Source organism: Phodopus roborovskii, unplaced genomic scaffold (genome assembly GCF_943737965.1).
Source record: "Phodopus roborovskii unplaced genomic scaffold, PHOROB, whole genome shotgun sequence".
Classification (NCBI taxonomy): domain Eukaryota; kingdom Metazoa; phylum Chordata; class Mammalia; order Rodentia; family Cricetidae; genus Phodopus; species Phodopus roborovskii.
Genome location: NW_026126469.1, coordinates 6,594,282 through 6,738,460, shown reverse-complemented (window position 1 = coordinate 6,738,460; position 144,179 = coordinate 6,594,282). Strand labels below are relative to the sequence as shown.

General features: G+C 43.1%; 1 protein-coding gene and 1 pseudogene across 3 annotated transcripts; both read left to right on the top strand.

The window, feature by feature from the left end:
- The first annotated feature begins 40,796 nt into the window (after window positions 1–40,796).
- Window positions 40,797–126,788, top strand: Abcc5 (ATP binding cassette subfamily C member 5). Of its 3 annotated transcripts, XM_051191143.1 has the most exons (31): window positions 40,816–40,913; window positions 44,505–44,623; window positions 44,791–44,970; window positions 56,411–56,568; window positions 56,735–56,890; window positions 57,466–57,613; window positions 62,056–62,289; window positions 62,426–62,599; window positions 63,197–63,344; window positions 64,038–64,186; window positions 64,975–65,082; window positions 71,556–71,912; window positions 75,330–75,401; window positions 89,818–89,942; window positions 90,055–90,127; window positions 91,586–91,789; window positions 92,697–92,840; window positions 95,922–96,024; window positions 98,252–98,436; window positions 98,878–99,024; window positions 99,276–99,405; window positions 101,166–101,319; window positions 101,401–101,529; window positions 103,832–104,018; window positions 104,774–104,863; window positions 107,579–107,768; window positions 114,347–114,506; window positions 119,852–119,930; window positions 121,362–121,475; window positions 122,115–122,279; window positions 125,438–126,788. In XM_051191143.1, exons 3-31 carry the CDS (start codon window positions 44,842–44,844, stop codon window positions 125,537–125,539), a joined length of 4,314 nt encoding a protein of 1,437 aa, XP_051047100.1. In that variant the 5' UTR covers window positions 40,816–40,913; window positions 44,505–44,623; window positions 44,791–44,841; the 3' UTR covers window positions 125,540–126,788. The 3 variants fall into 3 exon arrangements, with proteins under 3 accessions (XP_051047098.1, XP_051047100.1, XP_051047099.1); XM_051191141.1 differs by lacking the exon at window positions 44,505–44,623 and having other exon boundaries at window positions 40,797–40,913; XM_051191142.1 differs by lacking the exons at window positions 40,816–40,913; window positions 44,505–44,623 and adding an exon at window positions 41,189–41,289.
- On the top strand, window positions 95,164–95,610 carry LOC127226964 (40S ribosomal protein S23-like; annotated as a pseudogene).
- Window positions 126,789–144,179: the final 17,391 nt, after the last annotated feature.

Here is a 144,179-nt window from a genome sequence, read left to right as displayed (position 1 = left end):
TTCTGTATCATTGAACTATCCCTCAGTAGCCTCAGGATGTAATATTTTACAGAAATCTACCTAGAAGGTGGGTTGGGTCTCAGGGATAGATTGGCTATGAGCTCCTCAGTTCTGGTCTTTCTTAGTTCCCATACCCAAGGAACTGGCTTATGAGGGTTTGGGGGCTTTCCCATGGGGAGACAAAACAGGACACCATAATTTTAGAGCTGTGTCAGCCTTATCTTCAGGGGGCCAGGGGACCCGGTGACAACCCATCTGTGTTGTCTTCTGTAGCCTCCTTCAGCTGGGTGTGATGGGTCCACAGAGTGACACTGGTAACCTTCGCTGCTCTAGGGATGGTGAGGACCACTGGGTGTGGCTGGGCCTTTCCATGTTGGCTCCAGTGTCTGGGTCAGGATCATCTTTGCCCATACAAGCCTCTCAGACCATCTGATGAATAGCCCCTAAGGTCTATTGCAGAGCCTGTAAGGATTTGAGTGGGGAATAGTTAGTGATTTCTGCCTTATGAGTTTCTTGATGTGGGGTTCATCTAGTCTTTAGGGAGGACAAATGGTAGGAGGTTGGCCTGATTTTTGTGAGTCTAGGTGATATTTTTGTGGCCTTTAGGACCTTTACCAGATTTAGAGACTCTTTGTCAACAGAGGTTAATGGGTCATTCTGGTGGGAGTTCAGAAGATAAGAATGCTGAGAGAAACATGGACAAGAAGGCCTAGGTCATGAGGTTCCAGAGGACAATTAGGAATACACTGGGAATGGGGCTAGAGATAATTCCTGCTATATCCTGGCAAAGAATCTGGCTGCATTCTTGTCCTTACCCTGAGAATGTGAGTGACACTGAATTAGAAAGTAAAGGAGTTGGCTTGGTGAAGGAATTTCAAGGCAGGATAGCATTCTGGTTGTGGCAAGGCCATTGGTAGCTGTCTCACTCACTGTTCTGTTGCCTTGAAGAGACACCATGACAAAGGCAAATTTTTATAAAAGAAGGCATTTAATTGGGATCACGGTGGCACACAAACAGACATGGTGCTGGAGAAGTAGCTGAAGGTTTTACATCCTGGAGAAGTAGCTGAAGGTTTTACATCCTGATCCACAGGCAATAGAGAGTGAGAACGAGTGAGTGAGCAAGAGAGAGACAGAGAGGGAGAGACTTTTAAGACCTCCTTCCTCCTAAGGACATACTTCCCAATCCTTCTAATCCTATCAAAGATGACTAAGCATCCAATATATGAGTCTATGGGGCCATTCTCCAACCACCACAGCTGCCATTCTTATCCACATCTGCAGTGAAAAAGGGCAACAATGATGGCATAAACATACAAACAATGTGCAGCTTGGTGAGGAAAAGAGTATGAGCAAGTCTAATGTTGTAGACAAGGCAGTGTCTAAGAAAATAGCTATAACTGCTTTTTGTTTTGTTTTTGAGACAGGGTTTCACGATATAACCTTATGTGGCCTGGAGCTTGCCATGTAGACCAAGGTGGCCTTAAACTCATACATCTATCTGCCTCAGCCTCCTAAGTGCTGGGATTAAAGTCATTTACCACCATGCTTAGCAAAAGCAGCTCTAATTGTTAAATAATTATTTTACTACAGCAAAACTTTGGGTCAGCTAAGGAAAGGTATTTGCAAGATGAGACTCCACTCATCCAAGGCTCCAACTTGTGAAAATCCAAATTTATTTGAAAGGAGAAAGTCTCAACTGAGAACACCTTAGAAAACACTCCCTACTTGAAAACAGCAGACCAGGTTTTCATTTTCAAGTATATAGAAGTCATTGCAGCGATGGTACAAGGAGGGAAGTCCATCCAAAACTGAGCAGAACTTGATACCATTGTGGGTGCCCATAAAGATGACTGCAGTCTATCTTGGTCCAAGAACAGAGTTCAAACTGTTCTCAGCAAGTCATAAGACCTAAAGGTCAAAGGTGTGGCTACAGCAGGATGTTTGGCTGTCTTATTCTAAATAACAACAGACCTGAATCTGAAGTGTGGCTACTCCTGACCTCAAGGCTAGGGAACAAGAAGTTGGAGCTAAGGTGTGGTTATTGAACCCTTAGAATAAGTGGGGAAGAAAAGTCTGTTTGTTCCATATACATAATACTGTGTTCCCCTTTTTGAACAAGATATATAAGAATGGTGAAAAATAAACTCGTGGCATTTCAGTATTGACTGATCTGTCCTCCTGACTTTTATTCTGTGTCTCTGTCTTTCTTTATCCTCTATAGCTACCCTTTCCCTCAACCACACTCCCCCACTCAGGTATGGACCCGGGGCCACTCGGCTGGTTCTGATTGCAGCCCCATAAAGACTGCTCCTGACAATCCATCATCCATAAGGTACTGGTTTTTCAAGCAGAAAAATACAGAAATTTGCCATGGAGTTTTGTTCCATGGTTCTAGAGAGTAACTAAGGCCAGGCAGGGTGCGGTGTGGTTCAATTTCCTACAAGAAGACTATGAGAGAGTGTTGTGAATAGCTGTGAAGGTGGCTCCTAAGTTACAATAGAGAGCCCAGGATGTTAGTGATTCTAGAAACATGTGACATCCACCAAGGAAAGCTGTAGGCAAGGAATAGAGCCAGTCCAAGAAATTCAATGTGTGCTGCAGGCCACATTAGGAATCTGAAAGAACTGTTAAAACTGAAGGTTCCACAGCATTCTCATCCTCAATAAACAGATGTAGAAAAATACACACGTTGTCCATCCACGCCAGTTTCCTGGCTCTCACTCCATCAACAGGAAAATGAGCCAGATTTCAGGTTAAAGGCTCCACTCATGGCCTCTAATGTCTTGTCTGCTTATTTTGCCTCAAGGCTAGGGAAGGAGAAAGGGTTCTGAGAAGCGGCAGCCATTGCTTTAAGGTTTCTGACTGCATACAGTGTGACGATCAGCCTCATGCTCCTGCTGCTAAGCCTTCTGCACCATGGTAGGATGTACCCTCAAAGTTCAAGAGAAAAGAGAGAGAAAAAAAGTTCAAGAGAAAATAAGCCCCCTCTTCCTCAAGCTGCTTTTGTTAGGTATTTAGTTACAGCAGCGAGAAAAGTAGTAATACAGTGAGCATGTGTCTTCTGTTATACTTCTCAGTCTGGCCCTTCCACTTATGTCCCTAGACACCTTAGCCTAGCCTATCTTACATTATTGTCATTTCATCACCAAAGTCAGGACCAGACAGTGTCAGAATGAGAAGGAGACAATGGGAATGAGGATAGAATACTACTCATATTTAAGAACACCCACCCCAGGCAGATCTTACGGATGCCCTTATACTACATGGACCCAGGAAAGCACCACACTCACCTTGCCCAGTGGTAGGGGCTGCCATTTATACCTTGCTAAGCTTCCCAGGTAGTTCAGGGTCAGATCTCAGTGTTGCAGTTTAGTGATGGAGCTTTTACCTTACATGCTCATGGTTGCAGACTCAGTCCCCTGCTACTTGAGAAAAGAATCCCATCCAGTGTTATTCGTGTGGAACGATTTGGCACACCCTTCCAGTTGCTGGACTGTCTTTCTCGTTAGCTTTTGTATCTTGGAATTTTACTTGGCATGCAGACTGTACTTTCCTGGGGCATTATAGAATAGATAGGTTTGAAGGCAAATATTTCCTGAAAAAGAAACCATTGCAGCAATTCCTCTCTTCCCCTGGACCTTCCCTCCCTGCAGGAAAGCTAAGATCTACAAAAACCACTCTGAACCAACGTGATGTATTTATAGGACACACAATCTATGTTCACTTTTAGGAGCTATGCAAAGAACCGAGACACCTGTTCTTATCACACCCAGGGCAGCAGACAAGGAGGAAGGTGTGCAGTGGGCATGTTGTAATAAAAGCAAAGATGAGAAGTCCTTTGATTCTAGCCTGGAAGACTTAGCCCCCTATCCCTGTGCTGCTTAAGTCTGAGAGTATCACAGCATGTAATAGGAACCCTAAAAATGGATTAATGTCAGGCATGGTGGCACATACTTTAAATCCAATACTCAGAGGCAGAGACAGGTAGATCTCTGAAGTTTGAGGCAAGCCTGGTCTATATATCTAGTTCCAAACAAGCCAGAACTGTACAGTAAAACCTTGTCTCCAAGAAAGAAAGAAAAAGGGAAAGGAAGGAAGGAAGGTTGAGAGACTTTAAACATTAAAATTGCTCCAGAAATTCCATCCCTTGAGGGGGTAGAGGATAAGATGAATTCCTGGTACCACTTGACTCCAGGAAGAGATTTCACACAGTTCTAATAGCTTCTCTTCCAGCTAAGTCAACATACGCAGACTCCAGGCTTTTCTTTAATCTTTTCTAAAAGGTTGTAACACTGCTAAAGAAAAATGGAGATAACTAGAATATTCTCTCACAATTATACCAAGCTACAAATAAACCGGTTTTCCTTTATCTATTTCTGTTTCTTTATTTCTTTTGAAGCACAGTGAAACTAAAGTAGTAAGTTTATGGACTGTAGTGACTGGTAACAAGTGGAAATGCATGTGAAAAGTTCTGTTTCCAGAGCTGGAGAGAGAGAATATGAAGCATGCTAGCAGGAGCAGGCAAGCCATCATCTTTCTAGGCCAGTATTCCCTAAAGTCAAAGCTCTTCCTGGCAGAGTAGGGGAGGATGAGTAGGGTTGGTAGGCGAATGGTGGCAGTTGGTGTGGTGAGCTGAGAGTTGTGCTGTATTCTTCTGATCCGTAGTCAGACTCGTTATCCATTGTGCCACTGGCTCGCCATGTGCTGTATTCTTATCTCCATTGTTTCCTTCCAGTGCAAACTTGGCCTTAATGCAATAGCCACCAAATGTACTTCAACAAGTTCTATAATGTATCGGCCACAGCCTGCTGTGATCGTTTGAATGTAATTGCCCCCCTTAATCTCATAGCTTGGAGCAAAAAAAAAAAAGTAAACTACACATCTCCCTTTATTTCTACCTTTCCATCTATATCACTCACAAACTATCCAAAAACCTGGGTAAAAATCTAGCTAAGGAGTCTCTTTGAAACTTGATTGTAGATGTTTTGGCTTCCACAACTGGTGGTTCTGTCCCTGGATTTTTACGGTAAATGGAGCATGGTGAAAAAGTATCCAGAGTTCAGATGGCTTCCTGTTGCAAGAATTCTTAGACAAGCCCCAAGGGAAGAATAATTAGAGTGCCTCATGCTGTTAGAAATTCTTGTGTTTCCCTCATTGGAAAAAAGAATTTCTGTAACTGAATTTGACTGACAGTTTGTTCATGAGAATCCAATTTCCATGAGGGTAGGAGATTTGTTTGTTTTTGATATTTTGAGACAAGATTTCACTCTGTAGCCCAGACTAGCCTCCAATTCATGAGACTCCTACCTCAGCCTTCCAAGTCCTGGGTTACAGCCATGAGCACATTCATCTGGGATCTCTGTTGCTTGCAGCATGGTCAGCAGTCACCAAATACTGAATAGACAAGTGAAGGGAATGTTCAGGGCACTGACTGCAAGTGTCAGGGCTTGGGGTCATTTTGTGAAGACAAGGACAATGGCATCATTATCTCTGATGATAATTACCTCTCAGAACTGGGGACTTCATTGCTACTACTTTTAGGGATGTCTCACATTCTTCCAAAAATATATTTCTGTATTTATTTGTTTTGGTGTTTTGAGACAGGGTTTCTCTGTATTGCTTTGGAGCCTGTCCTGGAACTAGCTCTATAGACCAGGCTGGCCTCGAACTCAGAGATCTGCCTGCCTCCCGAGTGCTGGGACTAAAAATGTGGGCCACCAATGCCTGGCTAATATATTTATTTTTTAAAAACAAAAATCAGGTAAGCCTTCCACAGTCCACCTTTCCAGAAACAAGCCAGAATTTGGCTTCTATCTTATCAGAAAAGTTGAACAGCAGTAACTTCATGCAGACATTATTTCTCCCTGTAGGAGACAGAAAACATTCTGCTTCATTGTACACATTTGATTCTCTAAATGTGTTCTGTATTTCTGCCATCATTTTCTTCCATTCCAGAGGTCTGGCATGTGAGAGAATCCATCTCTAAAACTCAAAGTTTCCAAACTGAGACGTGCAGTTGTTGGGCTTAGGTTGGGGGTTTATAACCAATGTGATCATTAATCATTTGTTCACGCTGTTGGGGTCACTGCTGAGTCCAGCAGCCCCTTCTCCATCACTGGTTCCTACACCTTTCCCGTCTTCCTGCTGTGTCTTGTGGTCTCCCAAGACCTTTCGAATGCTCTCAAGCTCTTCAGTGCCATCCAGCTTGAGCTCCAGGCATGTTGGTTTTCATTGCAGCATATTGAAATCCACAGTAGGAGTCAGACCCAGCGAGATATGGTCAGTTCACAGGATTATCCACAGTATCTAATAAGGTCCTAAATGGGTTAATCATTCACCAATCAGATGCTTCCTGTGCTGTGCTAGAGACGTTTAAAGTCACTGTCAAAACCTCTTTTCAGGTCTTTGCAGCTTCCCAGAACCTCTACTCCACCTAGAAGCCATTGCTGAGCTGACAGAACTTAATATATATTTTTTACATTGAGAAATAGATTTTTTTCAGACAATACATTCTGATTATGGTTTCCCCTCTCTAATTCCTCACCAACCCAAACCCAGACACACTTCCTTTTTATCTCTTATTAGAATACAAACAGGTATCTAAAAAACATAAGATTAAAAAAAAAACAAAACAGAATAGGACAAAACAAACAAACAAACAAAAGAAAAAGAAACATAAGTAGCAAAAAGGCTCACATGTTAACACAGGCAAAAATCCCATAAAATACAACACTGGAAACCATAATATACACACAAAAGACCTGTAAGGGAAAGAAAAAAAATGCCCAGACAAAATGTTGTGAGACAAGAATCACTGAGTTTGTGTTCGCCATCTACTGTTGGGCATGGGCCTTCCCTTCAGTGTGTACCCAGTGAGACTCCATTAGAGAAAATTAATTTTCCTTTGTGAGCAGTTATCAGTTGGAAATAGCTTTTGGGTTAGGGATGGGGGCTGTGTCCACCTCCCCTCCCCCAGGGGGATCCTATCTGGCTTAGACCTGTGTAGGCCCTGTGCTTACTTCTAAGAGGGCATTCTTACCTTTTCTCATGGGCCTCATCTCATATTCTTCCTCCTTATCTCTTCCTTTTCTTCGAATCCTTACCCCCTCCTCATTTTACTTCTTAATTATAGTATCCCACAGCTTTAACAGCCTCTGACTTCTGTGGACCTGACAGTATCCCAGCTATTTGAACCACTCCAATCTTTTTCCTTTAAAAGTTGCGTAAACCTTTCACTTCTTACCATCAACTCCTTCTGGGTGAGTTTGCTTCTTTTTGTTCTAGCATTTTCAGTTGTTCTGTTAATTCATGAGTGTGGTGATATAGTTCTTAATCCTTATCCATCCCATTGCCCTCCCTCTCCTAATCTTCTTAACTAAAATCTGAGCACACTCTATCCTATTTGTAGTTGTTTATCCTCCACAAGGCTTTGGAGCTAAATCCTATAAAGAAGTAGACACCTAGTGCCACAATGGCAATGTCCCCGAAAAACCTGTTATCAGGCATCAAGTGTGTGCATCAAAGACCAACAGGCAAAGAACACTCAACTGTCTCAGGAGGTTTCAGCTCAGGATGATTCTTGCTGTTGACTCAGTCTTCTTGAACTGCTGTCTACCTGTCCTCCTGTCTGCCTGTCTAGGCCTGAGTCCATCTATATGCCTGTTCATTGATCTGGACCCAGTCCTGCCTTTGGTTCACCTTGATGCTGCAGCCCTGCTCTTGCCATGCCTCTGACTCTGCAGTACAGCATCACCAGCTCAGTCTGGTCTGTTCCAGTGCAGGGACTAGTTAGTGTGACCCTCTGTTTCCCAGCTGTGGCTTTCAGGCCTCTCTGACTCTTGCCTCCTTAATGAATGCATTATATTTGTGTTCATTCTGTGTTTATGTGTATCCATCTCTGTGTGTGTGTGCACACCATGTACAATACACAATATTAGTAATTAAGACTGGAATAAAAAAAATCTCTGTTTAGCTGGACTCAAGGGTGTAAGAGCAGGAGAACTGGCTCCACTCCTTGTTGTCTGTTATGTTGGGTAAGCTAGCCGAGTGACAGTGGTGACTGGGTGGTGATGATGACCAACCCAGCTACCACCTGTTCTTCTTCTGTTTTAGTTACCACCTATGAAACACGCACAAGACTCAGCGCCCATGTGGAGTTTATTGGTAGAGGGGAGAGAAGGGGGGGTAGCTGGTGGCCAACCGAAAGCAGGAGGGGGGAGAGCAAGGCAAGAGAGGGGCCCACTCGGCACACTTGCTTTAAAAGGGAAACTAGCTAGTGCAAGCGTAACTGAGTCCCCTGTGCAGCCACCTACCTGGCCCTTAGCCACATTCTTGGGCTGATGAGTTCCAAGAATGATTGGCCAGTTTTTACTTCACCCGTGGGAAATAAACCAGTCTAGATATTCCCTAGAAAATAAGTCAGTTTGGCCACAATGACTGCCAGTGAACAGGTAGATGGAAGAAGTTACCATATATCCCAGCCTTTTCTACCTCTCTGCTAAACAATCTCTTTCCTTAAACTTGTCTGTTTCTGTTCTCTTTCTGCCATGCTAAAACTTTCCTGCCTGCCGCAGCTGCAACCCATCTCAGCGGTGGGAACCAGTGGCTAAAAGTGGGCTGGGCTGAGGCAGCATCTGCTCAAGATACTCTGATAGTTTTTCATTTTTCCCCACAAATGAGGTTTCCGGGTTTTGTGCCCTAGGACCACTCATGCTGACTGGTGCATTTGTTTCTCAGACCCACGAGGGGTCTCTCGGGTTTTATACCCTAGCACTGCCCTGGTAAATGCATTTCTCAGACCTACGGTGGTCTTTTTGGATGTTATAAGGATGGAAAAATACAGCCTAACTCTCCAATGACCCCAGGAAGCTAGAAGTTTAAAAATACTAAATACCTTAAATTCTAGACCCTGTCCTCTGCCTGTAAATAGGTGAAAGGTCATACTCCTTGCCGCTTATCTGACTTTGTAAACTGCTTGTGAAACCCCCCTCCCAGTGACCTAACCTAACTGCCATTTGTCACCCTACCTAGGTAGGAGCCCACGCAAATGCAGACCTCCGGGGCTATAGAAAATTGATTGGTCTATAAAGTATGGGCTTGGATGATTTAAAATGATTGGTCTAAAAACTATAAAATGGTTTAAATTGATTGGTCCGCACCGTGCGGGCACTTGATGCTATGAGATGATTGGTTTGTGATGCAGGGGCTTTGTTGTAAACACTATACAAGCTGTCTCAATTCTGTACTCAGTGTCCTCAATCCTCTACCCCTGTGTGGCAAATGACCAGTGCATTTTGCATCAAGACCGCATATTGTGAGTGATTTGGGTGTCACATTTCCTGAGTCAGAGCGTGAAGGTCCACGCTCTGGTCTTTCAATACACTTTGGACTCCAGTGTCCGTTAGTTTCACAATCCTTCTGCCTCACTCATGGAGAGAAAAAAAGCCAACAAAATTATATCTCAAAATTTTATGACTTCTGCCAGCAGTTGGGAATGTGTTTATGGCAGCTGCCATCTGGACCATGTGGCCTAGCCTCACCCCACGTGGTTCTTCCCTCTGCTACACCAGCCACCTAGGCAGAGGGACAGTCTAGCCAGCTTCTGCCGCTGATAGAACTTTAATTCGTTTACTTTTTGCCTTTTATTCTTTGTCTCTAATTTCTTTTTTTACTGACTCTGTTGCACATGCAAAAATCTTGCAGCAGATCTCCTTTCTTGTTATTGACAGTTTTAAGTTTGCTCTATATCTTTAAATGTCCTGTCTGTTTCCTACAACGTACAAATCAGAAATAATACTCTGGTTCTTCTCATTTTTACCCAGTCCTGTTTGATATATCTGTACATGTGATTTAAATTTAACTTTATATGTAAATGTAAGCTAACTCCATACAACTTAAAGTCGACTGTACTAAGTCTTAAATATTTTTAAATTGTTATGTGTCTTTAAATGATGGTAAACATTTAAGGTTATAAAAGTCTGTTTCAAATTAACAAAATTTGCCACCCAGTCCTTCCTGTAAGCTGTTTATAAAGGTTAAGTTTCTATTATAAAAGGAAAAATTTCTCTAAGATATACTAAATAATCAAACAGCCCTCAAATGTTTAGAGATCTAGAAAATATGGCATTTAAAATGTTTCATTAAAAAGTTTTATAACAGAGAGACAGGCCAGCTGCTGGCACCACCCATTTCCTCCAAGATGACTGGTGGACACTGAAGAAACTCCACCCACAAAAGTGGCAACGCTAGCCACTGAACAATCCTGCTTTTCATCTCAACTGCTGCAAAGGGCTCTAAGGACCGTGGACAAGAGGGCAGTGGAATGGAATTTCTCCATGTTGCTTGGGCCAATGGTAGGTAAGTCTTCCAACAGCTCCTAATCCACAGGTCTCCTGCCATCAGCAGAAGGCAGACATCCTTAAAGCCTCTGACTACAACTGTGGAGGACCTGGGGGTGGTTTTCCATGCTGCCAGCTAGTAAGTCTCTGTTACTCTCTAATCATTCAGGTAAAATTTTATCCTTCTCAAGAACTCTGATGCTTTTGATGACTGGTAGCTTTGTCAGCTTAAAGCAGCAGCCAAGGCTCCAACTGTTACCAAACAGATTTCAGAAACAGGCATTTTAAGGTTGCTACTATTTATAGTCTTAACATTAATCAATAAAGTTTTAATGAGCTACTAATCCAACTCTGACAGTGTACTATACGCCATACTATGCCACTATACGATCATAACTATAACAATAAGCTCAAAATTAAGGTGCTCTTCATTGTGTTAATCTGTCAGTTGTATAAATGTTAATTCTTTCAGCCAAATCGTTTCTGACATGAGTATGCTGCTAATGTGACTAATATTTATGTTCTCACAAACTCAAAGGATTCTTGTAAGTTCCAGGGAGCTGAATTAGACCCATCCAAACAGGTCAGATTCACTCCAAATAAATACTACTCAACCTTTCCCTGGTCCCAGGACTCCCTTCCCTCACCTCGGGGGCCCCTCCCTCATCTTACAATTCTCCCCTCAAGTACCAGGACCTAAGAAAAAAAACTTTTTTTCTAAACTTAACCTTGTCCTCTGTTCTGCCAACACCTTGCCAGGTCTCAAAGAGATGCCAGAGTTCCATATTGTCAGGACTGCGATGAAACAACCAGCTACCAGGACATGGCAGCACCCCAGCTTTCTCAGATTCCCCCAAAGATGATCAATGCCCCTAAGTCAGCAGGAAGTAGTCTTGATAACTCAAAGTCCTTATTCCTTAACCTGCCATGCCCAACCCCCACCTTTTTAATAATAATAAGAGGTGGGAATGTTGGAAACCAGCAGTCTGCTGACCCTGCCCCCTGACGATGGGCGGGATGGACGCTCATGGCCATGTCATTGCTATGTCACGCATTACCTGGCTACACAGGGTTAGTTAAGCATGCAGAAGCTGTTTCCCTTTTAAAGCAAGCACGCCAAGCACGCCTCTCTCTTGCTCTCTTCCCCCTACTTGCTCTCTCCCTCCTCTCTCCCCACCCTCTCCTGCTTTCGGTTGGCCACCAGCTATCCCCCCACCTTTCTCTCCCTTCCACCAATAAACCCCACGTGGGCGCTGAATCTCGTATTTGTGTTTCATAGGTGGTAATTTTATCAAAAGAGCAACACCACCCAGGCTCAGAACCACCCTAACACATACCTCATCTATGAATTGCTGGAACATATGAAGGGGATGAACCTACAGATCTAAAGCTACAGGATCTCCATGATACAGTGTAGTGTTATATATATGATTTATTAAAGCTTGCCTGAGGATTCAGAAAGCAAAGTCAGCCATGAGCCTTAGAAGCCAGGCACACATATTTAATCCCAGCAGCCAGAAGCTAGGAGGTGGTAGTACACACCTTTGATCCTAGAACTCAGTATTAAGAGTTAGACAGATCTCTGTGAGTTCAAGGCCACCCAGGGATACAAGAGATTGAGTCAGTCTAAAAGAGAAACAGATCACATGCTTTCAATCTTAGCACTAGAGGGCTATAACATATAGAAGCAGAGTCTTCAGTATTCAGTAGGAGGCATTCATTCTTCAGCCACTCTGAAGATAGACATTCATCCTCTAGCCACGCTGAAGAGAGGCAGCAGTTTGAGGCTTGGTGGAGAGCTCCTGAGTCAGCCCTTTCACCCTGAGGTAGAGGTGAGAATTAGTGGCTGCTGCTTTACTTTTCTGAATCCTCAGGCAAGCTTTAATAAATCATAAATAACATATTACTACAATCCAAGGCAACAACAAGATATCCAAGAGGAGTCCTGATAAGGGCCCAGGGCAGAACAGAAGCCACAGGTCTTGAACCAGACCAATGGTTCATTGCAATGAACATTTACAAGTAAAGATATATGTACTAAAGGGTATGCTGTGTGATTCACTGGGCCGCACTATAGCTTCCATGCTGAGATTTTTTTGTGTGTGTTTGTTTGTTTTGTTTTTTATTTTATTTTTTAAATTTTGTTTTGGGGAAGGTTGTAAGGGTGGAGGGCAGAATCAAGGGAGTGGGGGGATAAGTGGGATTGGGATGCTTGATGTGAAATCCACATCAATAAAAAGTTTAAAACAAATCTGTGTTTGAGTTTGTTAGGGCTATCAAGGAAAGTGGAAATCTCTGGTAAATTGCTGCTATTGAAACCTTGTGAATATCTTCTTTAATAAATTCTGACATGTGGAAAACACAAACATATTTATCCATCTTTCTGACATAGCACATTCATGACCTGCTTTAAGGTATAGCTTAAGTCCTGTTGCTCTGTCTCCCCAGTATTGGGTTTTATAGTGACACTAAGGTGTTTGTGTGCTTTAGACAGGGTCTCACTATGGAGCTCACTACAAACACCAGACTGGCCTTGAACTCCAAGAGATCCACCTGCTTTTGCCTCCTGAGTGCTGTGATTAAAGATGTGACATTCTTGCCTGTACCTACCAGGTGTTGGAATTAGAAGCATGCTCAACCACCACTAATGGATTCCCATTCTACTCTTTTTAACCAAGAGTAAATTCTGCTTCACTTCACTGTTCAGCTGGTGCTCAGTCTTATTATTATTACCACAGTTTGAAGATGGGATGTAGGACACAGTTTGAGAATCCAAAGCTAGTTATCATTATGTCCTTTCTGGTGGCCCGGCTTGTAGAAATCTGTCAGTTGAGGAATTGCCAAAATAATAATAGATGTGGTAATGAATCTATTGGATGCTCCTCATTTGAGCCCATGTTGTGTGTGTGTACAGTCAATTTTCAACATGTTCTGGACATGCATTGAGTGTTGGGGTTGAGTGCTTAACAGAGTTTTGAGACTGAAGAATGAAAGATAAAAAGGAGGGGGACCAGCACTCCACATCCCTACGGACTACTGACCTCCAGCAGGACAATGCAAGGAAAGAGTGGGTTCCAGCATGTCCTGGTGACTCAGCAGCCAGAGGGATCTGCAGCCTCAGCATCCTGTCCTACAGTGGTTTTTACTTTTTGGGCAAATCTCTTGCAGCAAACATGGTGGACTTCTGGCAACCTCATTCCCTTCCGGGCATTTACAATCACCTGACAAGACTAGAGTTTGAGGACAGGCAGTGAAGAGGAAAAAATCAGAATATATTGCTTAGGGAACAATTCTGTGAGTCTGATTTTTCTTCCAGATATTATTGTTGTGCCCAAATTCTGAACCTCAAAATCACCCAGATCGGATCCAATGCAAAAGCAAAGAGCCTTTAATTAACTAAGGAGTTAACTGTATTTACTCGGGTCCTCTGCATCATCTGACACAGCAGGTGGAGCAAGAAAGACCTGGAGGGACTATAGGACAGAGAATATATTGGGGTAGAAAGAGGGGAGTGTCTGGGGTCTGCAACAGTCAGGATTGGTGCATTTCTGGGCTTGGGCAACCTGTCCTCTGTTGATTGGCTAGCTGCAGATGCAAGTAGGTTGCTATGGCCTATAGGGTCTCCCAGGGCAGTTGGCATTATGCTCTCCACTGTTACTGGAAGCATATCCAGAGTCTGCTGGATAACTTCTGATTGGTTCCTTGCTGCATGGAGGATATCTGGCTTCCTAGTGACTGGAAGGTCAGGAACTTAGTGCATGTTGCTGAGTCAGGGGCCTATGTCTTACTGTGTTTTTTTCTGCAACCTGTCATGGCTGCCAAAGCAGGGGACTGGGTGAGGATCCAGTCCCTTCAATTATAACCTGGATTCTTTTCCTTCCTTCCTTCTTCCTTCCTTCTTTCCTTCCTTCATTTCTCCCTCCTTCCTTGCCTCCCTCCCTCCTTTCTTTCCTTCTTTTTTCCCCTTGTCTCATTTTCTGTCTCTTTCTTTCATATATATATGTATATATACATATATATGTATATATATATATGTGTGTGTGTGTATACACATATATATGTATATATATATACACATATATATGCATATGTATATATATTTTTTTTCTTATTTTACATAAGATCCCAGTTCCCTCTCCCTCCCATCCCATTCCCCACCCCAACTCCACAGGGAGGGTGATGCCTTCCAGAAGGGATTATCAAAATCTGTCAAGTCATTTGAAGTAGGGTCTAGGCCCTCCTTCCTGCCTCTAGGTTAAGGGAGTATCCCTCTATGGGGAATGTGCTCACAAAGTCCTTTTGTGCACCAGGGATACATCCTTGTTCCACTGTCAGAGATTGGATTGCCCAGGCCTTCTAACTGAGACCAGTGTTCAGGGGGTCTGAGTTGGTTCAATGATGGTTTCCCAGCTATCAGTCTGGGGGTCAATGAGCTCCCCCTTGTTCAGGTCAGCTGTCTCTGTGGGTTTCTATAGCCTGGTCTTGACCCCTTTGCTCATCACTCCTCCCTCTCTGCCAGTGGATTCCAGGAGTTCAATTCAGTGTTTAGCTGTGGTTGTCTGCTTCTGTTTCCATCAGCTACTAGACGAGGGCTCTATGATGGTATATAAGTTAGTTATCAATCTCATTATCAGGGTAAGGCATTTAAGGTAGCTTCTCCACTGTTGCTCAGATTGTTAGTTGAGGTCATTCTTGTAGGTTTTTGGACATTTCTCTAGAGTCAGTTTTCTCTTCAAACCTATAATGGCTCTCTCTATTGTGGTATCTCTTTTCTTGCTCTCATCTATTCGTCCCCCAACTCAATCTTCCTAGTTCTGCATGCTTTCCTCTCCTCCCCTTCTCTTTCTTATAACTCCCTCTCCACTCGTTGCCCCCCCCCACTTCCAATATGCTCAGGAGATCTTGTTCCTTTCCCCTTCTGTGAGTGACCTTGTATGAATCTCTTAGGTTCCTCCTTGTATCCTAGTTTCTCTGGTGGTGTGAATTATAGGCTGATGATCCTTTGCTGTATGTCTAAAATCCATATATGAGTGAGTACATACCATGTCCCTCTTTTTCTCTTTTTGTGACTGGGTTACCTCACTCAGGATGGTTTCTTCAAGTTCCATCAATTTGCCTGAGAATTTCAAGATTCTATTGTTTTTTTTTTTTTTCTTCCCCACTGAGTAGTCTTCCATTGTGTAAATGTACCACATATTCTTTATCCATTCTTCAGTTGAGGGACATCTGGGTTGCTTCCAGGTTCTTGCTATTACAAATAATACTGCTATGTACATAGTTGAACAGATGTCTTTCTTGCATGGATGTGGATCATTTGGATATATGCCTAAGAGTGGAATTTCCAGGTCCTGTGGTAGACTGATTCCTGAGGAACTGCCATACAGATCTCCAAAATGGCTGTACAAGTTTGCACTCCCACTAAGAGTGGAGGAGTGTTCCCCTTTCTCCACATCCTCTCCTGCATAAACTGTCACTGATGTTTCTAATTTTTCCCATTCTGAAAGGAGTAAGATGGTATCTCAGAGTTGTTTTGATTTGTATTTCCCTGATGGATAAGGATGTTGAGCACTTTCTTATGTGTCTTTAAGCCATTTTGGATTCCTCTATTGAGAATTCTCTATTCATTTCTGTAACCCTTTTTAATAGGGTTATATGGTGTTTTGGTGACTAGTTTCTTGAGTTCTTTGTACATTTTAGAGATCAGACCTCTGTTAGATGTGGGGTTGGTGAAGATCTTTTCCCAGTCTGTGGGCTGCCGTTTGGTCTTGTTGACTGTGTCCTTTGCCTTACAGAACCTTCTCAGTTTCAGGCGGTCCCATTTATTAATTGTTGATTTCAGTGTCTGTGCTACTGGTGTTATGTTAAGGAAGTGGTCTACTGTACCAATTTGTTCAAGGGTACCTCCCACTTTCTCTTCTAAGAGGTTCAGTGTGGCTGGATTGATGTTGAGGTCTTTGATCCATTTGGACTTGATAGACATGGGTCTATCTGCAGTCTTCGGCACATCACCATCCAGTTGTGCCAGCACCATTTGTTGAAGATGCTTTCCCTCTTCCATTGTATACTTTTAGCTGTTTTGTCAAAAATCACGTGTTCATAGGTGTGTGGGTTAATATCAGGATTTTCTATTCAATTCCATTCACCTACCTGTTTATTTTTGTGCCAATACCAAGCTGTTTTCAGGACTATAGCTTTATAGTAGAGCTTGAAGTCGGGGATGGTGATACCTCTAGAAGTTCCTTTATTGTACAGAGTTATTTTGGCCATCATGAGTCTTTTGTTTTTCCATATAAAGTTGAGTATTATTCTTTCAAGGTCAGTGAAGAATTGTGCTGAGATTTTGATGGGGATTGCATTGTATCTGTAAATTGCTTTTGGCAAGATTGCCATTTTTACTGTTTATCCTACCTATCCAAGAGCATGGGAAATCTTTACATTTTCTGGTATCTTCTTTAAATTCTTTCTTTAAAGACACAAACTTCTTGCTATATAGGTCTTTTAATTGTTTGGTTACTGTTACCCCAAGATGTTTTATTATGTTGTTTGTGGCTATTGTAAATTGTGATGTTTCTCTGATTTCTTTTTCAGCCCCTTTATCATCTGTATATAGTAAGGCCACTGATTTTTTTTAGTTAATCTTGTATTCTGCTAATTTGTTGAAGGTGTTTAGCAGCTGTAGGAGTTCCCTGATAGAGTTTTTTGGGTCACTTATGTGAACTATCATATCATCTGCAAATAGTGACAGTTTGACTTCTTCCTTTCCAATTTGTATACCCTTGATCTCCTTTTGCTGTTTTATTCCTCTAGCTAGAACTTAAATTACAATATTGAAGAGATATGGGGAGAGTGGCATTCTTGTCTTGTTCCTAATTTTAGAGGAATCGCTTTAAGCTTCTCTCAGTTCAGTTTGATGTTGGCTGTTGGTTTGCTGTATTATAATTTGCTCTTATTATGTTTAGGTATGTTCCTGTTATCATTGGTCTCTCCAAGACCTTTATCATGAAAGGGTGTTGGATTTTGTCAAAGGCTTTTTCAGCATCTAGTGAGATGATCATATGATTTTTCTTTTTCAGTTTGTTATATAGTGGATCACATTGGTAGATTTTCCTATGTTGAACCATCCCTGCATCCCTGGGATGAAACTTACTTGGTCATGGTGGATATGTTCTTAGATTTGATTTGCCAGTATTTTATTGAGCATTTTTGCATTAATGTTCATGAGGGATATTGGTCTGTAGTTCTTTTTCTTAGTTGTGTCTTGGGTACCAAGATAATTGTAGTTTCATAAAAAGAGTTTGGTAATGAACCTTCTGCTTCTATTGTGTTGAACACTTTCAGGAGTATTGGTATTAGCTCTTCTTTGAATTTCTGGTAGAATTCTGCACTGAAGCCATCTGGCCTGGAGCTTTTTTTTTTTGTTGGGAGGCTTTTGATGACTGCTTCTATTTCATTAGGTGTTATAGGTCTATTTAAATTACTTGATCTAATTTTTGTAGGTGATAGCTATCCAGAAATTTGTCCATTTCCTTTGAATTTTCCAATTTTGTGAAGTACAAGTTTTCAAAGTATGACCTGAAAATTCTCTGGATTTCCTCAGTGTCTGTTGTTATGTCCCCCTTTTCATTTCTGATTTTATTGAATTGCATGTCCTCTCTCTGCTTTTTGGTTAGTTTGGATAAATTTTTGTCTATCTTGTTGATTTTCTCGAAGAACCAACTCTTTGTTTCATTGATTCTTTGTATTGTTTTCCTAGTTTTTACTTTATTGATTTCAGCCCTCAATTTGATTATTTCCTGGTGTCTGCTCCTCTGGGGGGAGTTTGCTTTTTTTTTTGTTGTTGTTCTTGGGCTTTCAGTTGTGCTGTTAATTCTCCAACATGACTATCCTCGATTTTCTTCATACGGACACTTAGTGCAATGAACTTCCCTCATAACAGTGCTTTCACAGTGTCCCATAAGTTCAGGTATGTTGTATTTTCATTCTCATTGAATTCTAGGAAATCTCTAATTTCTTTCTTTATTTCTTCCTTGACCCAGTAATAGTGCAACTGCACATTGTTCAGTTTCCATGTTTGTAGGGTTTCTGTAATTTGTGTTGTTGTTGAATTCCAATTTTAAAGAATGGTGGTCTGATAAGATACAGGGAACTATTCCAATTTTTTTTGTATCTCTTGAGGTTTGTTATGTTGACCAGTATGTGGTCAATTTTAGAGAAGTTTCCATGTGGAGCTGAGAAGAAGGTATATTCTTTTGTGTTTGGATGGAATAGTCTATTGATGTCTGTTAAACCCAATTGGGACATAATTTCTGTTAGTTCTTTTGTTTCGTGTGTGTGTGTGTGTATGTGTGTGTGCGCGCACATGCACGTATGTATAATGTTTTCTTATTTTACATATCGATCCCAGTTCCCTCTCCCTCTCTCCCTCCCTCCTTCCCTCCCTCCCTCCCTTCCTTCCACCCTCCTTTCCTCCCACCCTCCTATGCTCCCAGTTCTTTTGTTTCTTTGTTGAATTTATGACTGGTGGTCCTGTCTAGTGGTGAGAATGGTGTGTTGAAGTCTCCCACTATAAGTGTGTGAGGTTTTATGTGAGTTTGAGTTTTAGTAGCATTTCTTTTATGAGTGTGGGTGCCTTTGTATTTGGGGAATAGTTGTGCAGAAGTGAGATTATGTACTGATGGATTTCTCCTGTGATGAATATGAAATGACTGTCTTTATCTCTTTTGATTGATTTTTGTTTGAAGTCTAACTTGTTAGATATTAGGGTAGATAGACATACTTGCTTCTTGGGTCCATTTGATTGGAAAATCTTTTCCCAACCCTTTACCCTGAGGTAATGTCTATCTTTGAAGCTTAGAAGTGTTTCTTGTATGCAGCAGAAGGATGGATTCTGTCTTCGTATCCATTCTGTTAGCCTGTGTCTTTGTATAGGTGAGTTAAGACCATTAATACTGAGGGTGAAAGACCCGCTGAGCGTGGACCTTCACGCTCCCATGCAGGAAAGGCAACGCCCCAAATCACTGAAGTGAAGCGGTCTCAATGCAAATAGCATGAGGAATTTTTATTCCAAGTGCACTGGGGTCCACAGTCATCAGAATTGAGACAGTTTTTATAGGGTTTACAACAAAGCCCACACATACATCACTGGGGCGGGGGTTTGTTTCACAAGCAGTTTATAAAGTCAGACAAGCTGTTAGCTCATTTTCTGTTATCTTACTAGGCCAAGATTATGTACTCAAGGGCATGTCTGCTATAAACAGCAAGGAGTGTGACCTTGCCTATTTACTGGCAGGGGACAGGGTCTGGAATTTGAGGTTTTGGGGGCTTTTTTTGATAGTATTTATAAACTTTTAGCTTCCTGTGGTCATTGGAAAGTTAGGCTGTATTTTTCCATCCTTACAAGGGAAAGTAAGGAGCATTGATTGTTAATGCTTGTTTGTTTTAGATTTGTTGTTGACAGTGGTATTGTGAGTATAGTTGCCCCACTTCTTCTTTTTGGGTTCTGGTAAAGTGGGGTTATCTATTGCCTATGTCTTTGAGAGCATAGTTAACTTCCCTGGGTTGGAGTTTTCCTTCCAGAACTTTCTGTAGGGCTGGATTTGTGGATATGTATTGTGAAAATCTGACTTTGTCATTGAATATCTTGTTTTCTGTGTCTACCCAGCTTTGCTGGGTAGAGTAGCCTGTGCTGGCCTCTTTGGACTCTTAGGATTTGTAGAACATCTATCCAGGACCTTCTGGCCTTCAGAGTTTTCGTGGAGAAGTCAGGTTTAATTATGATATGTCTGTCTTTATATGTTACCTGGTCTTTTTCCTTAGCTGCTCTTAATATTCTTTTTTTATTCTGTATGTTAAGTGTTTTGATTATTATGTGGCAAGGGGACATTTTTGAGGGTCCAGCCTATTTGGTGTTCGGTATGCTTCTTGTACTTTCATGGGCACGTCCTTCTTCAGATTGGGAAAGTTTTCTTCAATGATTTTGTTGAATATGTTTTCTACACCATTGAGCCAGGATTCTTTGCCTTCCTCTATTCCTATTATTCTTAGGTTTGGCCTTTTAACGGTGTCCCACATTTTCTGAATGTTTTGTGTTAAGGATTAGTTGGATTTAAGATTTCCTTTGGTCGGTGAATCTATTTCCTCTAGTTTATCTTCAGGGCCTGAGATTTTTCTTTTCCATTCTGTTGTATTCTGTTGGTTATGCTTGCATCTGTTGTTCCTGATCATTTACCCAGTTTTTCTATTTCCAGCATTACCTCAGTTTGTGTTTTCTTTATTGTCTCTATTTCAGTTTTCAGGTCTTGAACTGTTTGAATTGTTTCCTTCATCTGTTTGATTGTTTTTTCTTGGCTTTCCTTATTTTCTTTAAGAGATTTGTTCATTTCTTGCATTTTTGCTAGGTCTTTTCCTTCATTTCTTCTAATTTTTGTTTTTTCTTCCATTTCTTTAAGGAATTTTCTCTTATCTTTAAGGGCCTCTACCATTTTTATGAAGTTATTTTTTAAGTCATTCTCTTCTGCTACATCTGCTTTGGTGTGTTCAGGTCTTGTTGGTGTAGAGTCCCTAGATTTTGGTGGTGTCATACTGGTATTTCTATTGTTGGGTATTTTCTTGTATTGCTGTCTTCCCATTGCTCCTTCCAGTGGGTGCAGGAGGAGTCTCTCTCTCTCTCTCTCTCTCTCTCTCTCTCTCTCTCTCTCTCCTGCTCTCCTGGTAAGTGTATGTGGTCAGGAGTTTGATGTCTGTAACTCTGCATGATCTGAGCTCTCTTGGAGGTCTCTCTGGCAGAAGGCAGGCAATGGGGCCCAAAAATCATGTGAGTGCAGCCTCAAGGTGTCCCTCATGGATAGGCGTGTCCAGTGTGCTCAGAGCAGGCCCAGGATGTTCCACAGAGGTGGAGGGGGTGTTGGACCTGCATTCTGGCCCAGTGCTCCCCTGGAGCAGTGGGCTGAGCAGGACCAAGGGTGAGGGGAAGGCAGGTTCTGGGTGGTTTATGGACTAGAGTACCAGGACTATACCATTCAGGGAAAGGTTATGGGGGAAGCGAGATGTGGAGCTAGCCCCGGGAGTTCCCAGGGAAGGATGTGTGTGTGTGTGTGTGGGGGGGTTAGGCCTGAGCTCCTTCCAGACTCACCTCCAGCAGAGGGCAGGCCAATGGGGTCCCAAAGATCAGGTGAGGGCATGCTCAAGGTTGTCCCTCATTGATAGGCAGGTTCAGTGTGCTCATAGCAGACCCATGAAGTTCCAAGGAGGTGGAGGGATTGTTGGACCCACAATCTGGCCCAATGCTCATCCCAAGCAGTGGGCCCAGCAGGACCAAGGATCTGTTTTTTTTTTTTTAAAGACAGATTTCTCTGTGTAGCCCTGGCTGTTCTGGAACTCAAGCTGTAGACCAAACTGGCCTTGAACTCAGAGATCCACCTGCATCTGCCACCTGAGTGTTAGAATGAAAGGCATGTGCCACCACTACCACCAGCTGAGCCATTAGAATGAAACCATTAGAAACATTCTAAGGAGACCATTAGTAACAAAACAAAGCTGAAAAAATAGTAGGATAAATGAAAGGATACAAGATCATGTTTGATTTGTAGGTGGGTTACTTTTCTTTTTGCAAGGCAGGGATTGCTTTTCTAAACGTGGAGTGTCAACAATTCAGTGGTCAGTAGAGCCTCTGCTTGCCTAAGGCAGCTCATGAGAGAGATGGGCCAGTAGACAAAGATTTTCAAAGCAATACAGCCAGTCCAGGAGTTTCCCCTTCATATGGAACATTTGCATCTCTCCCATGTCAAGCAGATGCCATTTCAAATGTGCTTCCTTCAGCTTTGTGCCCTATTCTTAGCATGAATAGGAAGGGTAGATCAACCCAAATGGCAATACAGACACTATTAGCAATAACATAGGATTATGCTAACACTGTAAGTGCTTGATGACGGATGAGTCATATGCCAGGCTGTGACAAAAGGCACAAAGATGCCTTGTTCTGGCACATTATTAATTTCTGAATCTTAAATTATAGAAGCTGGGTTTTAGATGCTAATCTGTATTATAATTCTTTCTAGTAGGTTTTGGCTCCTTCTCTCCAATCCCTTTCCATCCTTCCCAGACCTTCACTTGCCTGATAAATTAGATAATGAGGAGACGTTATGCAAGAAGACTCAAGCTCAAGACTTATTTTTCAGGTGCATCAATGTTATTGATGGTATTCAAGACAGCGGGGCTCCTTAAGCCCTTTTCCTTCTTCTGGGGCTCTGGGATGGAAAATGGCCCCCAAAGAGAGTGGCAGTATTAGGAGGTGTGTGGCCTTGTTGGAGTAGGTACTTAAGACTTTGCTTTTTTTAAAAATAACTTTTACATCTTTATAAAAATTCTTTCTCTTTAAAGTCCCAGTAGCACTTGAGTAATGACAGGCTTTGGAGCATGGGTATTTACTGAGTACTATGTATTGTTCTAGAATTGGAGGTCTATTTGTTTTCCTTTTCAGCATCTAGGGAGATAATCATATGGTTTTTCTTTTTCAGTTTGTTTATATGGTGGATCACGTTGATAGATTTTCATATGTTAAAACACCAAACAACCCTATTAAAAATGGGGTACAGAGCTGAAGAAAGGATTCTCAATAGAGGAAATCAAAAAGGCTGAAAGACACTTAAGAAAGTGTTCAACATCCTTAGCTATCAGGGAAATGCAAATCAAAACAACTTTGAGATACCATCTTACTCCTGCTAGAATGGCTAAAATTAGAAACACCAATGATGACTCATGTTGGAGAGGATGTGGAGAAAGGGGAACACTCCTCCACTGCTGGTGGGAGTGCAAACTCATACGGCCATTTTGGAGATCAGTATGGCGGTTCCTCAGGAAATTGGGAATTAGTTTACCACAGGACCTGGCAATCCCCCTCTTAGGCATATACTCAAAGGATTCACATCCATGCAACAAAGACATCTGTTCATCTATGTTCATAGCAGCACTATTTATAATAGCAAGAACCTGGAAGCAACCTAGATGCCCCTCAATTGAAGAATGGGTAATGAAGATGTGGTACATCTACACAATGGAATACTACTCTGCAGAAAAAAATAATGGTATCTTGAAATTTGCAGGCAAGTGTATGGCACTTGAAGAAACCATCCTGAATGAGTGTAACCCAGTCACAAAATGATGAACATAGTATGTACTCACTCATATATGGATTTTAGACATAGAGCAAAGGATCACCAGCCTATAGTTCACACCACCAGAGGAACTAGGATATAAGGTGTATCCTAAGAGATTCATATAAAGTCCCTCACAGAAGCGGGAAGGGACAAGTCCCCCAGAGCACAGGGGAAGTGGGGGGGCAGCAAATGGAGAGAGAAGTAGGAGAAAATGAGGGGGAGGAAAGGAAAACATGTGCAACCAGGAAGATTGAGCCCAGTTAGGAATAGAAGATAGGAGAGAGAGAGAGAGAGAGAGAGAGAGAGAGAGAGAGAGAGAGAGAGAGAGAGAACACAAAAGAGGGAGCCAATATTGGCTTGAAGATAAAATTGAACACAAAGAAAGGTCTAGAGAACTACAAGACTGCCGCCAACTAACAATTTGAACTTCCGTGGAAAGGCTACCATAAATGCCCTTCCCAGATAGTGAGATCAACAACTAACTTATCCACGGAGCCCTCATCTAATGCCTGTTGGAAACAGGAGCAAACACCCATACATAAACACTAAGTTGAACTAGAACCCAGATGCAGATGGAGAGGACAAGATCCCAGTTCTCCCTCCTCTCTAAGTCCACTTGCTCCCTGTTTAACTCTTGTGAATAATTCTACTATGAAATTAATGTTCACTATGTCTTTGATGCTCTTTTTGAGACAGGATCTCTATGTACTCTTGGTGTCCTGGTATTTGCTATATAGATTAGGCCTGCTTCAAACTCAGAGAGGTTGTCCTGACACTACCACCCAAGTGCTGAGATTAAAGGTGTGCACTGCCATGCCCAGCCTGTTATTAATTAATTTATTTTATGTGGAGGGGCATTTTGACCGTGTGTAGGTATAGCCTGCTTGTAGGTCTCTGCACCACATGTATGCAGTGTCCCAGAGGTTAGTGAAGGGACCAGACCCTCACCCAGGCCTCTACTTTGGCAGTCATTACAGGCTGCAGAAAAGACCCAGAAAGATGTAGGCCTCTGACTTAGCAAAATGTGCTGCGTTTTTCTGACATCTCCCCAGCTTGCCCTAGTCACCAGGAAGCCAGGTATCCTCCATGTGACAAAGAACCAATCAGAAGTTGGCTGGTGGGCTCTGGATATGCTTTCTGGTAACATTGGTGTACAGAGCATAGCAACCACCCTGGGAGGGCCTATAGGCCATAGCAACCTATCAACACAGGACAGGTTGCCAAGCCTGGAAGTGTACCAGTCCTGAGACTATAGCTGACCCCAGACACTCCCCTTGCTCTATCCGAATAAATACCCTGTCCTGAGGTCCTTCTGGCTTTTCCTGCTGTGTTGAAGGGACAGAGGACCCAAGTTAATACAGTTAACTCTTTAATAAAAGACTCTTTGCTTTTGCATTGGATTGGGTCTCTTGGTGATTTTGGGGTTCAGAATTTGGGCATGATAGTTAGAAGAGGATGTCTGAGTCCCTGAGACTGGCGTTATAGATGATTATGTGGGTGCTGGAAGGTCCTGCAGCATTTGCAGCCTCACCATAACCCTCTCCAGCTCCACAGAATGTCCCTCAATTGTCGTGGTGATGTCAGTGACAAATTTTGGAACGAATCCGTGTTTCTTCTCTTTAGGGTATTAATAAGATACAGGAAGTCATGAATTATTGATAAGGGAAGTAACTGGATAGGGATATATGGGACCATAGGGAAGCAGCTTGACTTTTCAAAGTTCAGGTGTACTTGGTATATGCACATCTGTGTTGCCCTTCTCTCTTCACACACTGGTGCTCACACACAGGTAATTATGGGGTACTTGTCCTGGCAGAGTCTAGTTTTATGTAGCTTGCAGTATCCATTGTTGCCTTTTCTCTGTTGTAAAAGAAAAATACTCTGGACTGTCTGGGAAGGTTCCCTCTTCTGCGACAGGAACCCCACCCCCCACCCTCAATCCTGGCTCTAGAATTCTACCTTAGCATCTTGGGTGGTACCGTTATGCCTAGGAAGTGGGACCCCCTGCCCCCAGCACGATCACCACGGAGCCAAGTACCAGTGCAAACACACAGGGGTTTATTTTTTAAAAATGAACTTGAGTTTGGGTGCCCAGCAGGTGTGAGGAGCCAGCAGGGGAGTGAGCTTATAAAGGGAAAAACGACAAACCTTGGCATTCAAGGTGGGGATGCTTCCTGGGTCGATTGGCACTGGGGTTAAGTAAGCATTTGGAAATTTCTGTTAGAGCTTCTGGTAACCTATTGCAATATCTGGTGATCATGATAAGATATTTGTTCCCTCAGTGTCAGGCTTACTCAGCAGGATTTAGGGTCCAGTCAGCAGCTTCTCAAGATGACATCCAGCCTAAAATGGTAGTGCCTGGCCTCTCAGTACATCCTGAGAGCACACAATGAAGAATTTCATTTCACTTAACATCAGTTTATCCTCAGGGTGGATTATATTCTGGGGAGGAAAAAACATGGGGAAGGAGAGGAAGTCAGAGATACGGGGATTGTAGAAGTTGCTAAAAGCAGCCCTAAGTAATGTTAGAGTCCTAGGAAGAGGGTCCCCACCTTGAAGTAGTGGCTACAGGAGGAAGTGGAGGAGGAACCTCCATGGAACTATCCTCTTCCACGTCCTCCTTTTAGCTCTCCTCCTCTGGGGACTCTTGAGGATGCTAGTATTCTTTCATTTTTGTTGCTGTGATAAAACACCCTTCCAGGAAGCAATTTAGGAAACAAAAGAATTTATGTGGCTCTCAGTTCCAGAGCACAGTTCATTATTCCTAGCAAGTTGAGGCCGGAGGCCAGAACCTAAAGCATCAGGTCCACAGTCACTGCCTGCCTTCTCAACGACCTTTCTTTACTCATATTCAGCTCAGGGCCCAGCCTCTGGGTAGGTTCTGTCCACATTCATGCTAGGTCTTTCTATATCAATCAACAATGAAGACAATCCTCCACAGGTCTGTCCTCAGGCCAATATAGTCCTATATAAACAGTTCCTCAAGTGACACTTCCTTCCCAGGTGAGCCTATGTTGTGCCAAGTTGACAGAACTAACCCACACATTAACCTTGAGCTGCAAGCAACACCTTGAGCCCCAGTTTTGAGGGATACCGGTGACAGGTGGCATTAGTTAGCTTCCTGGGAAGCATGCTTGGCAGCTGGAGACTATCTCAGTGTAATGACCTGTACTCTGATCTTACTGGGTGGCAATGCCACCTCCAAACATAACAACCAAATTAATCTGGAGATCAGACAGAACTGGAAGCTGTCTGAAAGACATGGAGTAGCCACCATGCTCTTGAGTGGCAGCTGCTTTAATCTCCTTTTCACTTTTGAAACTAAAGTGGGGGGACATAATTCTGTGGTTCATTTATTTATTTACTTATTTATTTATTATGTGTGTATATGATGGGTGGGGTGTGTGCATCACAGTGTAGGTGTGAAGGACAGAGGACAGTTGGAGGAGTCGGTCTTCTCCTTCTACCATGTGGGTGCTGGGAATCAAACTCAAGTTGTCAGGTTTGGTAGTAAGTGTCTTTATCCCTTGAGCCATCTTGTAGGCCTGTGGGGGACCTTTTAATAATCAGCTTTAGGTTTTGATGTTGTAAACATGCTGTGAGCATTAGTAAATTCTAAGTTTTGATTTTCATTGTAGTATATTAGAAGCAATTTAGATTGAAAGAAGGGAGTGAGTGGGGACGGAGGTGGCAAAGGTCACACACTGTTTCTATAAGAGGTTAAAAGCAGTTTCGAAAATATGTTTTTGTTATTTCATGTTAAATGAAGTGCAAAACTGCTGAATAAGGCTAACCAAGTCTCATTATTGTGGTATATCTCAGGATATTTAACTTTTTTTGAGACAGGGTTTCTCTGAGTAGCCCTGGCTGCCCTGGAACTCACTCTGTAGACCAGGCTGGCCTTGAACTCATAGAGATCTGCCTGCCTCTGCCTCCCGAGTGCTGGGACTAAAGGAATCACCACCACTGCCTAGTTTATTTAGATAAATTTTAATGTAACTCTTCAATATCATATACAAAAATTCTACACCTAGTTGGTTTTGTAACATTTTTTTTCAGAACACCTTGCAGGGTTAGTACCCCATGAGCTGCTTTCGGTAAGTGGAAACCTCTAAAAATAATTGTAAATATCTGTCTCAAAATACAGAATATAGATGAGAAGTGATATAGTATAAATAAATCAAGAAATAAAAAAGGAAGCTAGAAATGTACTTTAAAATTGAGGGGTCCAAGAAAAGGAATGTAGAAATAAAAGTATAAATCTATAAGGAATAGGAATGTAGAAATAAAAGTATAAATCTATAAGCCTAAAGGAATGTCATCAACTCTGTCAGCAATGAGGGGTGAACTTTTTTTTTTTTTTAGTTTGAGTGCTTTTTATTTTACATAAGTGATGTCACAGTGACTTGCTATTTTTGTTTTTGTTTTAATCAAGTATTAGGTTTCAAAGCACATGTTTAACAATGGTTTTCTTGGCTTACAAGGGCAGCTCTGACTACAACCAAAGGTTAGCTTTTTCACAATAAGCCTCCTGCCACTTACAACTGATAACTGCCAAAGTTAACTTTTGACAACAGTTAACAACAGTACATTTCATCCCATAAACTTTAACCAAATGTTCCTACATAACTTTTGGCTTCACATTGTTTCCTATCTGTATCTCAAATTCTAATTGGTCTTAATAAAAAAACCAAATCTGGAGTCAGATATCAAGATAAAAGCTGAAAGATCAGAGAAGCAGAACAGCCAGCCACTAGAGTTCTTCTAGGAAATCCTTAGACCAAAAAGGGGTGGGGGAGTCAAATCATCAGATATGAACAGTTTCCTACCAGCCTGATCCCTGAGCCGCATAAGCCCCAAACACCACAAAGACAATGTGTTAATTATGAAACTGTTGGCACATTACTAGTGTTTCTTATTGGCTAGCTCTGTCTTAAATATTAACTCATTTCTATCAATCTAAATGTTTCCATGTGGTCTTATCTTACTAGAGAGAGGATCTGACTCTCTTCTCTCATGTCCTACATCTTGACTTCTCTCTACTACATCTCCCAGAATCCTCCTTGTCTCCAACTCCCACCTGCCTTGCTTTCCTATTGGCTAACAGGGCTTTATTCATTAACCAGTAAGAGAAACATATTTACAGAATGACATCTCCCATCATCTCCTCTTTTCTGTCTAAAATAAAAAGAAGGGTCTTAACTTTAACATAGTAAAATATATAACAAAATAGTTATCAAATAAGAACTATAGTTAACAATATTTAACCCATTAACTTTTAGCAAGATTTAAAGAAACTATTCCATCATCTACCTTATTTTTGATGAGAATCTAAAGTCTTCCATGTAACTTATCTTTAATTCTAACTAAGGAAAACTATAACCATGACTGTCTTCAACTCCATCAAAGACCACAGAAGAATAGTATATAAACTCTAGAAATGGCAGAGACATTTAGTTACCTGCACAGTCATCCAAAGTTCTTGTGTAAATTGGCTCAAACATCTTTGGCCCATAGACCACAATGTATCTGGCAGACTTCTCAGCAAAGCAGGAAACTTTAAACTGTCCACCTGTATTGGCAGTTTGTCAGTCACTTTTCTCTGTGTCCTGCACACTGTCTGGCAGACTCTTCCACGAAGCAGCAACCCTGTAGCAATGTCCATCTTGTTTCAGCAGTTACGTTTTTTTTGTGGGTCCTGAATATCCAGTTTATACAGCATAAATCAAACAGTCCAGACGAGAGTAATTTCTCGTCCACATGGCTAGTCTTGCCATATTGGAAGTAAACTCCATAATGAGTTTCTTCGATGTCCATCTTCCTTTGTGACACAGGTGGTATTTCCAGGAGCAGTTATGTCTCACTGTCAAGAAAAACCCTAAACCATTTTAAATGTCATATTCTGTAGATCTTTGAAAGGTTTGAAGAATACCTATCTAATTGAAATATGTCTCTATATCTATAAATACCTAACAAACCTATCTATAAGTTTTGAATATTATAAGTAACAATCTATAATTTGTACTTAATTATACATTACATTTTTGATGAGCTATATAAATACAATACTTAAACAAGAGGAGAAATATACATGTCACAAAATTGAACTTAAATTTATATCAATAAATGAAAATCCATTCCAAAACAAGTATTCATTCCTATAACATAATCTTCTATTTACCTTTAAAAAGAGATTGGTTGTGATTATTAACTATTTATAACCAATCCCATTTAAATGAAAACAAACATTTATAAACAATATTTGGGAATTTGGGTGTCGTTCTTTCCAAACTGTTTCCTGCTGTTTGGGGATGCTGTAATACTATGGGAATCATAAGAAGACACAGAAATCCTGGATGTAGTCTGTAAGGCTGTCTTGTCCCAGCAGTTTTGAATGTTGGATGACCTGGGACACTATTTCGGGGGTGTCTTGCTTGATCAAACCATGTTAGTCTGGAAGGAATCCACATCTTTTCATTTTCTGTGGAAACAAAAATAGAAATTCTTTTCCCCAGTAACCTTTCCTTAGACATAAATTTTGAAGTCAAAGCATTTTAAAAATATATAAGTTGGATTAACTCAGCAGCATTGATAATCAATTGTATTGTAACAATTGTTGTTCCTTCCTCAGCATTTGAGCAATTCAAAGACAACACAATAGCTTACAGCATCCAGACTCTTTGTGTATTTCCCATCTTTAGGTGACTTTTTTATTGCTCTATTTATTTTTCCTTTATTTCTTTCATTTTCTGAGACAGGTTTCTTTGTTAACTTTTGTCTGTCTTAAAATTCATTCTTTCACCAGGTTTGCTTTGAAATCACAGAGATTTGCTCGACTCTGCCTCCTGAGTGCTGGAATTAAAGGCGTGTGCCACCACATCCAACTCCTCTTTTGTTTTTTTTCTATTTTTTAAAAACTACTTTATTCTGTTTACTTTTCTCTCCCAAGCCTATGTATATTTTAAAACACACTGTAAACCTTTAGAGGTTTTTCTTTATCTTTGTCTTTACTGAAATATTTATCTTTTTCTGGCCACAAGTCTTTTATCTGCTAAAAACAACATTGCTAAAATTAAAGCCTCAGCTGTTTTAGCCTCTGGCTTTCCAATATGGCAGGGGTATGTTTACCACCTTCACTGAGAGCTGTGCTCACCACCTTGGTGTGTGCTACCATTAAGCAGCGTGCTGCCAGCTTGGAGATGTGGTCACTGCTATTGCCAGCTCTTATATTCACCATTCAGTTGTTAGCAGGGCCTCTTAAAAGAGCCCTGCTTTTTTGTTTTGTTTTGTTTTTTTGTTTTTGCTTATGCTGAGTCAGGAAACCTCCCTTAAAGGAGCCTTGTGAGTCTTTGCTTGTCTCTAGCAAAACAGAACCCACCTGAGAAAATGCTGCTACCAAGAAGCCTTGCTTGTCTCTGTTTATTTTTGTTTCTAAAATCCCATTTTAAGCTTTTGTCAAGTTTTAAGTGGAAGTTGTTAGTACCCACAAGCGCCACAAGCAGTTTCCCCATCAGCCCCAAATAACACAGCTTTCCCATTGGCCAACAGGGCTTTATTCATTAACGAATACAGAATGACATCTCCCATCAAGAAATCCTGTCTTTACTCACCTGGTATTCCTGTCTCCACCTCCCTAGTGCTGGGATTAAAGGTGTGTGCCATCACTGCCTGGTCCCTACATCTGTAATATTTGTAACAAAAAGTTTAACTCAAAACTTCAAGACAAGGTTAATAACCAGAAGGCTACATCAGTAACTTTAAAACAAACACCTAATCCATCAATGTCTATAGTTCTGAGCAAGTATTCAAATGTGTTAACTTTGCTTTTTAACCCTGTTAGTTCTGCTTCTGACTAACTACTTTTGTCAACTGAAATATGTCAACCATAAAACATGGTTTTTATGTTTAAAGGCTCATCCTGAGAAGGACTCAGTGCTACACTGGCGACCAGAAGAGGGCATCAGATCCCCAGGACTAGGGTAACAGACAACTATGAGGGGCCATGTTGTTCTGGGAATCAAACTTAGTTCCTCTTGAAGAGAGGGCAGAGCATCTCCCCAACCCATACTTTATTATCATTTTATGTCTATCTGTGTATGGGTGTGCATGTGCATACCAGGCCAGCTGAAGTCAGCTTTATGGAGTTGCCATATAAGCCACCTTTTAAATGGGTATCTTTTGTTCACTGTAGAGAGTTGTAGTGTGGTCTAATACACTACTTAGGCTTTGTGATTTCTTCTCTTCTGCCTGTCTTCCAAGTCTCTGCTTTGCTAGTTCTCACTCTGTCTTAGAGGGAGCAGATACTGACTTTTTTCAAGTTATTTATTTTTATGTGATGGTATGTATGTCTGTGCATGACACATGAAGGCAGTGGTCATGAATGCCAGAAGCATCAGAAAATGGAGCTGCCATGTAGATACTTCTTCCTGTGGAAGAGTAGCCAGTGCTCTAACAGCTGAGCCATCTTTCCAGCTCAAACAGGCCCAGAATTTTATGGTACTGGGGATCTCCAGTACCATAGGACTGGACAATCTCCATAGTCCCCAAGGTTTTTTAATTTTTATTTAATTTTAGTTTAAAGGCAGGTTTTTGCTATGTACCCTGGATGGCCTGGAACTTGCTACTTACTATGTAGATGAGGGTGGACTTGAACACACAGAGATTCACCTACCTCTGCCTCCCATGTGCTCAGATTAAAGGTGCTCACCGACATGCTTGTATTCTTTATCCATGTTTTTTTTTTTTAATTTTTAAATTTAAATTTGAAAAGGCTTGTTTTACATGTCGGTCCCAGTTCCATCTCTCTCCTGTCGTCGCCTGTTCCCCCCACCAACCCCCATCCAATCCCCTTTCTGCTCCTCAAGGGGCAGACTTCCATGGGCAGTCTTCAAAGTCTGTCATATCATTTGGAGCAGGGACTAGGCCCTCCCCTATGTCCAGGCTGAGGGAGTATGATGGGAGATGTCATTGTGTAAATATGTTTCTCTTATTGGTTAATGAATAAAGCACTGTTGGCCAATATGAAAGCAAGATAGGCAGGACTAGGAGACAAGAAGTAGTAGGGAGGAGATTCAAAATGTAGGAACAAGAGAACAGCGGTCTCGGCCCTTTCTCCGGTAAGATAAGACCATGTGGAAATACTTAGATTGATATAAATGGGTTAATATCTAAGACAGAGCTAGCCAATAAGAAATGCTAGTAACAGGCCAACAGCTTTATATCTTATATAGCGGCTGTGTGTTATTTGGGGCTGTCGCAGGAAAACATACTCTTAACAAAATGGCGCTGGCTACTTGGCTACTAAGAACTTTCACTTAAAACTTAACAAAAGTTTAACAAAGGGCTTTAGAAACAAAAAGCAGAGACAAGCAAGGCTTCTTTTTTTTTAATTTTATACAGATTTATTTTATTTTATTTTACATATTGATCTCAGTTCGCTCTCCCTCCCTCCCTCTTTCCCTCTCTCTCCCCCTCACATGCACCCTGTCCACTCTCCCCTCCCACCCACCCCCCCCACTCCACATGTAGGGTGATGCCATCCATGAGGGGTCATCTAAATCTGTCAAGTTATTTGAAGTAGGGACTAGGACTTCTTAATAACAGCATTTTTCTTGTTTGGGCTCTGTTTTGCTAGAGAGAAACAAATTTGTGCGGCTCCTTTAAGGGAGGTTTCCTGACTCAGCATGAGCAGCAAAAAACCCCAAGGCTTTTTAGAAGTGCTGCTAACAATTCAATGGTGTGTTTGAGCAGTTGAAGAGAGTTGAAGAGAGTAGCTGGGTGTGGTGGCACATTCCTTTAATTCCAGCACTCGGGAGGTAGAGGCAAACAGATCTCTGTGATTTCAAAGCAAACCTGGTATACAGAGTGAATTCCAGAACAGGCAAGAGTTACACAGAAAAACTGTGTCTCAACAAATAAAAAATGGAAATAAAACAAACAGAGTAATAAAAAAGCCACAGAGTCTGGATACTGTGTGGTATTGTATTGTCTTTAAATTATTTGACCGCTAAGGAAATAGCAACAACTGTTAAAACAAATGCTGCTGGATTAATCATATGTATATATGTATTAAAAACACTTTGGCTTCAAAATTTAAGTCTAAGGACAGGTTACTGGGGAAAAGAATTTCTATTTTTGTTTCCACAGAAAATGAAGAGCTATGGATTCCTTCCAGACTAACATGGTTTGATCTAGCAAGACCCCCTGAAGCATTGTCCCTGGGGCAGCCTTGCAGACCACTACAGCTAGCATTTCTGCTTCTTCTTAGGATCCCCATGACAGCGCCCCCTACCAGGAGGAAGCAGTTTGGAAAGACTGAAGCCCAAATTCCCAAATATCATTTATAAATGTATGTTTTCATTTCGGGGTTGGTTATAAATAGTTAATGACCACAACCAATCTCTTTAAAGGTAAAAGGGGGATTATGATATAGATATGACTACTTTGTTTTGGAATGGATTTTCATTTATTGATACAAATTTAAGGTCAATTTTGTGATATGTATATTTCTCCTCTTGTTTAGGTATTGTGTTTATATAGCTCATTTAGAAATGTAATGTATAATTTTGTACAGATTATAGATAGTTATCTATAATACTCAAAACATAGTGTTAGTTAAGTTTTCTAGATATATACAGATATATTTCATTAGATAGGTATTCTTCAAACCTTTCAAAGATCTACAGAATATGGCATTTAAAATGGTTTAGGGTTTTTCTTGACAGTGAGACATAACTGCTCCTGGTAACACCACCTGCGTCAGAAAAAGGAAGGTGGACATCAAAGAAACTCATTATGGAGTTTACTTCCAATATGGCAAGACTAGCCATTTGGATAAGATACTGCTCTTGTCTGGACTGTGTGACTTTATGCAGTATAAACTGAACATGCAGGACCCACAGGAAAGTGACTGCTGATACAAGATGGACATTGCTACAGGGTTGCTGCTTCGTGGAAGAGTCTGCCAGACAGTCTGCAGGACACAGAGAAAGGTGACTGACAAACTACAAATACAGGTTGACAGTTTAAAGTTTTCTGCTTTGCTGAGGAGTCTTCCAGACACACTATGGCCTATAGGCTGAAGATAGAACATTACAAAAGAATTTCAGGTGCCTGACCAGGTAGCAAGATGTCTCTGTCAATTCTAGAGTTTTTATATTATCCTTCTGTGGTCTTTGATGGAGTTGAAGACAGATAGTTATAGTTATAGTTTTTTCTAGTTAGGATTAAAGATAAGTTACATATAAGACTTTAGACTCAACAAAGATAGGATAGATGATGGAATATTTTCTTTAAATCTTGCTAAATGTTAATGAACTAAATATTGTTAACTGTGGTTCTTATTTGATAACTTTTGTTACATATTTTGCTATGTAAGGGTAAAACTTTTTATTTTAGACAGAGAAGAGGAGATGATGGGAGATGTCATTCTGTAAATATGTTTCTCTTACTGGTTAATAAATAAAGCACTGTTGGCCAATAGGAAAGCAAGATAGGCAGGACTAGGAGACAAACAGAAGACTGCTGAGGTAAGACAGCCTTTCTACCTCCCTGCTTTTGTTGTAGTCTGTCAGGTACTCTTGGCCTTAGCCAATACTGGCTGTACCAACGTTGCTGTGAGATCTTAGGTGACTGTCCAGGTAGCCTGCTGTTTCTGTCCTTGCTGCACCTTTTGGAAGCGGCCCATCTGTACTTCCTGGCTACCCTAGTATTGTTATTTTCCTTGACAGGTCTTTGATGAGGTTGAACATTAAACTACCACAACTATTATTCTCTCTTCCTAGTTAGATATATTAGGTACTAGACTTAAGCTTTCCAGCTTAGGACAACTCTATTGTAAACGCCATTATGCCTTCACCCTAGGACTAGATATGTAGGCCTTAAGTTTGTGTTCTTGATTTTCCTTTTCTTAGAGCACACTTGTTATTCACTGTTTGTATATAGTTTTATATCAAGCCTAAATCTTTTCTTTAGACTAAAAGGGAAATTGTAGTGAGATATTCACTTTCTTGAATCTGTGGCACTGATCATATCCATTGGAAGTGGAGACAGGGGGGAAATTACTTGGAGGAACTAGGTCTGAGGAGGGTCCTAGAGCACTCTCGCTTGCAGCACGGAGACAGTAGAGCATCTGGAGGCATCCTTGGGACCAGGAACCTGCTGGTGTTCATCTGTCTCTGTTGTAAGTTATTTCTCCCTAAATAAATATCTATTTGGCCTATTTGTTTCTCCTGATCCTTATTAAACCACAATAGAAGTATCCCTCTGTGTGGAATGAGCTCCCAAAGTCCATCCATATGCTAGGAATAAATACTGTTTCATTACCAGAGGCCCCATAGACTGCCCAGTCCTCCTAATTGACACCCACATTCAGGGGGCTTGGTTTGGTCCTATGCTGGTTTCCCAGCTGTCAGAATGGAGTCCATGAGCTCCCCTTGTTCATGTCAGCAGTTTTTGTGGGTTTCTCCAGCCTGGTCTTGACCCCTTGCTCATTACTTACTCCTCCCCTTTCTGCAACTGGATTCCAGGAATTCAGCTCAGTGTTTAGCTGTGGGTGTCTGCTTCTGTTTCCATCAGTTACTAGAGTAAGGCTCTAAGATGGCATATAAGGTAGACATCAATATCATTATCAGGGAAGTGCATTTAAGGTAGCCTCTCCACTATTGCTTAGATTGTTAGTTGGGGTCATCCTTATAGATCTCTGGACATTTCCCAAGTGCCAGATTTCTCTTAAAACCTATAATTACTCCCTCTGTTACGGTATCTCTTTTCTTGCTCTATTCTTCCCCTGACTCAGTCTTCACACTCCCTCATGCCCACCTCTCTGGTCCTCTTCCTCCTAACTCCCTCTCCCCTCCCTCCATGCTCCCAATTTGCTAGGGAGATCTTGTCCCTTTCTCCTTCTCCAGGGGACCACATATGTCTCTCTTAGGGTCCTCCTTGTTTCCTAGCTTTTCTGGCAGTGTGGATTGTAGGCTGGTGATCCTTTGCTCTATGTCTAAAATCCATATATGAGTGAATACATACCATGCTTGTTTTTTCGTGATTGGGTTACTAAAGAGGAGGAGCCAAGATGGAGAGTCTGGAGTAGGAAGAACCACCAGCCGCCTCTCCCTGGTAAGACCAGGTGGAAATACATAGAAATGGGCTAATAATTAAGACAGAGCTAGCGGATAAGAAACAAGTAACCGGGCCAACAGCATAGTATCAAATACAGAGTCTCTGTGTGTTATTTGGGGCTGGCGCGGTGGCGGGACCAGACCAGCAGAAAAACCGTACTCTTTACAGGTTACCTCTCTCAGGATGGTTTCTTCTAGTTCCATCCATTTGCCTGAGAATTTCAAGATTCTGTTGTTTTTTTTCCCAATGAGTAATACCACATTTTCTCCATCCATTCTTCAGTTGAGGGGCATTGAGGTTGCTTGCAGGTTCTGGCTATTACAAATAATGCTGTTATGAACATAGTTGAACAGATGTCCTTGTATGAATTTGCATCTTTTGGATATATGCCTGTAGTTCCTGATCATTTACCCAGCTTTTCTTTCTTTTTTTAATTTAATTTATTATTTTACATGTCGATCCCAGTTCCCTGTCTCTCCCTCCTTCCCTCCCTCCCTTTTACCCTCTCTGCCCTCTCACATGCACCCTAACCACCCTCCCCTCCCATCCCCCCACCCCAATTCCATATGTAGGGGAATGCCATCCAGTTGGGGTCATGTAGATCTGACAGGTCATGTGAAGTAGGGACTAGGGCTTCTCTCCTGTCTCTAGGTTAAGGCAGTTATCCCTCCATGGGGATGTGTTCACAAGGCCCTTTTGTGCACCAGGGATACATCCTGGCTCCACTGTCTGAGGTCCCTTAGACTGCTCAGTCCTTCTGGCTGAGACCCATATTCAGGGGGGGCCTGAGTCAGTCCCATGCTGGCTTCCCAGCTATCAGTCTGGTGGCCTGTTAGCTCCTCCTTGTTCAGGTAAGCTGTCTGTATGTGTTTGTGCAGCCTGGTCTTGTCCTCTCCATCAGCATCTGGGTTCTAGTTCAACTCAGTGTGTATGTATGGGTGTTTGCTCCTGTTTCCAACAGGCATTAGATGAGGGCTCCATAAATAAGTTAGTTGTTGATCTCACTATCCAGGAAGGGCATTTATGGTAGCCTTTCCACGGAAGCTCATATTGTTAGTTGGCAGAAGTCTTGTAGTTCTCTAGACCTTTCTTTGTGTTCAATTTTATCTTCAAACCAATATTGGCTCCCTCTTTTATGCTGTCTCCTCTCTCTCTCTCTCTCTCTCTCTATCTCTCTCTATCTCTCTCTCTCTCTCTCTCTCTCCTCTCCTCTCCCCTATCTTCTATTCCTAACAGTTTACCCAGCTTTTCTATTTTCAGCATTCCCTCAGATTTTTTTTTTTTTTTTTTTTTTTTGGTCTCTATTTTAGCTTTCAAACCTTTGAATTGTTTCTTGCAATTTTTGGTTTGTCTTTTCTTCCATATCTTTAATGGATTTTCTTATTTCCTTTTTTAGGGTCTCTATCATCTTCATGAACTTGATTTTAGGGTTGTTCTCTTCTGCTTCATCTATGTTAGGATGTTCAGGTCTTGCTGGTGTGGAGTCCCTAGACACTTGGTGGTGTTATATTGATCTTTCTGTTGTTGACTGTGTTCTTGTACTGTCGTCTACTTGTCCCTTCTTCCAGTGCATACAGGTGGGGTCCTTCCCTCTCCTGGTGGGTACCGGACAAAGTTTCTCTTCTGGTGGGTGCAAGCAGGTCCAATACTCTGATGGCCGTCTTCTTCCAGTGGGTGGAGGTGGCACTAGGATGCTGGCAGACTCTGGACAGGACAGTCTGCCTGGGTGGGCTCCCCCAAGGGTGCACAGGCCTTCATCCTTTTCTTTTTAAGAGAAAGGATAACCAATGTATTTGAAGTATTTCAGGGAGATTTTAGGAGATTTGCATTTTCTGTGAAGATACTGGATCTGCAGCTTTTGTGTTCTACAGCATTTAAGGCATTGTCAGGACTATTAGTTCAATTCAGTGAGGTGAGCACTCACATTATTTTAACCTTTGTCTGGTGAGTGAGCCTTCGTGTCTTTTCAAATCCGAGTGGCTATTGTCTTCACTGGGAAGAGTGATGTGATTTGCCTCTTCTTATTTGGTCATTAAAAATGGCACTCACAAGGATGTAGATCATATGGTAGTGGGGCTTGCCTATGAGGAACCATGCTCTGGGCTCAGTCCCCAGCTCTGTGTAAAATGAGTCATAATGGTACACTCAATATTAAACCACTGTTGAGCCAGAGTCCTCATGAGTTCTGAATACTGCCTAGCATCACAAGCATTGGGGGATACTAAGTATCCACTTACAATGCCCATCTCTATCTTCCCCTTTTATTTTAAGAGGTTCTCCCCTATTCTCAAGTTCATAAAGGTATTTCATGTTTTCTCCAAAAAGCTTTAAAATTTAAAACTAATTTAATGTTTACTTCACATTTAGATATTTGATCTGGTATTGATTAGTTTTTCTTTAAAATGGATAATTAATTGCCCCAGTATTTTTACTGGCATCATTTCCTTGATGACTTGTACATTTTGTCACGCATCAAATTTACATTTATGCAGAAGTCTATTTCCTACGGGACCCCCCCCCTTTTCCAGTGTCTCATCATATAATTCTGGCAACCTTGAAACTCACAGAGATCTTCTTGCCTCTGCCTTTTCAGTGTTGGGATTAAATGCTCTTCCTGGTTTTTACTTTTTGTGTAGTCCAGGTTGGCTCAAATTCAGTTTTCTTGCCTTTACCTTCTTAGTGGTAGGATGACAGAAATATGTTACTATACCACGTTCATTCTAGGCTATAATTTTATTTGTGTATATGTATATTTGTGTATGTGGTGTACATGTGCAATGTGAGCACCCATTCACATCTGGAAATTAGTGAACAGCTTTGGGTGTCCTGCTGTTCCACTCCTGTGTCCTCTTAAACCAGGCTTTATCACTGAGTGTGCAGCTGGCCTGGTAGCCAGCAAGTCCAAGCAATCCTGTCTCTGGTCCACACAGTCCTGGAGTTACAGTGAACACTCAGCCACACTTGGCTTTTTCCATAGGTGTGGAGGATTCAAACTCACATCCACAGGCTTCACCGGCAAACACCCTTACCACGGAGTCATCTCTCCAGCTCCTGGGCTATTAATTCTATAGAACTGGTCTATTACTCCCTTCTGTGTGTCATGTATACACTCTGTTAATTACTCCAGCTTTATGACATTAGAGTTCACACTAGCTAAGTAGGGAGTTGTGTGAAGATGGACTATCTCAGCCTATTTTTGGTTTATTGAGACAAGGTTTCTTTGTGTGGCCTTGGCTGGCCTGGAATTCACTCTGTAGACCATCTACCTCTGCCTCCTGAGTGCTGGGATTAAAGGCATGAGCCACCACATCCTGGGACACTTTTTAAGTCTCTTAAATAAATAACCATAAACAAGTCTCAAGTACTTTAATGGTAGGGAAGCACTCAAAACAGTAGTCCTTATATCATGACAATGAAATAGACAAAACAACAACAAACAAACAAAAAACCAGAAAAATAAAATGACGAATGTGTCCGGAGCTTCAATTTCATTTATAAAAACAAATCTAAGCTGGGCACCGGAGGCACACTACTGTAATCCCAGTACTCAGGAAGCAGACACAGGCGGATCTCTGAGTTCGAGGCCAGTCTGGTCGACAGCGCTAGTTCCAGGACAGGCTTTGAAGCAATATAGAGAAACCCTGTCTTTAAAAACCAAACCAAACCAAACCCAAAACAACAAATCTATTAGTTAGCATATTTGCGATCCTGGCATTTTATTACTTAGAAGCCAGGCAGCTGTGATGGACTGGTGAGAGAAAAGATCCAAAGATACTATCCGTGTAGAATGCGGTGGACTCATGCGCCAGCAAATGTGAAATGATGAGCGCCACCACAGCTAACAGTTGGGGCTACAATGACCTTCACGATGTTTTCTGGCACGTGGAACGACCGTATCTTTGAATCTCGGGCCACCTGGGAATACAACGCCACTAGCCACCTCAACCTGCCCGCCCAGCCCCCCCACCCCGTACTCAGGACTTCAGAGAAGATTCCAGACTGAATATCAGAGGCTGGGGAGGGATGGGGGCGGCACTGGATGCGCGCGGGGACAGTGAACAGCCTACACCCCATCCCGGGCATCTGTGGTGCTTCTGGGAAACGTAGTCCTTTGCAGTGTGCTGCGCCAGAGGCTGCCGGATGAGGGACTACGATTCCCTTCTGTCTTGCGCAAGCTTTGTTTAGCGCGCTTGCGCGGTGTGGGGGACGATGTCGCTATAAAGGCTTGTTTGGCTCCCAGGTCCGATGTTTGCGAGCATACCGGTGCGGTCTGCTCTCCCTTGGGTAGGCTGGGATGCAGGTAAGTGATGGCTCTTGCCTTTCCTATGCAGTATCCGCGGCTGTCACGGGCTCCCTTCCGTGGGCTTCCAGGGGCGTGGTGGGCAGTGGGAAACCTTGGGCGGGAGAAGCGCGGCCAGTCTAGCCGGTGTCTCGCGGTCTCCAGCTTGGGTGGAGACCTCGCGGGCTGTGCTGGGACCCCGGAGTTAGAAGGCAGGAAGGGAGGTTTGATGGGCGGTCGCGGTCGGCTTTACTCTCAGCACGGCCACCAGGGGGAGCTGCGTTCTCTCACCGGGCCTGGGCAGGCGTGGGAACGCCCTAGGGTCGGGGTGGCGGAGCTGCCCCAGAGAAGCCCCAACATCCCCGGGACTGGAGGCCGAGTGCCCGCCACTTACGACGTAAGTCATACCTTCGGTTCTTTCTTTCTTTCTTTTTTTTTTTTTTCGAACTGGTATGTGGATGTATGTGACATCAGCACGCACTGCGAATCCGTGGCAGAGCCGGGATGGGAGCCCAGGTCCCCTGTCATCGGTGTCCTTTTCGCTGCTGGTACGCACTTGGGTCATGTCTTTTCGCACAGATGTGGAAATCTCCATGCAGATGGGCACAGGGATGATCGGGGAAGTTTGAGTTCTGAAGGGAGAAATGGATAGGTTTTACTGGGGTCTCTGGAGTAAGTGGGAGGTGAGGGATATTGGAGGCACAGGTGGGTTCTGGGGGGGGCGTGCTAAGTGAGCACCCTTCAGCCTCCTTGCTTCTGTAGCTACAGGGCCTGAAGGAGCTTCCTGAGGCATTGGAAACCTACTGATGGATGTGATAACACCACTTGGAAACAACAGCCTGGCTAGTTCCAGTTCTCTAGTCCTACGCAACGCCCCTCCCCCCTGCAGCATTGTGGCTCCCCTTTATCACTGGAAAGAGAATTTTTAAGCAAAAGGTTGATCAGGTGACCCCATCCCTGTCAGTTTTGAGTCGGGGGTCACTGATGTGCAAGCCCCCACTCTCTTCATTCTCTTTCATCCCTTTACAGCGCTGGCTTAGACCTAAACATACCGGTTTTCCTAGTCCTCTGACTTGGGGCCTTGGTTTTTATCCCTGAGCCCAAGTTAGGATTAATTTCTTTTTAAAAGACTTCTGTCAATTGCAAGGGAAAAGTTCAGAAAATAAGGAAGTGAAAGTGTGCTGGTCAGGAGACTCATCTAGTGTAGCAATCCATCCTTAGTTGCTTGCTTCATATCCAGGCCTTGTTTCTTTTCTAAACGTACCAATCACCTTCCTACTGCTCCTCCAGCTCCTGTGCCTCTTGTCATATACCACACACACAGAATATGTTTCTGTGTGTTCATTGTGAAGAAACCAACTTTATGGCTACCCAGGTGTTTGCACACACTCAGCACAGTTTTTTGTTTTTGTTTTTGTTTTTTTTTTTTTTGTAGACACTAGTTTGTCTGGAAGGATGGGGTGGCAGGATAGGTCATCACAGTCCCTATCTTATCTCACCAACCACTTGGAAAACAGTTGTTTTTTGTCTGTTTAATAGGGTCATTACTACCACAGTCTTTGTATACATTCTGCAGGTTCTGCTTCATAATCCATGATTGAAAAAAATCTGCCTCCTGTAGGTGTTGGATACCAGAGCCACCTTTCCTGTTCTCCTAGGTGTGTTTGGTATTGTGAATGGGTTCCCTTAACCTCTTCCTCAAGCTCCCCTAACCCCCTCTTGCCTGTTTTTAAAGTATCACTAATCTTCCTCTCCCAGATGACAGTGGAGCTAGTAGCAGATGCCAGGTCTGTTTATAGCGTAGTCTTCCTGAGGCTCCTGTGACACCGGCACTGTTTTTCCTTAGTAAGCTGGTTTTGTTTATAGTGTATGTAGTCATTCAACTAGGTACTGTCTCTCTCCACCCTAAGACAGGGTTTCTCAGTGTAGCCCTGGCTGTCCTGAACTCACTCTGTAGACCAGGCTGGCTTTGAACTCCCAGAGATCTGCCTGCCTCTGCCTCCCGAGTGCTGGGATTAAATGTATGTACCACCACTGCTCATTACAGATGTTATTTTTAAAATAAACACCTTTTCTATATCAGTTTGGGGCCCTTGAAGCAAAATTCTGAAAAGCAAAAAGTCTAGCTCTCTCTGGAGATTTAAAGGATTTTATTTTTTTTATTTCAAGAATTAATAAATATTTTTCTTCTGATAATTTAAAAATGAATAACTGGCTTGGGATGTAGCTTTGCTGGTAGAGTGCTTGTCTAGCATGTACATGGGCCTGGGTGTGGCCCCAGTGTCATGGGAAACTGGCACAGGAATACGAGTGTATAATCCCAGCCGTTGGTATGTAGAGGCAGGAAGACCAGAAGTACAAGGTCATCTTTCACAGAGAGTTTGAGGCCAGCCTGGGCTACTTGAGACCCTGTGTCAAAAATAAATGGATTACCGTTGTCAAAGTTTGTGCTGCAAAGAGACAACACACTCCTTAGTGACCCCGTCATAGCTAGTTTTATGGACTCAGTGTAGCATGGCCATACTTCAGTTATCCATGGTGTTTTCTTATCTTGTGACATTCTGAGAATGGGGGGCCCTTTTAGAGGGACATGTATGTGAGGGCAGTGAGCTGGCCTGCTGCCAGGCCTGAGGGCTTGAGTTCCATTTGCAGAACCATAGTGGTGGAAGTGGGGAATTGACGTGCAGGCCCTTTGGTCTCAGTGCACATAGCTGCACAATGCTGTTTCTGTTCTCTCTCATACATGCACACAGTAAATAAAATAAATTCAAACCTTTTAAAAAGTGACCACAGTTGATACAGTGTGTTGACTAGAATTAGCCAGGCAGGCAGTTGTATAGAGCCGTTGTGCTGGGTTTTAGGAAGAGAAATGGTAAAAGTAAACCAGGTGGTGGTGTGCACCTTTAATCCCAGCACTCAGGAGGCAGAGGCAGGCAGATCTCTGAGTTCGAGGCCAGCCTGGTCTACAGAGCGAGTTCCAGGACAGCCTGAGCTGTCCTGTCTTTGAGAAGAGAAACCTTGTCTCAAAAAACCAACCCCCCCAAAATAGTGAAGAAAAAAAAAAAAAAAGAGAAAAGGAAAGATAAATCAATCATATATATATACACACACACACATACATACATATCTAAATTGAATTTATTGTTGCTGTTTTTTATTGGTTATCTTTCTACTTTTTCAAATCAGGGGCTCTGTGTAGTCCTAGCTGTCCTAGAACTTACTCTGTAGGTTAGGCTGGCCTCGATCTCCCAGACACCTGGGAATTTGTGTTTAAAGTTGTTATTCTGTAGTTTTAATTTAGCTGTGTAACTTCTTGGAGCTTTAAAATAACATCAGTCAATCCATTAGGTAATTATAAAACTGCAGAAATGGGATTTACCATTGGTAGGGTAAGGTTTGTGGGCTGCATCAAGTCACATTTGGTAGGAGAGGTCCTGCAGTTTGTAATGCATGCTCCAAGTTTAAAGGCTTGCAGAACACTCTCCGTATCATCTCAGTGCCCATTCCTCAGATTCTCATTTACTAGTGGGCTTGCTGTGTTTTAGTTTTATTTCCTAGGAGTAGGGGGAAGGTATATTTCCCCCTTATTCTCCTCCTTCTTTTTTGAGACAGGGTTTCTCTGTGTTGCCCTGGCTGCCTTGGAACTCGCTCTGGCTGGCCTCAACCTGACAGAGATCTACTTACCTCTGCCTACTGAGTGCCTAAAGGCACGCACCACTATGCTTGGCTAGGTAATTTTTCTTGACACTAGAATACTAACCTTTTTTCCTTTACAAAAGCAATAATTTGTATGGCTGTAGTGATAAGAAAGTGTCAATACTTTTGTCTCTTCTTCTTGTTGTGAAGCATTTCAGCATATGCCTAAGCATGGTTGGGATGTGTCTGTTTTTAATTTCAGAAATTCTGAAGTGAGAGGAAGAGTTTGAGCTCCGGTCCCCACTTGGTGAAGATGAAGGATATTGACATGGGAAAGGAGTACATCATCCCCAGTCCTGGGTATAGAAGTGTCAGGGAGAGAAGCAGTGTGCCTGGACCACACAGAGACCATGAGGAATCCAGGTTCCAGAGATCAAGGCCGGTTAGTGCTTCCCTCCCCAGACTCCCTTCCTCGCTTGTTGGACTACGTATGCCACGTCTTCTTCTTTCATACGATACATATTTTATAATTTTATTTTTCTGTATTGGCTTTAGGTCAGTGTTAAGTATGGCTCCTTAGCCCTGGAGTGTAGTTCAGTGGTAGAGGACACTTAGCATGCATGAGGCCCTGCATTCAGTCCCCAGCACCACAAGAAAGAGCTGGTTCATTTAATGGCATGAGAAGTTGTCTAGTGCCACTTGTCTGTTTCTTCCTTAGTATTACTGTGTGTGCACATGCGTTTGTACACATATGTGCAAATGTGCACATGTGTATGTATGTGAGAGAGAGAGAGAAAGAGAGAAATAGGTGGACAGACAGACAGGGTCACACTGTGTAGCCTGGTTAGCTTGAACTCTCTATAGAACATCTATAGAGAGCCTCCTGCTTTGTTCCCCAAATTGCTGAGATTAAAGGCATGTGCCACCATGCCTGTCTCCCTTCTTTTTCATCGACTCCATTTTCGTATCTTTTGAAAATTTCCTTAATTAAGAAGAGGAATGGAGATGTAGCTAAATGGTGGAGTGCTTGCCTGGCATGTATAAAACCCTGGCTGGGTTCAGACCCATTACCAAAAAAAGAAAAAGGCAAATAGATAGGGTGGGGAGGGATGAAGCCAGAGGACTGTGGGAATGTGAATCATTCAGCTTCTTTCGTGTGCTTCAATTTGTCTTTTTCTCCTCTTTTTGTTTTTTTGTGCTTAAAAGAGGAATTATTTTTTCCAGGCATGGTGTTGCATGCCTTTAATCCCAGTACTCAGTGGTAGAAGCAGGTGGATCTCATAATTTTGAGATCAACCTGGTCTACATAGCAAGTTTCAGGCTAGCCAGGATCACATAGAGAGATCCTATGTCCTAGTTATGGTTACTATGGCAGCAATGAAGCACCATGACCAGAGCCAGATAGGGAGGAAAGGGTTTATTTGGCTTGTGCTCTATCATGACTGTTCATCATTGAAGGAGGTGAGGACAGGAACTCAAACAGCTCAGAAACCTGGAGGCAGGAGCTGATGCAGAGGCCATGGAGGAATGCTACTTACTGTCTGTGTCCACATGACTTTCTCAGCCTGCTTTCTTATAGAACCCAGCACCATCAGCCCAGGGATGGCACCACCCACAGTAGGCCGGGCCCTCCCCCTTTGATCACGAATTAAGAAATGCCCTACAGATGGATCATATGGAGGTATTTTCTCAATTGAAATTCCCTCCTCTCTGATTACTTTAGCTTGTAAGTTGACTTAAAACTATTAGGTACACCCCATCTCAACAAACCAGGACAAAAGAATCATTTGGAGATATTTGCTCAGATTTCAGAGTGGTTGGAATAATTACTATAGATAACTTTAGGATAATCAGTTAAGTGTGTGTGTGTGTCTTAGTTTAAAAAAAAAAAAAAAACAAAACCATCATACCTTCTCTGAACTTGCAGAAGAAATTAGAAGTGTAGAAGGGTGTCTAGGTTTAGAAAGGTTAGGTTTCTGTACAGGACTTTGTCACCTGAATGCTTGTTGTACCTTTGCTTTGTGTACACATTGTCAGGTCTTTGCCATGTGAGCACTTGGTATCTGTGGGCTTTGGAGCTGACTTTGGTGTCTCATTAGTCTGAAGTGGCATTGTTTCTTTGGTGGATGAAAGTTGTTGCTTACTCTTCAGTTTTTTCTTGCTAATGGTTCTCCTTTGACCCCACTGTGGTATCGAATGCCTTATCATTCAATATTCAGTGTTTCTTGATACCAGTTTTATAACTGTGTGTCTTTGTTATCTAACACAGTGGCTCTCAAACTTCTTAAAGCTGCCACCCTTTGATACCATTCCTCATGTTGTGGTAACCCCCAACTGTAAAATTATTTTTGTTGCTACTTCTGTGATTTTGTTGCTTCTGTGATTATGAACCATAATGCAAATATTTGTGGAGATAGAGGTTTGCCCAAGAATTCATGACCCACATATTGAGAACTGCTGATATGGATCTTGTGTAAATGAAACATTTATTGAATGTGTGTCTAGTACTTGTCAGGACATTAATAGTCTAGTAGTTAAATCTAGAAAAATTTTAAGGGTACATTGGAGCAGAGCATTAAAGGATGATGGGGGTAGTTAGGCAGTAGAAATAAAGGTCTGGAGGTATGGAAAAGGGCATGGCACATTGGATTTTAAATAATCTGTGTCATTGTACCTTTGTATGATAGGATTAAGTAAGATGAGTGTGGTTGCTGGTATGGTCAGAGCTCAATAAATAATTTCCCCTTAGATTAGTTATCTGTAGTGTGGGGTATGTAAAGGGGTATGATGGGGACATTTCTATATGCCGTAGTAGGAAGTCTTTTTTTTTTTTTTTTTATGGCCATAAGAAAACCATTGGAAATAAAAGATTTTACAAATCTCTAATTTTGAGATAACTGAATTTATGTGCAATTATAAAAAATAATAATGAAAACCACTACAGGATTGATAAAGATCCAGTCCACTGATTTTATGAAAAGTGTAGCAGTTTGAGTTGGGATGAGATGTCAATTGTGATATTGAACTAAAGTTATGCAAGATGTTGATATTGAGGGGACAAAAAAAAAAAACATGTAAGGGATTTTTGGGTGTTATTTTTCTGTAATTGCATGTAAGTAAATGAATAAAGTAGAGAGAATAGAGGGCTGGCTTTCATACCCTCAGGAATAGGTGAGTTCGTTTTTGGGTACACACACAAGTTGCTATGTTCTTTCCCAGAGTGGCTATGTCACTAAATATAAGCAGTCATTCAATTTTTGCTGCTTGTTCTTACCCATATTGGGGGTGGTTGTCATTTACACTTTAGCCGATCTGATAGATGCTTCTGATATCTCATTGTGGTTTTCATTTGCATTTCCTAATGGCTACTGACCTTAAACTAAAAAAGAGACTTTAAGGTTTTATTTTGTTTTGACCCTAGTACAGAGGCTTGACACTCAGGTAAGTACTACCAGTGAACTGTTTCTTTAGCCTCTACTTGCTCTGTAGTTTGGGCAGACCTTGAATTTACCTCCAAGGTATCTGGCTTGTACTAATGAAGGGACCACACCCTCACCCAGCCCCCTGCTTTAGCAGTCATGACAGGCTGCAGAAAAGACATGTAGGCCTCTGACTCTACATTTCTGACCTTGTTGGGCCTGCCCTAGTCACTAGGAGGTCAGATGGCTGGTGTGCATTATGGTAAAAGTGGCATAACAGTGCCAAGCAGAGCACAGTAACCACCCTGGGAGGGACAGTAGGCCATAACAACCAGGTGACCAGTCAACACAGGACAGGTCACCCAAGCCCAGAAGTGCACCAGTCCTGAGACTGTTGCATACCCCTAGATACTCCCCTTCTGCTGCTCAATAAGTTCCACACCTTGGGGTTTCTCTGGGTCCTTCTTATGGCATCCGCCATGATGAATGGAGGAAGGGCCCAAGTTAATGCAGTTACCTGGTTAAACAATAAAAGACTCTGCTTTTGCGCCGGAATGGGTCTCTTGGTGATTTTGGGGTTCAGAATTTGGGCACAACATTACCAGGCCTTGCTATTTTATCTGTCCATCTAGGAGTGACAGTATCATATAGCCCTGACTGGCATCCAACTTTTGATCTTCCTGTTTTAGCCTCCCAAATAATGGAATTAGAAGTGTGTGACACTTCCTTGCTTTTGAGAATTCACTTTTGCTTTCCTTTTTTGTGTTTTTGAGAGAGGGTCTTATGTAGCTTAGGCCAACTTGAACCCACTATATAGTGAGTGATATTCCTGCCTCTGTTTCCTTAGTGCTAGCATTTCAGACACGTGACCAACACATCCAGCTGAGGAGAGATTTTGTTTTTGTTTGTTTGTTTTGTTTTGAGATAGGGTCTCTGTATGTAACCTTGGAACTCACTGCTTGCTGCCTCCTGGAGCTGGTATTAAAGGTGTGTATCATCATGCCCAGTAGAGAAGATTTTCTAAACTATATTTTCATTTTGGATCAGTCTTGAAATAATGTAGAGAGACCTTAGAGACAGGTGAGAGAGGGAATGGGTATAGGGGGTGTCGTGTGGAAGGAGCTGGGGCCTGCTTCCACACACAGGTGACGAAGAAGGATATAGGAGAGGTTGAGGGGCACCTCTGGAAGTGAGGGCTAGGGAACTGTCTGAGATTGGCAAAGTTTCAAATGGAAGAAAAAGGAACTTTGGAAGAAGAGAGGGAGTGATTTTGATCACTTTTGGCCTCTTGGCTAAAATGTGAAAAGGGAGTGGTTTTTACAGGGAACGGTGGAACCCATGATGCTAACATTTGGTCCTGTCCAGTTTGTTGATGACTGACAGGGTGTGCAGTGGCTCTGCTGGCCTTCTCCTCTGTGAAAGAGAGGGACTGCAAATGAAGTTCACTTTACTAAGTCCGCCATGAAGCCTTTCCTTGAACAAGAAGGTTGGTAGTGGACCTGTCAAATTTCAGAACTCTTTCTTGTTTCCCAGCCTCTTAAGTTTGCTATTTTCCTAATTTTCTTAACATTTTTGCTATAAAATATTTAAGAAATACTTATTTTTTAAAATTCTACTTAGCCTTGACCTAAGCAACAAAACCATAGGTTTATTATTAGTTTTGTGTGTACATTATAATGACTGTATAGCCAGTCCGTGTCTTTAGAAGTACACTTACCATCTAGCACTTTCTTGGCTACCTCCAGTCAAAACCATTATTTCCCAATACATGTACTGTAATCTTGTCGGCGATGTAAGCTTGCTCACAGGATAGTAAGCTTAATATCAGAGGTTTTCAGGCTTGAAATGATACTAATGATGTTAATTTCAGTTTTTAGGGAAGAGAATACATTTTAAAAAGAAAACAAAAACAAAGCCCTGCACAGCTGATGGACAGAGTGCAGTTTCTTGCCACAACTTGGTGTGCATCAGGTCTTCGTGGTGAGAGCTCTTGGGTGCTGGTCTGTCCTCACTCATCAGAAATGCAGAGCAGTCTCTGCAAGGCATGTATGTGTATGTGATCTCGTTCCTGCTTTTGTGTCCTCAGAGTGGAGAACGCCGTGAGTCAGCTCAGTTGAGGAAGGGTAAACATTAGTATTTTGTATCTCTGCATTGTTTGTCTCTGATTGGTCCCTGTAAGTATGCTTTCTGGAATGTAAGAATCCTGCCCCCACCTCTTTTCCTTCATCTCGGCTCTATAAGGCTCAGGGCTCTCCTAGGCTTGCTGGATTGAATGGTGCATTAGATAGTGGTCTCAGTGCTGGCCCTGGGCTCCCCAGTGGAGGTGGCCACACTGCTGCTGCTGGTAAGAGCTGCTTGGCAATTGCTGTCTACAGCCACAGCTCTCTGATTCCCACAGGAAACGAAAACTGGTCGAAGGAGCTTGCTGTAGGTTTTTTTTTTTTGTTTTTTGTTTTTGTTGTTGTTGTTTTGTTTTTGAGACAGAGCCTTACTATGTAACAGTAGGTGTTCTGGAACTTACGCTGTAGACCAGACTGGCCTCAAACTCATAGAAATGTGGTCTCTGCCTCTGCAGTTCTGGGAGTGGAAGGTGTGTGCCACCACACCAGACATAGCTTCCTGTTTTTCAAGTAATTTTAAGCACCGATGTCTATTAAGGTACCTTGGGAATTACAAATGGCCAGTGAAAACTTTTCCAATAAAGTCTTGGTTTCGTGTTAGGTAGCTTCTGCTGATGCAGTCTTATGTCTGATCACAAATGCAAAGGTGATATGTTTCAAACATATCGATGTGCAGTTCTCTGTACACTGACATCCACTAACTAGTAGAATTAGACTTGACTCCCTTTTAAAAGGTAGAGTTAGCTATTTAGATGTTACTAGGCTTTCATGATTCAAGACTTTTCTGGCTAGGCATGGACCTCTACTTCCCATACTTGGAAAGTTGAAGTAGGAAGATAATCTCAAATTTGAGGCCAGCCTGGGCTGTGTAGTTAAAAACATATTTCAAACACCAGATTATTTTCTGCATTTGTCATTCAAAGAATCAACTTGATCTTGTCAGAAAAGATAGAAAAGCATGGTTGACAAAGTCTGTTCATGAAGGCCTAAAGCAAGACCAACTTACAAATGGATGTACTTTACAAGGTACACAGTGTAAAGGCCAGACTTAGCCTTGCCTCCCTGTGAATGTGGCTCAACAGGATTTATCAGCAGACCTGAGTAGACCTGGTGTTATCTTCTCCATGTGGTATTTCTGGAGTTGGATGACTCAGACCAGAGCTGGTGGCTTCTCTTTGAAACATTAGTTTCACCTGCCTACTGTTTGACTCCAGTATGTGGGACCATCAGAAGGAGCTTGGAACAGCTAGCCAAATTCAACAGTATCTACCATGTTACCTAATCTCAACATTTGCTTCTGGAGCAAACATTGCCAAAAAGATTTGTGCTGTTCTGTGTCAGATAAATACTTATATTTTGTTTTGAGAAGTAGGTACACAATCTGGGGATCAATAAAAGCTGGTCATGTGACCCTTCTAAGCATTCTGTGAATCAGGAGTTAGATCGATAGTTCAGTGGGTAAAGTGCTTGCTTTGCAAGAGTGAAGACCTGTGTTTGAATCCAGACCCATATGAAAAACCAGGTGCAGCAGCATTGAGGGCTGATTGTCAAATCCCAGGTCCCAGTGAGAAACCCTGTCTCAAAAAGTAAAATAGTGGGTCCCGAGGTAGCTGGGATTGGCCCCTGGCTTCTACGTGAAGGAAGTTCTGTTTTAGTGTTGTGTGAAACCCTGGGCTCCATTCTCAGCACTGCATAAACCCAGCTGTGGTGGTCATGCCTGCAACCCCTGCAATGGAGGTAGATGAAGGAGGATCAGAAGTTCAAAGTCATACTTGGCTACATGTTGTAGTCAAGGCCAGCCTGGTCTACGCAGCAAGTTCCAGGACAGCTAGGGCTATGAAAAGAAACCCTGTCTTGAAAAACAAAGAAACAAAAACAAACCAAAACAGAAAAATTACTTCTGAAAAGGATTTAAAGCATATAACATTAAAAAAAAAAAAAAAAAACCTCATAAAAACTTTCCCTTAGATTAGTGTGTACTATGTACTTTGCTAGCTGTTTAATAGTCTATAGTTACCTCAGTACTGACATTGTGGCATGGGAATTTTTTTATTGTGGGACTGCCCTGTGCAGAATAGGATGTCCATCACCTTCCCTGGCCTTTGCCCAGTATAGCTAGCAACTCCTTGAACTGGTGACAGGTACATATTTCTTCAAATATCCTCTAGCCAAAAGAAAGAAAGGAAGGAAGCAAGAGCCAAAACCACTACCAACAAAACAGAGAACTGTTTGCATTTGAAACATTTCTGGTCTAAACTGAGCTATGCCTCATGAATAAAATAGAAATTTTAACCACAAAAGCAAAATACCTCATTAAGAAAACCTCAGTAATGTTTATAGTGATTATATGTTAAAAAGGTGATACTTTTTATGTTGTACTAAGTAAAATACACTAAAGTGTTACCTATATTTTAAAGATGGTGAGAATTTTAAATTGCATGAGCATTTGTTCGTTGAGGCTGGGGTTGTGTGTGACAGCACTGAGCTACTGTGACATTGTTACAACTTAGCCATTATTCTTGCCCAAGTCCTTTAAGCTGTTGGGTTTAAGTGATTCTTTTCTTGGCCTGGTGTGGTGGCCCATGCCTTTAATTCCAGTACTTGGGAGGTGAGGCAGGTGGATCTCTGGGTTCAAGGCCAGCTACATCTGTTACACAGAGAAACCCGCTTTCAGGAGGGATTTTTTTCCCCCCCCTGCCTTTGGGAATGTTCCTCTATTCAGTGAAATTGTGGAGACATGGCATCCAGAAGATGTTAACTATTTTCAGTATTCTTCCAATGGCAGAGAGTAGTTACGTGTTCTCACAGTGTACTCAAATTGGATTTCTCTCTCTTTTTATTAAGGCAGGTAGTTGTATCTTTCACTTAAGTTTATGTTTCTTGATGGTGACAGCGTGTCTGTTTCTGCTCTCTTATATCCCTACTGCTAGAATGCTATTTGTAGATCATAGACCCTCACTTAAGAACCTACTGAATGAGTAGGTTAGAAAATACTTTTCAGAAAAAGTCTACTATTTTAAATATCATACTAGTTATCTGCTTCCCTCTTTAACATTAGTTAGTCCTTCCTTCCTTTAGTACTAATTTTAATATTTTAAGCTTTTTATGTGTAAGCCCATCCATCTTACCTTCAAGAAGTTTTTGACTTTTGGCGGTAAGTGGAAGCTACCTTCCTTCCATCTTAAGCTGCTACTTAACTTTCTCCCAGAGAGGCTATTGGTGAAGGTACAGCCCAGTTACATCAGGAAACCATAGCATTTTAGAGTTGCCAGCCAGTACTGTGGATGACTACCACGCACAGCAGCAGCTGTGGAGTGGAGCCCAGAAGATGGTGAGTCTCAGAAGTTTGACCCTGAGCGTCACTGCTGGACTGGGTTCTGCTTTGTTGTGATTGTGACTGTGCCTGGTTCTTCCCTTTTGGAATAAGAAAGTATGAAACTTAGTTTTGATTTTTACCAGAGCTCAGTTATGAGACCTTGGGTATTTTAGAGAGCCTGAACTTCTGGAGTGCTTGAATTTGTAAAGACTGTGGAACCTTTAATGTTTGGAATATGATTTATATGATTATATTAACATTAATATGACATCTTAGGGACAGCAAGAAGAGAGCAGTTACGTTTTTTCTAGCCTCTAGCAGTTATGGCATGGCGGTGATGTGCATGTCACGTTGACAGGGTCAGTCCTGCTGCCTGGTTTCATGTGAACTCAACATAAACTAGAGTCATTGGGAAGAGGGAACCTCAGCTGAGTAAATTCCCTTGTGGGCAGGTCTGTGGGCCACCTTGTGGAGCATTTTCTTGATTAATGGTTGATGTGGGAGGGCCAATATCACTGTGGGTAGTGCCATGTCTGGACTAGTGGTCCTGGATGCTAGAAGAAAGCAGGTTGAGCAAGCTGATACACCTGCATGGCCTGCCCTTTTCTGAAGAGAAAGGAAGAGGAATGAATGGGGGGAGGGCTGTGTGATAGGGGAAATTGGTGAAAGGGACTAGGAGGAGAGGAGGTAGGAAGGGGAAACTGTGATTGGGCTGGTAGAAATTAATTAATAATTAATCAATAAAAAAAGACTGCACACTGTGTAATGCCAGTCTTTAATAATGTTTAGGTTTGCTTTATGGCAACCTGTAGTCCATGTGACAGATATTCAGTACGATTGTAAAGTGCCATTCTAATGTCCTTTGTGTCCTGCAGGCATGTCTGTGCAAGTAAGGTTGGTGCCTGTGATGTCGTATACCTCCTGTGCACAGTCCCAGGCGTGCTTGGAGTCTAGGAGTATCTTTCCCTATGTGTTTTTTCTTCCCTGTGGTTGATTATAGCTTGAAAGAAGAGGCACACCTGTGTCCACACTTCTTTCCATTGTCCCTCGATTTTTAGATTCTAACCACTAAATTGTTTGTGAAGACTTCATGCCAGTGGACTGTTAACTCATTTGCCATTTTGTGTAATGTGAATGTTTCTGGCACAGCAGTTCCCGCCACCCTTCTCAGCCCCAAAGAAACGTGCAGATGCTATATTAGTTATAAAGTTGTTGGCCATTGGCTAACGTTTCTTATTGGCTAGCTCTGTCTTAATTATTAACCCATAACTACTAATCCATGTATTTCCACATGGTCTTGGCTTACTGGGAAATGCTGGCCGGATCTGCAACTCCTTTGCCTGCTACATGATGATGTTTTATTCATTAACCATTAAGAGAAACAAATTTATAGAATGACATCTCCCATGACCTTTGAGCTATTATTTTCTTGAAATCCAGTCATTGACAAAAGGAAGTGTGTTTCCCAGAACTGTGTAGCTTCCTGATGCTAGACATTTTACTGAGGATAATTAGTCAATGAATTAAAGCTATTAGATTTAATCGGCATAGGCTTCCAAGTTACTCCTATGCACAGAACATTTTCAGTTCTTATACTTGAGTTGCCTCTGTATTTTTTTGGAAAGCGGTGGCAGTATAATTAGAGACTGCTTTGTGTGAGGCATGGTGTGCTAGGTTCTATACTACTTTGTCTTGATCTGTTATTTGTCACTGTCTTATGATTGCTGGAAATACATATGACAGTGAGTTTCACTGTTCAGAAACAAAAAGGAATCAAGGAAAATGAAGCTTCTACAATAAAATTGTGAACTCTGCCCAGTGGAGCAAATGAGAACAGATGTGTCAGCTGATGTTTGTCACCTTAGCGACTGTGCACGAATCTACTGATATTTTAATTATTGTCTGCTCCCCCAGGGCCACTCAGACCACAGCCTGGCAGGGCTTCTTATCTGTGGTCCCAGCTCTGCCACTGCCATAATATGTAGGTTTAAATCAAGTCTTTATCGTTCGATTTATCAGTAAGACCCAGGAGTCAAAGGCTGGGGTGGAAACCTGCTAGCTCAGAGAGGCTGAGTCACAACTAGCTGACCTGTCTCTTCCCTCATCCCAGGACCAAGAGGGCTCAAACTCTAGTCCCTGCCTTTCCTTTCTGTGCATCTCTTCTCTATCTAAATTGCTATCACAGTGACTATATATTTAGGACTGAGAATATTGGAGTTTCTTGACTGGGCAATCAGCTTCACATCTGTAAGAGAGGGAGACAGGACATCCTGGCTCTTAGGCTTAATTGGGACTGACTTTGAAATTTTGTAGTAAATAATTTACAATACAATTTGTAATTATTGGTGAAAAGATTGACTCTCAGTGTAAGTTGGGAAACAGAAGATCAAAGATTTGATTTTTAAAAATCATTTATTTTGTGTGTGGTGCTAGGGAATTTTGGGGGCCTTTTGTACTTTAGTGCTCCCACCATGCTAGGTGTCAAACTCAGGCTCTCATGCATTCTAGGGAAGCATTCTACCACGAACTACATCCCTAGCCCATGATAAAAGACATGAGTGGTAAAAATATAAAATCTTGAATGTATAAGACGAGGATTGAACCAAATGTAACACGTGTCAGCATTTGCTTGTCATTGCAACAGCTGTACCATCCAGTGGGAGATATTAATACAGGAGGAAGAGATGGAGGAGATGGGAGATGTATGCAAGCTGTACTTTCTACTCAGTTCTACAAACCTAAAAGTACTGGGAAAAACTCTCTTTTTCTGTCTGTGTGTGTGTGTGTGTGTGTGTGTGTGTGTGTGTGTGTGTGAGAGAGAGAGAGAGAGAGAGAGAGAGAGAGAGAGAGAGAGAGAGAGATAAAGAGAGAATGTTCTTCCATGGGTTCTTAGCATGCAGAGTTAGTTTCTAACCTGTGTCCTGGGGTTTCCAGTGTGATTGCTACTGGTGTATTTTGAGTTGTAGTCAGCTGGATTTGCCTCTCTTCTGTATATCTAATTTTCATTGACTGTTCTTCCCACAATAGTTGGAATGCCAAGATGCCCTAGAAACAGCAGCCCGAGTTGAGGGCCTTCCCCTGGATGTCTCTGTGCATTCTCACCTCCGAATTCTGGATGAGGAGCATACCAAGGGAAAATATCACCATGGCCTGAGTGCCCTGAAGCCCTTCCGGACCACTTCTAAGTAAGGCTCTGTTGGCTATTGGTTCATCCACAAAGCACTAAGAGTAGGTTTGAAGTCTTGGGCTAAAGCCAGGACAGCTGGGGAGGCCTAGTATTTGTCAGGAGCTGTTAAACATGTCAGCCTCAGTGTGTGCTGACACCTCATGGTTGGATTTTTCTCTCCTTAGGCACCAGCACCCAGTGGACAATGCTGGGCTTTTCTCCTACATGACTTTCTCATGGCTCTCTCCTCTGGCCCGTGTGGTTCATAAGAAAGGGGAGCTATTAATGGAAGACGTGTGGTCTTTGTCCAAGTATGAGTCTTCTGATGTGAACTGCAGAAGGTAGGCGTCTGTGGTCCACCCTATATACTGGATGCTAGGCCTAAGCTAGGTGGGCGGGCCAGCAGTGTGGAGTCTGAAGTGCCGAGGGTGGAAGCCTGTGGACTCTTTTTCCCTTGCCATATCTCTGTTTCCCTCTAATTGTGTTTCAATCAAGGGCTCTCTCTGTTGCTCTCTTAGCCCCACTTCTCTTCCTGAGCCTCCACGGAGATTTTATGGCTGTCTTGTGATAGTACATTTTTGATGGTAGTCTGATTAAAACCTAGTGTGTAGAATTGCATTTTACCACATGAACCTTGAGAAAGGATTGGGAGCCCTGGAGAAAGGAAGTTTGTATCTACACACTTTATTCAGGGAGACCTTTGAGGAGAGGAGGGAAAGGCTCCTGCTCTCCTTGTTTTTTATACTTCAAACACTCCCTTCTGAGAGTGAGTGAACACAGGCAGTGGGGACTCTTCCTCTACAAGACAGGAGAGATTTGTTTATGCCATGACCGGGCCTGTGATGGCAGGAGCGGGGCTAGGGTCTATCCCTTTTCCTGGGGAGATGTGTAACATAGGACCTGTGCCCTTGTAAAGACTAGAGAGACTGTGGCAAGAAGAGCTGAATGAAGTTGGGCCAGAAGCTGCCTCTCTGCGAAGGGTCACGTGGATCTTTTGTCGCACCAGACTTATCCTGTCCATCGTGTGCCTGATGATTACACAGTTGGCTGGCTTCAGTGGACCAGTAAGTTCTAACTATCCTTTCTGAACATCTCCAGGGGCCCAGTCATGGCCAGTGCTAACCCTGTTGTTCTGTTGCAGAGGTTATGATCACCTTTGGGCTAGTTAGCAGCCTTAGGGATGCTTCTAGGTCTACTGAAGAGGGTCAGTGGATTTGGGAGTGGATGGTGGCTTCTCAGCTAGAAGGATGAGGACGCAGTACTGCAGGAGAAGAAGCCATTGGCTTGCTTTCCTGGGGCTGGGTCCTGCACAGAACCTGCTTGTTGGTTCTGTGTTAACATGAAGGAACAGTCTCGGACAGGACAACCATGTCTTGGCAGTGCTGTGAGTGAGTGAGCTGAGTGTTGTGTGGCATGGGCTAGCAAGTCTGTGTTGGTGACATACCAGATGCCTGGGGGCATAGTTACCATGTTTAATGACTCTAAGAAGTGACCCCTGAACAAGCTAGGAACCTATTAGAATTTTTAAGTCATTCTAGTTTTATATGTGGTGTTGACAGTAAGCACTGGGTGGCAGCCATGGTGTTCCTAGTCTATGTGGATGCAGTGTGGGCTGAGGGGGCTTTGGAGAGGCGTTCCCAGGGCACTGTTTCTTGCATCTGCTGTGCTGCCTGACACTTGAGATTGTGATTGAATTCATTCTCTACATATTTGCCTTGAGGCATCGGAGCAGTAGTACTGTTTAGACTGTGCATTTTCCGTGTGTGGGTAAGCTGGAGGTTCATGGTGGGGTAAGTATGTGTCTAAGATGCATGGTGATGAGGTAACATTAATTTACACTTTTGAGGTGTTTTGTTTCTTTTTCCCCCCCTTCTTTTTAATGTATGATCCTTTAAAAAAATAAAAGTCTTGGTTTTAGGTTTCTTAATTGACCAACTAACACTTCTGTTTAAGTTTTAAACAAAAGGGACCACGTAACTGAAATGTTATTGGCAAATGACAAATGTTGCATAGAGCCAGAGTCCCCCAGGAAGAGCTTCTGTCATTGCTCCACTACAGGGCTGGTGGCTGCCTTGACTGGCCGGCACACACAGTGTGCAGTGTTTCTCACTGAAATCCTAATGGGCTTTCTTAATTCCCTTCTTGGGGAAAAAAATGCCATGGATTTCAGGGATTCAATATTTACTCTAGAAAAAGTAATTATAAAGTACATGTTCCCTTTGGTGTCGTGAAGGTCATTCTTCGTGCGTCCATTCAGTTACTCTTTCACTTCTGATGCAGCATGCTGGGGTGCTAACCTAGAAAGTTCTAGATGGCCGCGGAAAGGGGAGTGCCTGTCTGTAACAGGAACACATATAGACACCTCATTCTGTCTGCCCTTTTGGGAAAAGCCCTTGAAGGTTCATGGGCCTGAGAAAGCTGTGGGCTTGTCCATTGTCTCTTTTTTGTGAAAATGATGAGAAAGTATAAACAATGTAGACTTCTTTTTTGGAACCCTAATACTGATAAGTCCTTTTTTCACTGGAAATTGGAGAATCAGACTGGTTTAAAAATAATAATAAAATTAGCATTAGTGGTGAGCAAACCTCCCGTAAGTGGATATGGTCCTTTTGAGTAACTTCCAGTGTTAGATTTTTGCACATTTTCTGAGTGGGCATGATTTTCAGATTGGCTTGTTCTGTTCTTACCAAAATCTTATCCTAAATTATAGGCTCCAAACGTGGAACATCCCCTTAGGTCTCATTGAGCCTTGATAGTCATGTACAGAACAAATGAAACACAGTCAAGTTGTGTTTGTGTGTGTGTGTTTTTAAACTTGGTCAGTTGATGCTGACCTCAAAATAGCCCAAGGTTCTGACAACACCAGCAACCAGTGCTCTCGGGAGGTGCTTCAGGATCGTGCGAGGCTGGCACATTACCAGACTTTTAAGGGTACAGGCTTTACTTGAAACAGAGAACAGAGTCACTACATTTACAGAGATGTTTTGGGGCCTTCTTAGGCTAAGATAGTTTAAAAGGCCAGGCCTGACCTAGAATTTGTGTTCAGAGAGTTAGCACCTGTCCGAGAGAAGGCTGCCCTGTGCAGTATCGTCTCGTTAGTGCTGACTGCTACAGGCCTTGTGGGGAAAGGACAGTGAGAAACTCGGGGAGAGGTAAGTTCCCACCCTTCAGCCTCTCCAGCCACAGCTAGATCGATGCTGTCAGGGTCTGGACTTGGGGGGACCAGTGACAGAAGCTGTTCTTTAGAATTTTCAGGATGGCTGTATTCTGCGGTCAGAATGAGAGTCAAGCTGGGCAGAATCTCTCCAAGAGCTCAGGTAAGGTAAAGTTTATTCACTGGGAATGTTTTCCACAGCGAGACAGCTATGCTAACCACTTCCAGATTCCTTCCAGTTAATTTAGACTTAAATGATAAACTTAAACCGTTTTAAAAATCAAAACAAAAACAAAACAAAACAAAAAAACCAAAACGCAGTTTGTTTGGATTTTTCATGAAACCCTGCTTTTCTTTCCCCCCATACAAGCTCATGTGAAATGTCATTGCTTTTTAAAACCCTATGTTGGACATTTCTTTACCTCTCTCTCTCTCCCCCTTTGAAAGTTTTGCATAGTGTAAATTTGCCTGTGTCTTTTACCTTCCCTTCTCCTCCACTCTGGGAGGGGCTGATTGCTTGTTCAGTGCTGAAAAGGGGCACCCTAAAAGTATAGGAAGGAAGGAGTACTTCCAAACACCACCTGCTGGCCTTCCTTGGAGACCCCTGCTGTGTGTGGGAAAGTGCTTCACTGAAGGCCAGCCTGCTGAGTTGCTTCACCACAGGAGGATGCATACTGGAAAAGAAGCTAATCTCCTTGCTAGTAAATCTATGCAGTGAGGACCAAACATTGAGTCTCAAAATTCTGAGGGAGGATAGAGGTGGATCACAGCAGTTCTCGGAGTCTGAAATCTCCTATTTGATCAGGTTGTCTGTTCACTGGGGTTGACATGAACCTAAGCGTGGGGACCTCCTGGGACCTAGTAGACAATTTGGTATTAAGTTACATTTAGGAAAACTGAAAGGATGAATTACCCTAGAACCCTGGCTCTGGAATTGAGTGTTAGGTGATTCAGGTTGATATGTCTGGCTTCTGTCCTGTGCCATTTAGTAGCTTCCAGCTCCAGCCAGGACTCCTTGCTGTAAGAACCAGGGTAGATGGGTGTGTGGGTTTCATTTCTTTTCCTTTAAAGTGGGCATTGGTTTGGTTTTCTTTTGTTATAGTTTTGTTTGATTTTTGCCAACATCAGTTTTGGCTAGCAGGACTTGAAAAGACTCCAAAGGATGCCAACACACCTGCCCCAGCTGGCCTAGAATTTTGTACTCTGTCTGGAGAAAAGTGTTGCCTTGTAGTTTAGCAGGCCAACAGCACCTGTAGTTTTACGCAGGGTACCTTGTTAGGAAATTTCTTTTTTCTTTCCTTAATCTTCTTTCTTTAGCAGCAAGGTTTTTATTGCTAGAGAATCTACTTGATTGCAGCTTCCGGATCCCCTCCTGATGAAAGCTGCCCAACCTGATGTACAGACTCTGGAAGCAAATATGGCTCTGTTGTGTATTTCTACTGTGTATAGTTACAAGTCGGAGCCAGACGGTCCATGTGATGGCTATCCCTGTATGACTCTGTATGTTCCCATGTATGTTCCTAATGCCCTCACTATTGTACAGTGTTTGTGAGATGCTCTTTAAAGATGGTATCTTTATATATATATATATATTTCATTTTCAATAAAAGTATATTGCTTCCCACTTCCTGGTATTTAATGCTGTTGCTGAATGTGCCTGTGTGAGTGTGTGCTCCGGCGTTGCAGGACCTCAGAGCTGGAGGTGCACTCGTGGTTCTTGGGGGCTGGCTGTCTTCCCTCCCTGCAGGTGGTGTTAGACATATGCTACCTGAGGTAACATGTTTTTGTTTTTGAGAGGGTGTGGGCATGGGGAGGGCTGGAGGGAGGGTCTCTGGAGTTTGCTAGTCTGCTTTTTTTTGCTCTCTTCTGTCCCATTAAACTGCCCGTGTTTGTTTTCAGGGATGTTTTGCTCTTCTCACTCTTCCCCGTACAACTGTAGGTACACTGTTCTTTCTTATCAGATGATGTAGAGAAAGGTCTTGATGTCATTGAAAGAGATGTAGCCACGTGTGAGAGGATTCAGAGAAAGGCCTTGATGTCATTGAAAGAGATGTAGCCATGTGTGAAGATTCTGGAATAAGAATTAAATTCAGCTCATGGACAGGTTTATGTTACATTAGAAAGAGTAATGGTCATGATGGCGCCCTTGAGGAGAAAAGCAAATGGTTCCTCTGTCCTGCACCTGTGGACAGGTTGCTGGTGATGTTTGGTCCAACAACAGTTTTTTCTTTGTTTACATGCTGAATACCTGTGCCGTGGAACTGCCTGCTCTTTCTAACCTAACATAACACTGTGGCATTGTGTGTGGTTACTGTGGAGGATGTTGACAGTGGTGTGTGTTTCTCCCTGTAGGCCTTCATGGTGAAACACCTCTTGGAGTACACCCAGGCAACAGAGTCTAACCTACAGTACAGCTTGCTGTTAGTCCTAGGCCTCTTTCTGATAGAAGTTGTACGTTCCTGGTCACTTGCGCTCACTTGGGCACTGAACTATCGAACTGGCATCAGGTTGCGGGGGGCTATCCTGACTATGGCATTCAAGAAGATCCTGAAATTAAAGAACATTAAAGAAAAGTCTTTGGGTGAGGTGAGTTCAGAGCCTGTGCTTTGTGCCCAGAGCAAGCTTTCAGCTTGCATTCTTAGTCTTGGTCCCTGCTCTGTCTTTGACCTTTTTCCTGAATGTAGTGACCCCTGTCCTATAGGCTGTTTGTCATATCTTACAGCTCATCAACATCTGCTCCAATGATGGGCAGAGAATGTTTGAGGCAGCCGCTGTGGGCAGCTTGCTGGCCGGAGGACCTATTGTTGCCATCTTGGGCATGATTTATAATGTAATCATTCTAGGACCAACAGGCTTCCTGGGATCGGCCGTTTTTATCCTCTTTTACCCAGCCATGGTGAGTGAGCATCTCTTAGATGTGTCTTGGTCGCTTCTTCATGGGGGACAAAGTATTTGTACTGAGTTACAGAAAGCACATCATCTGGGACTTTCTCCAGGAAGGTACCTCATGGGAGAGTCCAGTGCTCGATGAGCTCAGTTTTTAGCAACAGGATTTGGACTTGAGAGGAAAGAGGTGTCATTTGCATAAAAGGTGGGAGCAGTGTGAAAGCAGAGTGAATCTAGGTGAAGCAGAAGGCTTCATACAGGTGAACCTGGCCCTAGGTAACACAGTGTGATCAAACTGAGTCACTCCATATCCAGCTGATGCTGACGAGACTGTCCTGCTCCCACAGTGACACTCATTGTCCGTGAGATCAGAATGTTAATTGCCTTCATTGCTCTACAAGCAGATGGGAATGAACCATTTTGTAGCCCAGGAAGTCCCTTTAATTAAAAACAAACAAACATAAAGCAACAACAGAACTGAAATCTGGTTTGTCTCAGGAGCAGGGTTAGAAGCCCGTTTAACTTTGACTGTTGTGAGGCAGGCTCAGTAGTGCTCTATCTAGTCAGAGCAAGTGCCAGTTTTTCAAGGCACTGCTTTTCCTTCCAGATGTTCGTGTCACGGCTTACTGCATATTTCAGGAGGAAGTGCATAGCTGCCACAGATGACCGTGTGCAGAAGATGAATGAAGTTCTCACCTACATTAAATTTATTAAAATGTATGCCTGGGTCAAAGCATTTTCCCAGAGTGTTCAAAGTGAGTTTAAAGATCCCCTTTGTGCATATAGTAGCATATACTTTGCTCCTTGAGCATATTAGAAACTAGACTTCTGATGTCTATTATCTTCATATAGAATCGTTTATGTTTAAAGAGTTCTTAGGGACTTGAACCTGGAAAGTGATTATTGCCCAAGATATCATGGCCAGCTAGAATACTAAGTATAAATCTAGCTATAATAATCCTTATGTCATCCAGTACTTGATTTTTGGTCTGGCTAGGAAGCCAGTGTAGAAAGCAGTGTCAAGACGATTGGTTTGTCAAGATCCCTGCTCTGAAGCTGTCTCATTCTGTGCTGCATAAATGCCAAAGGCGGTGTGTGACCCTGGGGGATGAGCTGGGCTTCCAGATACTGGGACTCTGTGCCTACCTCTGTTGCTTCCTAGGACTCATTTTGTGATCTTTTAAAATGCTTGCTACAGTTACAAGGTTCTCAGTATTGGCTCCATTCACATGTTAAAGTTCTACAGGAATAGCATGTGAAGTATGTATGTAGTACAAGCCTGTCTGGGTAACTAGCATGACACAGGCATTCAAACATGTCTGAACACAAGTGGGAAGTTGGGCCTTAGAGTGGCATTTAAGAAGTTTGTAGACACTTCACAGGTGGTGGAGTAATAGTATCCCAAAGTGATTTTTGACTCGCTCTGAGAACGGATTGCTTTTTCACAGAAATCAGAGAGGAGGAGCGTCGGATCCTGGAAAAAGCTGGGTATTTTCAGAGTGTCACTGTTGGAGTGGCTCCCATTGTGGTGGTGATCGCCAGCGTGGTGACGTTCTCTGTTCACATGAGCCTGGGCTTCCACCTCACAGCGGCACAGGTGAGGAGACACTGTTTATGGATCCATTCTGCTCCTCTTGGTAGCCCATGTAGGACTGCTACCAAGATGTAGGTATTTTTTTTTTTTTTCATTCATGTCTTTACGTTGAGAAGTGTAAAAAGAAGAAGCTGCCCCTCATACAGAAATAATGTGGCTTATTTTCAGTCAGCCTGGGTTCGGGTTCAGTTTTGGAGCTACAGAAGAACCCATGTCTCATGTCTATTAAGAATTTTAGATGAAAGCCTCTTTCAAAACAAAACAAAAATGATATCTTTAAAATAAAATTGTGGCCTGGAGAAGTGGCCTAGAGGTTAAGAGCATGTGTTGGTCTTGTAGCGACGACACTGGAGTTCAGTTCCCAGCACCCACACTAGGCAGCTAGGCAGCTTACAACCATCTCTAACTCTCGGTTCCAGGAGATCTGACACCTCTGGGCTCCGAGGACGCCCTGTTCATGAGCACATACTCACACACATACACACATAATTTAAAAATAAATCTGTAATTCAGGCTGACTAGGTGGCTTTTGCCACCAGGCTTTATGACCTGAGTCCAGGCATGGAACCCAAAGGGGGGAAGGAGAGAGCCAACTCCTGTAAGCTGTTCTCTGATCCCCACACATGCATTGTGACACACATGAGTGCATCTACACAGAAATTATTTTAGTGTAACTGATTGCCCTAACATTTGATAATTCCAGCCTTCCTACCTCTCGAAAGGAGACTGGTGCTGCCGTATCTCGTGTATAACCTCACGAGGCTCGCTCTCACCTCTTTTTGTATTTTAAGGCCTTCACAGTGGTGACTGTCTTCAATTCCATGACTTTTGCTTTAAAAGTAACACCCTTTTCTGTGAAGTCCCTCTCAGAAGCATCAGTTGCTGTTGATAGATTTAAGGTAAGTGCTTCCTGCCCTCTCCCATATCAAGAGCTCACTGTGCCCTGTATTTTCAGAGTCCACACAGGCCAGCTGCACTTGACCCTGCTTTGCCTTAGGAGCTGGTAGAAAAAGCTGAATTAAGGGATGAGAGTAATGCCATTTAAAATTTTAACTCCTATTGGTCTGGTTCTGGGCAGTGTCCCTTTCCCAGAGGGACCTCTTCTGCCAGGCCCAACATGGATATACACTGTCATTTACTCAGCCTTTAAGTGGCTTAAAGTAGACCAGCACAGCCAGGTGGCTGTTGCATTGCCCCACCCCTTCCTCATTCCCACCGCCACTCTGATTGGTTGCGATGCTGAGTCCTTTTGATATTTCTTTTTCCTACCCAGTGATTGCCACTACATGAGGCAGGGAATGCAGTGACATGGAAATAGTCATAAAACTAGATCATGTTGAGAAGTACAGTTAAGTAAGTACCAGCTCTTTTCCTTGCGTGGTTAGTTGATCAGACCTTTCTGTGTTCTTTGTACCTTCCAATAATGCAACCAACCATGTAACACAGGAGACTAAAGCAACTGCGTAGCATAACAGGGAGCTACCTGGGAGGGCGGAGGGCAGCAGGTATTGATTTGAAAGGGGTTTACACATAATTTCCAGAAAGGAGAAGCAGCTCTGTGTGGGCAGGAGTTCACTGACAGGGCATCCCTTTTGATGGTCTTCCGTGGTCAGTGAGGTGTATACGGGAGCCTCTCTGGTGATATGGAGAGTCGAAGCTCCAGGGCTTGATGGATGATGTTACTCCCTTAAGAGGCTGGGGGAAACAGTAGATGTTCCGATAAAGGTTAGGGTAGCTTGTTGGAATTAATTCAATTGTTTACTTTTATAGTTAATCAGGCAACTTGCATTGGGCCAAGAAAACTGCCTCCAGAGTGTCCCCCTTTCTCTTGTATCCCTCCTCCTCTCCTGGGCACACAAAATAAGAGCCAGAGTCCCATGAGATTGATGTAATGACAGCCAGAGCTTTGACTCACTGAAGCCACAATACCCAGTTGTGGGAGGAAGGGAATATTGTGACTGAAGTCCTTCAGGCCTCCCACCCCCTTTTGTTTCTGTGTTCTTGGCAATAGATGGATTTTGTTGAGTTTTAGATGAAGAAATAAGGACGAAAAGTAGTTTGGTGATCCCCACCTTGGTTTTGAAGTTTCCCCTCCTAAGTGAGACCATGTATTATCAGGTGGCATACTCATATTTCTACTGGAAAAGGACTTTTTTGTCCTTTGTCCGAGTGCAACAGTGTGTTGTTTTGTGTCTGGCAGCGTTGTGAGTATTTCTGCTACTCCAGAGAGCACGTTTTCCTCCTTGGTTTGTAGAGGGCGGGCTTTGTTTTGAATCAAGCTGGCTGTTCAGTTTTGCCTCAGCCTCCCAGGTGCTGAGTTGACTGGTGTATTCCTCACCGAGGGGCTAGGAATCGGTGTTGGTGGTTAGCACCCTGTGGAAAGTGAGGTTGGTAGGTGCTGTGTTCTGAGACTGCTGTCTGTCCTGCAGGTGTACATCTCTGCTTTGAGGTGTGTGAGACCCTTGCCGACTCAGCACATGAGGGTTGTGGGAAGCAGGGTGGAAGTACAGGAAAATCTGTATACACTATAGACACCAGATCTCTCATCTTCATCCTTTTCATGGCTCCTTAGGAAGAAATGGTGGGCATTCTATCCGCATGTGGTTTTGCTCTATGAAGTTGTCAGAACAGTCAATGTCATTCTTAGCTAGTTTCTAGGAAGGCTCTAGGAATTGGAATTCCACAGCTGTTCACAGACAGGGGTGCCACCTAAAATCTAGCCACAGTGAAGGTTCTCTGGGAAATGTGGAAAGTGATAATTGGATGATTATGGCACAGGGAGGGTTATAGAAAGAGAGACTGCGATCCCAGCTGGTGGTGGCAGGAGGCTCAGGGGCCCAGGGAGCTTGGTCTACATGTAACCCTTCCTTTTCTTTTAAGATTTTTTTTTTTTTTTTGAGCTGGAGAGGTGTCTCAGAGGTTAAGAGCACTGGCTGCTTTTCCAGAGGTGTAGAGTTCAATTCCCAGCAAACATATGATGGCTCACAACCATCTATAATCAGATCTGGTGCCCTCTTCAGGCATGCAGGTGTACATGCAGGCAGAACACATTATACATAATAAATAAATCTTTAAAAAGAAAAAAAGATTTAATTTATTTTTAATTATTTCTGTTACGAGCGGTTTCCCCACCGGCCTCTACTCACCGCCATGCCAGCCCCAAATAACACACAGAGACATTGTATTTGATATAGTGCTGTTGGCCAGTTACTAGTGTTTCTTATTGGCTAGCTCTATCTTAAATATTAACCCATTTCTATTAATCTAAGTATTTCCACGTGGTCTTATCTTACTGGAGAGAGGGGCCAGCATTCTGCTCTCCCCATGCTACATTTTGAAACTCCTCCCTACTTCCTCCTCTCTCTTCCTAGTCTCTTAGTCCCGCCTATCTTGCTTTCCTATTGGCCAACAGTGCTTTATTCATTAACCAACAAGAGAAACAGATTTGCAGAATGACATCTCCCATCATCTCCTCTTTTCTGTCTAAAATAAAAAGAAGGGTTTTAACCTTAACATAGCAAAATATATAACAAAACAGTTATCAAATAAGAACCACAGTTAACAATGTTCAGTCCATTAACATTTAGCAAGATTTAAAGAAAATATTTCATCATCTATCCTATCTTTTTGAGTCCTATATGCAACTTCTTTAATCCTAACTAAGGAAGACTTTAACCATACGTATCTGTCTTCAACTCCATCAAAAACCACAGAAAGATAATATATAAACTCTAGAAATGACAGAGACAACTTTCCTGGTCAGTCACCCGAAGTTCTTCTGTAATGTTCCATCTTCAGCCTATAGGCCATAGTGTGTCTGGCAGACTCCTCAGCAAAGCAGGAAACTTTAAACTGTCAACCTGTATTGGCAGTTTGTCAGTCACTTTTCTCCGTGTCCTGCAGACTGTCTAGCAGACTCTTCCATGAAGCAGGAACCCTGTAGCACTGACCAACTTGTTTCAACAGTCACTTTCCTGTGGGTCCTGCATGTCCAGTTTATACAGCATAAAGTCACACAGTCCAGAGAAGAGCAGTATCTTATCCAAATGGCTAGTCTTGTTATATTGGGAGTAAACCATAATGAGTTTCTTCAATGTCCATCTTCCTTTCTGACGCAGGTGGTGTTGCCAGGAGCAGTTGTGCCTCAGTGTTAAGAAAAACCCTAAACCATTTTAAATGCCATGTTCTGTAGGCCTTTGAATGGTTTGAAGAATGTCTATCCATCTTAAATACATCTCTGTATATCTAGAAATCCTAACTAACTTAACTATAAGTTTTGACTATTATAGGTAAAACCTAACTAAAGTTTTGACTATTATAGGTAACTATCTAAAATCTGTACTAAATTATACATTTTTAAATGAGCTATATAAACACAATACCTAAACAAGAGGATGGATATATATATATATATCTCACAAAATTGACCTTAAATTGTGTCAATAAATGAAAATCCATTCTAAAGCAAAGTATTCATATCTATACCACAATCCCCTTTTTACCTTTAAAAGAGATTGGTTGTGGTTATTATCCATTTATAATCAACCCCATTTAAATGAAAACAAACATTTATAAATAATATTTGGGAATTTGGGCATTGTTCTTTCCAAACTGCTTCCTGTTGGTAGGGGACACTGTCTTGGGGATCCTAAGAAGATGAAGAAATCCTGGCTGTAGTGGTCTGCAAGTCTGCCTTGTCCCAGCTGTTTTGAATGTTGGATCGCCTGGGATGTTGTTTCAGGGGGTCAGGAATCCACAGTCTTTCATTTTCTGTGGAAACAAAATAGAAATCCTTTTCCCCAGTAACCTGTCCTTGGACTTAAATTTTGAAGTCAAAGCATTTTTAAAATATATAAGTTGAATTAATTCAGAAGTATTTCTTTTAACAGTTGTTGTTATTTCCTCAGCAGTCAAACAACTTAAAGACAATACAATAGCATACAGTATCCAGACTCTTTTTGTGCTTTCCATCTTTTTGGCTTTTTATTACTCTATTTCTTCTACTTCTATCTTTTCATTTTTTGAGACAGGGTTTCTCTGTGTAACTTTTATCAGTCCTGGAATTAACTCAGTATATCAGGTTTACTTTGAAATCACAGAGATCTGCTTGCTTCTGTCTCCTGAGTGCTGGAATTAAAGGTGTGTGCCACCACACCCAGCTACTCTGTCTTTTTAGTATTCTTTTTTAAAGCATTTTATCCTGTTTCTTTTTCTCTCCCAAGCCTATGTATATTTTAAAACACACTGTAAACCTTTAGAGGTTTTTCTTAATCTGAATCTGTCTTTACTATAAATCTTTATCTTTTTGTGGCCACGAGTCTTTATCTGGTAAATAAGATTGGTCAAATGAAAGCAACAGTTCTGTTAGCCACGGTCTATCAAAGATGGCAGCGGGTACTTTTACTGCCAGAACTGAGAGCTGTGCTCACTGCCTTCATCTGCACTGCCATCCATCAGCATGCTGCAGCTTGGAGATGTGGTCACTGCCATTGCCAGCTGCTCGTACACACCATTAAGTTGTTAGCAGAATTCTTTATAAAAGCCTTTGCTGCTTATGCTGAGTCAGGAAACCTCCCTTAAAGAAACCACGCAAATTTCTGCTTGTCTCTAGCAAAACAGAGTCCAACCGAGAAAAATACTGCTACCAAGAAGCCTTGCTTGTCTCTGTTCTTTTGTTTCTAAATCCGTTTCTTAAGCTTTTGTTAAGTGTTAAGTGGAAATTCTTAGGTGCCATTTTGTAGGTTTTCCCTGCCAGTCTTGTCCCACCGGTGCGCCAGCCCCAAATAACACACAGGGATGCTCTCTTAGATATAAAGCTGTTGGCCTATTACTAGTGTTTCTTATTGGCTAGCTTTGTCTTAAATATTAACCCATTTCTATTAATCTAAGCATTCCCACGTGGCCTTATTTTACCGGACAGGGGCCAGCATTCTGCTCTCCCCATGCTACGTTTTGAAACTCCTCCCTCCTTCCTCCTCTCTCCTCCTAGTCTCCTAGTCCTTTCCTATTGGCTAACAGTGCTTTTTTCATTAACTAATAAGAGAAACATATTTACAGAATGACATCTCCCATCATATTTCTTTTATTTTTTGAGATTATAATTACATAATTTCCCCATCCTTTCCCTTCTTCCAAACCTTCATGTATATCTTTTGTTGCTCCCTTTCAAATTTATGGCCTGTTCTTTTCATTAATTGTTGTCACGTATATGTATATCTGTATACACACACACACACACACACACACACACACACACACACACACACACACACATTCCTAATAAACACAACCTGCTCAGTCTGTATGTTACTTACGTGTGTGTTTTCAGAGCTATCCACTTGGTACTAGATAACCAGTTGGTGTTCTCTTCCCTGGGGAGGATGGTTTCTTGGCTCTCAGGACTCCTTAGTTGCCTGTAGTTCTCTGCGTAGGGTTGAGGCCTCGGGGGCTCCCCCCCACCCTCATCCGTGCTAACATGTCCATTGCTGTCCTTGATGAGTTCAGTGAGGCCCTTGCTTAACCCGTCTTCTTAAAAGCAGATGCTGAGGTCCAGAGAAAGGGGATAAACATGTCCCAGTTAACAGTGCTTGGTATATTTAGTTGGGGTATTTAGTGACTAAGCAGAGGTCCTCATCTTGCAAATTATCTTTTCTCCAGGGATTTTCTAATTCTGAAAATTCTTCTATGATGATGCTTTGTAACCATTCCTGGGTTCCAAATATAACTAAATTCAGAATCCCAGCTCTAACTCCAGACATGCTCCCTTGTTTGATGTTTCCTTCCTTCTGAAATAACTCAATAGGAGTGCCGAGAAGAGTCTGTTCTCCTCCCACAGCGAGGTTCTTTCTCACAGAGGCCCTTAGATTAGGTCTTTCTTTCTCACAGAGGCCCTTAGATTAGGTGCCAGTCTCTGTTCAGCCTCTCTCAATAGGTGCCAGGCCATGAGTGAGGGCAGTATGCAGGCATTAGCTCTACAGAAGTGGTCTGGAAGGACAATGGCATGGTGACGGTCTGCATACAGGGTCAGCATACCCCTTGGGTTTCCTCACCATTACTCAGGAACCTACAAGTGATTGCATGAAGGAGTCCATATCCCCATCAGTTATTAAAGTCCTTTGGTCCACATTAGGGTAGCAGAAAAAAGGGGTATCTCAGTGTGTAACTTAGCATAGAGGGTTGGGTCAATGGACGAGGCCCTGAGACCCCTTGTCAGTCCCGAGGTGAGGCTACACTAATGAGCTACCTTTTGCTCTTCAGCTTCCTTCCACTGTATAGCCTGATGTGTTTTGCTACGTGAGTGTACGCCATAAGCTTGTCTCCCTGGTCCTGATCCAGTGTCTCATCTTTGCACCTCTCTCACAACTCCTATCAGAGTTTGTTTCTAATGGAAGAGGTTCACATGGTAAAGAGCAAACCGGCCAGCCCTCACATCAAGATAGAGATGAAAAATGCCACCTTGGCATGGGACTCCTCCCACTGCAGTGTACAGAACTCGCCCAAGCTGACCCCCAAAATGAAAAAAGACAAGAGGGCTACCAGGGGCAAGAAAGAGAAGTCGAGGCAGCTGCAGCACACTGAGCACCAGGCGGTGCTGGCAGAACAGAAAGGACAGCTCCTTCCGGACAGTGAGGAGCGGCCCAGTCCAGAAGAGGGAGAAGGCAAGCAGATCCATACAGGGGGCCTGCGCCTGCAGAGGACACTATACAGCATTGACCTGGAAATCCAAGAGGTGAGTCACCTGCCTGTACACCCTACTGCCTCCCTCATCAGCCCACTCTGCAGCTCCTTCCTGCACCACCCCACCCTGCCAGACCCTCCCTGCTTGTATCCTCCCCCCACCCCCAACTCTGGCACCCTGCAGGTTCCTCCCCCTAAGCCGAGTTCTCTGGTTGTGAGTGGTTTTGCATCAAGAGCAATTTGTGAGCAGCAGAATTGATAACTGATGATCTCATGAGATGCTCATTATACAATGAGGAGATGAAGCCCTTTGTGGCTCTTCCAGGACCCTGCTCTGTGCTGGCTTTCTGGCTGCTCTGTGTGAGCTGTTCTCATTACAGCCACTGCTGTGATGGTGTGGGTTCCTTGTTAACACCAGGGTGTGCATCACAGAGAATTTGGCTTATAAAGGGTATTCTTGGTGCTGCCTTCATTTTTTTAATTTTATATGTCTGCATATAGGTATGTGTATGTGAGAGCAGGAGCCATTGGAGGCCAGAAGATGGTGTCAGGTGCCTTGGAGGTGGAGTTAGGTTGGGAGCCACTTGATGTAGGTGCTGGGCAGTGAACTGAGGTCCTCTTAAAAAGCTGCAAGTGCTCTTAACCACTGATCCACATCTCTAGTCCCCTTAAGGTTGTTCTTAATCACCATATTGTGATTTTTTTTTCTTAATATAAGTGAAAGATGATTTGGGTATATAATATATCTCTCTCAGCTAGTACAGACCTGGACTCTCAGAGTGTGGCTGGAATAGATTTCAGGTCGAGGGCTTAATTATGGTTCAGACTATGGCTGTGACCTAGCCTCATGTTTAGAGGACAGTATCATCTGTGGGCCCCAGATGGGCATTCATTCATTCATTCATTCATTCATTCATTCACCTTTATTTTATTATTTTATTTTTCTAAGTGCCAACTTTACGCCAAGTGCTGTTGAAGGGTTGTGAATATAGTCACATCTCTGTCTCTGGAGCTTACATTCTAGTGGACAGACACAAACAAGCAAGGGAAACATTGTGTGTCAGGTTGTGATACAGACTATGCAAAGGATGGACGGTAACGTCGTGTCATTGGGACAGGCACTGTTGGTCTTGCGTTTCCAACAGGTTTCCCAAGGAGAGACTTGGTTTGAAGAATGTCTTAGCTGGGCTGGGTGGTACTCAATAGTCCCAGCTCAGGGGACACTGAGGTAGAATCACTGTGAGGCTGAGGCCATCCTGGTACATGGTGACTCCTGTCTAAAAAGGTGATGGCAGTGGGCATAGGAGCCCTCCATCTGGAGTGTGTTGGTTACTGGAGCGGATGAGTGTGGAGATTAGAGCAGGCCGTGAAGATGATGCCCAGTGGGGCCTCCTATCCCACCTTGACTTCACCCTCAGAGGAAAGAAGGGTGTGGAGGAGTTACAAAAGTAGCTATGATTTTCACATGCCCTACTGGGTTCAGAAGAGTGTGCAAAGAGACATGGAAAGAAACAAGGAGAGCTCTGTGAGGGGCAGCTCCTCTATTGCAGGAGAAGGGTGAGAGAGCCCCTATAGTTGAAGGTGTTGGAGACGGAGAAGGTAAGTCGTGCTCATCTGCAATGCAGGAGGAGGCTCTGATGCATTGCATAGCAGCATCGACAAGACTAGAGGTGCCTTGGGCTGACCCAGAGGTAGACCAAGGCGACAGCAGCAAGCTTCATGCCCTTGGCAGGCGTGAGTAAGACAGTCCTTGGTGGTCGCCTGAAGCTGTCAGTGTAGTGTATCACTTACAGGTCATCGCCAGCTTTTATTTCACGCTTAGCAGCAGGCTCCTTATTTGATAACTGTGCTGATTGCTGGGCCAGTGCCACTGTGTCACTGGTCAACTCTTTTAGAATAATGACTGCTCATATTCACCTGAAATTTACTCTTCTGTTTTGTAATGTAATACTTGATTCAGTGAGTAACTAACCTTCCTCCAGTGCTTATCCCAATGAAGGACACAGAGACACAGTGTTGCTTTGGAACACTGGGACACACAATTAGCAGATATGGGTAGACTTGAAATTCTAGTCATATTCTGCCCTACCCTCCCTTCTCTTCTTTTGGGGACTTGATCACCACAACACAGGTCTGCCAAAGAAGTAGCTCTCTTTAAAAGTCAGTTGTTGCCAGAAGGTGGTGGCACACATCTTTAATCCCCGCACTCCAGAGGCAGAGGCAGGCAGTTCTGTGTGAGTTTGAGGCCAGCCTGGTCTACAGAGCAAGTTCTAGGGTAGCCAAGGCTATAGAGATGGCTCAGTGGTTAAGAGCACTGGCTGCTCTTCCAGAGGACCTAGGCTCAATGCTCAGCACCCAAAGGTGGCTCACAATTGACTGTAATTCCAGTTCCAGGGGATCTGACACCCTTTCCTAGTCTCCACAGACACCAGGAATAGACATATATGAAGGCAAAACAAGCATACATAAAAGATAAAAATAAAGAGACATTTAAAAGTCAACTATCTGCCTTTGAAACTTATATTACTGATTGGGGATTTATCATTTTACCTTCATATAAGTTGGCTCTCTGTATCTGTTGGTTGCAACATTCAAACTAATCACAGTTAGAAATATTTGGGAAACAGTTGTATATACTGAGCACATACAACCTTTTTTCTTGTCATCATTCCTTATACAATATGTAGCAACTATTACCATTGTGTTATATATAGTATATGTAATTTGGAGGTTATTTAAAGTTGCTAGGAGGGTGTGTGCAAGCCATATGTACATAGGTACACAAGGGGTATGTAAATAGAGAGACCGTGGGCATCTGTAGACCGTGGGACCCCGCTGTGGTCTTGCTTGACACTGCTTGTCTGAGAACACTAAAAGATGACTGCTTAGAAACTACCAGGCTTCGCTTTCTACTTTTCTGGGATATTGATAGCATAAATATTCCTCATGTATTTTACAGAGAAGCTTGAAGTATAAAAATATTGTGTTTTGAGCCAGGTGTGGTGGTACACAACTTTAGGCCCAGTACTCGGGAGGCAGAAGCAGGTGGAGCTTTGAGCCTGGTCTACAGCAGCCAGGACTACAGAGAAATCCTGCCTTGAAAAAAACAAAGCAATAAATAAATAAATAAATAAATAAAATAATAAATAAAAATTATATTTTAATGGATAGAATACATGTAGTCTTTTCCTGAAATAAAATGAATTATGGAAGAAAAATTACAATAAAATAATTTTAAAGAGTCCTGCCTTGTGAAAACAATTAAAAAAAAAAAAACCCACAAAACTTCAGCAACCTTAAAGTTGGCAAGAGGCTAAGACTTTCTAAACGTGACTGGTGACCATGATGTGTGCGACAACTAATCTTCCCAAAGGGCTTCACTGTCTCTGGATTGATGGGCTGACTGGAAGGTCACAGGACGCGTGACTGCTAGTCTCTTGATGTCCTTCTCTCTGTGTGCTTTGTACAGGGAAAACTGGTTGGAATCTGTGGCAGTGTGGGAAGTGGAAAAACCTCTCTCATTTCAGCCATCTTAGGCCAGGTAAGAATTTTGTTATTTCCTTGGTATTTTCTGCTTTTTCCTTGGGCTCTACTTGGCAGACATTCAGGAAAAACAAATTGAACTGCTGAAGAGTCGGTAGAGATGGAGACAAAGGGACGGTGATCTATACTGTGCCCGTGACTTAGCCACCTTTATCAGCCTTGTGTCTGGAAGGGATACCGTTAATACCGGATGAGTCGCTAAAAGATGAACCACCTGGTGTCATTTGTTCCCTGTGCCTTTTCTTGTTTAGGAAGTAGCTATTGGATGCTGTAGGTGTGCTAGGAATGGAAGTAGCAGAGATGAGAGAGATGACCAAACAATGCCCACTGCAGCAGAGTGCTTAAGTGAGCCACCAGGACTGGATTCACAAGCACAGTCTCACTTGCTCCTCAGCCTAAACTGCAATTTTACTCCTTCAGGGAATTCATGGCCAGAGAGTGTCTCAGGCATCTAGATACACAAGTACATCATGAGACAGCGAGTGAAAAATGTAAGGGACCTTGCAGATGCTGCAGAGCTGTGAGGGAGGGATAAAGGGTGAGCACAGATTATGAGTGTGTGGAACCCAATAATGAGAGAAAACCAGGTACCTGCAAGATTTAAACCAGCTTACTTAGATGCAGATAGGGATAGGTTGTTACTGCCTCCTGACAGGTGGTCTTCAGAACCAGTCGTCTGTGTTCAGGACAGTGGGATCTTTGTACTGGGGACAGTTTCCTTTTCTTATTTGGTACCAGTCATGGTGTTCGATGGTTCTCTTAGAGCACGGAACTGTGTTCTGCTCTGGTCTTTGGGCTCGGCCATGGGTCTTCATAAAAAGCAAAAGGCCTGATAGGTGGTTTCTCATAATTAGCCAGATTTGAGGATCTGTGGTGATGCTGGGGCTCATGGGAGTAGGAAAGGTCAAAGTGCTACTTAATGCTTGCAAGATGCTGCGTTTCCAGGGGGTGACTTGGCAGTAGCTATGTTTCAACCAAATGGATTTTGGCCTTTGTGCATCACATCCTGGCAGCCTGTCTCACATGGAAGCTTGTCAGCCCCTCTCCTTACCTATTCTTTAGAGTTTAACTCTTAGCTGACAGTGTTGTTGCGAGCAGCCAGGAGTGGTAGATTTCTGAACCCTTTTGTGTATAGCAGATGGCTTGTAGGTAGATATGCCTGCATATACATACTATGTGTTACGGTATTCACTAGCACATGCCTATTCATCAAGCACTCCATGCACTGATTAATGAGACTTTGCTTCACAGCTTTAGCATCCTTAACTCAAAACAGAAGTCTACTGTTGGTATCAAAAGGAACCATGATAAAACTGCTGAATCAATTCCTCTCAAGATGTAGCCTCTTCATGTTGCAAGGATGCTGTTCATATCAATTGATATCTAACCTGGAATTCTCTTTCCATTTTGGTCCTCACTTCACAGAAGGAGCTGGTCTAGTCATCCTGAATGAATCATATAAATAAGTTGGACACCCTTACCTTGTGGCAGGCTCCAGCTGTAAATTTTTATGGTACCCTGGGGGAACTGCAAAAAAAAAAAAAAGGGCCTTCTTGCTTGTTGTATTAGTCAGGGTTCTTGAGAGGAACAGATAGAATGAACAGATAGAGAGAACTTGATAGAATGAATGAATATATATATATATATATGAATGATTTCTGGCTAGTCAAGTAATGGCTGTTGCCCATTGGAAATGTCAAGAATCCAGTAGTTGTTCATTCCACCAGGCTGGGTATCTCAGTGATTTTCAGTCTACCTTGGAATTAACAGCAAAGTAATACCTCAGCAGCAGGATAAACTTGCTACCAGTGAGGGCAAAAGGCAAAAAGTATAAGTTACCTTATTCAAGAAGGTGGAGGCTAGATCTAGCGTGGGTCTCTAGCCCTCAAATGAGCCAGAGTTAGAGTGAGTCTCTCTACATCAAATAAATAATCCAGGCAAGAATCCCTCCTGGCTGCTTTGGTTTTGGTTGATTCCAATGTAGTCAATTTGACAAACAAGATTATACATTGCAGGTCCATCCTTGTCAATCTGACACAGTCACATCTCCTTATGTCATGCTTACTTTCCATAGAAAAACAATAACTAGGTTGTAATTTTGATAACATAACTATCCCATGTACAACCCTGCAAACTATATAGTTAAAAATAGATGGCAATATCCTTTGAGGAACTCTTGGTCTTCTAGGGTGATAACAGCTGATACTATCTCAATCATTGTTACATTACATGATGAAGAAGTAAAACACAAATATTGTTTAATGTAGATGTATACATGCACGAATACATTCTTAACTAGGTAGAAACACTCATGTCAATTACAGTCTAACTTTTACCAACGGATCACCCAGCCTTAGATGTGTTTATGATTGCCCCCTCCACCCTGAGCAAGCACCTCAGCAGGTCTTGACTTTTCCTGGAGGAGTGACCCATACCTTCATTCCTGAAGGGTCTGTGCCCATTATCATCCTGCCTGGATTGTGTTGCAGTTTTCCACTGATTTTAAACGTGGGACATGGTAACACGCGACACCCTAAAGGACCTTGATTCCTGGTCCTGTGAATCCTGGTTGTAGGAAAACCATGCTACATATTCATATACCTACTTCTGGAGACCCCTTACCAGGTCTCTAGCCTCTTGCAGTCTTCAAAGGGGCATTTGATTGTTCTATCAGGCCAGCTGCTTCAGGATGGTAAAACCAGTGGATTCCATGGACCTGGGCCCACCGCCCTACTTCTAGCTGTGAAATGAGTTTCTTCGTCAGAAGCAATGCTGTGTGGAATGCTAAGATGGTGGACAGGCATTGTGTCATCCATGGATGGTGGTTTGGTCAAGTGTTATGTGCAGGAAAGCAAATCTATAACCAGAATAAGTGTCTATTCTGTTAATGACAAAGTGTTGCCTTTTCCTCAAAGGAAGAGGTCCAATGTCAAACTGATACCAGGTCACTGGCTGGTCAGCCCAGGGAATGGTGCCATGTTGGGGGTGCTCAGTGTTGTTTTCTCCCCCTGACAGACCTGGTATCACCTGCAGCTGTAGGCAAATCAGCCTTGTCAAGAGAAATCCATGATGTTCAGCCCATGCATAGTGTCTCACTTACTGTTCTGTTGCTGGGAAGAAACCAAAGATGATAACTCTTGTAAAAGAAGACATTTAATTGGAGGAGACACCTTCCCAATAATTCCCAAACATCCCACCACCTAGGAACCAAGTATACAAACATGAGCCCATGGGGGCATCCTGGTTCACCCCACCACATATAGTCTCCATTGTTGCTATTTTGGCTGCTTTGTTAATGGACCCATTAGGCTGACTATTGACAGGACAGGTCAAAATATTGCCACATCTTTTGTTCATTTAGAGAGATCTGTCCACATATTTCTCCCCCAAATGCTTTCCTTAACATTTCCCAAGTGTGCTCTTTCCAAGTCTCTGACCATCCGGCCAACCCACTGAATATAGCTCATGAATAGTAAATTTCTTTTCTGGCTATTTCTCCTTCCAAACAAAATGTATAACCATGCCCAAAGTTCTGTGCACAGTGAAGGTTTCCCTTCACCTGTGTCTTTCAGGGTTGTCCCAGAAAGGTTGTAATGCTATAGCTGTCCACTTCTGGGTGGTGCCTGCATAGAGTGCAGACCCATTACTAAACCAGACCCTACTCTCCTCTTCCTCTGTCAGTCAATCATAGGACACACCCCAGGAAGCTAAGGGTCCAGGTTTGGGAGCAGATAGCATTGTAGCAGGAGTAGAAATCAGAGTCAATTGAGTAATTTTCTCATGTTAACTTGGTTGTGCTCTCAGGACCTGCTCTGGCCCACTTCCATTTGATACTGGATTGCTGCCATGCATATTCAACTTCATGGTGTGGTAGCTCAGGTAATACCCTGCTCATGATGGACAGCTCAGTTTCGTAGTGGTGTAGTGGCCCATTGCCCCCACGAGGCCAAGGACTATTCCTTCAAGGGAGAACAGTTGGCTACAGGTGATGGTTATCGCGGTTAAATAAGGATCAGGATAAACAAATAGGCCGAATAGATGTTTATTCAGGGAGAAATAACTTACAACCTAGACAGATGAACACCAGGAAATTCTGCCCGATCCTCTCCTGTCTGAGTCACGCCAGCAAGAGAGCTTTTCCCAGCTCTCCCTCCGACTTCCTTCCACAGGTCGCATCTGCCCATGGCTCTACCCCCCAAAGGGCGTGGTCAGTGCCACAGAATGACTATCTCACTACAATTCCCCTTTTAGTCTAAAGAAAAGATTTAGGCTTAATACAAAACTATATACAAAACAGTGAATAACAAGTGTGCTCTAAGAAAAGGAAAATCAAGAACAAAATGATCTACATATCTAGTCCTAGGGTGAAGGCATAATGGGGTTTACAATAAAGTTGTCCTAAGCTGGAAAACGTAAGTCTAGTACCTAATATATCTAACTAGGAAGAGAGAATAATAGTTGTGATAGTTTAATCTTCAACCTCATCAAGACCTGAGAAGGAAAATAACGATACTAGAGTAGACAGGAAGTGTGGATGGACAACTTCCAAAAGGTGCAGCAAGAACAGAAACAGCAAGCCACCTGAACAGTCACCCTAGGTCTTACAGCAACGTTGGTACACCCAGTTTTGGCTAAGGCCAAGAGTACCTGACAGACCACAACAACAGCAGGGAGGTAGAATGGCTGTCTTCCCCTGACTTGGCAAGGTCAAGCAGTCTTCTATATTTGTCTCCTGCAAGCACATTGGACTGCATGTCCAAATCAGTGGTCAAGGTGGGGGCAATTCTTTGCCCAACAGGCCATTAACTGAGGTGAGAATGAACTCCAGCAGGAGCAACAACAGTGTCCAACATATTTTCGGGAATGTGCATGGTGCTGTCAGGAGCAACAGTGTCTCATGTCAATGGAGTACTAATATTAAAACATTTAAATGCCATGTTCTGCATGTCTATGAAGTGATTGAAGATTAAGCATCTATATCTGACTAATCTCATAGGTACAGGAAACATGAGTGAAGATAATCTGTAATACTCAGGAACTTAGCTAAAAGACTGATTAAAACTTCCCTGAATAAAGCAGGAACAAATACTTAAACAGTATAACTATATACCGGTTGAGAATTATTGTAATTAGGTACCGTGAAGGCAAATTTCTCTTTATCTTGTTCTTGTAAAGGTATAGTGAAGAAGCAATCCTTTAAATTAATAACTATAATAGGCCATTCTTTGGGTATCAAAGAAGGCAAGGGCATTCCAGGCTGTAGAGAGCCCATTGGTTGGATAACTTTATTGATGGCTCTCAGGTCTGTAAGCATTCTCCATTTACCAGATTTCTTTTTGATCACAAATACAGGAGAATTCCAAGGGCTGGTTGATTCCTCAATATGTCCAGCATTTAGCTGTTCCTGAACCAGGCTTTCTAAAGCTTCTAACTTCTCAGAGGTCATAGGCCATTGTCCTACCCAGACAGGTTCCTCTGTTAGCCATTTTAAAGGTAGGGCTTTTGGTTCCTCTGTTTGTTCAGCACTTGTATTCTGTTTTTGTACAGCCTGGATATTTGGTATCTGTCTTGTATAGTACTTAATAATATTTTGTCCACAATCATGATGTCGTTTATGGTTCCTATCTAATACTAGAGGAATGTTAATCTGTGTATTCCATTGCTGTAATAGATCACGACTCTATAAATTTATCACTACATCAGCCACATATGGTCTCAACCTCCCTCTCTGTCCTTCTGGTCCTATACATTCAATCCATCTCGTGCTTTGTTTTACTAGAGACAGGGTTCCAATCCCTAAGAATTGAACATTTACCTCATGCAGGGGCCATCTTCGAGGCCAAGATTTATTAGATATGATAGTTACATCCGCCCCTGTGTCCAGGAGACCGTCAAACAGTCTATTATTCATCTTAACTATCAATCTAGGCCTATGACTATTTATAGCGATTTGCCAAAATATACGTTTTTTATTTCCTTCTGTCATGTTTGATTCAACTTCCGTCACTAGTTTGTCATCCAGAGCGGTATGAGTTTTTATAATAGGCACAGAATTATCTAATTGTCCTGTGGGAGATTGTCTTCCACTGTGACTGGGAATGTTTGGACCACTTGTGATGTGGGGTCCTTCGAGAGGCCCCCCAAGGAGTTTCCCGATGGTAAAGGGTTTCCTTGCTTGTCTCTGGTCGATCTACACTCATTTGTCCAGTGTCTGCCTTTGCCACACCTTCTACATAACCCAGGAGGCTGAGGCCTTCTGTTTGATTCATTCCTGGGAGTGTTATTTCTAGGGAAGTTTTGCCTACAATTTCTTTTTAGATGTCCTATCTTACCACAGTTATAACATCTGACATGTTTATATCTCTTCAAACCTTTGGAGATGGCTTCTCTTACCCAAGCTTCTAAGTCACCATAATAAGGAACTCTGTTATCTTGATGTCTTCTCTGACCTTTAGATATGATGGCTTCTCCTACCCATGATTCAGTCTTATTGTCATTATACTCAATGTTGCCTGTATATAGGACCCATCCAAGGGTGCTGATCACATTTTTAAAGGCCAAAGTACCTGTTTGCATTGAGGATTCGCATTCTTGTAAGCTAAAGATTCTATGAGTATTCGCCTAGCATCTATGTCTGCTACCTCTAATTGTACTGCCCTAGATAATCTTTCTAGAAAGACACTAAAGCGTTCTCTAGGTCCTTGCCTTATCTTGGTATAGGGTTCTATCCTCTCTCCTAATTCATGAACCTTATCCCAAGCATTCAAAACTGCTGTACTGCATAGAGACAAGATATGTTCATCATAGGCAGCTTGGGTTTCTGGGTCAGCATAGAGACCCTCACCAAGAATTTTATCTTGGGGAGTTTTATAACCTTTCTTTAAGCCCTGAAGTCCAAGAGCTTTTGCTTCCTCTCTCCATAAAGCCCTCCATTCTAATTGAGAGGAGTTTTTAAGGACAGCTGATATTAATTGATCCCAATCCTTAGGGTTTACCTTGTTATTCCATGCCCATGACTCTACTAATTGCTTCACATATGGTGAGTGCATGCCATAAGAGACTACTGCTTCCTTTATACCTTTTAAATCTTTCATACGTATTGGTTCCCACTGATATGCAATGAAACCTTTTGGGTGATTTTCGTTGCTGGTTTTTCATTAATAGATACAGGGAAAGCTCCCCGACCCTAAACGGTGTGGAAAATTTTAAGTCTTTTTCATGCCCTGTTACCTGTAGTTCTTCTTCTGATGTATCAGACTGAAGGTCTTCTAAAGCCTGAAATCTGTTCACCATTGTTTCTTTGAGTGTCTGAACTTCTTGAATCAAATAACTTTCTAGAGACTTCATTGCATCAGTCAGTTTCTTACTTTCTCCAATTACAAATGATTCCATGTTTTTAATCTTCTCATCCTTAGATATTATCTGTGTAAACTGCCTTCCAGAAACAATGTTCTATCTGCTAGCTTGCCATTATCCTCAGACATGGAAGAGATTCTATCATCTAGTCTTTCTATCTGATGTTCCAGTTTTTTAAACTTATTAGTAGCTTCCTCAGACCAGGAACGAGCTGTTTCTGCTAGCATGTTAATGCATTGCATTGTTTCTGTTCTGGTTATTAAGGTATCTGACATGAAACAAATTCTACCTGTCAGCTCTCCAACGCCATCTTCAATATTCTGAACCTTTCTTTCTATACTTTCTATGCTTTGAATTCTATCATTTTCAATGTTTCTAATCCATGTTTCTAAGTCTCCTATGGTTTGTAAAAGTTCCTTATTGTTTGCTGTAATCTCAAACCATTTCTTTAAGAATATCATGTTAATGATGAAAGCCATTGCTATTACAAAATAAAAGTACATATTGGTCCAGTCATAAGTTTCTTCTGCTAAAATCCCTTCTATATATGAAGTAAAACAATTCCTAAATTTCTGCATTGTAAAATTATCTGCCATAGTTATAGAACAATTGATCTCAGATATTGTATCAGCTTAAATTGCAAAGGATGTTACAATATCCTTAGGTGTAATTCTGCTGTCCTGGAACTTTGATGCTTTTAGTTGTAGATCTCAGCTTGTGGTAGTTACGCCTGGAGGTGTGCCACCAAATAGCGCCTAGCCGCCGAGCCTGTCTGATCCCGGTTCTGCCTAGAAGTGTACTGCCAAATATCGTCCGGCAGCAGACGATCCTTCAGATTCCAGTCCCTGTAGAATAGCTCTTAACAAACTATGGCAAGCGAAATTTTGTTAAAAGGAGACTTGTAGAATTGCTGGAACGCAAGACTAAGGGCGGGAAAACTCGCAAGCAGAGTGGGTGCCCAGCGGCTCTGCGTGAATGCAAAGTGCAGTGCGGAAATAGGAAAAAAATGAGAAGCGGTGAGTGCCTTCTCAGGTCCGCTTTGGCGGCAAAGATCTCCTTTGCTGTAAGGAAGAGGCAAATGTCCCAAAGCTGTGGTGAGTCCACCTGGTTAAACCCTGCCTGTTGGGGAAGGTGGGGAGGGGAGTGGCGTCTGCTGCCTGGGTGAAACCCAGGTCCCCTGAAAATCCTAATCCCGCTTCTGACACCAGATATCGCGGTTAAATAAGGATCAGGATAAACAAATAGGCCGAATAGATGTTTATTCGGGGAGAAATAACTTACAACCTAGACAGATGAACACCAGGAAATTCTTCCCGATCCTCTCCTGTCCGAGTCACGCCAGCAAGAGAGCTTTTCGCAGCTCTCCCTCCGACTTCCTTCCACAGGTCACTTCCGCCCATGGCTCTGACCCCTAATAGGGAATGGTCAGTGCCACAGAAGGACTATCTCACTACAGATGGTAGAGCCTTGTTCCAAAATACCAAGGTGGCTCCTCTGTGATTCACCTCCAGGGGCCTGCCAAAGGCTCCCAACAGCATCCCTGCCAGTCACTTACACCTCAAGTACCATCTGGTCTGCTGGATCATATGGTCCATGCAAAAGAGCAGGCTACACAGCAGCCTGGACCTGTTGAAGAGCCTTCTCCTGCTCCAGGTCCCACTCAGAGCTAACAGCTTTCTGAATCACTTGGTATATGGGCCAGAGTAACACCCACTTGAGGAGTAATGTGCTGTCCCCAAATCCAAGTAGGCCCCTGTCTTAGTCACTTTTCTGTTGCCGTGAAGAGATGCCATGACCAAGGTAGATTATAGAAGAAACAGTTTATTTGGGCTCACAGCAGTTTCAGAGGGTGAGTCCATGACCATCATGGTAGGCAGCATGGCAGCAGGTGGGCAGGCATAGTGGTAGGGCATTAGCTGAGTTCTTATGTCCTGATCTACAAGCATGAGGCAGAGAGGTAAAGGGGAATGTTGTGGGCTTTTGAAACTCCAAAGCCTGACTCCAGACACCACCTCCAACAAGCCTGCCTCCAGCAAGGTACCATCTCCAACAAGTCCACATCTCCTAATACTTCCCAAACAGTTCCACTAATCAGGGACCACACATTCTAACATGTAGGCCTATGGGGGGGGTCATTCTCATTCAAAACACCACACCCACTAGACATTTTGCTGTTTCCTTGGTGGTGGGAGGAGACAGATGCAGTAACTTACCCTTCATCCCGGAAGGATATCTCTGCGTGTTCTACACCACTGGACTCCTAGAAGTTTCACTAAGGTAGAAGGCCCTTGAATTTGGTTGGATTTATGTCCCATCCTCTGATGTACACATGTGTTACCAGTAAGTCCAAAGCGTTTGCTCCTTCCTGCTCACTTGGTCCAATCAGCATGATGTCATCAGTATAGTGGACCAGTGTGATATTTTGTGGAAGAGACAGATAATCATGATCCCTTCCAACTAGGTTATGAAACCAAGCTGGAGAGTTAATATGGTAAAACTGTGAAGTGTACTTTTGGCTTTACTATCTAAAAGCTAATTGCTTCTGGTGGTCCTCATGGACAGGTACAGGGGAAAGGGTGGTGTTTGCCAGATCAATAGTTGCATACCAAGTCCCAGGAGATGTGCTAATCTACTCAAGTAAGGACACTACATCTGGTACAGTAGCAGTAATGGGGTCACTACTTAAAAGTTTTAGTAAACAGTCATTCTCCATGATCTGCACTAACCAGATAGGAGTGCTAAAGGGAGATGTGGCAGCCACCACCACTGGATCTTTCAGTGTCTGAACAGTGGTACTTATTTCTGTCATTCTTTCAGGGCTGTAGATTTTGGTTCACAATTATCCGTGGCAGAGGCAACTCCAATATGTTCCGTTTGGTCTTTCTGACCAGAATAGCTGCCACTCCACAGGTCATGGAAAAATGTGGGGATTCTGCCAAATTTAATTGTATTTATCCCAACCACACAATCTGGGATTGGGAAATTACTACAGATAGAATTTGGTGATCCGCTAGTCCTACTGTAACCGTGACCTCCAAAGTCCTTACTTAAACTGGATAGCCATCATGTTTCTTGTGGTCTTCCAGAATTAGTATCAATCAGAACCCGTATCCAGTACACCTAGAAAGTGTGACCATTTCTTCTCCCCAGCATATGGTTTGCCTCGTGAAAAGGCCCGTAGGTCCCTCTGGGGGAAGGGTGGAAGAAAGTCTTGACAGTAAACTCTTAGATATTTTATCACAGTCCTTCCTCAAGGGATCTTGAGGACCAATCAAGGATTTGGCTGATCTTCAGTCTCAGGGTTCTGGCTTTGCAAAATGTCTTCAGGTCTGGAAATTGGTTCATGGACTGAGACTCCCTATTTTATGATCAAACGTGGGCTCTATTTGTTTGGGAATTTTTTTGATATACAGATTAAACAAAAACATAATAGACTTTTTTTTAATGATTTCTGTCTTGGAGACTATAGAATCATATGAATCATGCCTCCATAAAAGCCACTTTGCTTGTGCTGACTGTCACTGTCAGGTTATTAAGTTCAGTACTTTGCTTGGGCTGCCATTATGGAAACTACAATCACTGCAGTTCTGGGGATTGAGTGTTGCCATATAGCCTCTGTTACTCCTGGGCCGCATAAGCTCATTGCATTCATTTCATCCAGGTGAACTGCAGCCTCTCCAATCCTAAGGTCTAACGAGTACAGTTTTTCCTCCTGCTGCCTAGTCTTGTCCCGCCGCCACGCCAGCCCCATTTAACACACTGTATTAGATATAATTCTGTTGGCCAGTTACTATTTTCTTATCGGCTAGCTCTGTCTTAATTATTAACCCATTTCTATGTATTTCCACGTGGTCTTCTTACCAGGCAGTGGGGCCGGCATCTTGTCTCCCCAGTCTCTCCATGCTGACTCCTCCTTACTACTTCCTGTTTCCTCCTTGTCTCCCTCCTATCTTCCTTTCCAATTGGCCAACAGTGCTTTATTCATTAACCAGTATGAGAAACATATACAGAATGACATCTCCCATCATTAAGGTGTGCCACAAAGAAAACAATGATGACAGAGCTCTTCAAGTGTGCAGGTGGCCTTGTACACAGGGCTGCAGTGATTCCACTGAACTGCACTGCTCCATGGGTAGAAAGAAAGACTAATTGGGAACTGAACTGCCCAGGCTATTTGAGATGGTGGCAGAAGAACTGAAAGCCAAAAGAGCAAATTTTACATGACATTCAGCAGGGTGGGAGCCCTTTTGCTGATACAAGCTATTTAGATTGACATGACCAGGAGCTAGGTAACCCTTGTCTGAGGTGGTTGACCTTGGAGGACAGATTAAGTAATATTGCTGATGGTTTAATAGAAGTTCCTTTGCTTATCCAGTAACAATTTATCTTTTCACCTGACCAAAGTCTTGTTTTGGATATTGTCACCTGTCACCAGCACTGCCATGGGGGGGACACTCTAGACCTAATACCCCCTTCAACATTATGTATCTTATAGCATCAGTGCTGGCCATGTCTTCTTGTCCTTTCCATTAAGGAGGATTAGGTTTTACACAGATTACAATCATTGCGATTTCCTGAGCCTTCAAATCTCTTCAGTAAGTGGAGGGGTATTGGGCATCTCTGATCTCTGACCTCTTTTCAACAGGCCATCTTATTAAAAATGCTCCAGCCAGTCAATTGAATGGACTTTCGGCACTTTTTTTTTTTTTGAGACAGGGTTTCTTTGTGCAGAGCTTTGTAGCCTGTCCTGGAACTCACTCCGTAGGTCAGGCTCTAACTCACAGAGATCCGCCTGCCTCTGCCTCCCGAGTGTTGGGATTACAGATGTGGGCCACTGCTGCCCGGCTTGGCACACTTTCTAAACTCCCTTATTAAACCTAGAATCCCGTCAGTCTTTCCATATTCAAAAACTCAACCTGATTATGTTCCTTCCACCATTATCCCCCACACCCTTAAGAATCCATTCCCAGACTTCTGCTTGAATGAATTAGCAAACTCACTAAGCTCGTTAGGAGTGTGGCACACCTCGTTGTGGACTTTACTCTCTACCTCCTCTGCACTTCCCTGACATCTCCTTCAGGGAAGGGCATGGCATTCTGTAGACATCATAAGATTGATTCCCCAGGCAGAGTAGGAAAGGGCAATACTGCAGGGGTAGAGGTGGGGAACATCCTCTCCTGAGGGAGATGGCTTCCTCAGGTGAGATAAATCCTTCATAATCTGAGGGTTCAAGTTCTCAGCCTTTGTATGTTCAAGTCCTGACCCCTTCCCATCTCCATCCAAGTTACAGGGTCCATTTCTTAACAGTCAGTGCCCTTGACCATGGATAGCCTCCAAGGCTGAGACTTGAATTTCTGTGTTAAGTCAGCTAATCTTATAATAAGGGTTGTGATTTGATTTCCCACAACTGTGGCTTGGATTCTCTTCCAGGGCACACTTAGACTTTTAGATTGTTCACATGGAGAGTCAGTCAGTCCTTTACTGAGGCCATTCTTTTTTGTGCACTGTATCCTGAGATGCTAGAAATTTGTTAACTGTGTCACTAAGGTCATTCTTTTTCTTTGCCAGTTTAACCAGAGATGCTAGAAGTAACCAACCAGCATCATTGTTTTCCTAGGTTTTTCCACAAATTATCCAAAGTTTTATATATTGAGTCACTAAATCGCTGTTTTTTTCAGTAGGTGAATCAGGATAATCAAATGTATTTATCTGATACGTTCTTCCGATAGTTCACACCATAGATCTTTAAGTCTTTCTATGCTTCTAGGAGAGGTGTCAAATAACTGTACGTATTGGTGAATTGGAAAGCCAATTCCAGGTACTTGAGAATTCATCCTTATAGTTCTGTTTTTCTAGAATCATTCATGGTACCATAATCTATTAGTTTTGCTTCTCTAGAGGAATAGAACTGATAGAATAAGTGTATGTATAACAAATAAATGAGTATAAACACAACAGGAAACCAGGTACCATTTGATGATCAATTTATTAATTTATCAACATAGTGCCATGTATCAGATGCGTGTGCCAGTGACATGTGCCCGTGTGTGGGTGCGCACACACACACACACACACACACACACACACACACACACACACACACAGAGTTTATTTGAATAGTTTCCAGGCTGAGGTCTCACTAGTTCAACAGTGAGTATCCCCAATAGAAAGGCCAAGAATCTAATAGTTACTCAGTCCAGGAAGCTGGATGACCCAGCTCGTTTTCTGTCTGTTTTGGAATCTCAGAGAAATTGGTCCTAATACCAGTGAAAGAGTGCCTCAGCAACAGGATAGATGGACTTCCCAACAAGAGTGAGGGCAAGCAGGCAAAAAGTAAAAGCTGTTTCTTCCATGTCCTTTCATGTGGGCTGCTTGTGTGGCCTGGCATGGGTGGGTCCTCTCACAGCAAATGCTCCTGGCAAGAAAATCCCTCACAGGTGTGCCCAGCTTCGTGGGGGTTTAGTTATTCCAGATGTAGTCAAGATTAGCCACCACAGTTGCATTTTCATAGTGAAGTTAATTTACAGTTAGAGAGTACGACACAGCCATGGATTGCCAAGTGCAGGGTGTGTGTGCAGTCGTGTTGTGAATTATGCTAGGTTCCCATCTCTTATTAAATAAGGATAACTTTTTCTTTGTTGCTTTCTTTAGAACAATGTGTGGTCTGGAGTTTAGTCTAAGAAAATCCTAGAAGTGGTGAAGGCATCAGTGTAAAGATTCCACTAGAGCCAAGATAACTGATAAATGGGTGTTTATGAGGGAACACTTACACAGATAAATATAAAGAACCACTGGGGCACTTCTCTGCCCTTCCTAACGGATCAGCTGACCCAAGAGAAAAAACAAAAAACAAAAAAACACACAAAAGGAAGCCCCACATCAAACTTTTCTCTTCCCATTTCCCTCTGCCTGAAGCCATCCATGCCCAAAGGGGTGTGGCCACCTACAAAGTGGCCAAAGCTTTAGACTCCCGTAGCTACCACTGGTAGTATGAAGTGTTGTCTGTTAGCTTAGGGTGATGCTTAACTCACGCCACTGCATGCTGTCTGTCTCTCTAGATGACACTTCTAGAGGGCAGCATTGCAGTCAGTGGGACCTTTGCATATGTGGCCCAGCAGGCCTGGATCCTCAATGCCACTCTGAGAGACAACATTCTCTTTGGCAAAGAATTTGATGAAGAAAGGTAAGATGGGTTTGGTTTCTGCCATCTTTCCTTTGGCCATGTGTGAGAGAAGGCAGCCCCCATCTTTTCTTTTAAACAAGTCCCTGATTCTCTGTTACTTTGTGTTCTTCAGATACAACTTGGTGCTGAACAGCTGTTGCCTGCGACCTGACTTGGCCATTCTCCCCAACAGCGACCTGACTGAGGTACAAGCCTTCTGCACCTGGCAAGCTGCCATACACTGTTAGCAGGGAGGGCTTTGCAGAATTTTACAAGGACGTGCCAGAATCCCTTCCCAGGAGGGCATCTCCTAGGAAAGACCCACGTAGGAAGTTTTGCTTTCATGAACCATTTGTTAGTAAAGCATTTCTTGATCACAAGAATATCAACACTGCCTGTTTTAGATATTTACATACCTAAATACTAGTGAATGATTATGCCTGAATATGTCATGCAAATAAGCATATCCCATTCAGATTCCAAACAGTTTTTTTTTTTTTTCTCTGTTTAAATAATTTTTAGCAGGGCTTGGTGGTGTATGCCTTTAATCTGAGAACTTGGGAAGAAGAGGCAGGTAGAAGCCAGCCTGGTCTGCATAGCAAGTTCCAAGGCTGTATTGTGAGATGCCTTTGTGAGGTGTATGGGGTGGTGGTGGAAAGAATTGAGTAAATAATTTTTAAACTGCAAGTCAAGCAAGTACATGTTGAGTTTCTTTCCCACATTTCATCTGCCTTCTACTAGATAAGGAGACTCTTAGAATAAATCTGTCTCCTTTGTCCTGAGCAGGCCCTGTGTCTGGTTCTTTGTTGAATTGACTCCAGTTGAACCATCAAATCAGATAGGTTTGGTGATGGTTTAATAGTTCCTGTGTTCTAAAATCTTCACCGCCCCTCAGTGGCTTTAGTATCATTTTGGGAACTTGTTAAAAATGCATGTTGTTGCATTATACTCATGAGCAATCTGTTTTAATAAGCTCTACAGATAATTCTGGTACATACCAAGTTTGGGAACCTCTGATTGATAGCATGTTTTGCTTGGTCTTACCCCTAAGAATAACATTTTTAAAACAAAACAGAAAACTGAGTACCATTTGATGATTGACCTATTCATTTGTTCTTGTGTGTGCCAGTGACATGTGCAGCAGTTGCCTGGTATTGGAACCATAAAGGAATAGGACCGTAGTGTGTGTGTGTGTGCAGAAGAAGCTTAAATAGTTAAGGGGGTAAGAGACCCAGGTAAATTGGCACAAAATAAAAAGAGCCCCTTTCTGTAGATATGAATAAGAAGAGGTTGGAGGGGTTTCCCACAAGAGATGGTACCACAGTCAAGCAGGCACAGTGCAGAAAAAGGCATAATGTCCTCATTGTTTTAAATATCAGGGTTCTTGAAGAGTTTCAGGCAGAGATGAAGGATTTTCAACATTTTGTTTTAGTTTCTGTGGAAGAGAGTGACCTGGGCAGTTCAAAGCCCCATGTGGGTCTGATTGGCACTTAGATGGTTGTGGGATGAGGCTCCTCTGGTCTCTAGGAGAAACATACTGGCATTTTATATAGGCAGGGAATCCAAGAGTCAGTTCAGGTAGGGAGAGGAAATATGACTGGGGTGATTATTAATCTCTGTTCTGGATTTAAGATCAAGGCTTCCCTTTGCTTTTGGGCTCATAGATTGGAGAACGAGGAGCCAACTTGAGTGGTGGACAGCGCCAGAGAATCAGCCTTGCTCGGGCCTTGTATAGTGACAGGAACATCTACATCCTGGATGACCCCCTCAGTGCCTTAGATGCGCACGTAGGCAACCACATCTTCAACAGCGCCATCCGGAAGCATCTTAAGTCTAAGACAGTTCTGTTTGTTACACACCAGCTGCAGGTATGGTACATTCTCCTAGGCTGCTCATGTAGGCTTGGTATAAAGAGGTGGGCTTGGGCCGGGTATCTCTGAGACAGCAAGAGATTACTAGAGCTGTTTTCATGTCCTCAGTAAAAAGCCTCTTGACCAATGTTCTTCAGTTGCCATCAGAATCAGGGGTCCCTGGAACATACCGGGTCTACATGCAGATGAGCAAGTGAAAGGATAGCAACTAGGTGTAGAGTCTGGAATGGCTTAGTCTGGTAAAAAGCATGGTGGTAGCGTCTGTAGGCGAGACAACAGCACAGCTTGCGCTTCCCCTCCATCAGTCCATGAAGGCAGCCGTGTCAGAGATCTCAGCCATCTCAGAGATCTCAGGCTGTTGCTCTCTTAATTGTCAAGTTAAATTCAGGGCCCCATTTCCCCTCTCACTTCAGAAAAACTGTGACTTCTGTGTACTTCTGCATGTAGTGAGAAGATTTGAATTAATTAGTTAATTTGTATGAGACAGAGTCTCACTATATACCCCTGACCTGGCTTTTGCTTTGTACACCAGGCTGGTCTCAGCCACCTCCTCCTCCTCCTGAGTACAGGCTCAACCAGGATTTGAAACTTAATGGGAAGTTTGTGCAGTTCCACCCTCAGAATTCATAAGAAATACTGAGTGGCCTATGTCCTAGGGTGCAGTGAACTAAAGCAGAGGCTGTCCTTCTGAGGATTAGTCCCTCTGTGTGGTGGGAGTCGGGGAGTGGTCTGCTCTGTGCAGTCAGGTCTTGAGCTACTCTGTGCCAGTGATGGTCTAAAACATCTTCATGTCAAATGGGCAGCAATCCATCTCTGGTTGAGACAAACCGAAATTAAGAAAGGCCATTTTCATGTATTTGCATAAATATCAGCAATTCTGTGTTGTCCTTGTGGTTGTCTCCAGTACCTTGTTGATTGTGATGAAGTGATCTTCATGAGAGAGGGCAGCATCACAGAAAGAGGTACCCATGAGGAGCTGATGAATCTAAATGGAGATTATGCTACTATTTTTAATAACTTGCTGCTGGGAGAGACACCCCCAGTTGAGGTAAGCTTTGCCGGCTTTATGTGTCCTGTTTCTACATAGGGGACAGGATGACAGTGAAGCAGGAAGAGCCAGCGCAGATGAGTTCTGTGCCTGCGGTGTCCCCATGACGAGGAGTTGTGCTGTTTCACCTGTGGGCGAGCACTAGAGAGACTGTGTGCTAGTGTGTGTTCTCAACTGGGCTCCTTAAGCTCAGACTAAAGCAGTGTGAGGCTCTCTCTGCATGTACACGTGAACAAGGTGTCGGAAGGGAGTTAAATGCTGCTTATCTTTGGAAATCATTGTGGTATCTTGGATCCGGATTTGGCACTTAGGTGCCTGGTCGGTTAAGTCCTTTAGGTACCGTTCCATTAGACATTTTATTAGAGTTATGTGGCCAGATACGATTCTCTCTCCCTTAGAGAGGAGGAAGCTGAGGCTCAGCCGAGGTGAGCAGCTTCCTGGTGAGGAGGATGTCTTCCCATCTTTCTCTGTATTTGTGCCCGCCCAACTGTGCAGCTCCCAGAGGCCAGCTTTTCATGGCTTCACAAAGGCACTGATCTAGGCTGAGCAGGGCATGTGTAGAGCAGTCCCAGAGGCTGCGCTTCCTTCCTGACAGTGTCCCTGTTTCCTGGGTTCCCGAGAGTGACTTAGGCTGGGGTTCAAGCTACCATATTGTTTTTGAGACTGACACAGAATGAAAGGCCATTGCGGGGACCCGCTTTCATGTCTTAGAGTTTCACTTTAATGATTTCACATAACTGATTTGCTAGGCTGTTTGATAGACTTCCAGCATTCCTGGGATGACCAGTGACTTCCATAGAGACACTCTGATCCAGGTTTCTGCTATGGCTTCTGGGAAGTTTTGTACTCCCCAGATTGTTGCCTCATCACTGTAGAGTTAGAGGGGAAAATCAGAAGGAGAGAAACTAAAATGTGGAATTGTTCAAGGAGCAAAGGGTAGGTAGATACTGAACAGCTAGCCTGTTTAGCTGGGAAGCATCCTTTCCGAATGTCATTTATAGGTCAGCAGGATAGTTCAGTGGGTAATGGTGTTGGCTTTGTAAGCCTGGCCACCTGAGTCAACCCACCAGAACCCACCGAGTTGCCCTCTGACCTGCACATGTACACCATGGCATATATATTCTGACACACACACAGAATATTGACTACTTACAGTTGTGTTAAGTAATATGTAGTATGCTTCCCCCAGTAAGTGACCCACAGATGGTAATATCTTTTTAAACTGTGTTTACTCATGCAGTGCATTAAATATATCCAGAGCCCCAGCTTCTGTTCCAGATACAGCTCTATCTAGACTTCATAGTTTTACATTTTCACCATGTGCTTAGAAAAAATTGGTAAGCCGGCTGGGCATATGTCATGTAAAATTGAATTCAGTGTCCTATATGGAGGAAATTTTCTAAAGATCTAGCAGAAACTTAGAGAACATTAAATGGGTTTAGTTGGTGGTGTTTGTTTTGGTTTGTTTGCAATGCTTATCTATTACCTCTGTGCCCTGTTCTGGGTAGTTCTGGCAGTAGGCACTAAGTAGTGGATAACCCTGTGTGAGAACTCACCCTTGTCTTGGAAGGCCGTCAGTTAGGTATTGCAGGGTAGAGCAGTGTTTTCATGCTCTTACAGGCAATTCTGACCAGATGCTGCAGTGTGATAAGAGAATACTGAGGGCACGTGAGCTTTATTGCAGAGGCATGTAAGTCACCTTCAAAAGGCGTAATGTTTGAACCCACCTGAATAGGGGCATCCATGACTGAGATTGGAATGAGGAGGGGACTTAACCTGGACTAAGATACAGCAGTGAGAATTTGAACTATGGTTAAGGAACGGCATGAAATCAAGTGTAGTTGGAGAGTAGGAGCCATGGGAGCTAGTGAGAGAGACAGGAACTGACAGTTTTAGGGCCAGAATCCTACAGTAGCAAGCAGAGAAGTCTGGGGTTTTCTGTAGTGGCAGTGAGAAATGGTGACATCTCTGGATTTGAGTGAGTATGTGGCTGGTCAGAGACAGACATGGAAGGGACTCTAGTGCTACTTAATCATTGGGACAAATTGGAGAATAGTATTGATTTATATTAGCATATAAATGATATAAGATATATTATATAAGTTATTATTTATTATGTAATAATGTAATTATTATTGATATAATAATAATATTAACAATAACCTAGTTTTGGAGGTTAGGTCTTGAATGGCTTCATGGTGAATAAATGTCAGTGAACTAACAGGCTAGGAATCTGGATCTCTAGAGATTAAAGGGATTGAGTTAGTATAAGAAATTAGTGTAGAGGCCTCTCTCTTTCTCTTGGGCCCGTGGCACTGGCAAGATGGACAAGTGCTGTGGTCTCCGTACTGCCAGGAAGCTCCGATGCCACCGACGGGACCAGAAGTCGCATGATAAACAATACAAGAAAGCCCACTTGGGCACAGCTGTGAAGGTCAACCCTTTCGGAGGTGCCTCTCATGCAAAAGGGATTGTGCTGGAAAAAGTAGGGGTTGAAGCCAAACAGCCAAATTCTGCTATCCGGAAGTGTGTCAGGGTGCAGCTCATCAAGAACGGCAAGAAGATCACAGCTTTCATGCCCAATGATGTCTGCTTGAACTTCATTGAGGAAAATGATGACGTTCTGGTTGCTGGGTTTGGTGGAAAAGGTCATGCTGTAGGTGATAATTCCTGGAGTCCGCTTTAAGGTTGTTAAAGTAGCCAGCGTGTCCCTTTTGGCCCTGTACAAAGGCATGAAGGAGAGGCCAAGATCCTAAATTTCAACAGTGGAAATACAGCAACAAATTTTCATATTCTGAAAAAAAAAAAAAAAAGAAATTAGTGTAGATTATTGTAGGTGACTTTCTTAAGAAAGTAGGTGCCAGGCATGGCATCTGGCCTGTGAAACAGCCACTCACAAAGCTGAGTAGTTCAGAGTTGTTCAGGTTAGTCACAGAAACGTGGAATTAAAAATAAATAAGAACTTGGTTGTGCCTTTAATTTATTTTACTAGCTCAGTGAATGGTTCTTTGGTATGTATCCTGTAGACATTCATCTGAACATCTTATGACTGGAGATATTTTTTTTTTTTTATGTTATTAGATTGATTCAAAAAAAGAAGCTAGTGGTTCACAGAAGAAATCACAAGACAAAGGCCCCAAACAAGGGTCAGTGAAGAAGGAGAAGGCAGCGAAGTCAGAGGAAGGTAAGGACATTTGTTGTCTGTCATTTATCAGGAACAACCTGCCTGGAGATGGATGATGCTCCATGCCATTTCATGTGGCACTTAAGTGAGGGCCCTTGGGTGTGCCCAAACAAGGGAAGTCACATAAACTTTGATCCTTGCCTTTTCTGCAGACAAAGGGTGGAGTCAGTTGTGGATAATTACAGCTGAGTCATCCTGAATGAGCCTTTCTCCTTCTTTTCTTCCTTCCAGTCACCACTATGCTTGAATTCAAATATCAGTTAAAGCTGGGTGTCCAGTGTGCCTCGTCCTCGAAGTCTGCTAGACTGGCATGCTTGTTACTTGGTCCTGGTGCTATTTGCAGAGAAGTTACCAGTGGCAGTTTTCCTACTTGGACTTCTTGTCCAGATCTTGAGTCTTAGAACCTATTTGCTGCAATGTGGGCATTTTCATGTTTGTGAATTTGAAGCACATGTCACATTTGAAATCAGAAGGAAATGTGGTGATCTCTTGGTTGAGTCACCTCCTTACCTAGTAACTGGAATGTTTAGGACAAAAGCCTGGGTTCTGGCAGCACCAATAGACAGTTCAGCCACCAGTTCCAAGTATACCAGGGAAGGACATTTATTCAGCATGGCTACTGTGGGAAGAGGGACTGAGTGACGACAAGTTCACCTTCAAGAGCCTGACATGAGTTTTTTATTACAGAGAGGGAAAACTTAGACTAGTGGTGTGCAGTCCTGGGGTTCTTGCCCACCCTTGTCCTGGTTCTTGAGGGGACCTGTCTGGTTTTTACACCATGGTCACTTCAGGTCCATGGTACAGCCCTGCTTGTATGGGTAATTACCCTCCTGGGTGTGAGGTTTTGTTCTTCCTGGAATCCAACGGTTTGGGGTCATTCAGAGATTCACCAGTCTGACCAAGAATAATTCTTAACAAAGAGGCATTTTATTTAGATACTCACCATCTAGGGCTACATCTGGAACTCAAGATGCCAAGGATGTAGCATCAACTCACAAAGAATCATAGGTTTATAAAGGCAAAGAAACACAGGGTTACATTTCACTTGTGTGCAGGCATACATCCTGCAATCAGAAGGTTGCATTCTGTTTAAGTGCAGGCACAAGCCCTTAGCAAGCACAAGCCCTTAGCAAGCACAAGTCCTTAGCAGGCACATGTCTTGCATGTATGTGTCCTGGTTATCTTGAACAAGCAGCTTTGTTTACAGAAGCAGAAGCAGTGATTAACATTATGACCATTCTTTTGCATAAATTGTCTTGCATAAACAACAGTTCCATTAAAATTGTACAAGACAAGGATGGCCCTTAACATTCCAGGAAGCATCTGTCTTTGACCCAGGGAAGCTTTTAGGTTAGAGTCAATTTTTGTTTCATAGTCTTCTTGAGCACAGTAATTTAAACTTAAAGCATAATATTAGCTATCAATGGAGGTTTAAGAAAACGGCCTAATCTTGGTGCCTTCAGCCTTGAGGAGGAATGAAATAGGTTTTGCTATTGCATTTAGTACATGCTCCTATGTTTCATCGGCCTGTCCCCCACACTGTGACACTATCTTCAGTGAGGTTCTGAAAGGATATATGTGGCTTTATCTTGTAGATTGTGCTGAAGAAATGTTCAGTGAGTGAGTGTTTTATGCTGAAGAAATGTTCAGTGAGTGAGTGTTTTGATAGAGAGGAGGTAATTTTTTTTTTCTTGAAACAGGGTTTCTCTGTGTAGCCTTGGCTGTCCTGGCGCTCACTTTGTACATCAGACTGGCCTCCAATTCAGAGATCTGCCTGCCTCCACCTCCCAAGTGCTGGGACTAAAGGTGGGCACAACCATGTCCAGCCAAAGAGGATGTAATTCTAATCTTTGAGGCTATGGTTTCTGTTATTCTGCTGCTGTGTCTATGACTTAGTTTAAAAGGGAAATATCCCACATAAGTGAAAGGAATAGAGTCAACTGGGGACAGTGCCAAACCATAGGTTCTGAAAATCTCTGCATCAGTGTGCTCTGACATTTATAGAAAGAAGTTTAGAGTAGAAAACAATGTAATTGGCTGTAATTTACCCAATTCCCTCATTTGGCTATAGCTCGGCTAGCTAGCCAATTAGGTTTTCCAAAGCTGGTTTTTGTGACTGAACTCGGATAGATGAGTTGTTTGGGCCAAGTGTAGTGCCTCATCCACGCCTACCGCTCCCTACAGTTTTACTGTCTTCTAAGGCCATGTTTCTTTCTCTCTTTCCCAGGACAACTTGTGCAGATGGAAGACAAAGGGCAAGGCTCGGTGCCTTGGTCAGTCTATGGTGTCTATATCCAGGCAGCAGGGGGACCGTTGGCTTTCCTGGTCATCATGGCCCTCTTCATGCTGAATGTGGGCAGCACTGCCTTCAGCACTTGGTGGCTGAGCTACTGGATCAAGCAAGGCAGTGGGGTGAGGTGACTGGCTGCTGAATGCTCTGTCTGATGATGTGGTCCTGTCTCCCTAGTCCTTGGCTGCTCTTGGGGAACTCCTGTAGTTTTCACTAAAAAGAGCACTAGAAGCATCATGGGACAACCCAGTAATACGTGTAACTTTGTTTTGTGTATCAGTTAAAAGATAATTTAAGGGAGAGAAAGCAATGAGCAGGGATGCTCCCAAATGGGAAGAAGGGTGCTTAATGTAGTCTCACAGAATAAAAAAAGTCCCTGACCACTTGTGTAGAGCAAGTAGGTTCTTTGTGTTCACCCACTAATAAAAGGAGAAGTGGGTAGCATGGTTGCCTTGTGTTTGCCATGACCAGGTCCTAGGTCTTTGCCTGTGTTTTTCTCCTTGAGCTCAAAGTGACCTAGGTGTTTCAGGAATCTCACCCCATGGTACCTTACCTCCAAACAGAACACCACGGTATTTCAAGGAAACAGGAGCTATGTGAGTGACAGCATGAAGGACAATCCCTTCATGCAGTACTATGCCAGCATCTACGCCCTCTCCATGGCAGTCATGCTGATCTTGAAAGCCGTTCGAGGAGTTGTCTTTGTCAAGGTATACCAGTGGGTGGGTGGTGGTGTACCTCTTTCCCCAGATCATTTGAAAGGCTTGGTGAGGCATGTGTGCAGTTGGGTGGCCCTGATAAAACAACTTGGACCCTGTTAGTCTTGGGCTTTTCCTGTTAGTCACCTGTGGCTTCTGACCACACTTCTCTGGTGTTGGGAATGGGCATCCTGCATGAGTAGAAATTGAAATTGGGCCTTCCTTGAGTACCCAGGTCTGATCATGTCATCACTGTCCCCCAGGGCACACTGAGAGCCTCCTCCCGGCTCCATGATGAGCTTTTCCGAAGGATCCTTAGGAGCCCCATGAAGTTTTTTGACACTACACCAACAGGAAGGATTCTCAACAGGTTTTCCAAAGACATGGATGAAGGTATTTCTCACTGGTCTTTATTTTTAAATGGTGGCTCATTTATTTTTAATTAATTTATATTTTATGTTCCAATTCCAGCTCCTCCTCCCTCCTCTCCTTTTGCCCCCCCCCCATCTGCTCCTCAAAGAGGGTAAGGCCTCCCCTAAGGAAGTCTGTCTCATCATCTAGTTGAAGCAGGCTGGTCCTCTCTTTTATGCTCTGGAGTCCAACCAGTGCCCACTGCCTCTAGTCTTCCTGGGTGCCACCACACTCCCAAAATAAAAAGAGAATGTGCAGCTTTGTCTCTCCTGAGACTGAGAACAGAGCCTGGCGGTCACATCAGGAATGTTTTTAGTTTTCATTCTGCCTATCTGACCTGAGTGTAAAGTCAGAGAGGGTTGACTTTGGAAGAGCAGTTTGCAGTTCCAGAGTGCACCTACAGCTTCTGGTGTGCTTTCTGCATGCAGCATGGGCTGCACTGCACCAGAACACAAAGTTCTCTATCGTGCAAAACATAGTTTTGCCTCCTGACCTTTGCCGAGGGATGGTGATGTAGCAGACAACAGCGGGTATTTTATGTACTTTGTCTCTTGTGTTAACTATCAAGTACCCAAGGTTATTTCCAAAGAGGCTAAGTAATTTGCCCAAGATCAAATAGCTATTAGCTGACCAAGTTGGGAATTGGACTTAGATCTTTTGACTCCCAAGTTAGTGTTTTTATTTACTGCATGGTAGTCAGTTCCATAGGAGGAACTTGGTTCAGGAGTCAGTAGGCCAATGTAAGGCTATGCCCATAAGTAAAAGGATCCAGGAGCGGACACAGTACTAGAACTGGTGTGTAACATGTTTGTACTTCTGCACACATGCAAGTACACTGTGCACATTTGCAGACACATGTATACTCAGGTATGAACACATTTGTGACCATACATACACATATGTAATGCATATGCATACATATGCATGTACGCTCGCACACACGCGCACACACACACACACACACACACACACTACTGAACTGCTGGTTCAGTAGTCTGTGGCTAAAGGATTTTGAGTTTGAGGCCATCTTGAGCTTTATACTAAGATTCTTTCTAAAAAAGAAGGAAAGAAAACCAGCAGTGCCTGTGATATAGCTGTGTCTTCATGAAAATACCTCTGCCCAAAGAAAGGGGTGTAGGGAAAGTAACCAAAAAGAGTTAAAGATGTTGCTGTTGAAGGTTCAGTACACTTTCTTTTTTAAAGAGTTACTTATTTATTATGTATACAGTGTTTGTATGTATGCTTGCAGGCCAGAAGAGGGAACCAGATCTCATTACAGATGGTTGTGAGCTACCATGTGAGTGCTGAGAATTGAACTCAGGACCCCTGGAAGAGCAGCCAGTGCTCTTAACCTCTTGAGTCATCTCTCTAGCCTTCTGTACTCATGCTGACACATGCTTGACACATGCTTGAACTTTTCTTGTGTTGTAAGAGCATAGATGATAGTTGTTTTCTCTTTGGTTTGTTTATTTTCCAAGTATTTTCTATACACATATAATACTTTGTAGAGGGGAGAGTTCAGAAGAAGCAGGAAAAGCTGAGCCAGAACCAGACGATGGAGAAGATGACCATTCACAATAAAACAACAGCAACTGAGTTTATGTTTTTTGATAAAACTGTTTAAGATTTATCACAGACCTTGGGAATTTCATGGAGCCTTATGTTTTAAAAACTATTTAGCTTCATTTTCCTTGCTTGTGGATCTCAAGAGTCTGATGCTTATTCTCTCATGGTTTCTGCAGTGGATGTGCGCCTGCCATTCCAGGCCGAGATGTTCATCCAGAATGTGATCCTGGTGTTCTTCTGTGTTGGAATGATCACAGGGATCTTACCGTGGTTCCTTGTGGCAGTGGGGCCTCTCCTCATCCTCTTCTCAGTTCTACATATTGTCTCCAGGTAAACAGGATGTATGCAGGGTCAGAGATGAGGCCAGAGGTGCTCCTCTCCTACTGTGACACAGAGCCCACTCTCTCACAGGGTCCTGATTCGTGAGCTAAAGCGCCTGGACAACATCACGCAGTCTCCTTTCCTCTCACACATCACGTCCAGCATACAGGGCCTTGCCACCATCCATGCCTATAACAAAGGGCAGGAGTTTCTACACAGGTTAGTGTTGCTGGGGCCAAAGGTTTTGAAGGGGAGCTGGCATCTCAACTGTTACAGTTGCTATTCAAGGCCAGAGCTTGGGATCCGAAAACTCCTCCAAAAAGGTATTATTGATGCAACCCAACTGTCTATGATTTTCTGAGAAAATGAGATGACAGAAACACAGATCAGGACCAATGTGAATATATGACAGGCTGCCCTTTGAGAATGTGTGTGTATATTTAGATATCTCTGAAAGGATATGTAAGAAACGGTAGCTGTCTATGGAAAGAGGAACTGGGTACCCAGAGATTGGCAAGAAAAAGACTGGCTTTTTTTGTAGTGTGCTTTTTAAAATGTCAGGGGGCTATGTAGCTTGCTATACAAGTGTGAGGGCTGAGTCAAGATCCCCTGAACCCATGAAATTATAATTGTCAGATGGACATGGCATGGCAGCCCCTGTAATGTGAACCTTAGAAGGCTAAACTAGATGATCCCAGAGTGAGCTGGTGAGGTAGACTAGCCATATCAGCATAAGTTTGACTGAGAGACCCTGCCTCAGTAAATAATGTGTATATTGCCTATTAAATAAAAATTATTTTTCATGAAAATAGTAGAGGAGACTAGGTTAGGAAAAATTACTCTAAATGACCTTGAAAAGACTTCCCTAACTTAAGATAATGACCTATACAAGTATTTTCATGGGGAGGATTGGTACAGTGTTAATGTTTGGAATTCTATATTTTCTTCTTCTGTTTCTTTTTTTCATTATTTATTTTTATTTTATGTGCATTTATGTTTTGCCTACATGTGTGTCTGTGTGAGGCTATCAGATCTTGGAGTTACAGACAGTTGTGAGCTGCCCATGTGGGTGCTGGGAATTGAACCTGTGTCCTCTGAAAGAGCAGTCAATGCCCTTAACCTCTGAGCCATCTCTCCAGCCCCTTCTTCTGTTTCTTAATTACCTTTTTTTTCCTGAAGATTTTATATTTTACTGTAAGGAGAAAAGTGGTTTTTGTTTTTCAAAGGAAAACACGTGTGCCTAGCAGAGCTTCTCTCCAGCACCCTGCTTCCCGTTGCTGCACCTGGCGTTTGCAGGGTTGTGTCATGTGTCTGTATCATGTGCCCTTGGCGGATGCTGCCTGTTTCCTTCCTGCTGTGCTTCAGCTCACTGCTTCTTGGCTCTGTAGCCGTGGGAAACAAGTTTCCTTTGCGGCAGTGTGTCCGCATACTCAGCACTGATCCTACCGTTACTCTGAGAGTTTCTTTTTTCTGGTCTTGGACTACCTCTGCAGTCTGCCTTTGAAACCTCCAGCTTTGAGGAAATCACCCCGGACCTAAAACAGTTCTCTAAAGTTCAGTGTAAACCTTTGGATTCGGCCTCCTTGTCCATGCTTCTCATGTGGTAGATGTTTCTCCCTCACATTTTCAGTTCTTTTTCTGTTTTTTAATGTTGTGTGTGCATGCGTGCATGTGTTTGAGTGTGTGTTTGAATGAGTTTATGTACCCTGTATATGTGCAAGGATCACACATACGATTCCCAGAGAAGGACACCAGGTCCTCTGGAACTGTATGTAGTTACATATGGTTGTGAGCTGCCTTGTGGGTGTTGGGAACCAAATCCAGTTCCTCCACAAGAACAGTCTGCTGAGCCATCTCTCCAGCCCCTAGTTTATGTATTTAAGTCATGGTCTTACTATGTTTACTGGTCTGAAACTCTATTTAGACCAGGCTGACCTCAGATTCACAGAGATCTACCTGCCGCCACTTTCTAAACGCTAGAATTAAAGGCTTCTCTCCCACCCCTGACCTCCCTAACGTCTCTAATGTGGGTTTCAGTATTTCTCAAAGGGTAACTGAAGACGGAGTTTCTGTACCACCTGGTCGTGTTGCCTTTCAGTCCCAAATAAACACACAGGGGCTTATATTAATTATAAACTGTTTGGCTGATGGCTCAGGCTTCTATTCGCTAGCTCTCTTAATTATTAATCCATTTCTATTAAACTATGTGTCTCTACATGGTCTTGGCTTACTGGAGAATGCCTGGAATCCTATCTTCCTGGTAGCTACATGACATCTCCTAGTGGCTCCTCTCTGCCTTCCTCTTCCCAGCATTCTCCTAGTCTGGTAGCTCCCCCCCACCCCCATACTTCCTGCCATGTCCTCTTATGTGAGGCCTGTGTTTCTGAAGCTTCCATACCATTCTTTTGGTTGAAGACCAGAAAGTCCTTGCCCTGCACTCTGGTCCACTAAGGGTTTGCTATCAGCCTGTGAGTTGGGTGTGTGGTACTTTATTTGTCCATTGCCATTCTCTTCCTCACAGGTATCAGGAGCTCCTGGATGACAACCAAGCTCCTTTCTTCTTATTCACTTGTGCAATGAGGTGGCTGGCAGTGCGGCTGGACCTCATCAGCATTGCCCTGATCACTACCACTGGGCTGATGATCGTCCTCATGCATGGGCAGATTCCCCCCGCCTATGCAGGCCTGGCCATCTCCTATGCTGTGCAGGTCAGCCTGGGCTGCAGGCGTTTGACTGGGAAAGTGGGGGCAGGGTGGAATCCAGAATTAAAATAACCTGTGTATATAAAAGAACTGTGTATATTAAAGAAATACATAGTTTGTTTGTTTTGAGAGGGTTCCTCTGTGTAGTCTTGGCTGTCCTGGAACTCTCTATGCAGACTGGGCTGGTCTCAAACTCAGAGATCTGCCTGCCTCAGTTTCTTGAGTTCACTGGTTGGTGTTTTGCCATTGGCATTGGGTCCCCTGGAATTGGAGTTACAAACAGTTGTGAGCTGCCACGTGGTTACTGGGAATTGAACCTAGATCCTATGGAAGAGTAGTCAGTGCTCTTAACCATGAAGCCTTCTCTCCAGCCCACAGTGTTGTCTCTTATGTCCCTTTCTTGGAAGCATTTTTAATAGTTGTTCACAGATTGGAATCCCCGTTTGTTGTGGTTGCTACAAACAGGCTGAGGTAAAGTAGGTGGTTCAGAAGTTATACAGCTTCACATCTGAGTTTTTGGAAACAAATTAGATGAATAGAAAGCCTTTGGGTCCAAGAGTGTAATGACCCGAGAATATGGTGCGCCTGTGTGCGCTAAGCACTGTATTTGGTGAGGTGGGTGTGGTTTTAAGTGCAAGCATGCTGCATGTGTGAGCTCTGGAGGTTCCTGTATGTCTTGGCCCTGCAGGTGTAGGAAGGTTCCTCTTGTTGCTTGCCCTGTACTGGTACACATTCTCTTGGTTTTTGTTTCCCTTCTTTAGTTAACAGGACTGTTCCAGTTTACAGTTAGACTGGCATCTGAGACAGAAGCCCGATTCACTTCAGTGGAGAGGATCAACCACTACATACAGGTGTGGAGTTCTTTCGTTCCTTCTGTCACGGATGGAGGATCTTATGTTCTCCACCTGTCTCATCCCCACTTAGGAGGATTAGCAGTCTCAATAGTATGTTTGGAGTAGAAAAGGGAGGGCCGGCCATACAAGTTCCTGACTAAACTGATGAATTCCTTAGTTGAAAACTCATGTTCCCTGGCTGATTTCTAGAGTTAACAGTGACACATTCAGAAACCTTGTCTTTCAGTTATGCTAACGTAACATTTTTTTATGCTGTTTAAAACCATATACCAATAATGATGATGATGATGATGAGGATGCTGGGTGGTGGTGCACACCTTTAATCCCAGTGTTTGGGAGGCAGAGGCAGAAGCAGAAGCAGGCGGATCTCTGAATTCGAGGCCAGCCTGGTCTATAGAGTAAGCTCCAGGACAGTAGTGCTACACATGTTTGTTATTTTTGAGATTGTATTTTAATTAATGTTTGTCACTTCCCTTTTCTCCATCCATCCCTCACTCCCCCACAGACCCCTCCCTATCCTCCCTCAAATTTATGGGTTTTTTTAAATCAATTTTAATATGTGTTTGTACATACATATATATATTCCCAAATACAACCTGTTGAGTTCGTATAATGTTACCTGTATGTATGTTTTCAGGACTGTCTGTCTGTCACTGGAAAGCCAGTTGATGTACTCTTCCCTGGGGAGGGCCACTGTCACACTCCCAGCTTCCCTCTGTTGCCTATAGGTCTTTGTGGAAGGATGAAGCTTCCAAAGCTGCTGCCCGTACAGTTTGGCATGGTCATTGGTGTTCTCTTTGTTCAGCTCATATTTGGGGAGTCATATTGGTGAGACTTTGTGAGCATAGCTTCTGATATTTCTGGGAGACACAATCTCATAGCAAAGTCCCTGATCCTCTGGCTCTTATTGTTTCTGTCCCCCTTCCACAGTGCCCCTTAGGTGTGGGAGTGTTTTGTAGATATGCCCATTGGGCCTGCCCAGGGGGCATTCACGTCAGTTTCATCTCATCTGGGCCTTGTTAATGAACTTCAGATCATACATCATTTTAACTCTCAGTCTGGTCTAGTTGTCCTTGGTCAAGGATGGCCACTAGAGTCCCTTACCAGAGCCTTTGCCAGAGATTAGCATTGGTCTCCTTTCTGGAGATGAATGATGTCGGACTAAGGTTGGAGTTAGGCTCCGTAGCTGTATCCACAGTTTAGAAACTAGTGAGTTTGGCTGTCACTGAGAACACTGGTCCTTCCCACCCTCCCTCAGGAGCCCCTCAGTTTTGCCCTGAGTTTGTATCTTGCTGGCGTCCTCTCTGGAACTCTAAATGTGATTTTATGTAGAAGGAAGCATTGCAGGTGGTGGTGAGGGTTTCCAGGGTAACTTGTTTCTCAAGATCACCAATTTTGTAAACCGCCAGAGAACACCATTGCTTACATTGAAGAAAACATTTCATGTTTTAAATAACTAATGTTCAGGCAGTCTTGAAGAACTCTTCTACTTTAAAATTTCATGTTCCAGCAGAGATGTGTGTCTTTACTGATTTGAAAATGAATTTGGTACTTATCAGAAGATATTGTTTATTTACTATTTTTTTCATATAGGGTTTTTCTGTGTAGCCCAGGCTAGCCTAGGAATCATGATGTTTCTGCCTTAACCTCCCAAGTGTGGGCTTTACAGGCTTATACCATCATACCTAGCTTATTTGGGAGATTTTTAGTTAACATTTATTTTTTTATTTGTCTATTCATCCGTCCGTCCATCCATCCATCCATTCATCCATCCATCCATCCATCCATCTATCTGAGGATAACCTGTGGGGATTGGTCCTCTCTTTCTACTGTATGGGTTCTAGGGATCCGATTAAAATTGTCAAGCTTGGAAGCAAGCACTTTTAACTTGTTAAACCATTTTGCCAGCCATGATCAAATACTTTTTCTTCTCTCTTTATTTACTTACTGAGACAGGTATTTATTTATTCATGTATGTATGTATGTATGTATGTATGTATGTATGTATGTATGTATACAGAGTTTTTCTCTGTGTATCCTTGGCTGTCCTGGAACTCTGTAGACTAGGCCTGCCTCTGCCTTTGAGTGCTGGGATTAAAGGTGTGTGCCACCACTACCCAGCTTTATCAGACATTTCTCAAGCATAACAAATACCTGTTCTCATAAAAAAAAAAAAAAAAAAAAAAAAAACTCAGATAGCTATGCTATGAATATGGTAACACCTATCCTTTATGTTTAGCTGGTGCTTTGCCCAGTATGTGGCTTTTATAGGTCGTACTGTTGTGGTCATACTGCCAAGAGTGGCAAGCTGGAACTTCAGTCTGTATTTCTTGGATTGGCCATTATATTTAGATGTTCAGTAAATGTTATTTACCTTACTTGAGTTATAATTCAGGCCAGTAGTATTCAGTTCATGGAATTCTGTTTCAACTGGAATATTTTCAGCGAATTCCAATGAAAATGTGTTGGAGGTGGGAAGACCTCATGTTCCACCCTTAAGTCCTCCACAGTGTTGTGCAAGCAGGCAGTTACAGAGTATGGCTTAGTAGCCATGTGCTGTGTCTTCATCTTGGTTGTTGGGGTATGAGCACTTACTCTGCATAGCCTTTCATATGTGGTAGAAGGCGCCTTGGCTGCCATGCTTGCCCTGGTTATACTCTCCGGTAAGCTTTGCTGCTCTACAGGAATTCAAAGTACTCACTTTTTCTGCAGACTCTGTCTTTAGAAGCACCTGCCAGAATCAAGAACAAGGCTCCTCCGCCTGACTGGCCCCAGGAGGGAGAAATAACCTTTGAGAATGCAGAAATGAGATACCGGGAAAATCTTCCTCTGGTCCTGAAGAAAGTGTCCTTCACCATCAAGCCCAAGGAGAAAATTGGCATTGTGGGACGGACAGGGTCAGGTAAGGACTTGACTACTCTCTGGAGAAGTGTTTGAAGTGATTAGAGTGTAATCTTTGATCAGCACATAGCAGTTTGTCAAAGGACACTCTCATCTTTATAAACCAAATCCCTGATCCACGAGTCACTATTGCCTCAGGCCCCTCTAGAACCAGCTAAGTTTGCCTTTAGCCTTCTCAGAACAGGATGCTTGGAGCACATGGCAAAGTAGAGTAGAAGAAAGCAGACAGCACTGAATACCACAGATAAGCACTGATGACGTTTTTGTGGGTCTCTTGTTTGTGATTTCCTGTAAAGTGTGGTCATTTTGTACACTGGTTTGTGGCCTCTTTGGGTTTTTTTTTTTTTTTTTTTTTGTTTTGTTTTGTATTAAAACCATTAGTGTTTTGCTTATTGTTATGTAACATAATATATGATTATATTTAATAGATATACCACAATTTACATTTAACCATCCCAAGTTTGTAGAGAGTTGAACCATTACTGATTTTTCTTGAATAGTACTGCTGCCAAAACATGTGAAGAGTCCTCAGGCCTTTCTGTTTTTTTTTATTTTTTGTTGTCTTGGGTTTTTTTTTAAGATTTTATTTAATTTTATGGTCACATGGTTGCCTGCATGTATGTCTGTGTGAGGGTGCTGGGTCCCCTGGAACTGTAGTTAAAGACAGTTGTGAGCTGCTATGTGGATGCTGGAAATTGAACCTTGGTCCTGGAAGAGCAGCCAGTGCTTTAACCACTGAGCCATCTCTCCAGCCCCATTCTCGGGCCTTCGTATGACATCACTGTAGCCCCCTTGTTTGTCAAGAACATGAACAACTGCAGATAAGGGGCTTGTGTTCCTTTGAAGGCAGAAATCCTTTTCTTTATCTGGAGCCAAGAGTGGTGGCGCAAACCCGAGGAAGGAGGATCACTACAAGTTCAAAGCAGGCTTGGGCTGTGTAGACCCTGTCTCAACAGAAACAAAACAAACTGGCTTTCTTGTCAAGCATTTTACATCACTCTTATTATTAGAAATGTGTTACTGTGTGTTATGGGAGCATTTCCTTTTTATACCTCGGGGAAGGTAAGCTGGCCCTCAGTTCCAGGGGACCCATTTTGCTATTTTGGCCAGGTTCCTCAGTTGTTTCAGGGAGATAACAGGGAAGATTGTTGTATTAGGTTCCTAGTAAAGACTTAAGTAATTGCCAGGCCTCAGTGCAGGACTGTGTTCCCAGCTACTAGGGAGGCTGAGGAAGAAGGATTTTGAATTCAAGGTCAGCTCAAATAAGGGCTATAAAAGTAAATACTTTTAAAGAGCTGGGGCTGCAGTTCAGTGGCAGAGTGTTTGCCTTGTAAGACATAAATTCAGTACCCAGTTCTCCCTCTACCCTACAAACAGGCTTAAGTACTTCTCTTACTTTTCCTTCCAAATGACACTCAAAAACAGTCTTCTCTAACCTGTTTATTTTCAGGCTCCATGCTCTCTTGGCTTCAAAACATGTCTGGGATGATCTTAACTCTGGGACTAAAAGTAAATCTAGAATTTCAGTATTCTTCCTGTCACTGTAACTCATTATTTCATCTGCCAGCCTGTTGCTTGACCTTGGATTCTGTTCTGAGTCATCCATAGCCACTCATTTTCTCCAGCTCTTTCCCTTGACATTTACGTTAGACCTTTTCCATGCTACTGCCGTGAGGGGTCTTGCCTTAGGTTCTTCCTCAAACATATCTGGTCAGAGAAAACACATCCTGTACTGGAGTCTATCCCAAGCTGCTTGCTCTAGGTTAGATAATACCCTGCTCATGATGGGCAGCTCAGTTTCGTAGTGGTGTAGTGGCCCATTGCCCCCACGAGGCCAAGGACTGTTCCTTCAAGGGAGAACAGTTGGCTACAGGTAATGGTAGAGCCTTGTTCCAAAATACCAAGGTGGCTCCTCTGTGATTCACCTCCAGGGGCCTGCCAAAGGCTCCCAACAGCATCCCTGCCAGTCACTTACACCTCAAGTACCATCTGGTCCGCTGGATCATATGGTCCATGCAAAAGAGCAGGCTACACAGCAGCCTGGACCTGTTGAAGAGCCTTCTCCTGCTCCAGGTCCCACTCAGAGCTAACAGCTTTCTGAATCACTTGGTATATGGGCCAGAGTAACACCCACTTGAGGAGTAATGTGCTGTCCCCAAATCCAAGTAGGCCCCTGTCTTAGTCACTTTTCTGTTGCCGTGAAGAGATGCCATGACCAAGGTAGATTATAGAAGAAACAGTTTATTTGGGCTCACAGCAGTTTCAGAGGGTGAGTCCATGACCATCATGGTAGGCAGCATGGCAGCAGGTGGGCAGGCATAGTGGTAGGGCATTAGCTGAGTTCTTATGTCCTGATCTACAAGCATGAGGCAGAGAGGTAAAGGGGAATGTTGTGGGCTTTTGAAACTCCAAAGCCTGACTCCAGACACCACCTCCAACAAGTCTGCCTCCAGCAAGGTACCATCTCCAACAAGTCCACATCTCCTAATACTTCCCAAACAGTTCCACTAATCAGGGACCACACATTCTAACATGTAGGCCTATGGGGGGGGGGTCATTCTCATTCAAAACACCACACCCACTAGACATTTTGCTGTTTCCTTGGTGGTGGGAGGAGACAGATGCAGTAACTTACCCTTCATCCCGGAAGGATATCTCTGCGTGTTCCACACCACTGGACTCCTAGAAGTTTCACTAAGGTAGAAGGCCCTTGAATTTGGTTGGATTTATGTCCCATCCTCTGATGTACACATGTGTTACCAGTAAGTCCAAAGCGTTTGCTCCTTCCTGCTCACTTGGTCCAATCAGCATGATGTCATCAGTATAGTGGACCAGTGTGATATTTTGTGGAAGAGACAGATAATCATGATCCCTTCCAACTAGGTTATGAAACCAAGCTGGAGAGTTAATATGGTAAAACTGTGAAGTGTACTTTTGGCTTTACTATCTAAAAGCTAATTGCTTCTGGTGGTCCTCATGGACAGGTACAGGGGAAAGGGTGGTGTTTGCCAGATCAATAGTTGCATACCAAGTCCCAGGAGATGTGCTAATCTACTCAAGTAAGGACACTACATCTGGTACAGTAGCACTAATGGGGTCACTACTTAAAGTTTTAGTAAGTCAACAGGAGTGTTAAAGGGAGATGTGGGAGCCACCACCACTGGAGTTTTCAAACTATTTTTTTTTTTTTTCCCTTTCTTCCAGGAACTGGATATTGGTTTAGGTGCACTATTCTCTCTAGTAAGGGTAACTACAGTAGCTTCCCTTTGGCCTATCTAACCATAATAGCCCCATTTCCCAGGTCAAGAAGCCAATATGGGGATTCTGCTAACTTCTAAGTATATTTGTTTGAATTATACATTCTGAGACTGAGAACTTATGGAATAAATGTCTCCATAATACAGAGTCTATATATAGAAAGGGAATCTAAGTCTTGCAGGCTTTGGTCCAGCTAATCCAACAGTGGACAGAAAGTCCAAAACTCCATTAGGTATTCAATCCATGAGGCAATGTCTCAGCTGGTCTTTAGTGGATGCTGGAGTCCTAATGAAGTAGACTCAAATGACAGTGAAGGAATTGACTTGCTAGTACGGCAAGGGCAAGCAAGCAAGAGAGAACATCCTTTTTCCATGCCATTATATACTTCATAATATATAGGCTTCCAGCAGAATTTATGGCCTAGATTAGATCTGGTTTAAAGGTAGGTTTTCCCACCTCAAGATCTGGATTAAAGGTGTGTCTTCCTACCTCAAGGATCCAGATTAGAAGTGGATCTTTCCACTTTAAATTAAACAAAAATACAGCCAGGATGTGATAGGGCACATCAAAAATACAGCCAGGATGTGATAGGGTACATCTTCAATCCCAGCACTCAGGAGGCAGAGGCAGGCAGATCTCTGTGAGCTCAAGGCCAGCCTGGTCTACAGCACGAGTTCTTGGATAGACTCAAAAGCTCCAGAGAAATCCTATCTCAAAAAACCAAACCAAAACAAAAAAATTAAACAAAAATCCATCACAGGAATAACCTCCATTTCTGAGTTTAATTCCAGATATAGTCAAGCGTATAACCAAGTTTAGCCATCAAACTCCCAGCAAAAATGTGCAGAGTAGCAAGAAGAGGGATGAGTTGTTTGGTCTGTTAGTCCACTTTCAGAGGTCATTCAGAGTGCATTAAGGGATTGGAGGCTGAGACCACACTCTTTTTGTGGTTGGCAAAATGGACAATAGCCATGCTAACATTTAATAGATGGCAGAGACCCAGAACATAAGACAGCCATGTGATGACAGTATTCATCTTGGACTATGTTACGTGAGTGAGGATTTAGATTTATTTTTGTCCTTGTTTTTCCAACTTTTTGAGTTGCTTCATTAAGGCATTTGTGTACTGATTTTTTTTTTTTTATGTAAACACTTACAGCTTTAAATTTCCATTGTAGTTCTATTCAGTGTGACTCAGAGATTTTGTTTTATTTTCATATAGTTCCAGGAAGTTTATTTCTTCCATGACTTCTTTGAAATCACCTACTATGAATGGATAGTGTTTATCTGTATCTTTAAATCCAGTAGTAGTTTGTTGTTATTGTTGTTTTATGAAATTGGATGCCTCAGTGTTTGGTGCCTGTTTAGAATATTGATGTCATCTTGGTTAATTTTTTCCTTGATTAGAATGAAGTACCCCTTTATCCTTTCTGATTAGTTTTAGTTTGAAGTCTATTTTGTCAGATATTAATATAGTAATGCAAGCCAGGTGTTGGTAGTGCATGCCTTTAATCCCAGCACTCAGGAGGCAGACACAGGTGGATCTCTGTTTTGAGGACAGCCTACAGAGTCTGTTCCAGGACAGCCAAGGCTACTCATAGAAACCATGTTTCCAAATACAAACAAGCAAAAGAAGATAGGGATGCCTCCTTGCTCCCTGGTCCCATGTGATTGGAGCACTTTTGTTTACCCTTTTACTCTAAGGCAGTGCCTATCTTCAAAGCTGTGTTCCTAACAGGTTGTTTCCACAAGGAAACAGATCCATTATTTGGTCTAGACCCTCTGCTTTATCTTCGAGAACTGATACTTCTGCCTTATTCATTCTACTTGGCTTTCCTTTGCATTTTCTAGTTGGGCTTTTGGGTTTTTCCATCTTCATTTCAGCTTGCGTCCTCTTCAGTGTTTCTGTCTCCTAATTGAATTCCATTCTCGAGTTTTAGATTGTCTCCATGATCTCCATCAGCCTCGTGTTTGTGTTTTCTTGGGCTTCACTCAAGTGTTTATTAAGCTCTTTCCCCTTGATTTCACTCTTCGTTGAGACCATGGTTACTCTCTTAAGGCTGTGTCTGTAAGCAGGGGGCTTAGAAAGGAGACATTGACTTATCTTTTGTATTGTTGGTGTTCTTGTGATGAAATGTGGTTGTCCTTTATTATTTTGTTAGTTCTGAGTTTGTTGCAGATGAAGTAGGTTTGGGGAGAAGAGATGTTGAGGTCTGGAGATTGGAAATGGCATGGGTGGAATGAAATCAGGTAGGTGGCAGAGACACTGACACAAGACTTGCTTCCTCTTCCCAGTTGGGACTGTGCGGTGAGTAGGTCTGTGTGAAAGGGTTGAATATGATGTGAGAGAGTCCTGTGATTTGGGATATGTAAAGAAGAGCCTGATCCTGGACTATGCTACTGTACTGGTTGTGGGACCCAGGCTAGATCTTAGAGTTGCAGAAAAGATGTGGCTGAGGTGGTCAGGGGAACGTTACCAGGCTAGACCCTGGAAGAGAATGCAGGAAGTGTGTGTATAGAATGGGGTAGTGGAGGTGGTATAAACCCAATAAGTTATTTAAATAGTTCACACCATGGATTTTTAGCACTCCATTCCTCTAGGAGAACCTTTAGTAACTGTAGATATTGTTGTATAGCCTATTCAAGATACTTTAAAAAAAATTCATCCTTGGGGATTGAGAGATGGCTCACCAGTAATGTTCAATTCCCAGTAGCCACATGGCAGCTCATAACTGCCTATAGCTCCATTTTCAGGGGATCTGACACCTCCATACAGTCATATATGTAGGCAATACACAAATGCATATGAATTGAAAATAATAAATAAATTATTAGAAAAAAGTCCATCCTTACTGTTTGTATTTCTCTAGAACCTCTCCTGGTGTCACAGTAAGTGTTAGTCAGGGTTCTCTACTGGAAACAGATTTGGTAGAATGGGTATCTCTGTATATGAGGTTTATTAAGATAATGACTGCAGTGACAGGAAGGCCAAGAATCTGGTTGTTCTTCTGTCTACAAGGCTCAGAGGGCTGTCCCCAAAAAGTAGGCTCTAACACAGGCAAGGGAATGTCTTACTGGCAGAATAGATGAACTTGCCATTGAGAGAAAGCAAGAAGCAAATGTTTCCTTGTTCCATGTCCTTTAATGTAGGTTGCCACTAGAAGGTGTGGCCCAGATTTAGGGTGGGTCTTGTCTCACAGGCCCAGCCGTTTAGGTTTTAGTTGATTCCAGATGTTTTTGACATTATCCATCCCAATAAACTAGTTTTACCTCTCCAGAAGTTACTCACAGAGTTGCTGTTCTGCTTGTTTGACTCATCAGGGAAGTCGTCTCTGGGGATGGCTCTCTTCCGTCTGGTGGAATTATCCGGAGGCTGCATCAAGATTGATGGAGTGAGAATCAGTGACATTGGCCTGGCTGACCTCCGAAGCAAACTCTCCATCATCCCTCAGGAGCCAGTCCTGTTCAGTGGTACTGTCAGGTGAGAACCTGACCCTCTTAGAGGACTGGATAGTTCCAGAGCCATCACCTGGGATGGAAATCCCACATCCATGGGTCCAGTGTTTCTCATGGTTCTATGATTTCTATTGCAGTGATGAGTTTACTTCTGCTATGCATGCTGCTAAATTGTCATAGCAAGGCTCTGCCACAGGCGGTCCAGAGGCCAGAGAGAGCTCTGCCCCATGGACTTTTAACAGATGACACTCTTGAGCTTGTTTTCGCATCCCTAAAACGGGGCTACTTTGAAGGCCTGCTGTGGTGTAGATTGAATAAATTCCTAAGCATGCTGTAAGTTCCAAGTCTAGCCAGTGATAAAAGCACAAATGGTAGCTGGCATCATCATTCTCTGTGCTCCACCCTGTGATGCCACCTCTCCTCTGCAGGCTGAGAGCTACTGTTCTAGTGGTGCCTTCCTAAATGGCTACCACTCCACTCATCAGCCATCTGTTCTTCATTTTCAAATGGTGCCGGGGAACTGAACCTATTGTGGGAATCTCTATATTACATACTTGGGCACCTGTGAGAATGATAGAGAGATGTCACTGGTGGACCAAAGTCAGGACAGCTCCTAAAGGCTTTGGTCCTGAGCCCAGTTTATACACTCATTTTAAACTCTGTAACCTCAAGGTGGGACCAGCAGGCTAGCAAACAGAAGCATACATGGCAGTTATCTTGGGGGCTATTGGTTTTCAAAGGCATATGTTACAGTAAGTAAGCTTTTGTGGTCAGGCAATGATTTATTGTTTCAGCTCTTTCTCCAGGTAGCAAGTGGAGTCCTGCTTGGCAATGGGCAGTGCAAGCGGTGCTTCAAGTGGCTAAATCAATGAGCCGGTATCTAACAGTTAGTCTTGTCTGCCTCATTTTACTCCAAACCCAGGATTCTGCAAGGCTACTCTTCTACCAGCAAACAGTGCTTCTGTCTGACTCTTCTTTGGCGAGCACGTAGTATGACATATTTTAGAGCTTCCCATCTTTGAAGCTTAGTCTCAAATTAAACTTTTTTCTGAAATTTGTTAATATACCAAAGATAAAAATCACCTTTTGCCTGTTAAATAGTAAGTAAGAGGAAAGTCATCTCTTATATCTCTATCCTTAAACTGCTGCCTAAAACTGAGGGGTTCCTGTGATTTGTGTCTATTCTAATCAAGTTGCCTTCCTTTGGGAATAAAAGCTATATAGAAGAGCTAGATTGTGCTTCTCATACTACGGTCATCCAAAAGTAAAAAAAAAAAAAAAAGGTACCAACTTAATTTCAGACTTGCCTTTGAAATTAGCATCATGTTCTTCAGAATAATATTTTACCTCATTAGAGGTGGGCTTTGTAGGTACCTTTATCTGATCAGGCTGCTGTAATAAAATACCATATCCCAGGAAGCTTAAGTCAGAAATTTCTCAACAGTTCTAGAGTCCAAGAAGTCTAAGATTGGTATATAATAAGGGCCTCTTCTTTGGAGCCTGTCCTGAAACTAGCTCTGTAGACCAGGCTGGCCTCGAACTCACAGAGATCTGCCTGCCTCTGCCTCCCAAGTACTGGGATTAAAGGCGTGCACCACCAATGCTCAGCTTTGTGTGTCTTTTTTAATAAAGTTTTTTTTTATGCAATTCATTCTGTTCGGTTTCCCCTCCCTTATCTCCTTCCAAATTCTGTCCACCTCCATACTCTTCCAGTTCCATACCTTCTCTCTCTCTCTTAAAAAAAAAAAAATGGGCAAATATACAAACAAGAATAAAACCAAACTAATGAAGAAAAAGTATGCATGTGCAGACAGACATATACACATGCACAAAACCCATAAAAATACATAATTGGAAACCATATTATACAGGCAAAAGAATTATAAGATTAAAAAAATACCCAACAAAGCACTGTAAGACAAAATACATCTCCAAAAATATCTTTTGGTGGTGAAAGATGTCTGTCTAATTGGGGTATTGTCTCCCCAATACTTGTTGGCTCCATTTATATCTTTTTCATATATGTATATACTTTAAGAAGCTTCTACTATAGTAGGTTTCTATATAACCCCTCGGAAGGCTCTCCCATGTTCCTTTCCTTATATCCCCTTTTCCTCTCCATTTTCATTTCATCCTCAGGGTCCAGTTTCCACATGATCTTTCTTCTACTTGCAGCCATCCAGTTTTACTGACACTATTTATCAAAGATACTCCCTTTTCTCCATTGTGTATTTTTGACTTCTTTGTCAAAACTTGGGTGTTCGCATGTATGTGGACTTATGTCTGGATCTTTGATTAGATTCCATTTATTATGCCAATACCATGCTGTTTTTATTACTATGGCTCCTTGAGAATAGGAGGTGGTGATAACCTCCAGTAGTTCTCTTATTTTCCAGGATTGTTTTGGCTATCCTGAGATTTTTTGTTTCCAAATGAAGGTGAGAATTGTCCTTGCAATTTCTGTGAATAATTGTATTAGAATTTTGATGGGGATTGTATTGAATCTGTAGATTGCATTTTCAATATATTAATGCTACTAATCCATGAGCATTGGAAATCTTTACATCTTCTGATATCTTCTTCAATTTCTTTCGTCAATATTTTAAAGTTTTTTATTATACAAGCCTTTCACTGGCATGATTAGAGTTACTCTAATGCGTGCGCGCGCGCGCGCACACACACACACACACACACACACACACACACAGCTTTTAATATTATTTGTTTTTTAATGTTTATTTATTATATGTTGTGGACTTTCTTGCTGGTCCTGTCTATCTGATGGTATCTATGCTTCTTATACTTTTAATAGGCACCTCCTTCCTTATATTAGGGAAATTTTCTTCTGTGGTTTTATTGAGAATGTTTTTGTTCCTCTGACCTAGGTTTTTCTCTCCTTCCTTTATTCCTATTATTCACAGTTTTGGTTATTTCAGTGTATTACGGTATTTAAAAACCCAGAGAGAGATAGTGGAGTTCAAGCTTTAAGCTTCAGGCTGAAGACCAGAGAAGCAAAGCAACCAAGCCAGTAGATCTTACCTCTACCCAGCTGAAATGGCAATCCTGTCTCCACCAATGCTCAGAGGCTAAAGCTCCAAGTTCCTATCTCTTCCTCCTTATATTCCTTTCTCTGCCCAGCCATATCACTCCTTTATCTACCTCCCTAGTGCTAGGATTAAAGGCATGTGATCCCAAGTGCTGGGATCAAAGGCATGAGCTCTGTTATCTGTGCTCTTTTGTAGGCCAGGGTGGCCTTGAACTCAGAGAGATCCATCTGCCTCTGTCTCCTGAGTCCTGGATTAGAGGTGTGTGTGGGAGCACTGCCTGGCTATATGGTTTGTTATTATAGCTGCTGGGATTAAAGGTGTATATCACTATTGCCCGACCTCTATGACTTATGGATAGCTTTTCTTTCTGAACTCTCAGGCAAGCTTTAATAAGTCATAAATAATATATCACCACATTTCCTGCTGGGATTAAAGGTGTATATCACCATTGCCTGACTTCTATGGTTTATGGCTAGCTTTTCTTTCTGAACTCTCAGACAAGCTTTAATAAATCATAAATAATATATCACCACATTTCAGTGTCCCAGATTTCTTGGGTGTTTTATACCTGATTCAACATTATCTTCTATCTTGTCTTCGATGTCTGAGAGACTCTGTTTAACCTCTTATACTCTGTGGTGAGACTACCTCTGAGGTTTTAGTTTAACTTCCTAAATTTTTCATTTTCAGTTTTATCTTATTGTTGGTTTTCTTTAGTCTATTTCTTTGTTAAATTCTACTGTCATGTCTTGAATTGTCTTCATTGTTTCATTCAAACATTTGTGTTTTTACAGAGGGATTTATTCATATCCCCTTTTGGTCCTTGAGCATATTCACAGTTACTATTTTGAAGACTTTATCTTGGGTTTCCTCTATATTGCATTTCTTAGGGCCTACTGTAGTAGAGTCATTGCATTCTGGTGGAGACATACTGTCCTGGCTGTTAATGATTGTGTTTTTGTGCTGCTGTGTAGGCATCTGGGGTTGGAATGATTAAGGTGAAGTTAGATGTTGATATCTGGGGGCTGGAGAGATGGCTCAGAGGCTAAGAGCACTGACTGCTCTTCCAGAGGACCCAAGTTCAATTCCCAGCAACCACATGGTGGCTGACAGCCATCTATAGTGAGATCTGGTGCCCTCTTCCTGTATGTAGGCAAAACAATACTTTATACATAATAATAATAATAATAATAAAAATAATCTGGTCTTGTCTTTGTTGGGTGGGTGTTCATTTCTTGGTTTCTGTTGCTCTCTCTGGATCTTAGGAAAGTGTGATGGCTTTGGGTTGCCTGGTGCAGAGTATTTTTCAGATTAGGGGGTGGCAGAGAGGAATAGCTTGAGCTGAGAGGGCCTCAGGAAAGAGCTAAATGGTTCTTCCTACCTATCTGTGTGCCCCTCAGGGAGTTGGAGATGTGTTGTGGGATTTCCAACCATTTAGCCAATGATGGGGCAGCAAGCCCTAGGGCATGGTTTTTTTCTGCCTGTGTGACAACTGAGGGGTAGAAATCTCTCAAGCTCTTGCTGTCTTGGGTGGTCTTCACCCCTGGGCAGAACAGCTGGATCAGAAGTGGTGTGTAACCTGTTCTGTATCAGTGAGTGTCAACCCCTATTTTATACCTAAATAAATTCTTGAGAACCTTTACTAGACTCTCATGGATTCACGATACAGAGGTGGGCACAAAGTCCCCCTCTTAGCTAAGAGCTGCTGGAAGACCACTCTCCAGTAGAGGCTACACTTCTAAGAGTATGTGAGCAACACAAATAGTACTTGAGTTAAAAAAAAAAAAAGATATAGTTGGCTGGATTGTGAACAGAAGATGGATCTGGGAGGAATTGGGTGAAAAGGGTGAATACATCATATGAAAATACATTACACACACACACACACACACACACACACACACACACACACACGAACACACATGCACACAATACATTATATGAACTCCTCCAAGAACTAGTAAAAAGTGAGGAACAACAAAGGCATTTTTCTACATTTGTACATAATAAGATATCTGAAGATTACCATGTTTTTAGGTGTCATTGAAAGTGATTAAAGCATACTGATGTTTCTGTATCTGTAGTCATAAATTCTTTTACAGCTAGCTTGTGTTCTTTGCATAATAAAAATAATAAACTTTAAATTGGGTTTTATAGAATAGGGAGCCCAGTCTCAGGTGTTGTCCTATGACTCCATGGGGAGCCTGTAACCTGTAGAGTTGAAATCTAATTTTCTGTGTATGCTTGTGTAACCACAGATGGCCATTGGAGTGTGGTTTGTTAAACATTGATCTCTGAGCAGTTTTTCTTATACTCCCCTTAGATCAAATCTGGATCCCTTCAACCAGTACACGGAAGACCAGATCTGGGATTCTCTAGAGAGGACACACATGAAGGAATGTGTAAGTGTAACTGAGGGAGGGCTGTTCTGGAATCGCAGACCTGGAGTGTAGGAGCACTGCTCTCTGTGTCTGAGGGAGGCCTGTTCTGGAACCGCAGGCCTGGAATATGGGTGCGCTCCTCATTCTGTTCTGGCTCCCTCTTCTCCAGCAGCCACCCCTCCCTCCCACTCCAGGATGTCTGGAGAAGATTACTTCCAAGCAAGAATTGCAGGCATTTCATATGCATCCCAAAAGCCAGTGTCTTAGCCAGTGAGTTGCTCAGCTGGTGAAGGTTCATGCCACCAAGCCTAACCATCTGAGTTCAAGGTCAAGGAGAGAACCAACTCCCACAAGTCGTCTCTGACCTCCACATGTGCAGAATATCACACACACAATACACACACACACACACACACACACACACAGACACACACACAAAAAATATTAAAGTTGGTCTCTCAGCCCCACCTCCCAAATTGCTCATGGCCATATTGACCCATACTCTCCCCATTAACTAAGAATATATTAATGATAGCTAGTTAAACCTTAATAATTTTATCAGTTTTAATAGTATAACACCCACCATACATGGTGGTTGCACACCTTTAGTCTTTAATCCCAGCACTGGAGAGGCAGATAAATCTCTGAAGTTCAAGGCCAGCCTCATCTATAGAGGGAGTTCCAGTATAGCCAGGACTTTATAGAGAGACTCTGTCTTAAGAAAGCAATAAATAAACCCAAACAAACAAAAATGGTGTAACATTTATATATATATAAGATTTCTGTAATTTTTTGCTGGTTCTGTAACATGGATGCCATGGAAGAACCCAGCAGATCCTTGTCAGCAGCCAGTCTACAGATGGGCACCACTGATCTTGAGTGGAGCACTGTAGCCTCAGTTCAGTACCCACCACCCTGGCCAGGGAGATGAGCCTTGCTTCCATCTTCCATTGAGCAGCCTCAGTTTCCTATGAAGAACAGGTTCCATGATGCTTAGAAAAAGAAAAGGCTACAGGCGTGGGCCAGGTTTTGGACTTTGGGAGTGGGACTCCATCTCCTGCAAAACTGCATTTTTAGAACCAAATATTAGTGCCCACCACCAATGGGATCTTTCTGAGATATTTTCATAGTATGAAACTAACAGAATAATATATTACAAAGATGAACTGTCCTTGAAAATACAGGTCTTGGTAAATACAGGTGGATCTTTCAGATACCAGTGTAATTCTTCTTGTGCTTCAGAATAATTTCTTCCCTTGTAGGGTGGGGCAGTTTAAGATAGTGTATAGTCCATGCTGACTTGGACTTACACCATTCCTGCCCTTGCCTCCCAATTGCCTCATTATAGGTGTGAGCCACCACACCTAGCCAGAGTAATTTTTTTTTTTAAAACCCAGATGTCTGAAAGGTGTGGTTTGTATCTTACACTTCTAACCTCCATTCTCTTCCTAGATTGCCCAGCTACCTCTAAAACTCGAATCTGAAGTGATGGAGAATGGGGACAACTTCTCAGTTGGGGAGCGGCAGCTGTTGTGCATAGCACGGGCCCTGCTGCGTCACTGTAAGGTGCGATGCATAGTGAGTGGCAGGGGGTGGGAAGTGGTGAGGAGCTGGAGGTCTGGGATGTAGCCCTGCCTGGAGGCTCTGGACCCTGAGTTTTCTTGCCTCTGAGCACAGGGGTGCTTTCTAACCAGCCATTTCTAAGTTAATCATAACACAATTTGGCATGCTGGTTTAAGGGATCTTTGCTTCAATTTTTTTCTTCAAGCTTTTGAGTGTGTATGTATTATATGTTGGGCATTCCCCGTCCTGCCCCTTTATTTTTCAATTTCCCCTAAGCCTTTGGAATTCAAGGACAGCTTTGTTTCTGGCTAATGAGTATTTGTAGAACGTCAGACCCAGCAGATTGAAGGCCACAGGAGACCCCTCATTTTACAAACAGGAAAGGATGTCCAGAAAAGCTAACCTACATATGAAGACTGTGGAGAAAGTAGAAGTGTTTGATTAGATCACTATTACACATGTGTCTGTTTTTGTTTGTGAAATTCTATGCAAAGGGCATTTTCACATACATTTATGTGTGAACCTACTAATTAGTAATAGTACATAGTGTAGGATTTAAATACTGAAATGCATTTTAGGGAATTGAGATAACAAAAATACTTAAGGCAGTAATTGGATCTCTGTCTTCTGCTTCCCTGGCAGATTCTGATTTTAGATGAAGCCACAGCTGCAATGGATACAGAGACGGACTTACTGATCCAAGAGACAATCCGGGAAGCCTTTGCAGACTGCACCATGCTGACCATTGCCCATCGCCTGCACACAGTTCTGGGCTCTGACAGGATTATGGTGCTGGCCCAGGGACAGGTATCAGGCTTCTCAGGAACATCAGTTTACCATGAGGCTTTGTCTAGGAAGAACGAGGCTCCTGTCATGAGGGGCTGCCTGTCATCTTCATGTTTCTGGGCATTCAGATAGCAGCTGTAGCAACTTGGCTCTGGTTCTTGTTCATAAGATAGGCTCCTCCAGCCTCGGGTGATGCTTTTATGATGTACTCTCCTGTTGCTTGAAAGCAGTGACATAGACCAGAGAGCACACACACTTTAGTGACTTAGTCACATGCACAAGAATTTCTCAAAGCCACCCAAAGCAGCATGTGGTGGTGCCAAACTTCTCACCCAGTTTCTCTGCACTTTCCCACACTCTGGTCCTAGCCCAGCCTTCTTCACTTCACACTCAGATGCCATTGCTATGTAGCCTCTGCATTTTCACCTTTGTCTTTACACAGACTATCCCATCTGCCATCTTTAAACCTGACTGTCCCTAAAGAAGGACAGGACTTAAATGTCAAAGCTTCTGTATGATATTCTGCCTCCCTGGAGAGCCCCCTATAATCTCTCTTAAGGAAGGGACTCAGCCTCCCCCATCTTTGGTTCCCATTTAGTGCTCACTGTTGTAGCTCTTTGCACAATAACTAGTTGCTAATTTCAGTTATGTGGATATGTACCTCTTTTCTGTGTTTGTGAAATGAGCCATATATGATGGTTAACTTAGCTTCTTACATAATAATATTATGTATTATACTATAAAATGTAGTAACAATAGCACCACAATATCTGCTTCTGCTGAGTGTTTAGCCTGTGGCATGCTCAGTTCTCAGTGAGCTGTGTCTCATCTTCAGTGGTCAGTAATTCCTCACAATGAAAGTAGCAGAGAGTATTCTCTAATTTCGTGTTAGAGGTGAGTGGTCCAAGGCTCGTGGCCACAGGAAGTACAAGAGTTGGCACTGAACCCAGACAGTGACTCCCCTCATGCCACACTGTCTTGGTTTTTGGGACATATTGAGAGAAACATTGATATGGTAGGTCCTGCCTAATCTTCAAAGCTGAGTTGAGAAAGTTTAAAATTACATTATTTTCCTTGTATTAAAATCATTTTAACATTAATATTCTATGATTGTCTGTCTTAGTCAGGGTTAGTTTTGCTGTGATGAAACATCATGACCAAAAGCAAGTTGAGAAGAAAAGGGTTTATTTGGCTTTTACTTCCATGTCAGTGTTTATCGCTGAAGGAAGCCAAGACAGGAACTTACTCAGCCTACTTTCTTTTGTTTTCTTTTTTCTGATTTTTTGAGACAGTGTTTCTCTGTGTAACAGCCCTAGGTGTCTTGGAACTCACTTTGTAGACCAGGCTGCAGAGAGCACTTGCCTCTGCATTCCCAGTGCTGGGATTAAGGGCATGTGCTCACCACTACCTGGCTCAGCCTGCCTTCTTATAGAACCCAGGTCTACCAGCCCAGGAAAGGCGCCTCCCACAATTGGCTGGGCCCATCAATCACTAATTAAGAAAGTACCTACAGGCTTGCCTATAGACTGATCTTATGGAGGCATTTTCTCTACTGAGGTTCTCTCAGATGACTTTAGTTTGTGTCAAGTTGACGTAAAACTAGCCAGTTCACCATCCTTGTTCCAAATTATTCTCATACTGAGATTATGTCATACATTTGATATGAAGAACTACTATTGTGCATGTAGACAGTAAATAGAACCCAACTTTTTTAAAAGGTAGAAGGAACCAACAAAACCTCAAAATCCCATTTTAAAGAATCTGATCCAGACTATGTTGTCTTGGGGGAAGCTTGTTACTGTGATAGAGGGGTTTTGTTTGTTTGTTTGTTTGTTTTGTGTTTTTTGAGACAGGGTTTCTCTGTGTAGCCCTGGCTGTCCTTGAACTAGCTTTTGTAGACCAGGTTGGTCTGTAACTCACAGAGATCCGCCTGCCTCTGCCTCCTGAGTGCTGGCATTAAGGTGAGTGCCACCAAGCCTGGTCCTTGAGTAACTGGTTCTTTTTTGTTTTTTTTTTTTTTTTTTTTTTTTTTTTTTTTGAGACAGGGTTTCTCTGTGTAGCTCGGCTGTCCTGGAACTCGATTTGTAGACCAGGCTGGCTTCAAACTCACTAAAATCTACCTACCTGTCTTTGCCTCCTGAAGGCCTGCATCTCCATCACAGGCAAGTGATTGGTTCTTTAAGAGGGACTGTAGGCCAGGGAGGCAGGGCAGTTGGTAGGTGCTTGCCTAGCTTGCACAAATCTCTAGGTTTGCTATATAAAGTGGGCATGCTGGCAGAGACCCCAGTACTTCAGAGGTAGATTCACACTGAGTCTGACTGAACAGCCAGCCTGGACTATAAGAACCTCTGTCTGAAAAATAAAAAGGAACACTATGTTCCCTTCCCTGGATTGGTTTTTCCTTATTAATTAAATAACTCATTTCTTCTGACCCTCCAGGGGTCAAGTTCCTGAGCCTTGGTTTGCTTGCTTGAAAGCAGTAAGTTCTTTTGGTTTTGGGATTGAACCTCGGCTGAGCAATGAGATGTTATGCAGACATTCAGCAAAGTAGGTGCTGTGTGTCATTAGTATAGTATGTGGGTTCATTCCCCTTATGCTACTCCCCATTAACAGGCTGCCCTTTGCTAGGAGCACTGAGAGGGGTCTCCTGCCATTTCTCTGGCCATGGTTGTGTCCATGCCTTTGTTTTAGGCAGAGGAAACAGGCAAAGCTAGCACAGATTTGTAGCTACTGTGACAAGAGGCGGGCTCTGCTGGTGATTAGCTTGTTCATATGAAGTAGAATTCCGCTGCAGGAAGGTCCACTGTAGTGGACAGTGGATGTGTTCATGCCTTGCTTCCTTTTTCTCTCTGCCAACCAGGCATCCTGAGTTCTTCCTCTCTGACTGGAGTCAGATCAGCTTGCCCTCCACTTAAGCTGTAGTCCCCTCCCCCCATAGTTTACATTATAGAACCATATAGTGGATTTCTTTATTCCCACAGATGAGAGAATTATGCTATATGTGAAGGAAGTGTGCATCCCTTCTCTCCAACCTTTCCCTTGCTCTCTGGGTACTGTAGGCCAGTTCATTAGTCCTCTGTTTTGCCCCAGGGCTTTGAGGTTGGCCACCAACGCTCAGCAGTGGATCCTCTGAGCCCATGAGACCATCCAGTCACCCTGACTTGTCTCCTCCTTTGCAGGTGGTGGAGTTTGACACCCCATCGGTCCTGCTGTCCAATGAAAGTTCGAGGTTCTATGCTATGTTTGCTGCTGCAGAGAACAAGGTGGCTGTCAAGGGCTAAGTCCTCCCATGGGCGAAGTCTCTTGCTCAGCATCGCCATTCACTTCCTGGTTTGGACCCTTCATCCTGTCCTGCTGAAACCTTGCCTTTCCCAGTTTTATCTCTCATACAACAGTTCATGATTAGCTGTGTGTTTCACTTTTAGGGAAAAATCATATTTTGATTATTGTATTTATTCCCTCTTCATGTAAATGAAATTTAGTTTTTGTTCTTAATTGCACTCCTAAGAGGTTCAGGGAACCATTACTATAAATGTATCAGTGGCCTATAATGAAGCTTTATATGTGTAGCTATGTTATATATAATTCTGTACATAGCCTATATTTACAGTAAAGATGTAAGCGGTTTATTTTCTATTAAAAGCAAGCACTGTGCGACCAGCAGTGCACACTTTTATCATTTTGTACAGCTCGCTGTGCTAGAGCTCTCGTTTTGCTCTTAGCTGTAGGAAAGGCAGCCTTGCATTCCCTCTAGCTGGTCGTTTCACGGTGCTGGGCTTTCCAGGTGTCCAGAAGACCCGTGACATCACGACAGCGGTGGGCCCTCCAGGCCTGCTCCTGGAGCTCCCCAGTGGCAACCCAGTGCAGCTGGGCTGTGGGAGGCCTTGCAGAGCACTGTGAATTCTCAGGGCTCCTGCTTTCTTGTCCTGGTGTCACTTACTGTTTATGTTAGAGCAGTGGAACAAAGCCCACTCCCTCCCTCTGCTCTCAGGAATGAGAGCCCCACATTCCTCAGAGGGGAGAGTTGTTTCTGGTGTCTGCTCCCAGTGCCCCACACTTCAGGTTCCTACCACTGGCCACTACAGAGCTCCAGCTCTTTGGCCAGTTGGTTCCCAGCCCTGGGATCCACTGCTGCTGTTGTAGGTGGCATTGTCTTTTGCCTGATCCTACATGTTCAGAGTTTGGTGACAGGGCTCAGGGTTGTGGGGTCTGTCCTTCCTCTGCAAAGTCTGCGGCCCTCAGCAGCTCCTGCTAGCCAGTGTATTCACTGGTGTAGAAGTTTTTTGTACTGTAAAGAGACCTACCTCAGGTTGCTGATTGCTGTGTGGTTTGGTGTGTCCCTGCAGACCCCCTTTATCCCCTGGGGCCCGTAGCTTGGGTGGGTGTGGTTACCACTGTCATCAGTCGAGTGAGTGGTCAGCGTTGCATGTCGTGACCAAGTAGACATTCTGTCGCCTTAGCATGTTTGCTAAACACCTTATGAAAGCAAAAATCTCAAGAAGTGAATAAAATTATTTTGGATTTGTAAAACTCTTGTTGCATAAAATAGTTCGCTGGGAAGGGAAAGGAGTGAGATGTTTTGAGGGGCTTTGCAGTATTGCAGTCCTGGATCCCAGTATCTGACAATGAAATTACATCTGCAAAGGGTTGTGTGCAAGGGGCCAGGGGGTCCCAGATACATCCAGTCCTGTGTGATGGGAATTAAGCTCTACATCCTGCATTCCTTGGAGTAGTCACCAAATGCAGCATCCGGGCTGCTGTAAGAGGTCAGAGTGGGATGAGTGAGTGTGCAAGGCAGGGAGTGATATGTTTAAAATCAAGTAGCTGTTGAGGGCATGTAGCACTGAAGTGATGGAACTCCCTCCATCCACTTCATTCAGCCTAACCCAGTGAGAGAGCTGGTGTCCTTTCAGAACGACACTCACCCTAAAGCAGTGAAAAATGTGTTTAATTTGTTACTTTAATATTGATTCTGCCACGAATCAATAGGAATTACCTGTTAGACGTAGCCCTATTGTTGTTGTAATTTAAAAAGCAGTGCACACACGAGAAAGACACCATGTGACAGTGCTCATATGGAGGGGCTTTTATTAGAGGAAAGAAAATGGGAAAGGGGCGGGGAGGAGGGAGACTGGCCTCTGGGGACAGGAACAGTAGAAGAGAAAAAAGAGGAGGGGGGGCAGGGCCCTTTTAAAGGGACTGTAGTGGTTCTTAGTGGCTGCAGCTGAGGATGTGTCCTGTCAGAACCCCAAGGGTAGGCTAGTACAGATGTCTGAATACTAACACCAATTTCCTTTTAAAATAAATTACTATTGGCAAAGTGTGGTGGCATATACCTTTGATCCCAGCACTTGGGAGGCAGAGGCAGGTGGAGCTCTGTGAGTTTGACTCCATGGTCTACATAGTGAATTCCAGGCTAGCCAACAATACACAGTGAGACCCTGTAGCTACTCTTTCTCTGTCTTGCCACATAGCTCCCAAATAATGACACAAAGACTTAATACTTATGAAAGCTCAGCAGATAGCTTAAGCTTGTTTCTAACTAGCTTTTTTTTTTTTTTTTTAAGACTTATTATGTATACAGTGTTTTGCCTGCAGGCCAGGAGAGTGCACCAAATCTCATTATAGATGGTTGTGAGCCACCATGTGGGTGTTGGGAATTGAAATCAGGACCTCTGGAAGACCAGCCAGTGCTCCTAACCTCTAAGCCATCTCTCCAGCCCCTAACTAGCTCTTATAACATAAATGAACCCATTTCTATTAATTTACATGTCCCGAGACTCGTTTACTTCATCTGCTACTGCCCATCCTGTTTCCTGCTTCTTCAGAGTCTCTGTCAATTCTGCCTTTCTTCCTGGCATCCTCTGTGTCTGCCTAGCTAGGGCTTTTTACTAAACAATCAGAGTGACACATTTTTACACATTTAATCAAATATTGCACATTTCTCCTTTTTGTCTAAATAAAAAGGAAAGAGTTTTGACTCTAACATTGTTAAACTTAGACAATAGGACAGGTACCAAGCAAGGAAAACATTTACAATATCCAGTCCATTTGTATTTGTCAGATTCAAAGGAAATACTCCACTCTTTATCCTATCTTGGTGAGTTCAAAGCTTTGTTCCTAATTTACTTCCTATATACTGTAACTATCTAGTCTCTAACTCCATCAAAGACCCCAGAAGGGTATAATTTTACTTGAGTAAACAGGAAATGCAGTGCAAGCTATTTCCAAGCCTATAGAAACAACAAATATCTGGCTGCCTAGACAGTCAACCAAGGTTCTTTTGCAATGTTGGGGCATCCATCTTTGGCCTACAGGCCTATATCTGGCAGACTCTTCTATGAAGCAGGAATTTTGAAGGATTATTTTTTGTGTGTCCTGTGGAATATATGACAGACTTTTCCATGAAGCAGAAATTTTGGCAAAGTTTGACAGCCTTTTTCCTTTGTGTCCTGCTTGTCCAGTTTGTACAGCATACTATCAGCACTCAAGGCGAGAACAGTTTCTTTGCCCAGTGGCTAGCATTGCCACAGTGAAAGTAAACTCCATGTGGAGTTTCTTTGCTGCCTATCATCTTCTCTGATGTAAATTAGTGCTGCCAGGAGCAGACATGTCTGTCTCTATGTCACGAAATGCCCCGAGTTAACAAAACATTTACATGCCATGTTCTTAACCTTGAAAACATACCTAATATGACAAGTTTGATTATTATAGATGACTAACTACTAACCTGCATTTTCTTTTTTCAAATATAATAACTTTTAAAAACTTGTTCATTTAAATTTATTTTATGTACATTGGTGTGAAGGTGTCAGATTTCCTGGAACTGGAATTAACAGACAGATGTGAGCTGCCATGTGGGTGCTGGGACACCCGGCTACATTATATTTTTAATTGAGCTGCAAGTAACAATTGCCCAAACAAGAGTAGAAACATACATTCAGTATAACAAAACTAACTTTAAATTTGTATCAGTATACCAAAATTCATACCAGTATAAAATAATGGAGATTAAATAGTTGTGTTTTTAATTCTATATTATATTTATATAGAATTATATTTAATTCTATATTATATATACCCCCTAAACAATGACAAATAAGCCAAGACCACTCACCACATCTCTTGGGAACATGGATGTTATGTTTCTATCCTTTGTCTAGGGGCGCTGGCATCTTTAGGTGACCCTGAGAAAACTAGGATAATGGTCAAGGCCTGGCTAGAATAGTCTAAGTCTGGACCACTTCAGCCAGAAAGACCCTGTCTTTAATAAATAAGTAAATAAATAAACAGAGACTCCATGGGGATTCTGCTGAACCTCCCAGCCCATCACCATTACCCCATTCCCTTGTGTCAACTGCCAGTACCTAGAGGTGCACTCACTTTACCTGGGAACCTTGCTGGCCATACCAGCCTGGGAAGCAGGTGGACTACTACCTTCTCCCTCCTTCTTGTCCTCAGTCTCAGCTCCAGCCCTGTGATAGACCACTTGCTGGGATTCGTCCTCCCTCTCTGCCCCCACTTCCTGGGGATCCCAGCACACTTCTCAGTGCACCCAGCTTTTCCTTCTTTCTGTGAATCCTGTCATCACCCCTTTCCAGCCCATTCTGGCTCCTTTGAGCCAGCTGTCAAAGCTAGAAACACTGTGTACCTGCAACCTAGGCTAGACATTGGGTAGGTGATCTTTATTCTCTTTCCTGTTCTTCATTGCCCATTCTCATCCCTAGCTTTGTAGCAGACCACTCTCAGAGTCCTGTCCTCCGTCTCTGCCCCAACTCCTTGAGGACGCCACCAAACCTTGCAGTTGACCCAACTTTCCCCTTTACTGAGCATCCTTTCTGTCCCCACTCCCCTATCTAGCCCATCCCCATTCCTTTGTGTCAGCCTTCAATACCTAAAAACACATTCTACCAGGGACCCCAGATGGCCAGACATGGTAGGAACTCAGAAGCAACACTTTCCTGAGATCCAGAGAAGGCAGCAGAAACCAAGGAATGGAACACTTACTCTGTGTTGGAAAAATCACCAGATACTATGGAAGAATAAGGATTGCAGAAAACAGATAGGCTGCATAGATGACTCAGGGAGAAATAACAACAGAGACAGATGAACACCAGCAGGTTCCAGTCCCAAGGATGCCTCCGGATGCCCTCTGTCTCCATCCAGGAAGCAAGAGAGAGCTCTGGGGTCCCCTACCCCAGACCTAGTTCCTCTAGCTCATGTCCCCACCCCCACTGGGCATGGTCAGTGCAACAGGTGTGGGCAGAGTAAATATCTCACTAATCACCCAATAAAGACAAGACCAGATATCAACAGAATCACAATCATCCAAAACCCAGATGCCTAGTACCAGCAGAAAAACACAATCATTAGCATCCAAAACAATGTTTCTCCACAGGACCTAGCAACTATGCTACAGTAGTCCATTAGACATGTAATATAACTGAAACACAAGACGACTTCAAAAAAGCTATTATGAATATGCTCAAGGACCTTTAAAAAAGTCTTTAATAAATACATTCATGAAGTATGAGTGAAATGAAGAGTTCAAGACATGAAAGTAAAAATGGAATCACTAAACTGAGATTATCATGAACTTAGACAACACTAATACTGAAAAATCTCAGAGGCAAGCCTCACCAACAATACAAGACATGGAAGAGAGAATCTCAGGCATTGAAGACAAGATGGAAGAAATGGATATGGCAGTCAAAGAAAATGTTGATTCTAAATCAGAGACACTGTGAAAGATCAAATCTATAAATAGTAGTAATAGAGAAAAAGTCAGAGACACAGGAAATATTTTCAACAAAGTCATAGAAGAGAATTTCCTTAACCTAAAGAAGGGAGGTGCCTATCAAAGTACAAGAAGAATACAGAACACCAAATAGACAGAACCAGACAAGAAATTCTTCATGACATAACAGTCAAGCACTAAACATGCAGAACAAACAAAGAACATTGAAAGCTACAAAAAAGCAAACCCATTAGAATAACACCTGACTCTTCGATGCAGACTAAAAGCCAAGACTTGGATAGGTGTTCTACAAACTCTAATCAGAGACCACAGATGCCAGACTCTTCTACCCAGTGAAAATTTCAAACACAATAGATGGGTAAAGAAAAACATTCTATGTTAAAACCAAATTTAAGCAGTATTTATCTATCAATCCAGCTGAAAAATTAGCCACACTCAAGAAAACACAGCAGTAAATAATCCCAGACCAGCAAATAAAAAGGAAGATTTAAAAAACAAAAAAAAAAAAAACCCACACCATAACAAAATAACAGGAATCAATAAACTTCTCATTGATAAGTCTCAGGCTCAGTGGTCTCAATTCCCTAATAAAAAGACACAGACTGACATATTGGATCCATGCAAGATTGGTTCAGCATATAGAATGATAAATGTAACCCACCATGGAAATCCACTGGAAGACAAAATCCAATGATCATCTCATTAGATGAAGAACAGGCCTTTGACAAAAATCTAATACCGTTTCATGATAAAAGTTCTGGAGAGTCTGGGGATACAAGGGACATACCTCAACATATTAAAGCTGTTTATAGCAAGCCCACAGGCAACGTCAAACTAAATGGAGAGAAACTCAAAACATTTCCACTAAGGATGTCTACTCTCTCCATACTTACTTAATATAGTACTTGAAGTCTTAGTTCGAGCAGTAAAACAACTGACAGAGGTGGGGGGGGAGGGGTAAGAATTAGAAAGGAAAAAGTCAAAATATCTTTATTTTCAGAAGATACAATTTTATACATAGATGACCCTCAAAACTCCACCAGGAAACTTCTACAGCTGATAAACATTTTCAGCAAAGGTACAAAATTAACATATAAAGTCAGTAGTCTTCCTAAATACAAATGACAAGTAGACTGAGAAAGAAATCAGAGAAATGGTACCTTTCACAATAGCCTCAATATATGTGTGTGTTTATAACTCTAACCAAACAAGTGAAAAGACTTGTATAATCAAATGTTCAAGACACTGAAGAAAGAAATTGAAGAAGATAGAAGATGGAAAGATCTCCCATGCTCATGGATTGGATTGTAAAAGTAACCATACTATCAAAAGCAATCTACAGATTCGGTGCAATTCCCATTAAAATTCCTGCACAATTCACAGAAATTCAAAGGATAACTTCCACTTTAATGTAGAAACACACACACATACACACACACACACACACACACACACACACACACACACACACACACGATAGCTAAACTACCTTAAATAATAAAATTATTGCTGGAGGCATCGCCATTACCAATCTAGTTCTATTACAGTTCTATAGTAATAAAAACATCATAGTATTCATATAAAACATAAACATTGATCAAAGGAATTTAATCAAAGCCCCAGACATAAATCCACACACCTATGGACACTTGATTTTTTACAAAGAAGCCAGAAATACACACTAGTAAAAAGGTAACATTTTCAACAAATGAAACTGGCCAAACTGGATGGCTATGTAAAAGACAAATAGATTCATATTTATACCCTGCACAAAACTCAACTTCAGATGGATGAAGGGCCTCAACTAAGGCCAGATACCTGGACTCTGATAGAAGAGAAGTCAAGTTGATACCTACCTAGATCATTGACCCCTATTGACTAGTGTTCATGGTACTGGAGACACTTTGTATGTTATCAGAGGACAAAGGTAAACACTAGGCTAGCTAATAACCCTTTGACCTACACTGATGACCTGCCTGAATGATTGATAAACTGGTGGAATATTGGCACAAATGTTAACGATCCACTATCTGTATTTAAGGTTCACTCCGTGAGATGGAACCTATGCCTGGCACTGTTTGGGTACCAAGAACCTGAGACTAGAGAGCCTAGGGGTCTAGGGAAAAGTCAAATATTACTGTTTTACTAAAGGAACATAGCTATGACATTCTGCTATACTTATAGATCCATGTCTCACTCAGCCATCATCAGAGAACTTTCCTCCCGAAGTAGAAGGGAACAGGTACAGAGACTCACAACTAGACAATGTGTAGAAAGTGAGAGACCTTGGAACACTTAGCCCTAACTGGGATGTTTCCATCAAATCCCTCTCTTCAGGTCTCAGGGAATCTGTGGAAGGGAGGCAGAAAGATTCTAAGAGCCAGTGGGAATGGCAGTCACCAAAGAAACAAGACAGATGCACAAATGGACTCACAGAGACTTTGACATTGTGCACAGGGCCTGCCTGTACAGGTGTAACCCAGATAGGGGCTCCCAGTGTGGAGAGAGGAATTAGGCAAAACCCCTGTTACTAACCAAGAGGTTATCTCCAATGGACATCTGCTCAAAAAGAATAATTAGTTTTCTCCAACAGGGTACCACTGGGTGCACAAACTACACTTAAAGGCAGGCCCTATGCCCAGCAGTAGATGGCTAACACAAACAAAGTCAGTGGTAATTTTGAAGAGTTTTGTCTGTACACTACTATAGGATAAAAGTCAATATAATGTTGTCTGAGCTTTTTTTTTTTTTAACCTTAGAGATCGTTTGCTTGTATCTTATCTCTGATTCTGTGTTTTTAAGGGATTTCTGTGTGTGAGAATGTGTGTCTCTGTGTTTCTTATGATTTTTTTTTCCTTTTAGCTCTTTTCAGTTTGTTTATTTTGTCCTTTTCTGGATTTGTTGTTGTTGTTGTTATTTGTTGTTGCCTGTTTGTTTTCAAATGAGAAAAAGAAAGGATGTGGAGTGGGGAGGCCTGGGAGGAATTGGGGGGAGGGGAATCCATCATCAGAATATACTGTGAAAAAAATCTATTTTTAATAAAGATTAAAATATAAAGATAAATTATCACTGCCTTGAAATTTTGAGTACTTGCCTCTCTCTATGCCTCAGTAGGCATAGTGTTTCAGTAAGTGTGGCAGTACCCTTGCCAGTCCCAGCACTTGGGATCTGAGGCAGGGGCATCTCAAGTTCCATGCCAGCTTGGGCTACTTGGGGAGACCCTATTTCAAGGGAGGAAAATCAAAATTGTAGCATTTGTTTTTCCTTTGTTTGTTTGTTTTTGAGGGGAGAGAGCGTTAGTTTTGTTTTGGTTTGATTTAGTTTTTCGAGACAGGGTTTCTCTGTGTAGCCCTGGCTGTTCTAGAACTCACTCTGTAGAACAGGCTGGCTTCAGACTCAGAGCTCTGCCTGCCTCTGCCTTTACCACCGCCACCGGGCTACTTGTTACATTTCCAGAGCTCAATTTACAAACAGCCTGTGACTTCGTGTTACATGATGCAGTTGTGGATGGAGGCTCTTACTATAGAAGTGCTGCTGGACAGCACTGGTCCAGAAGAAAACTAAGGGCGCTATGTACTCAGAGAGGACATCTGCACAGCGCCCAAACAATGCCACAGGATGCCTGTGCAGTGCTCTAGCAAACAACACCACAGGACGCCTGCGCAGTACTCTAACAACATCATGGGATGCCTGTGCAGTCCTCTTCCATAGTCAGAGGACTCCTGTACAGCTAGCTCTTCCTGTTCCACTAGCTGCTACAGTTTACACTAACTTTCTTCTGATTGGTTCTTGCTCTTGGTTGCCCTCCTACCCTGCTCCTCCTGTTGCTCCAATTCACAAAAGAAAGTGCTTTTCTGGCTTCTATATCTGTGTCCATTCCTCTCCAGTACAGGGACAAACCTTCAGATGTGAGTGTGGCTTTTCTTACTAGCTGCTGATGGTCCCAGCAGGCACATCCCACAAACCACGCACCTCAGACTACTGTTTGCTTTAGTATTCTTTGCTTTAGTAGCACCACTGACCTAGTCTTCCTGACTGGGCAGCCCTTAGCTCACCTCCAACTCTCTGGACCCTTCTTTCAGATGAAAGGGTGTGTGTGTGGGCGGGGTGTTACCGGGTATCACTCATGACAGAAAAATGCTGTACTGCTGAGATAATGCTCATTTCCAAGTGCTGTGTGCTGTTATTATCACTCTGTCCCACTCTCTGAGTGGCTTCAACTTTTCTTCATGTCTTTACATTGAGTTGTTTACTTGCATGTTTGTCTTGAAACAGTGTTCCACTGTGTAGTGTTGGCTGGCCAGGAGCCTTCTGTTTGACCAGCGGACAGTGAAGCACATGAAGGTCATGCCTGAACAGCCTGAGCCAGGTGGAAATCCAGCCTGTTCTTTTATCTTGTGAACTCAGCTTCAGTGAGTGGAAACCCATGCAGGACTGGGTGCTGTCTAGAGTTTTGTCTGTCTGTCTGTGACTGATGCTAGTATATATGACCTGCAAAGCCTCCATCTTGCTGCAATCATGTAAGGTCACTTTCAGGTCCCAGGAAGGAGAAAGGGAGACAGGTCCCCTTTTCATGGAATATTCTCTGTACCCAGAATCTTCCTCTGGCCTGGGCATGCATCACCCTTGGCTCAGGTGAGATCCCTTCCTCCTCACCTTGGGAGAGCTCAGCAAGCTCCCAGAGGGGAGCCCCATTACCCAGTCCAGACAAGTCCAGCATCATCCATGTAGGCATGTGGACACATAACATTTGGGGTGAATATACTGACTTTGCATAGAACAATTGGTTTCAAGGTTTGGGGTCATATCTCTGGCCCATTTTTATGTCCTTGACAGAATCTAGCAGGCTATTGCCCCGGAGCCATTCTGACCTCTGCTAAGAATAGTGTACTTTGGGCCCTACCCCCTACTCCATCCCATTGAGCTTCCCTCCAGTCCTCAGGACCTCAGCTTCCTAACTTCTCATCCCACCACTCTCTTCTCTCATAGGTTCCCAGTACTTGGACCTACCCTAATAATAATAATAATAATAATAATAATAATAATAATAATAATAATAATAAATATTTATTTAATTTTGATAATTTATTTAATTTTATTTTATGTGCATTGGTGTGAGGCTATCAGATCCACTGGAACTAGAATTATAGACAGTTGTCAGCTGCCATGTGGGTGCCAGTGCTCTTAACTGCTGAGCCATCTCTCCAGTCCCCCAAAATATTTATTGAACATTCAGTAAGTGCCAGGCATTGTTTGGCACTGGAGACAAAAACAACTCTGTGCCCGTCCCTCCCACATGAGTGTAGAATGCATGGCTGAACCAGACATGTACCATTTATACTGGCATTTGTGTTTAGCTAGGCAAAGCAATGTTGGGCTGAAAGAAACAACACTTTGCCAGGTGGTGGTGGCACACACCTTTAATCCCAGCACTTTGTGGGCAGAGGCAGTTGAATTTGAGTTTGAGGCCAGCCTAGTCTATAGAGCAAGTTCCAGGACGGCCAGGGTACACAGAGAAACCCTGCCTTGAAAGACCAAAGAAAGAAGAAAAGAAAAAAAAAAGATACGATATTTTGGGAAGATGTACTCCATCTCCCATTCTTATGTGATCGCATCCTGCCCCAAGACCACCCCACCTGAACCATGCTATCCTCATAGGAAGTCATCATTGTTTTGTCCCTGTACCTTCCATAGCTCTGCTGGCCCTGTGCTTAGCATGTGGTAGTCCAGTCCATTTCAGAATCTGATTCCACAAAAAGTCTGCTTCTTAAACAGAAAGAGCTCAGGAGCTCTGGAACACATATTTATCTGAGCTTGCTTACCTTGTCCTCACTAAAACTCTTTCCTTTTGATTATCTTGGGTATAGCTAGTATTTTAAGACCTGCCTACACAGTACAGACATCTGGTTGTTAAATACTTCTACAGCTCTGGAGCTTTTTCTTTTCTTTTCTTTTTTTTAAATGTGTGTGGGCACCCCAGTGAGACCAGAAGAGGGTATCAGATCCTCTGGAGCCAGAATGCCAGAGTTAGGGGCATTTGTAAGCTGCCCAATATTGGTGCAGGGAATTGAACTCAGGTCCTCTAGGAAAGTACTTATAACTATCAAGCCACCTCTCCAGCCCCCATTAGTAGAAAGTACTGTGGGTAGGACTTGACTATGGTTGAGAAGGATGCCTGTGACTCATCTCCATACTTTCAGACTTGACAGTTTATTCTGAGCCCTGAGCACATACACATTGGAGCATAGAATGAAGGAGCAGTCCTTTGTTGTTTGCTTCCCTTTTTCCAAAAGTGAGTTGGAAACTCCCCTGAACACCCTGTAGATTCTCAGCATGGAATTCTCAGCAGGCTGGCAGCCTTCATGGCATGTCCGAAAACTATACAAGTAGATACTCAGTGTCAGTGTTGTAGTGTGTGTGTGTGTGTGTGTGTCCTTTTAAAATGATTTTTTGATGGGGGAAGGTCTAGGCCCTGCTCCAATGATATGACAAACTTTGAAGACTCCCCATGGAAAGCATCACCCCCCCCTATCAGAAGGGGAATGGGATAGGAATTGTGGGGGGGCAGGAGAGCAAGGGAGAGATGTGGGAACTGGGATTGACATGCAAAACAAACTTGTTTCAAATTTAAATTGAAAAAAAAATTACTCAAAACAATGATTTTTTTTTTTGATTAAGCTACAGGTGCTCATATGTGTGTGGATGTGGGACAGGCTCTGGAGGACAGGCAACCTGTCGATGGTCATACTCCAGAGAGATGATTCTCCTTCCCCCAGCAGCCAGCAGCTGCCAACTCCTCAACAAGAAGTGAGGCTTGGTGAGCCTGCACCCTGCTCATGCTGGAATGGTGTGATCGTACACACAGGTAACCACAGCTGTGGTGAGTTCATGGTGGCAACAGCCGTGCATGTCTAGAAGACAGCAATGCACAGCACTCTGGCTCTTCAAATCTGTATCTTCCCTTCTATAACTTCCAAACTTAAGGAAGGACAAACTTAAGTTCAGACTGTATTCAGTTTGTGGATTTTATTAAGTTAGGAATCCTTAGGCCTCAAAATCTTCTCCAGAAATGGCTTCTCTCCTCTGGAGACTTCACGTCATAATCAGAGGAGTCAGGTCCCTTGTATTTGTTCTTGGAACTCATACGAAGAACTGATGTATGTTATACAAATGACACCTGAACAAGAAATAACTTCTTTGTGTGTGAGAATCAATATAGGGATCTCTGTCTATCACTCTGCCTTTATGCCACCTCTATTGATCCTTTTTCCTCTTAGTGAGGGACACAGCTTGAGTGCCTCTACAGTGAGAGACAGCCTGTAAAGGGGAGTGGCTGCTGCCATGGTTGAGGATGTAATCCTCCATATTTACTGTTACCTAGTGCCATGGAAAGGGCTCTTGGTAAACCGAGTCAATAGGCAGAGAGGAAGGTGTGGTCATTCCCAGGACCCTGCACCTTCTGGCACTGGGAGAGGGATCCCAGATGCAGCAGCTCTCAGGAGGGATTGTCTATCAGCAGGACAGTAGTCTGGAAGAGTCTGATCTTGTGAGACTGGATTAGTATCCCGTGAGCATGGCAGGCTCTGGGCTCCTCTATGTCCCTCTTCCTGCCATTTCTGAAATATGGTGGCCCAGTGTGCTGGGTGTGTCTCTGTTTTAGAAATAGAGTCCTGCCCTCATCAGCCAGAGCGTTGTAACCCTTGGCAAGGGAGAAAAGCCTGCCACAGGTCAACACACTAGGGAGGGCTGGGCAGACGTGTTTCCCAGCAGCCAGAACACTGTAACCCTTGGGCAAGGGAGGAGGGAAGCCTGCCACAGGTCAACACACCAGGGAAAGTTGAATGGACATGTTTCCCAGTAGGGTGATAGGTTCCACCTTCAAGAAAAGCCTTTAAATGTTGTATCTGACTTGAGAAGGCTCTGACAACCATGCCTGCTCCATACAGCAAACTGGAGAGTGCCCAGGTAGAACATGCAAGCATATGACAGATCCATCTTTGTATCTCACCTCTGTCTTTGGAACCCAATCATCACCCCAGCTGCAGCACAGACATCTTCGTTGCACACCAAAGCTTCTGATGAAACTCTGATGTCCTTCAGCAGTACCCCTCATGACATCACTAGACTGCCAGCATAAAAGCTCAGTTGAATGCTGGTACTATGTACTGGGCCATGATAAGATAATACAGTTGAGAACAAGTCTTGGGTTCAAGGAGTTCTCATTGCAGTAGGGGCAGGAGGAGGCTGTCACGTGAAAGAGTCATCATGTACTCATGTAGAGCAGGATACCCAGGGACCCAAGTCCTTCCTCAGTAAATCTATCACTTAGTGATTAAAACTGAGCAAACTCTGACACAGAAACCCAAAGAAGTGGAAACGATGCTGTCCATCCCTTGAGCTGGCCATATTGTAGAAACCTGGGGTGGACAGCCATGAGATCAACCCTAAATGAGGCCAGGGTCGCTGTGGTATGAGAAAGTGGTAGCTAAACACTGGTAAAATTCACTTGGGAAGGCCTCAGAGAGCAGAAGTCTCTTCCTTGTTTTGTTTTTAGAAAGGGGTTCAATATGTAGCTCAGGGGATCCAGTTCACAGTCCTCCTGCCTTAGCCTCCCAAGTATGCCAAGACAGCTGGTGAAAACCTGTAGTCTCTGGAGGAATATTTCTGGGAAGGAGGCAAGACTCAGAGGGAAAACAGCTCAGTCTGTTAACTTGCACAGAGTTTCCACCTCTCATTGTCTAGACTCACCTCAGTGGAAACCAGCAAGCTGAACACTGTTCAGTGTCCAGTCGAGAACCTGGAGGTAGAGATGCCAGGGAAGTCCTGGGCACAGGCAGCTGAATTGGTCTGTCTACATGTCTACCCATTGAAAGGACTCCAGCTTCGTCCCAGTTTGGCCTCCTGACCCTTTAAAAATTGTACAGTCTGCCATGGTTAGTTATACTGTCTGTCATCCCAGTATTCGGGAGGTAGAGGCAAGCAGATCAGGAGTTCAAGGCCAGCTTCAACTATTTAGAATTTGAGACCAGCCTAGGCTACATACACTGTCTCAAAAAGGAAAAAAAAATGTAGCAAAAGCTGGACAGAGTGGCACACACACTTGTAATTCCAGCACTTATACAGTGGAAATAGGAGGGTCACCTTCTACTATGTAGCAAATTTGAGGGCAGCCTGGGCTACCTGAGATTCCTTCTCAAAACAAAGCAAAGCAAAACAAAACACATTAATCAGAGAAGCTTCTCCTCCCATCCCCCTGTGGGCAGCAGCTGATACGAATCCCATCCCCCTGTGGGCAGCAGGTGATAGGAAGGCTCCTTACTAATCAAAGTACTAAGAACAAGTGACTGGTGAGTGCCCAGCCCTAATGGTTTATCTGTATCAGCTCTGTATCCTACCAGGGAACATTATAGAAGAGAAGGTACAGATTTGAAGAGCCAGAGTGCTGTGCACTGCTGTCTTCTAGACATGCACGGCTGTTGCCACCATGAACTCACCACAGCTGTGGTTACCTGTGTGTACGATCACACCATTCCAGCATGAGCAGGGTGCAGGCTCACCAAGCCTCACTTCTTGTTGAGGAGTTGGCAGCTGCTGGCTGCTGGGGGAAGGAGAATCATCTCTCTGGAGTATGACCATCGACAGGTTGCCTGTCCTCCAGAGCCTGTCCCACATCCACACACATATGAGCACCTGTAGCTTAATCAAAAAATCATTTTAGGGGCTGGAGAGATGGCTCACAGGTTAACAGCACTGGCTGTACTTCCTGAGGTCCTGAGTTTGATTTCCAGAAACCACACGATGATTCACAACCATCTGTAATGAGGTCTGGTGCCTCTTCTGGTGTGCAGGCAGACATGTAGGAGGAACACTGTATACACATAATAAATAAATCACTTTTTAAAAATTGAATCGAAAGGTGAGAATAAGGGTAGGTGTGCTTTTTAAGAAAAAAGTATGCGTGTATGACAGTCTCCAGAAAAAAATGTAAAATTAGTACTAGAAATGTAGTATAATATTATGCATACCACCATAAAATTTAGCATGCTAAAATGTGTGATTCAGTGGCAATAGGTGCATTGTGCAGTTACCACCACTGTCCACCCCCAGAACTCTGTAGCTAATCTTTTATCTGTGGCTGCCCTGCCCCGTCCATGCTCTGTTGCCAATAGTCTTGACTAAGATAGCCTCAGTTTTCCCAGTTGGAATGTGGTATTGTGCTGTTTCTGGGGCTTTGGTGTGACAGTTCTGAGAGGAAGTTAGCTAACATGAATGTGTAACTCCATCACACTTGAGAAATTGAGACAAGAGGACCCCAAAAGTCTACTCTGGAACAAAAGGTTCCAGAACATGACTTTTGACAGACATGGGGATCCCAGGCAGGTGAAGGATTGGTGCTGAGCAGAGAGCAGGACAGACAGAGCTGGGCTTGGTTGAGAGAGTCAGAAGCTGTTGTGCACCTGGGTAGAGAACAGGTACAAGGGCCCAGCTTTCATACCCCTGATGTGTGTGGCCCACAGGGGATGCTGCCATTCACAGTTACTGCTTCTGTCCTTGTGGCCAACAGTCAGTTAACAGACCATTTGGGCAGCGGCTGAGTGGAGCCTCCCCAAAATGGAGCTGTACGTGACAGCAGCAAGGCTGGTTGCAACTTGTCCCCTATTAGAGCCCTGCGGCCCTGCCGAGCGGCATGCTCCTGTGTTAGTAGTGTGACTGAGTGGATTTTCTCTGCTGGTTTGCCTCCCATCACCACACAGCTTGAGAGCATAAAAGCCAAAGTAGACAGCAGTAAGGTGGCCTGACTGGGGAGCAAAGGATAGGAGAGGAGGCAGAGGACCACAGACATGTTCTCCCTGGTCAGTGGGTTGGCTCTCCTGGCTGGTTCCTTCCTGCTCCTGAAGCTTGCTGCCTTCTGCTGGAAAAGGAGTCACCTTCCTCCTGGCCCATTCCCTTTCCCTCTCCTTGGGAATTTATGGCAACTAAACTTTCAGCTGCACCCAGATACGCTTTTCCAGGTATGGGGCAGGCCCTAAAGGGATAGACAGAAACTTTGTCTTCTCAACCTAGGGACATTGGAGGTAGAAACAAGAATTCGTACCAAATGTGGGACTGGGGAGACCCTGGCCTTGTCAGTTGTTAGCTCTGAAGCTTTGAGCCTTGGTTTCCTCACCTGCCTAATGCAGGGGCATAAGGAGGTGGTAAAAATGGAGTATAAAGACCATGCAGATGTGGAGTGGGACAACCGGGAGGGAAGAGGGTTCAGGCAGTAACAGGAGAAGCCTATCTGAGAAATGCTGGCTGTATCATGTGCAATACTAGATCAACCCATTCCCAGGACTGATGGGGTGTGAGCACTGAGCCCCAACTGCAGAGTCTGACTGTGGGCTGGGTCCTGAGGAGTGGGCAAGTGCTCTAAGGCGGTACATCAGAAGTTGAATGTTGTATGCAGGCAGGCAGTGATTCATGCCAAGAGGGCGATCCCAGCAAGTGAGGCCAGGGGCTTCACGTACAGCCATGAGATTCCTGGTCTCTCCACAGCTGGCTCAGACTCACGGCAGTGTGTTCACAGTGTGGTTGGGCTCTACACCCATCGTGGTGCTGAGTGGCTTCCGGGCGGTGAAGGAAGCACTGGTCTCCAACTCAGAGCAGTTCTCGGGGAGGCCTCTCACCCCGTTCTTCCGAGACCTATTTGGAGAAAAAGGTGAGCCTTCCCTTCTTATGAGGGAGGGCAGGTGGCTGTGCGCCAGTGCACTCAAGAGGGCAAGCATAACTGAGAACTGTGGACAGACAGGGCTGTTACCAAGAAGATATACTCAACATACCCCTATGTGAGATGTTAAAAAGACTTGTATCCAAGCCCAGCTTAGCCCCTTCCTGGCTTCACGGCTTTGAGTGAGTCGGCTTCATGCTCTGTCCCTCAGTGTACTCATCTTTAGTTAGGAAACTACTCTCCCTTCCCCGGGTGTTGGAGAATAAGCCATCCAGAATACCTGAGAGAGTCCAAGACTGTGTCATTTTAGAAAGTGCCCTGTCCCTCTCACCCTCCACTCAGGCCTCTGTGTCTCTTTCCTCCTTTATTTCCTCCTTCACTTATGTGGGGACTTGGAACAGACTCAGACTGGAGGGCTGATGACAGGCTTATCAGAGCCCATCGTAAGAAAACTAGGTTCACTGGCCACCATCCCACAAAGCTTCTCTTCTCTTGGTCAGAGCTGCGGCCCCGCACAGCCTGAAAAGATGATTTGAGGGTCTGCTCTCTAGGTCTGGTGTAGTTGCCTGAGGGTTGGGGGTGGGAGCTGGTGACTATCATGTCTCCCTCCTTGGGCCCAGGTGTTATTTGCAGCAATGGGCATACATGGCGGCAACAGAGACGCTTTTGTCTGATGACTCTTCGAGAGCTAGGCCTTGGCAAGCAGATGCTGGAATCACAGCTGCAGAACGAGGCAGCAGAACTGGTTAAGGTGTTCCACCAGGAGCAGGGTGAGAGGAAGAGGGCCGGGGCAAACCTCTAAACTCACACATATCCCTGTAGAGGCATGTGGGGTTGGGGATGCACTTGCAGTGTGTATGTGTGTGTGTGTGTTGTCCTTGAGGCCTAAGAACATTACTAGTGGTTTTGACTGTGAGTTTCCCCAAGGTGAGTGGACATAGACATAAGAATGCCCAAGTAAGTGGAAAGCCAGATGTGTTCTTAGTCAACACCAAGGGCCTTTCATAGTTCCAGCCTTACATACATGTTGATTTCACTTCTGAACTTTCATAGGCCATAACCCTTCCTTCCCCTTGGGGAACCAATACTTATCCTTTTAGGCCTCAAAAGATGTAAGAAATTCTCCCTGAAATCTGGGTGGTGATGGTGTACACCTTCCAGCATTTGGAAGGCAGAGGGAAGGCAAGCCTGGTCTACAGAGTGAGTTCCAGGACAGCCAGAGCCACACAGAGAAACCCTATCTTGGGGGAAAAAAGTTCTCCCTGAATCCTAGGCACAGCTAGTTCCCATCCCACCTTCTTCCCAGTAGTGACCTGCCTGACTATATTATGTGTCTAGTCAGCTTCTCACAGCCTCTCATAGAACATGGCCCACAGAAGTATTGGGAAGTTCCTGGTGGGTGCTTGAATGAGGAATGAGAATGAATCAAGTAAAGGAATGGCAGTGTTCAGGGCTG

What these genes read in the sequence shown, in the direction of transcription:
- Abcc5 (XM_051191141.1), top strand. Translation starts at nt 44,842, where the DNA reads ATGAAGGATATTGACATGGGAAAGGAGTACATCATCCCCAGTCCTGGG. An exon ending in GGTTCCAGAGATCAAGGCCG is followed by an intron (nt 44,971 to 56,410) that starts GTTAGTGCTTCC and finishes TTCCCACAATAG; the next exon opens with TTGGAATGCCAAGATGCCCT. An exon ending in CCAACAGCGACCTGACTGAG is followed by an intron (nt 90,128 to 91,585) that starts GTACAAGCCTTC and finishes TTGGGCTCATAG; the next exon opens with ATTGGAGAACGAGGAGCCAA.